The sequence below is a fragment of the Miscanthus floridulus genome, chromosome 6 (genome assembly GCF_019320115.1).
Source record: "Miscanthus floridulus cultivar M001 chromosome 6, ASM1932011v1, whole genome shotgun sequence".
Taxonomy (NCBI): domain Eukaryota; kingdom Viridiplantae; phylum Streptophyta; class Magnoliopsida; order Poales; family Poaceae; genus Miscanthus; species Miscanthus floridulus.
This window is the reverse complement of record NC_089585.1, coordinates 100,469,207-100,613,385: the sequence shown is the minus strand read 5'-3', so window position 1 is coordinate 100,613,385 and position 144,179 is coordinate 100,469,207. Positions and strand designations below refer to the sequence as shown.

The following is a 144,179-nucleotide window of genomic DNA, read 5'->3' as shown; positions in this document are numbered from 1 at the left end:
TGAGTTTAATCGGACAGCTTTAGCCCCGTACACAAGGAAAAATGGTGTCTCACTCGTGGCCCGATTAGCGGTAGTGCGCACCGACCATAAAACTGTAGGTTCCTCTTCAACCCACTTTTTATCATAGGCACTAAGCCTATTGAAAATGCGGGTTTTGATTCCTTGCAGGATTATACCATTAGCACGCTCTACCTGACCATTGGTCATCAAGTGATAAATTGAGGACCAATAATGTTTGATGGCCTATCTTTCATAAAAATTCTCAAACTTTTTTTCTCATAAATTGGGTACCATTATCCGAGATTATTCGGTGCGGTATGCCAAAATGCATTACAATGCTCCACAAAAAATTGACTGTATTTTCCTTGGTTATCCGACCTACTGGCTCGACTTCAATCCACTTTGTGAAAGTATTGATAGCTACAATCAGAAATTTGTAACCACCCCAGGCTCTTGGAAAAGGACCCAGGATGTCGATACCCCATGTGGCAAATGGCCAGGACAAAGGGATCGTGTTTAACACTTAAGCAGGCTGGTGAATCTGACGTTTAAAAAACTGACAAGACTCACATGTTCTAACCAACTCAGAGGCATCTTCGAGCGTTGTTGGCCAATAGAAACCTTGTCAAGAGGCTTTCCCGACCAGCATTCTGTGAGAGGCATGGGACCCACAGATTCCTCCATGGATGTCGTGGAGCAAACTAATGCCCTTGGCCTAAGTGATACACTTGAGAAGAACCCCATTTCCCCCTCGTTTGTAGAAGATACCGTCTACCATTTGATAGCTCATGGCTTTACGACTAGTTCGTTCTATATTCATATCATCGACCAGGGTAGCCTGGTTTGTGAGGTACGCCTAGATTGGATCCATCTAGTTCTCCCCATTTCCAACTAGAGCGACAGCACAAGCCATATCGCCCAGCATAGACTTTCCAAGGAATTCGCTGAGTATTGTCTTGTCACTTGATGGATCAAGCGTGGGGCTTGGACCTGACTTTGATAGTGGGATAAGGGTTTTGTTAGCACTTCTATCAGGATGTCTCCCGGTAGGTGCTGTCATTTGGCTACCCAACTAGTGAGCGTATCAGTATCCGAGTTAAGCTTTCTCAGGATGTATTGGACCTCAAGTCTATCGAATTTAGTTTCCCATCGTCGGTATGCCTGTAAATATGCGGCCATGTTCTCGTTTATTGCTCAATAACCTTTACTGGTTTGTTTGGTGACTACCTCTAAATCCCCTTTCACAAGTAGTCACCGAACACCCAAGTATATGGCAATTTGTAAACTAGTTAATAGGTCCTCATATTCGGCAATATTGTTAGTTCGAGTTGCATCAGTGAAATCAATTTAAATTGCGTACCTCATGGCATCCCCTTCTGGAGAGATTAAGACAACTATAGCCCCTAGGTCATTCTTGCATTTTGCTCCATCGTAGAACATCAGCCAGTGCTCAAGGTTTTGGGATGCCTCCTCGGGTTTGGGATTTGTCCATTCTACAACAAAATCAGCTAGGGCTTGTGACTTGATCGTAGTTCTAGGCACAAATTCTATGTCATATTGGCCTAACTCGACTGACCATTAAGCGATTCTACCAATAGCATCTTGATTATGAATAATGGTACAAAGTGGATATGAAGAAACCACCTTGATCTTGTGACTTAAGAAATAATGCTTAAGCTTGAGAGAAGACATTAATACGTCATAGATTAATTTTTGGATGTTTGGGTACCTGGATCAGGCATCATGTAGCACTTCACTTACAAAATACACTAGGTGTTGTTTGGTTGATTTCTCAACTTGACACTCGACCACCAGGACCGCACTGCCAACTATAGGAGTTGCCGCTACATAAAGGAGCATGATTTCGCCATCTTTGGGAGGAACAAGTATTGTTTGAAACGCTTCTTCGACATGCTCGCTCCAAAGAAAACTATCATGTTTCTTTAATAATTTATAAAATGGTTGTCGACACAGAATTTTGTCCCGTGCCGAGGACACATGTAGCAAGCCAGAAGGGTTCGCTCGATGGAGCTAGAGATCTGCCTAGCTTCAGCGTAAGGGTGGTCGATCCTGCACACTCCCCCCAAGACGTGCCAGTCAATTTAACCCTACAATTGACAAGGAGAGAAAGCTTATCAGTAATTAAGGGCGAAACATTCCGATGTTGCCAGATAGTCCCGAATGTGCGGCTCTGAGAGCCGATATGAAAGGAGATCGACTAAATAGCTGATTCCAGCATATTCATAAGAATAAATCGATTAAAGCTCATGGGGTTGTGTAAGAAGAATCGGTTATCATAATGAATGTCGTTGTTTAAACAAATACTGGTCACTGGCAAAAAGATATCAACAGTAATTAGTTCATGCTAAGCCAGTGACTACAAGTAATCGAACTACTTTATAAAAGAAACAGTTCATCATCATTCAACCATTTAATAGAAATAAATCTAATGAACATATTAAATCTCATCTATCGCTATGATCAGTGGGGCATGAGGCAGAATCATGCAGGTCATAGAAACAATAATAGACTCGACAACCCTAACTTATTACTAATATCAGTGGGGCATGAGGCAGAATCATGCAGGCCATAATACAATAATAAAATTATGGGGCTAACACATCTTTTAACCTATCGCTACTTCAATGATCTCGTGATGCGAACTGTTCATGAAAACGCTCAATATCGGCTAAAATAGCCTTTTCAGGCATAGCGCACAGTTAAGGTCATGCCCTCTCAAGAACAGATCTACCAAATAACAATCCCTACTCCACGGTGCTAACAGTGGGGTGTGAGGCAGAATCACACAGGCCGTGATAACGAGCCATGGAACAGTTTTCGCTAACCAGTAGATCTACATAAGATCAGACACGCCTTAACCGCACGCTATGCACGTTCAAGATTGATGTAAAACAGCCGATAAAACATAACTCATCGTTTAAAGTACATATTAGATCAGTTTTAGATTAACAAACGATGGGTTAAAAAGGATATAAGGCCGATCTAGATCAATCCCAATCGGGCGAAGTGATATTGCTGTAATTAAATAAATAATGGAAGCAATAAGCAATATCGGTAACTTAATGAATCTATCCAAAGGAATGCCACCCTTAGATAGAGTCGATAACTTGACCTTGATCTAGTTCATGCAGTGGGGGTCGACTAGATCGATGTAGCCATACTTGAACTAGGCAAGAATCAATAACTAACTTATACCAGAGTCGCAGTGGAGGTCGACCGGATCGATGCAGCCGTACGAACAGAGGTATAAGCCATGATGGTACTTACAACAAGCAGTAGAGGTCGACCGGATTGATGCAGCCGTACTTGCTGAAGAACTCATCGAGATCTACTCTACTCCTACTCCTAAGGGGTGGCCGGAGCCAAAAAAGTAAATGACTTGTATATTGGATTGATTGTGTCTGATACAATAGCCAGGGGTTTATATTTATACCCTAGGTTGATAAGAGTCCAAAACAAACATGACTAGATAACAAAAAGAAATATCAAGATACATGGACTCTAATTTCCCTTATGCAGAATCCTTGATGATGAAGCTTCCTTGTTTGATACGTGTCCTTGTTTCTTTCATCTTGATATGCACCTAGATGTCATGTCCCTCTCAAATTTATTAAATAATATTTCTTGGTTGGCTCATAAATATCCCTTAATTAGGAAACTTTCTTACTTTTGACATCATCGGCCAATCTCTTCCTTTCTAGGATAAGCTTACTAAATTTTGGTGTAAACACAGGCTCCCCTAGTTCGAAGTATGAATTTTCATGCTTTGAACTATTTTGATCCGATGGTCTTCTTTTCCCCCAGCCGATGACATTTGATCGCAATCACTGAAAGCTGCATCGGCTCCATCTTTTTTTTATCTGGATAACTTCAAAATTGATCTTTCTCTGCATCACCATTCATCTGCTTTAGCCGATTAGGAGCTGGCCATCCGAGTTCAATCATAGCAATACAAGTTAACCGGTAGTACAGAAATATGCTGCATAAAAGTTTAGGTATTCTAGCCGATAGTCTTCTTCCAAGGAGCTGAGGAATTTACTGGCAGCGATATTACCTTATTCCAAGCCTCACCTACACATGTGAACTTTGAATTGTCTACCATACCATCTTGGGTTGTTGAGGAATGGAACATATTAGAATCCAGTCATCCTCGCTTCCCCTGCTCAAAAAACTTGGGTTTTTGAAGGATTTTCAAATTAAAACATAGCTTTGCTCCTCAAATGATTCTCTCAGATCGCTCAATGTGTATAGTTCCTCGTCAAAGCATTGTTTTATCTCTTCTTATCCTACTTCTAAAAAGCTTATGTGGAGTTTTAGGTAGGGATAAAATATGTAGCGTACTTACCTTGCATATATTGTAAGTTCAAATCTAAGATCCAAGGAGAGAAATGTCATACTCTTAGATGAAGGTGTGCATGTGCTTGGAATATTTGGTGGCTAACCTAATTCTACTATGCTCTTTGAAATACATTTCTCTCTTATGGAATATTTTTGTGAGAACATGGGCTATCTTTTCTCATCTTTTTCTTTTTCCTTTTTTATTTATTTATTTTGGACTTCTTTTGTATCCATCTTTTATATATCTTCGCATAACCCATGTCTCTCTTTATAACAAATTTTTTGAGAGAAATATTATCAGGAACTTGGAGCATTTATTCTAATAAAACCTAACATATTTTTTGTATTCTCCCAGTGTAGGAGCAGAACATTTTGAGGTGAATGAAGAACATGTTTTTGCGTACTTCCAGTATAGAAGCAGCACATATATGTGGCGTGTACATGATCTTGATCTTGGGAACATGATAAATCTCTCAACAAGGGTCAATATGACTTGACAAAACTCAACACAGAGCAAGCAGCTTATGTGGAAGGTTTTTAATGAGACTAATATATGGCTCTGGTAGAAAATTCAACATCATTGAGGAGACAAGCTATTGATTTTGAATTTTTGTAAGAAAATTTCCCAAGTACTTAGCAAAAAGAAGCAATGTTTCTTTCATCATACCATATCTCATTCATCAACTACTTAGATAGCATGTTTTCCCTATGATAGATTGTTCACAAGTGACAGGAAAAGCATGAAATAAAGAATATGCGTACCTCCGCTTCGAACTGATTAATGCCTTTGTTTGGACTTTCTTCTAGTATGTACATATCAGCTAGACTTCATCAGCCTTATGATCTCTGTGTTCTCAATCAAACATATGATATGGCATGACCGCACGTACTTCCAAGATCTAACTCATCCTTTTTGTGCCCATGTACATCGTGTATATATATATGCATGGAAATCTGACTTGCATGCACTACATAAAGGGCTTTATCGGCTTGATGTCTTGATCTTCCAATCCTAAGCTGATTGCGAGCAATCTTTCATTTACTGCTTCTAACTTTTAATAAGGCGATTGTCAGTTTTAGAAGTCCCGCAATCAGATCAAGTTGAGAACACAGAAAGAGCACTGCGAAAAATGCACTTACCGAAGCCACAAACTGCAACAAAGGTCAGGGCTGGCCAAGAGGCTTCCTACATTGGCCACTGAGCGCGTTGTAGGTACATCATGGTAGTGCAGATGCCTTTGTTGTTGTCGGACATGTCCTCACCAAGCACGAGCTTAGAGACCCTATCTTCCGCCAGCTCCTATCTTATTGCCCATGGAGCGACAGTCGGTCATGTTGGCACGGGCCTTCATGCTGAGCCGTCTGAAGGGTGCGGCGGTAAATGCCGAGGATCGACCAAGTAGCTTGGACATTGTGGCAGTTAGCTTAATTAGTCTACTGATGTCAACGCTGCTGCACTGCTCTGAGAAGGACATGGATGCGTCGAACACAGCGCAGCTGAGGTCACTCACCATATCAACGAGACTCCGTGTGGACAACAATGAGCAGCATTTGTCGTGTTATGGCCCAGACTATTCAACGTCCTTTGCCCATCCATCAGTTATGCCTCCATGAGAAAATATAGTCGATGTAGAGGAGGAGGTCCATAGCCTTGTTTGTCAGCATCACTTCCTTGTCATCACCGTCAATCGTGAGTTCCTTGAACTTGTTCCATCGTAACTTGTTGCTACTGCCACTAACCTTGCGTCGCCACACGTACATAGCAGTCCCTACCCGGTCGGCCATTGCCAGCAAGTCATGCTCTGACGAGATGTTGAGCATGTTAAGCAAGAATTCCAGTGAGAACTTGTCGGTGCCTAGCATGACATGATACACCGGATCCTCATGCTTGTTTATCGACACTTGGGGAACAAATGGTTCATAGGCTTGGGGGTAGCCAATTCTACTTCATTGGAAGATGGCATCCAGGACACAGGGCATCGATAGCCATCACTAGTCCTCGCTCTGGTGATCCAACCTCCTAAATGATAATGGTGTCCTCGGCGACGACGATGAAGTAATCAAGCCAGATGACCTTATCCTGATATCCTTATCGATAGCTAATCTCCACCATCCTCTGTATGTCAATAATAATTTTCAGTCGATGGTCTCCTATCGGCTGTCAAGTTGTCAACCTTTTCCGTATCTCTGATACAACCTCCCATGATGACTTTTCCTTCTTATCGAAAAATATACTTGGTTGAACAGCCGATGATAATAACCCATGGAGGAAAACTCAATGTGACCACGACAATCGAACTAGTGACGGTCATCAGCTATTGGCTTTATGTGATTATTCTTGAAATTCCACTATTGTACCAGAAACTGATATCTCACTAGTCTTACACCCTTATCGATCGACTGTAGACTCTGTCAATTTGAAGGGTAAGGTCTTGAACCAACAACCGATTCTATCTCAAGAGAGGTGATTGGTCTTTGTCAGCTTGGAGAGTAAATGCTTCATCAACAAGACCTTCCTCGCATGGCAACTTAAAGAAACAACAATTCCTTGCTTCCTTGTCTGCTTTTCAATAAAGGCCACTAACAGTAAAACGCCTTCATGCATATGTAAAATAGCCGATCTCAATTAATCCATGTTATGTATGCATCCATGAATAGTAAGCCAATGTAAAAATAGCCGATCTCCATATATCAAAATAATCATTATTAATTTGATTTTCTCTTGCTTGCATCGGTTGGCATAACAATGATATACTCTGATTCATCAAAATCTATGTAAACTTCTTGATCTGTTGGAGCTCTAAACTCTGATGGCAATAGAAAAGCCAGTTGAATATTAGCCGATGGTTCCCTTCTATCGGCTATTTGCTTAGCACGCCATACTTGAGGTTTACCAGATGCTTGAGTCTGTTCCAACTCTCTATTCCTTAGGCGTTGCACCCTTCTCTTCTGGCTTCTTATCAAACCTCTTGGACACCATTGGCCTTCTTGCCAAACATATTCTCTTTCATTGCCTTCTTCTTCATAATCAACCCAATCTTGATCGACAACTCTTTTTCCTAGCCGATTATGAAAACTTCCATTTTTAAGCGTCGATTTATGTTATTATGGTGATATGCATCTTGAGCATGGATAGACCGGCGGTTGGCTTGAGATTGCTTAAACTCCCAATACTGATTGCTGCACTCTAGATAGTTACTCCTGGTAGGCAACTTCAAACCTTTGTTCCAGCAATGTCTGAAGAAAGGATAATTCCAATGCAATTCAGTTTGCTTTCTTTCATACCTCTCTTTTTCCTGTTGACGCTGGTATTCTTGATTTTCCAACCAACATTGATGATCCTTTTCTTTATGTCGTTGCCACTTATTCAACAGAATTCATGATGTAACTCGCGGCTTTGTCGCCCCTTCCTTTGATGTTTCTCCCTGCTCATATCGGCTCTTTTGCTTGTCGCGATGTCTTTTAATTTCCCTATATTCGTCGGCCAATATTTGTCTCTCGGGATCGACTGTTCTAGCTTCTCTTGATTTGGTTGATGTAGGACCTTAGTCTTTTCTTTGAGTAGCCTAGCATCAACTATGTTTTGACCTCCTAGGAAAGGATTATCATCAACCTTCATTTTTCGAGGCGTATTAAATTTGAGCCTTCCTTGCTGAATAGCCCTCTGTATATGCTACCGAAAGATTCCACATTCATTAGTGAAATGAGAAGTAGCATTATGGAACTTGTAGAACTTCTTATTCTCCAATTGATCAGGGGGCAACATAACATGACCAACGGGCAACTTGATCTGCCCCTTCTCAAGTAAGAAATCGAAGAGCTTGTCTGATTTTGTAACATCAAAGTCATAGCTCTCCTCGACTCCTCTTTCCCAAGGATTTGGCACCATTACTGTCTTTTTGCCCCAATTTTATTCAGTTGTGGCAACCTCTTCTTCTTCATCTTCATAGCTATCATCGACTGAGTATGGATTATAAGCTTCGGCCACTGTGGTACTCTTCTAGAATTGGGTATCTTTGTGCATACTCTAGAATTGGCTATTAAGTGCTGCCACTCATTGAGCTAATTGACCCAAGTTATCAAATTCTTGTCCCAATAGTTTCTCTTTCCACATTGGCAGCATTCCTTGAATAGCTAAAGCAGCTATGTGATCATCAGCCAAGTTTAAGGAGAAGCACAAGTTCCTAGTTTCTCAGAACCTCTGAAGAAACTCAGTGCCCAATTCATTAGTCTTCTGCCTTATAGCTGTCAAATCGGTTATCTTCTTTTCCCCAGTCCTAGTGTAAAAATATGTATGAAACTTCTTCTCTAGGTCATCCCAATTGGCAATAGAATTGACTGGCAGTGATGAAAACCAAGTGAAGGCTAGCCCTGATAGGGACAAGGAGAAGAAACGAACTCGATGGGCATCCTCAACTAATGCTTCACCGGATTGCGTAAGATACCGACTGACATGTTCTATCATGCTTGTATTGTCTTGGCCAGTGAACTTAGCGAGCTCTGGGAGCCTGTAATTTGTGGGAAGAGCGACCAAATCATACCATTCTGGATATGGGCGTTTGTACGAGAAGGTCAGCCCTTTTGGCTTCAGACTGAACTGATTCTTCATCATCTCGGTCACCTTCAGCAGCAACTCATCAGCATTTGAATTTGGATTTCTCTATACTTGCTGACCCATATGTGGATTGAAATCCTGTGTGCCTTGATACCCTAGATTCAAAATCATGTGAAGGGTGTTATAATCTGATCCATAGTGATATCCTTGTGGAATCTCTATCTGCTGGGTCCTTTGCTAGCTTGTTGTTTGAAGTCTTTGATTATAGATGTGAGGATCTATATCTCTATGGATCCTTTGAATTGATGATGCTATTTTTTGAGCCGACAACTGTATATGGCCTAATGTGCCAAAATTGATCACCTAGTTCTAACCTTGTCCCGCCGGCTATTGCACATGTTATACTGATGATCCAGGATTATATTGTATCTGATTCATAGTAGTTCCTTGAGTCTATTCAGATGAACCCTAAACTGCCTGGACATCATTATTACCAGTTGGTGCTACTTCTTGATGGTTGGTACTGACTTGATTAGTCCCTTGGGTCGACAGATCTGGAATGTTGTAATAAGCCAGCCCAACTTGACCAACTAGAAACCCATGAATCGCCTCTTTCATGGTGTTATGGAATATGTCCAAGAAAGCTTCGTTATGGCTTGATATGGCATCATGAACAGATTTGTCTACAACTTCTATAAAGAAATGCCTGTCTTTAGCTTTAGTTGTATCTATCTGCTCATGTAATAGAACTCTTAATAGTGGAAATTTCTGAACAATTGTGTTATCATGTGTTTTAGTGTAGGACAACAAACACTTGTTCTGAAACTCTTTTATAGCTTTGCTGATGACACCTTTATCTCCATCAGGTAGATCTTCATAATGTATCATAAGGATGTCGTCGTTGTTGTGAACCACCATGATGATTGTGGGGTCCCACCAGGTATGCCAAAAACATGTGTCGACATAGAATTTTGTCATGTGCTGAGGACACACGTAGCAAGCCGGAAGGGTCTGCTCGATGGAGCTAGAGATCCGCCTAGCTTTAGCACAAGGGTGGTCGATCCTGCACACTCCTCCCGAGATATGCCAGTCAATTTGACCCTACAATTGACAAGGAGAGAAAGCTTATCAGTAATTAAGGGCAGAATATGCCAGTGTTGCCAGACAGTTCTGAATGTGTGGCTTTGAGAGCCGATATGAAAGGAGATCGACTAAATAGCTGATTCCAGCATATTCATAAGAATAAATCGGTCTAAGCTCATGGGGTTGTGTAAGAAGAATTGGTTATGATTATGAATGTCGTTGTTTAAACAAATACTGGTCACTGGCAAAAAGATATCAACATTAATTAGTTCATGCTAAGCCAATGACTACAAGTAACCGAACTCCTTTATAAAAGAAACAGTTCATCATCATTCAACCATTTAATAGAAATAAATCTAATGAATATATTAGATCTCATCTATTGCTATGACCAGTGAGGCATGAGGCAGAATTATGTAGGCCGTAGAAACAACAATAGACTCGACGACCCTAACTTATTACTAATATTAGTGGGGCATGAGGCAGAATCATGCAGGTCATAATACAATAACAAGATTATGGGGCTAACACATCTTTCAACCTATCGCTACTTCAATGATCTTGTGATGTGAACTATTCGTGAAAGCGCTCAATATCGGCTAAAACAACCGATTTAGGTATAGCGCACAGTTAAGGTCATGCCCTCTCAAGAATAGATCTACCAAATAACAATCCCTACTCCATGGTGCTAATAGTGGGGTGTGAGGCAAAATCACATAGGCCATGATAACGAGCCATGGAACAGTTTTCGCTAACCAATAGATCTACTCAAGATCAGACATGCGTTAACCGTACGCTATGCACGATCAAGATTGATGTAAAACAGCCGATAAAACATAACTCATCGTTTAAAGTATAGATTAGATCAGTTTTAGATTAACAAATGATAGGTTAAAGAGGATATAAGGCCGATCTGGATCAATCCCAATCGGGCCAAGTGATATTGTTGTAATTAAATAAATAATGGAAGCAATAAGCAATATCGGTAACTTAATAAATCTATCCAAAGGAACGTCACCCTTAAATAGAGCCGATAACTTGACCTTGACTAGTTCATGCAGTGGGGGTCGACCAGATCGATGTAGCCATACTTGAATTAGGCAAGAATCAATAACTAACTTATACCAGAGTCGCAGTGGAGGTCGATCGGATCGATGCAGCCATACGAACAGAGGTATAAGCCATGATGGTACTTACAACAAGCAGTAGAGGTCGACCGGATCGATGCAGCCATACTTGCTGAAGAACTCATCGAGATCTACTCTACTCCTACTCCTAAGGGGTGGCCGGAGCCAAAAAAGTAAATGACTTGTATATTGGATTGATTGTGTCTGATACAATAGCCGCGGGTTTATATTTATACCCTGGGCTGATAAGAGTCATAAACGAACATGACTAGATAACAAAAAGAAATATCAAGATACATGAACTCTAATTTCCCTTATACAGAATCCTTAACGATGAAGCTTCCTTGTTCGATACGTGTCCTTGTTTCTTTCATCTTGATATGCACCTAGATGTCATGTCCCTCTCAAATTTATTAAATAATATTTCTTGGTCGGCTCATAAATATCCCTTAATGAGGAAACTTTCTTGCTTTTGACATCATCGGCTGATCTCTTCCTTTCTAGGATAAGCTTACCAATTTTTGGTGTAAACAACGGCATACCTCGTTCACCTGACTTGGATACGAATTGACTTAGGGCTGCCATCATGCCAGCTAGCTTCAGGACTTCTTTCTTGTTGTGTGGGGACTTCATGCCATCAATAGCCTTAGACATTCTTCGGGTTAGCTTTGATCCCCCAATGGGACACCAAATACCCAAGTAGCTTACCTGAAGAAACACCGAAACAGCATTTGTCGGGGTTTAGCATCATCTTGTTCTTATGTAAGTTATTACAAGCTTCTTCTAGATCGGTGATTAAATCACCTTTGAACTTGCTTTTAACAACAATATCATCAATATATGCTTCCACATTGCGGCCAATCTGGCCTTCAAGAACAATATGAACACATTTTTTATACCTAGAACCAACATTCTTAAGGCTGAAAGGCATCTCATTCTTAAGGCTGAAAGGCATCTTAATATAACAGTACAGGCCAAAAGGAGTTACAAATGTAGTTTTTTTCTCATCATCTATGCACATGCTAATTTGGTGATACCCCAAATAGGCATCTAGAAAACATAGCAATTCACATGTGGAGGTTGAATCTACAATTTGATCTATCCTCAGAAGAGGATATTCATCCTTAGGGCATGCTTTATTCAAGTTGGTGTAGTCCATGCACATCCACCACGTGACATTAGGCTTCTTGACCATGATCAGGTTTGCTAGCCACTCTGGGAAAGGGACCTCTCGTATGAAACCAACCTTCAGTAGTTGGTTGATTTCATCTCACTTGGTGGCTCGCTTCTCGGGTGTGTAGCATCTTTGTTTTTGTCTGATTGGTCAGACACCAGCTGGTAGACCCAATTTGTGCTCGATTACCTCCTTGGGGATCCTAGGCATGTCTGATGGTTCCCAAGCAAACACATCTTTATTTGCCAGGAGGAAAGCAATGAGCTTGAGTTCCAATTGAGGAGGAAGGTTAGTCCCGATATGGGTAACCTTATTAGGATTAGCTAGATCAACAGTGATGGGCTTGGTAGTTTGGTCCCCAGTTGTGACTTCCTTGAATTGAGGAACATCATTGGGTTTGTCCACGACCACTAATTGGTCAGGGTTGATCATGTTGACCTCTAGAGTCTGAGACTGTGGAAGTGCTAGAATCTGAGTTTAAGGGGGCATTATAGCTTGAAGCTGTGGAAGTGTCAAAGCCTGAGTCTATGGCTAGATGGGAGGCTTAAGCCTAGCTTCACCCACTTTAGAACTCTCAGGACTCGATGGCTTGGTCATGGCCTCAAGAACCGGTACTATTGTGATAGGTGCAGGTAGAGTGGATGCTGGCGTTGTCATAACAGTCAGGTTTGTTGTCTTCCATTGCTTTGATGGTGACTCGACTGAGTCTGCTAGAACTTGCTTGAACTGCTTGATTAAGTCAAGAGTTTTCATATCACAAGCGACAACGCCCTTTCGGTCACCATACATAGTGAGGGGCCATGAGGCCTAGGTACTTTAAGTATCGAATACGCAAAATGAGCGACAACAATGAATTTCTTTAGGAATGGTCATCCCAGAATGCAGTTGTATGTTGACTCAAAATCGGCCTCCTCAAAGGTGAGGATTTTGGACCTTAAGTTCTCGCCTTCTTGTAGGGTAACCTAGAGGTCTATCCTTCAGAGAGGGTAGGCTAACATGCCTAGCATTATCCCATAGAAGGGATCCTTAACTGGGATTAGGGCCTTCCTAGGCAATGCGAGGTTGTCATAGGTGCTCGCAAAGAGCAGGTTGAGTGCACTGCCATTGTCGATTAAGATTCATCCGACCTTGTAATTCCCAATGTAAGGCTTGATTATCAATGGGAGTAGTGGGCCATCATTTAGATTCAAGGGATGATCCCTAATGTCAAATAAGATAGGGACCTCTAACCACTTGAGTCTTTTGTCCGATGGTTAGGTGTTGTTTACCTACCACTGGACTTGTTTTAGCTTGGTATTTGAGGCTAGGGTGGCCGTGCCACCGTAGATAGTGAGTATCTCATTCTTAGGAAGGACGACTTCTTCTTCCTCTGCCACATGAATGTTTTGATTCTGCCTTTGCTGTCGAGTGGGTGCTTTGGCCCTACGCTGCTGCTCCTCTTCCTATTTCTGCTTCTTATACACTGAGCACTCCATGAAGGAGTGCTTGGTAGAACAATGAATGGGGCAGTAAACAGGGAGGTCATCAGGTTTACCTTGGCGTCGGGGCGGAGGTTTTCCCTTTTCAGCAGCAAGGACATCGGTGTCCCCATTCTTGCGCTTCTTGTTCTTGGTCTTCTTCTTATCATCTGCTGCTTGGGAGGAGTTGAGTTGTCCGTGCACTCATGCTCGGGCATCGGCTACCTTAGCTGTTGCCTCGATGATCTTGTAGAGTTTAGCCACTGTTTTTGGATATTTAGTGACCAACTTCTCGGTAGTCTTCTCATCCTTGCAGTCTTGTTGGAAAGCTACAATCACTAGATCTTTAATCATGTTAGGGATCATGTTATGAATGTTGCTGAACCATAGAATGAAGTCCTGAAGAGACTCATCGAGTTTCTAAACACATGCAAACAGATCATCCTCCTAACTAGGACAGGTGTATGTTGCATGGAAGTTGGCCTCAAACATCTAGCATAAATGACTCTAGGACTAGATGCTTCCTTTGGGTTGATTCATCAACCATGTTTAGGCTTAGCCTTGTAGGATAGTCGGGAGGTGATTGGCCTTTACATAGTCATCACCTATTGCTGCCTTGATAACCATGGAGAAGATCTAGATCCACTCTTTAGGGTTGGTGGTGCCATCGTACTTCTCGATCGGGCAAGGCTTGAACTTCAGGGGCTAGACGACCCTTCTTAGGTTTTGAGGGAACGTGCGATAGTCGGTTACCAAAACTTGGGGATCAGTGCCGTAATGCTGAGCTCGGTTTGTGTTGAGCATTGTTCAGACATCCCAATTTCTCTGATTCGCATCTAACTCAACCTGAGGTCTCGACCACCAGGTAGAGCATTGTACCTGTTGCCCACTGACCGATTAGATCTCTCGGGGCGAGTGTTCTAATTGCGTGATTATGACCTGGCTAACTTGGAAGGTGCGGCTGGCTTTGCATCTAGGTGTTGTTTAGCCTGATTAGCTAATTCTTGTGCCTATTTGATGATGATTGACAATGGCATACCCTCTTGAGCTAGGGCTCCCATAGTTTCTAGGAGCGTCCTGATCTAAATGTTGTCTTCCTGAGCTACGTGGAAGTCGGAATTTAGATTCCTCAGGCGTAGGGTAGATTCCATTACTATTCATGCCAGAATTGTGTTGAGTGTTAGAGTATTGCTGAGGCGAGACAACTGGTGGGTTGCTGATGACCCAGCCTTAGTTGCTGCCTGCACGTTGTTGTAACACCCTAAATTTGCATCATTTTAAAATAGGTGAATTTGATTTAATTATGCATTTTGCGAGCATGTAAACTTTGAAAAATAATAACTTTTGTTAAATTAAAATCAACTATAAGGTCTAGTTACATGCTTGTGCATACATGCTACTGCATATTTATTTTGTGATGATTGGGTTTGATCAAAACCTCAAAAGGATTTAAATTTGAATTGAATTTGGATTTAAAAATTGTGTTTAAGAAAATAAAAAGGAATTTATTTTCCTCTCCTCTCCCTTCCCTGTCACTCGGCCCACTCTTTCTTCTTCTCCCACAGTGGCCCACTTCTTCCCTTCTCCTCCGTAGCCCAGCAAGCCATAGTTTCCCTTCAGTTCTCTCACGCCTCTGCTCATGGGCCGGCCCAGCAAGCCAGCCAGAAGCAGGCCACCCTCTCCTCTCTCCCCTATTGCTAATGACCCAGGCCCACGTGTTAGCCATGCCATCGTATTCCTCCTCCCGTCACAACACCGTAATATGCTTAGGAGTCCGCCTCCGCTCTGATTTCTTGTGGATTGGCATGAGCCCCACACCGATGTCCCATAAATATCAAGCCCCTGCACCGTGCCTCCTCCCTACCAAGCCCTAGAGCAAACTGCATCGCCACCTCCCTACCAAGCCCTAGAGCAAGCCGCTGCACTTGTCTAGTTGCTCCGTTGCCACCATACGCTGCTACCGAGCTTCATGTCAAGCTTTCAAATTCACGAAGCCCCTTCTTTCTCCTTTTCTCGCTCTAGCTCACCCATGTCGCATCGCCGAACCTTCACTGGAGCTCGATGTCCGCCCCGCCACGCTGCCCGACGCCGTAGACCTATCGTCGACCGCAAGAAGGCCCTGGGTGAGTTCGTCGTCTTCTCCTCTTGCTCCCTATGCTCTCGGCTCGTCAAACTGTGGCCTATAAGGCCCTAACCGAGTGCTCCAGTGAGCTTCTCGCCGCCGATGATGGAGGATCACCATGCCGGCGTTCAAATCCGGTTGCCGGCGTCTCTCTCTTACCTTCCATGTAATCCAAGCCGACCAACTCAGATCCAACGGTCCAGATCTTACCGTACCCCTTCGCCTAGTTTATTTGCAAATGAGCCCCAACAATTTTTTATGTATAAACCCACAGTCCATAGCGTAATTCCAGAATATGTTTTCTTATTCAGAAAGCGTAGTTTCTTTCTAGTAGATTCAAAATACATTTTCTCTATTTACATATTTGCCACTAATTTTGTTTTGCTCATAAAAACTTTGTTTTAACTCCGATTTGATCCGTTCAAGTTGTGTTAGATTCATAATTGCGTAATCTATATGTTCATCCTACTGTTAAACATGTTTTCAACTTTTGAAATTTGAGGTTAGATTTAATCTATTATTTTATTAAAGGAAATCTTGTTTAATGCATAACTTCTTCGTTATAGCTCCGATTTTTGTGATATTTACGTCTATGTGTTCATAGCGAGACGTAGATTCATTTTACAAACTTTTAATCTTGATTTTATGCTATTGGTGTATTGTTCTAATCGATAGCCTTTGTTTACTATGCATGATTGCCTCTGGATGCTTGTATGTTGCTGTGTTGATTGAGTATAGACGGTGAGTGTTGATAAAAGATGCTCGGCAGTCCTCCGAGGGGTATCCCATGAAGGTAGATTGATAGGTGGTGGTGACGTGATCAGGAACCGGATGGTGACACAAGGCGCAGAGACAGCAATTTAGATAGGTTCGTGCCGTCTGATCGACGTAATACCCTATGTCTTGTGTCTTTGGTGTATTGTATTTGAATATGAGATGTATGGCGATGACCCCTGCCTCTCCTTATATACTCTAGAGGGGTAGGGTTACAAGGATAGTATCCTATTTGGTACTATACAATATCTTCTGGTGCACGTCGACCAGTGCCGTGCATGCCTTGATCTTGTGGGCTGGGCCACCTCTAAGGGCGCGGCCCATGTCTTGTCTTATGGATACCAAGGGCCATACCCCCATAGCTAGTCCTTGAGCCTGATAGTAGGTGACGTAGTCACGTGGTGCTAGGGTTAGAAAGTAGAAGAAAGGCAGAAGATCGGCCGAGCAGGCAACCAGTCCATGGGCGGAGCCCTGAATTGAAAAGCACACATTCACCATAAGGTGAAGTGTGCCCACTTAGTCCCCGAGCATGCTAGAAGATGAAGAATGAATCTTGTAGCAGGGTCAAAGAAAAAGAAGTCTAAAAGCTTTCCAACATCGTCTGACATGCGCATATCAAGACCCCACACATGCTACCCAAGATTAGCACCCTGATCCGAACTGCATGGAGTAGCTTGATAGCACACCGATGAGGCGTAGCAAGATCTGACCATCGAGGGAGTCCTCGGCATAGCTGGCGACGACCGAGAACTAAGGAGTTCCCCATGTAGCTAGTGATGTCTGAGCACCGAGGAGTTCCCGGCGTAGCTGGTGATGTCCGAGCATCGAGGAGTCCCCGATGCAGCTGGCGATGTTTGAGCACTGAGGAGTTTACAGCATAGCTAGCAATGTCTGAGCACCAAGGAGTCCCCAGTGTAGCTGGCGATGTCCGAGCACCAAGGAGTTCTCAACGTAGTTGGTGATGTCTGACCACCGAGGAGTCCTCGGCGTAGCAGGCGATGTTCGAGCACCGAGGAGTCCCTGACATAGCTAGCGATGTCTGAGCACCAAGGAGTCCCCGGTGTAGCTGGCGATGTCCAAGCACCGAAGTAATCCCCAGCGTAGCTGGTGATGTCCAAGCACCGAGGAGTCCCCAGCATAGCTAGCGACGTCCGAGCACTGAGTAGTCCCTAGCGTAGCTAGCGATGTCTGAGCACCAAGGAGTCCCTAGCGTAGCTAGCAATGTCCAAGCACCGAGGAGTCCCCGGCCTAGCTAGTGAGGTCCAAGCACCAAGGAGTCCCAAGCATAGCTGGCGAGGTCCGAGCATCGAGGAGTCCCAGCGTAGCTGGCGACGTCCGAGCACCGAGGACTCCTAGGCATAGCTAGCGATGTTCGAGCACCAAGGAGTCCTCGGCGTAGCTGGTGATGTTCGAGCATCGAGGAGTTCCCAGCATAGCTGGTGATGTCTGAGCACCGAGGAGTCCTCGACGTAGCTGGCGATGTCCGAGTGCTGAGGAGTTCCGAATGTAGCTGACAATGTCTGAGAACCAAGGAGTCCTTGACGTAGCTGGTGGTGTTTGAGCACCAAGGAGTCCCTAGCATAGCTGGTGACATTCGAGCACCGAGGAGTCCTCGGCGTAGCTGGTGATGTCCGAGCACCGAAGTAATCCCTGGTGTAGCTAGCAACATCCGAGCATTAAGGAGTCCCCGATGTAGCTGGCGATGTCCGAGCATCGAGGAGTCCCCGGTGTAGCTGGCGATGTCTGAGCACCAAGGAGTACCTAGCGTAGCTGATGATGTTCGAGCACCAAGGAGTCCCCGGCCTAGCTGGTGAGGTCCGAGCACTAAGGAGTCCCCAACGTAGCTGGCGATGTCTGAGCACCAAGGAGTCCCTAGTGTAGCAGGCGACGTCTGAGCACCAAGGAGTCCTCGGCATAGCTGGTGATGTTCGAGCATCGAGGAGTCCCCGACATAGCGAGCGATGTCCAAGAACCGAGGAGTCCCCAGTGTAGCTGGCGATGTCTGAGCACCGAGGAGTCCCTAGTGTAGCTAGTGATGTTCGAGCGCCGAGGAGTCCCCGGCGTAGCTGGCGATGTCCGCAAGGTGAAGTGGGGTGAAGTGTGCCCACTTAGTCCCCGAGCACAAAGAATCCGAGCGCCGAGGAGTAACCGATGCTGCTGGCGATGTCCGAGCACCGAGGAGTCCCCGGTGTATCTGGCGATGTCTGAGCACCAAGGAGCCCTAGGTGTAGCTGGCGATGAAGCACGAGCGATAAACAATCTGGTCAACTTGTTGGCGACAAAGTGAGCATTGAGTAGAAGCGACTAGCAAACATTCCAATCAACTGGTTTAGCAGGGATTAGCGCGCATGAGCCCTTATTTGGCACGCCAACTATCGACAAAAGATGCTCGGTAGTCCTCCAAGGGGTATCCCATGAAGGTAGATTGATAGGTGGTGGTGCGCATGATCAGGAACCGGATGGTGACACAAGGCGCAGAGACAACAATTTAGACAGGTTTGGGCCATCTGATCGACATAATACCCAATGTCCTGTGTCTCTGGTGTATTGTATTCAAATATCAGATGTATGGAGATGACCCCTGCCTCTTCTTATATACTCTAGAGGGGTAGGGTTACAAGGATAGTATCCTATTTGGTACTATACAATATCTTGCGGTGCACGTCGACCAGTGCCGTGCATGCCTTGATCTTGTGGGCTGGGCCACCTCTAAGGGTGTAGCCCATGTCTTGTCTTGTGGATACCGAGGGCCATACCCCCACAGTGAGCGATTCGTGGGTGATCAAGAATACTACTTTGATAACCAAGATCAGCAGGAACACTTTGATCAAGGCAAGTATAGCATGGGATCATCCTTGTTACCTATTCACTTTAATAATCAATCCATATTTGCATGTGTCACCTTGATAAGGATTTCCTAGAATTGTACTTATGCCTTGACTCCTATGGGATTGCATTGGGTAGCTTTGCTAGTGCTCAATTAAACCATGATCTTGTAACTTGACTAATGGTATATGCAATAAACATTAAAACATGACTTTTTAGCATCTTGGAAAAAGGGGGCTGAAGTGTTTAGCTACTTTCAAAATGCTTCAGATTCCTCTCCCGAAGGACTTATCTGTAAGTGATCATCTAAGACTTATAGTACAGCTATGAGGGCCACATGACTCTGGCTTTAGTCAAGTATGAGGACCTTTTCTAGCTTGTTAGTGGTTACGTTTATGGCGCAAGAGGGGCTTTCTGAGATGGGGATAGGATAGCCTCTACTCTTATATGTATAGCCATGATGGAATTGTGCCATTCGATAGGGGGGTTCCTATATCTGCTTGCCAATTGGAAACCTAGTGGCCCTAACTTGTTAGATGAACCTTTGAAAGGCTTCATAGTGTACCCGGTCTGCTCACCTTGGAAGTGTTTTGGGAGTTATAAACCCGGGCATATGGGTATCACAATTCACAGTGAAAGTGTACAACCTTTGTAGAGTGTAAAACTATTATAATAGCCATGCTCATGGTCACGAGCGGCCTTGGAACCCTTATGGAATAGATGATCACTATTAAGTAATTGTTTTTGCTATATATTACTCATGTTTACATTGATCATGTGTTTTACTTTAGGATTAAAACAACTTGTTGCTACTCTGCTAAAATTATGACAACTAAAAGCTAAATGCTGTTAAACCTGTGTCAAGCCTTTTGAGCCTCATGAACCCCATGTTACACTTGTTGAGTACGATATGTACTGACGCTTGTTTATTTTCATTATTTGGATAAAAATTTCGGATGGGTAACAGATTGCAATGATAATGACGACTTTCCTGAGGATTACTAGACTTGTGGTCAACCAGTTGATGTCCCTATGCTATGGAGCTTCCACGAGAGAGTTATCTTTATACTTCCACTGTATTTATGTGAAGACTATGTCTTATTATTCAAGATATAATAAACACTTGTAATGATACTATCTATAATTTGTCGGCTTATGTGTGTGACTGATCTCTGGGCGCACATAAGATTATGCATCCCATTTTATCTATAAAATCGGGTGTGACAGTGGTCCCATGCGGCCATGTAGATCTTACGGCTTTCATAAAGATCAATTTCTTCATTTGAGCCGTCATAGTCAAGATCGAGATGGGCACCAGAGTCGGCTAGATCCTCAGGAATCTGATCGAATGAGGTGAAAACTTCGCGGCCAGCATGGGTTAGATCAGGATCATTGATCCCTGTCAACTTCAGATCAAAGTCTCCCTGGTGCTTGAATACCAGACTTTCAAAGTGGATAGTCAGTGACACATCACAAGATGGAGAATAGATCTAGGAGTAAGAGTAAAAGTTAACCATAATCACAGATTTGACAGAGGATGGTGCCACAGTAGCGTCTGAATGCGCTAGGTCTGGGTACCAAACCCTATTGATGATTAGCATGATCGGTCTTCATGCAAGATCCCCCTACCTAGCGTGCCTCTATCGGTGTTTTTTACCGACAGATATTTGGTTCTTGGGGAACCCTGGTTGATGCGAAGAACAATCACAGATGGAGATGGAATTTATACTAGTTCGGGCCCCTAGGAAGCGAGTAAAAGCCATACGTCCAGTTGCTACTCTTGTATTGCTTGTATTCGGCGAGATTATGTTTATAATGTAGCAATGCCTAAGAGAGATTGGATGATTACAACAGGGAGAATTGCTAGCTATTTATATCCAGATCAACTTGCCCTACAAGCTAAGAAGTCATGCCCTAGTTGGAGTCTCCCACGATCCAGAGATATCCTTCCTTGAATAGGGTCGTCGTAATCCTTTGGGTCGTCTCTTGTTCGAAGTCGGTAGTCGGCAATATGGAAGTCACGATACCTGGGGGTATGGCATCGACACAATATCAATATAATGCCCTTGCCTACATATGTGGATATCACAAGGCCAGGGGAGATCCTATGGCCGTCGGAAGCTTCTCAAAAAATCACTTCCAGATGTCAACAAACTCTAACTGAAATAAACCATAGGCTACTAGAAAAAGGTAGCTATGGCCATCAATTGCTGAAGCTCATGCCACTTGACCATAATAATGGTATCATTTATGACCATTTTTTACCATTACCATATTCAACTTTTGATTCTATTTTTTAGTATTGTACTGACGTCAAATGACAAATGGCAAACAATAGTGTTGTGATCAAATTTGAAGATGCATGGTGGTGTAGTTTAGGCCTCATGTTGGCGATGGTGTTACGTAGCGCATTGAGGATGAAAATGGGTGGACAATGCAGATAGGGGACACAAAGCTCGATGGTGATGCAGCTTCTCAAGAGGATGGCCATGTAGGTGTGCTCGAGTTGTAGGAGAGGGAGCTAAGAGGAGAGAGAGAGGTGGAGAGGATGTAAGGAAAATGGACCCTTGGCCCATTTACTTTAGATTTTGGTGTTTCATGACCAACACAACCAAATTAGACTAATGAATTAGCAAGTGATTGTTTTGTAGTTCAATAGGATGCAAGACGTGACTTGGACAAAGGCGACGTGATGATCCGATGATCAACACCTTAAGAAAGACCTTAGGAGCACAAGAAAAGACCCAAGATATCAAGCAAAGTCTAAGCACAAAGATAGGAACCAAGCCGCATGCAAGATCATGAAGAAATGAGCTCGCAGCAGTGACTGGATGCTAGACCAGACGCTAACGGAAAGCGATTGGACGCTCTGATCAGGAGGCTCGGCAACAGCAGCAACGACCGGACGCTGGACTAGACGCTGGTGGCAAACCGACTGGATGCAGGACAGCATCATCCGATCGAGTACAGAGAGGTTCTAGAGTGACAAACTTGCAACCAGACGCTAGCAGCGTTCGATTAGTTGTTCACGGCTCCAACGGTCGGGACGACCGGACACGTCCGGTCACGACGTGATCAGCGTCCGGTCAGTAGCAGAAAAGCGAGACTTTGTCCCCAACGGCTACTTTCTCAGTGGGGCTTATAAATACAACCCCCAACTGGCCATTTGAGATGTGTGGAGCTGAGGAAACATACCAAGGGTGTTGATACACCATTTTAGTGATCTTTACTTGTATAGTGCTTAGTGTTTTATTAGGTGATTAGCGTAGGTGCTTTGCGAAGTGCTTAGGTTGATTAGACCACCGCTTATGTGCTTGCTCTAGGTTTAGGCCTAGTGTTTAGTGAGGTTTGCATACCTCTTACCACTCAGTGCTTGCACGCACCATTGTTGTACATCAGAGGGGCTTGTAGTCTTGTGAGATCACACCAACAGCATTTGTGGTGTGGCCACCACCGTGTACCAGAGGGAACAAGGCCCGCGGCATTTTGACCAAAAACTTGATAGTGAAGATGGCGGGGAGCATCCGAGAGAGGCTTGCCAGAAGGCACGTCGGAGACCCACTTGCACGTGGGGAAGGCCTAAGGCTATCCATGGAGTTACCCGACTAGGAGCTTGGCCCTTGCGAGGGGCTCCAATGAGGACTAGGGGGAAGCTTGCACGCTTCTCGATACCTTGGTAAAAATACCGGAGTCATCAATGGGAGTTTGCATATCTCTACCTTGCTCTTTAGCTTCCGCATTTACATTGATTGCTTTACTCCTTTTGCGGTAGAGATAGCAACACACTAGCAAAACCATAGTTGCACATTTAGATAGTTTATCTTTTACATAGGTTTTGCTAAGGTTAGAAAAAGAGGCCATAGTTTAGGAGTTATAATTTTAAGTTGCCTAATTCACGCCCCCCCTCTTAGGCGTCACGGTCCCCTTCAATTGGTATAAGAGCCAGTTGGCTCAATTTGGACCTTTCGCTTAATCGCCGTTGAGCCGATGCTACTTAGAGCGGTTGGGATGGATACCTCTAGGCCTCCACACTTTGATGGCACTAACTTCCCATACTATAGAGCTAGAATGGCTTGCTACCTTGAGGCGGTTGATTTGGGAGTTTGGAGAGTCACTCATGACGGGATGAAACCCATTAAGAATCCCGATAAACCCACAAAGTGTGATGAAAAGGAAATTCATTTCAATGCTAGAGCAAAAAAATATTTGTTTGAATCTTTTAGCATGGATGTGTTTAACCAAGTGTTCACTTTAAATACGGCACATGAAATTTGGTTAAAACTTCAAGAGCTCCATGACGGCACAAGTAATGTCCATGAGCAAAAACATTGTCTAGCTAAACAAAATTATGATTCCTTGAAAATGAAAGATGATGAGCTTGTTCATGATATGTATTCTCATTTGAATCTAATTATCAATGAGCTCCATTCTATAGGATTAACAAAGCTAGATGATGCGGACATCATGAGGAAGATCATCTCCATGCTACCATAAAAGAAATATGCAAGCATCATCACCATCCTCTACAATATGGAGGACTTGAGTACCATAACCTCAGCCATAGTCATTGGCAAGATAGTGGCATTTGAAATGTCATGCAAGATGGGTCAAGAAGAAGCCTCTTCATCAAGCAAAGGCAAAGCTCTTGCATGTGGCAAGAAAAAGAAGATGAAGGGCAAGCAAGTTGAGACAAGCTCAAGCTCAAGCTCCTCAAGTGAAGATGAAGAAGAAGATGAGGATGAGGATGATGATGATGATGATGAAGATTCAAGTGATGATCAATCTTCCTCCTCCACCTCCGACCTTGATGAAGAATCAATCAAACTAATCAACAAGGTAGAGAAGATGATCCAAAAGCTCAATGTCAAGGGTGTGCCCATCCAAATTCAAGATCTCATTTTCACCAATCAAAGAAATGATCAAAGAAAGAGAGGATGCTATGAATGCGATGAGATAGGGCACTTTGTGGAAGTTTATCCAAATAAACCCACACCCAAGACAAAGAAGAAGGCATGCAAGAAACAAGCCCTCACATCAATAAGGACATGGGATGATTCTTCAAGTGAAGAAAAAGACCATCACAAGAGGCGAGGGCGCAAGCACTCATCATCAAGCTCTTCTCGTGTGTGCCTTATGGCACGAGGTAACGAAAGCTCATCCTCTAGTGAGAGTGATAGTGATGATGAAATGCCTTCTTATGAAAAAATTGTGCAACAAAACCTTAATTATGCTAAAGTTTGCACTAGTCAACAAAAGAAGCTCGGGAAAATAAAAGAAAAGCTAGATAGTTCACAAGAAGCATACAAAACTTTATTTGAACAATATGAGAATTTTGCTAATCTTAATGTTCAACTATCTACTAAAATTGAGCAACTTGAGGCTAGTGCAACAACAAATGCATGCACAATCAATGATGAGCAACTTGTAAAGAAAAATGAAAAAAATAAAAGAAAAGTTAGCTAGCTCACAAGATGCTTATAAAAGTTTGCTTGCTAAAATGGAAACCATGTGCAAACATTGTGATGAGCTAACTAATAAAGTTGTTAATCTTGAAGCCGTTAGTACAACTCCCGCTAAGGCATCAAAAAGGAAAAGTTCTAACATGTCTAAAAAGGATGCCTCTACTTCTTGTAATGATTTATGTTTAGACTCACCTTTGTGCAACCAAGTTTGTGTTGAGAAAGTTGTTGTAGATACATGCACACAAGAGGTTGCAAAGGAGAATGTGCAACTCAAGCAAGAAGTAGCTCACCTCACTAAGGACTTGACTCAAGTGAAAGGCAAGGCGAAGCAAGCCCAACTTCATCAAGATAACACCGTCAAGGGGGTGAAAAAGCTTGATGAAGGACAAACCGTGGTTTGCTACGTGTGCCACAAGGAAGGTCACAAGTCCTATGAGTGCATGGTGAAGAGAATAGGGGAGGAGCAAAGAAGAAAGAGAAGAAGCAAATAAGCATGCTCTCCAACACCTACACCAACAAGGTGGACAAGAAGGCCTCCACACCATACTTACTAAAGAAGAAGAAAAATAACAAGGTGGTGGCCATCAAGGTAAACAAGCAAGCCAACAATGGGGTCAAATGCTTTTGGGTGCCTAAGGAAATCATCTCCAACATGAAGAGCACTAAAAAGGTTTGGATCCCGAAAGGGGAGTGAGAAGTCCTATGGACTTCGGGGAATTTAGAGACTTGGCAAAGTGTGGATGCATTTCATGGGGTGCATCATGATGGACAAAGACATTGCCAAGTGGGTTAGTGAATACTATGGACCCAAATTCCTCTTCCCATGTTAGGTAACTAGATTCAATTTACTTCAATTGGTATTAGATTTAAATTTTCCTATAATTGGTATCTTTTAGCATCTAGTTACTCTTCATGTCTAGGTTTGCATTTGCATTCTTATATATTTAGTCATGCATACACTAGGTATTTCATATGGTAGGCTTGTTCGGTTTCATTCTTATTCCTTAGAGCAATCCTACATGGTTTAAAATTATTTAGGAGTACGACACATAGCTTGTCCTTCAATTGTTCATCTAATATGTGCCAAAGTCCAAATTGTAGATAATTTCTCCTAAATATCACCTTTGAAAATAACCCTCACATTCATGTGATGTCATCTTTCAAGTGGTGTTTTTTATTCTAAAATCAATGTGCATGTTTCCTACAAGTATTCCATACTTGTGTGCATAAATTTAGGGGGAGGTTACTCTACAAATTAGATGCTTTGAGACTAACACCTTTTCAAGCTTATCATGTGTATAGTAGTCTCATTGCAAGGAAAATGGAGTCCCCCAGAGTTAAGCATCATACTTCAAATATCCACCACTGATTGCAAGTGGTAGAAATCAAAATTGCTTTCTACATGTGGTATTTCTAAACCAATATCATCATGTTGATTTCATTTTGATATTTATATGCTTTCTCCGTGCATTATATAGATTAAATTCCCTTGTGCAATATTTTGCCAATTATGTATATGCTTTGCCTTCTATCATATGTATGCATATATTTAGGGAGAGCTTAGTCTATATAATGTGAGAGTCAAATTTTGTGATCTATTTCACTCTACACACAAAGGATCACAAAGTTTGACCCTCCCTTGTGCTACTAATGTCTTTCTTTTTCGTGTTTGATTCCAAAGGGGGAGAATTTAGAGGACCAAAAGCAAGCATTAATTTATAGTAATGGTCCGAGAAAGGGAGGATAGTGGATTATGGATTAGCCTATGTAATGGGGAGAATTTGTAGAAAGCAAGGCTTAAATCCATAATACCACATGGGGACATTTGCAAGGGCAAGATGAGTTTTTATGTAGACTTACAAGTAGTATCTTTTAGCATCATATAATCTTGCCCCTTGCATTGCATCCTAGCAAGTAGGTAGTTTTTAAATTTCAAAATTTTATTATTTACTTGCTTTGGTCGTGTTGTCATCAATCACCAAAAATGGGAAGATTGTAAGGAAAATGGACCCTTGGCCCATTTACTTTAGATTTTGGTGTTTGATGACCAACACAACCAAATTGGAATAATGAATTTGCAAGTGATTGTTTTGTAGTTCAATAGGATGCAAGATGTGACTTCGACAAAGGCGACGTGATGATCCGATGATCAACACCTTAAGCAAGACCTTAGGAGCACAAGAAAATACCCAAGATATCAAGCCAAGTCCAAGCACGAAGATAGGAACCAAGCCGCACATAAGATCGCAAAGAAACGAGCTCGCAGCAGCGACTGGACGCTGGACCGGACGGTGACGGAAAGCGACCGGACGCTCCGATCAGGAGGCTCGGCAATAGCAGCAGTGATCGGACACTAGCGGCAAACCGATCGGACGTAGGACAGTAGTGTCTGATCGAGTATAGAGAGGTTCTAGAGCGGTGAACTTGCGACTAGACGTGTCCAGTGGCAAGTGACCAGACGCTGGCAGCGTCCAATCAGTTGTTCGTGGCTCCAACAGTCGGGACGACCGGACGCGTCCGGTCAGTAGCAGAAAAGTGGGACTTCATCCCCAACGGCTACTTTCTCAGTGGGGCTTATAAATACAATCCCCAACTGGCCATTTGAGATGTGTGGAGCTAAGGAAACATACCAAGGGTATTGATACTCCATTTTAGTGATCTCCACTTGCATAGTGCTTAGTGTTTTATTAGGTGATTAGCGTAGGTGCTTTGCGAAGTGCTTAGGTTGATTAGACCACCGCTTATGCGCTTGCTCTAGGTTTAGGCCTAGTGTTTAGTGAGGTTTGCATAGCTCTTACCACTCGGTGCTTGCGTGCACCATTGTTGTACATCAGAGGGGCTTGTAGTCTTGCGAGATCACACCAACCGCGTTTGTGGTGTGGCCGCCACCGTGTACCGGAGGGAACAAGGCCTGCATTGTTTCGGCCGAAAGCTTGATAGTGAAGACGGCAGGGAGCATCCGGGAGAGGCTTGCCGAAAGGCACGTCGGAGACCCACTTGTGCATGGGGAAGGCCCGAGGCTATCCACGGAGTTACCTGACCAGGAGCTTGGCCCTTGCGAGGGATTCCTTGCGAGGGGCTCCAACGAGGACTAAGGGGAAGCTTGCGCTCTTCTCGATACCTCGGTAAAAATACCAGAGTCGTCGACGGGAGTTTGCATATCTCTACCTTGCTCTTTAGCTTCCGCATTTGTATTAATTGCTTTACTCCTTTTGTGGTAGAGATAGCAACACACTAGCAAAACCGTAGTTGCACATTTAGATAGTTTATCTTTTACATAGGTTTTGCTCAGGTTAGAAAAAGATGCCATAGTTTAGGAGTTAGAATTTTAAGTTGCCTAATTCACCCCCCCCCTCTTAAGCGTCACGGTCCGCTTCAGAGGAGAAGAAGGACCGGTGAGTAGGTCCTACAAAAACGTGTCATTCACATAAGCAAAATCACACGTCCAAACAACTAGATTGATAAATATGAATAGTTTTAATAGTTGGATGGTCAAAAATGGACTTCTCTAAAATCTCATGATGGTCATAGTGAATGGTAAAAGCTCCTGATGGTCTAAAATAATATTAGTTAAACTGTTTGTCCCTTTTGTTATCATTGGGCTGAACTATTTACCCTCGAAGATGTTTGTGCTAGTAGATACTATTTTTGTTGTTACTCAGAGATGAATTAGAACATATCCTCTGCTATAAGCCAGAGAACAAATAGCCAACATCACATGAATTAGGATGAAAAACGATAGAACAAGTGAAATGTAGGCCTATCTTATTGTTTTGCTTTAGCATACTCAGTTATTTGGAGAATATTTGGTGCAAACACCTCTTCGGTGGGACCATGAAAACCCCCTTAAAAACATATTTAGGAATTTTCAAAAACAAATGAAATGATACACATTCAGCATCTATAGATGTACATTGCCATCAAATTTGAGATTCTACCTCCATCTAAAAAAATGCATACGAAAAGAACAAATTTTAGGTGCATATACACTATAAAGGCAATTTCTAGGAATTTGTCTTCTAGTGCATCTGCACCCAAAATCATATGGCACCATAGAAATATTGAGTTGTAGAATGATTGGCTCACATGATGCCTAAATCATTTGTATATCTACATCTATATACCTAATATGAAAAGGGAAAATATTTCTTTCATCTTGTTTGGTTTTTCTTTTATTACTTCTTGAACTGCCCTCGTGGCCTCCATATATATGTGTTCTAGATTCATGACCCGTGGTCATATGACTTAAAACAACTCGCTCCAAGCAATGATATGGAGTTCGATTCGAAGACGTATTGGGTTCTGTGCAACTGCACGTTTGCCGGTGAACCTTAAAATCAGAAGATCTGTAAACTTAACTATTAAAACCTGACAATTTCTTTTAACATTAAAACCTATCTACTCACTGGTACACAGTGTGGCTTTAATCTTGGTTGGGAAATGTTTTTAGTCCCAGTTTCCCAACCATAGGAACCCTTTAGTCCCGGTTGACTTGAACCGAGACTAAAGGTCTTCCGAGGCTAATGCCTTCCACCCCTGTGTCTCATGGGATTCGAATCCAAGACCCCATGCATTCTCACGCATACCTTTCCACCCCACCCACATAGCACATGTGACCTTGGATGGGATGTTTTCCTTTTGAACTAGCCCATCGAAGGACCTTTAGTCTGGATTCGTAACACCAACCGAAATTAAAAGGGTCCTTTAGTCTGGGTTGGTAACACCAACTAGGAATAAATGATCTATCTTTAATCCGGATTGGTGTTACCGACCGGGACTAAAGGTTAATGCGCTTTAGTCCAGATTGATAATACCAACCGGGACTAATGTAGACCCTTTAGTCCGAGTTGATCTTACCAACCGGGACTAAAGATCTTCTACAGTCTAAGAAACTTGGACTCGGGACTAATTCTTACATTAGTCCCGGGTCCAAAGCTACCGAGAGTAATGTGCTGAACCGAAAGTGTGTTCTCTGCCTAGTGACTATTTGGCATCCATGAAGTACAGCCCGCATCTTTGAACTGCCAATGTCCGCATTTCGTATAATTTATAGGGGTAGCAACTAGCTAATATCATTGGGACATGGTCGCATGAACCACAAGATACTCAGCAGGAAGCATCTTTGAACTGCCAGCTTCCGCATCTCGTCGAACTCAGGAGTCGTGCCAGAGGAACGGCTTGGAATGCTGGAGACTAGTTTAGTTTGCTCTAGATTCCAGCGGGGAAACTGCTCGGCAGCGAGCACTGCTCACTACTGCACATATCATTTATAGAGGCGGCCGATGAGGCTTTGTAGAGGCGGCTCGATCAGCCACCCCTATCATATCGTCTCTACAAAATTATGTATTTATAGAAGCGGTTCCCAGACTGCCCTTACAAATTGATTTGCAGAGGCGGCTGGTGTTATCAGTCGCCCCTACAAATAGATATGTAGGGGCGGCTGGTAACACCAGCTGCCTCTACAAAATCAATTTATAGGGGCGGTTCAGTCTAGAACCGCCCCTACAGTATATTTTTCCACAAAAAAAATTGTAAATTTACGATTCAAATTCGACCAGAACATATATATATAATTCAAATCTGACCACAAGCATAAGAGCACAAGGTGTTGGTACTGAGGATTTATACATAAGTGAACGTTACAAGTATATATACAAATATATAAGCTAATGAGGATCGATATGAAGTAACTGGGCTCATGCACACGGGACAGCTCATGCACACCTACAAAAATATAATTAACTGATTAACTTTACTGGTTAGTAAGCACACCTCCAAAGTAACTAGGCTCGTAACTTTTCTCGTTTGCGGGACAGTTATGGCATTGTCGCCAAAACCACAAAATGTCCATGAGCTGTAGAAGCAAAAGGCATCAAAACCCCTACATCATTTTAACTAATCCATCTTGGCACTTAAGTTTACACTACTCCCTAACCAATGTGTAAAACAACAGGAAGATAATAAACAAAGGATAGAATAGAACAATATGAATCCTTGACAAAACAAATATATACCAAGTAATGATTAATGACAAGGACTAAAGCTAGATTGCGGATCAAAACTGACATGGTTGAGGGAATAATACATGAACTTTATATGAATGGCTGCTGCACCAAGTTTCTAAAATAGAGACCCAATAGCGAGGAAGACAACAAATAGTAGTAATTATTGTCACAGCTCAAAATTGTAACATAGATACAGATGCATTTGCACCAGAAAGCAAGGAATTCAAATTAAATGCTTTGCCTAATCAACTTTGAGCTTGCTACATGAGACCAAATTGTAATACATGAATCCTAAGTGAAAGTGTCTGAAACTGATAAACTAATGAATTCTACATTTCCCACAACCAGAAGTGAACAATGCTAATTATTTGCAAATATGTAGATGCAAGTGTCAGACTTGACATTAAACATGAATGGCTAATTATTCTAAGAATACTTGAGAAAGCAACACCATATTAATTATTCTAAGATAGCCAACAAATGAAACTAGCCAAAGCTTAAAAACCTTGTGCATGTCTTTTGATATCTCACCTATTAATTGAAGTCAAAATGCCACAGTTGCATGTCTTCTAATATCTCAGCTTGCACTGCTCTATAGAAGCAATTGCTCTATACAACTAGAGATGTACATGTCGATGTTTCACCATCGATAGCCTACCACGGGGGTACCTGGGGCAGTTTGTTTGGGCTTCAGCGTATGCAGAACTCGACGGTAAACGTAAGAGATAGTCGATTTATCCTGGTTCAGGCCCTCGACCGTGATCGACTAATAGCCCTACGTCTAGTCGGCGTTAGCCTTTGCGTTGGATTGATTGTGAAGTGTTGTGTTGTGTTCTCTCTTTTTTGCTCCCCAGGAACTCCGCCCTCCTTTATATAGTCAAGAGGCCAGAGTCCTAGTCGGTTTATAATAAGGTTCCTAGTAGGATTACTAAATAATACTACTACTAAGATTATAGGGAAAGACGTCCTAGTTAGACTAGGTCTTCTCCCTTCCTTGTGGGGTATCCCGTGGGTCCCATATCGACAAGCCCCCGAGCACTTCATGGTTGATCTCTGGAAGCATCATCTTGTTCCTTCAGGTTTTGCCAAGCAGGAACAAGCGTCGTCCGAGTACTTTCTTGAGTGAAACCATGTAGCGCTTCTTGGGATCTTCGAGTGGTATGTGCTTTTTTGAAGAAAAAGTACATCTGTATGGGTGTAGCCCCCGAGCCTCTTGCTATTTGGAACAAGGAGCTAGAGGGTCTTACCTTGAAATTGTTCTGATTCTTCGTCGAAGGGCTCCCGAGCATATACCCGGGTTTTTATCAAAAAGAACTCAGATATAGCTTGGTCCAGGTTCTTTTTGTCATGAGTCCTTGAATTGGTTTGTCTTGAAGAAGTCATCTTGGTGACATGCACCAAAGGGCGCCTAGTCCAAGCGGTTAGGTGGCTCGGCGACACTCCTCAGGTCCTGAGTTCGACTCCCCATGGGAGCGAATTTCAGGCTGAGGTTAAAAAAATCCCCTCGCCCGCCCCCAGGTGCCAAAGCGCAGTTAGGCCCCAGCCCAATTCTCACAGGGTTATGGTACCACTACGTCAGGATGGGGGCAGGGGTTCGGGGGTTTTCTCGATCTGTGTGAGAAGATCTTCTTCTTAAGGGAAAACCCGAGGCCGTCATCCCCCCGTAGGTCGAGTTTTTTTTCTTGGTGACGTGCGCTTTCTCGAAGAAAAAAGTGCACTCACTGAGTGTAGCCCCCGAGCCTCTTGCTATTTGAAACAAAAAGTTAGAGGGTCTTGAATCTTATGTCATTTGAAAACTGCTGTCTTGAAGAAGTCTTCTGAGTGATGTGCGCTTTTTTTTGAAAAAAGTGCACTCACTGAGTGTAGCCCCCGAGCCTCTTGCTATTTGGAACAAAGAGTTGGAGGGTCATGAATCTGAGTTGTTCAAAGAACTTGAAAACCTCTCCTATTGCAGCCCCCGAGCATATATCCATGTTCTTTTATTCAGAAAGAACTCGGATGCAGGGTCTTGGCATTTCGTTACTTCTTCCATCTGAAGCCCCAACCCCGCAGCGATGACACCCATGTTCTTGGTGGCTGTGGGATTCAGTTTCATCAGGGTCGTAAGAGTAGATTCTTTGATTATGACTTGGTTGATTCTGTGAGGGATTGGCGTGCCGACTGGTTGTATGCCGCCAATATGATTCCTCCTCTTGTTGTTCATTCTGGTTCTGGTCCCATGGTTAATGACCGATGGGAAAAGAATCCCCTGATGGTGGATGAGCTCCAGGCGATCAAACCGTTTCTTGAGAGGATATGTGCTCTGAAACAGCAAGGCTTGACTGGCTTTGGTATCGTTTCTAGTTTTCTTCGCCACCGTGTTCAACCTCTGAAGGAGCGAGAGAACTACGGTTTTGAATACTCTGGAGCGGAGGACCCTTCTCGTATGGTCCCTGCCCTTGAGTTGACTGGTGAGGAGGTGCTCGAGCGCCTTCAGAAGATGTTGAAGGGAGTAAGCGTTGTCCCGCATACTGTCCCTGAGTATTGTGCTAACAACCCGCCGCCTGATGTGAGTTGTTTTTTCTTATGCTGGTACTTTTTGTATTTCCTTTGTTGTCTCCACTTTTTGCTTAATCTTTCTCGTCTGGTTGTTTTACTCTTTTATAGGAATTGGGGCATAACTTCGTTGATCCGATCCCCCTTGATGACTGCCCTGCCATTATGGAGCTTGGGGAGAATCTTGTTGGGGCATCCTTAACCAGTAAGTTTCAAACCATCACAATGTTTCCTGGTGTTTCTTCCGCAGTTCTTGACACATGTAGAGTATGTTCCTCGTCTAGTTCCACGAGCTCCTTGCAGTGTCAGAAAAAGGGGGCGAGTGGATTGTTCTTCTTCTGGTTTGTCTGCCACCAAGAAGTCTCACCAATCGAGTACTCGTCTAGGTACTCAAGTTATAGGTAGCGTGCTCCTAGGTGAGCATATTAATATGTTTTGTCTTTTTGTTGTTTGTTTTTGCCTCTAAGTACTTTTCTTCTTTTTCAGATGGCGTTGTGGTTGCCATGTTTGAGAGTGAGGAAGATGAGGATGATGATGCAGCCCTTGTTATGCGTCGATGAGTTGTTTTATTGTTTTTCTACTATTGAACACTTCTTTTTGTTCTGACTTTGACCTTGTTCTCTTGTAGTAAGCGGTCGTCGACCTCGAGTTCTTCTGGAGCTCCGGTACCGACCATGCCACTCCTGTTGCAAGGTGGTGGTGATATTTTTGCTGCTATAGTTCCCCCTCTAAGGTCTTCTATTGGTCTTGGGGGTTTTATGAAGAAGAAGATAGCTAAGTGAGTGAATCCTGGTTATGTTTCTTCGCTTCTATTTTCCTCTTCTCTGATTCATATTCTTATCTTCAATTTTCCTTATCATCTTGTAGGCCTTCGCCTTCCCTTAACCCTTAGTCGACTTCTTGTTAGTCCTCTGGTGCGCCCCTGCATTCTAAGTCTCAGGACTCAGAATGTGTGGTCGGCTAGGTGGCTATGAGGGGGATAGGGTTCTCTAGTGATCCCACAACTATTGATTTGCTGGCTCCGGAGGTGACCATGGCTGTGGTGGTGGAGAGCCATCTGAGGAGGTAGTCGGGGCTTCCCAGGGTATGGCCCTGGTCTTGTCTTCTTTGCCTCGGCCGGCTTCTCCCTCTGCTCCTCTTCCTAGTGGCGTTCAGCATTTGGATGATGATGTGGTGCAACAATTCGATGCCACTCATCGGTTGTCAGAGCTGACCGCTGCCTAGGGAACCTTCGTGACCTCTTTTGGGAAAAACTCCAGGTAAGTTTTTTCTGAAGTTCTTTCTTTGGATGTTCGTCTTTCTTCTGTTCTTATGTCTTGTTTTTCTCTCTCTCTTTTGCTCAGTCTTTTTCTCGGGATCATACCGGCTTCCTTTTCTCATCTAAAACCGAGAAAAAGTTGTCTTCTGAGGTTACTGCCCTAAAAACGGATCTTGACCTCTGTCGGGCTGAGATGGAGACCGAGCGTCAAATGCACCAAAGGGAGGAACAGGCTCTCCATGCCCGGGTGGTTGAGGCAGAAAAGCAAAAGGATGCAGCTGTCCAGGAGGCCTCAAAGAATGTGGAGGTCATGAAGAATGAGTGCAATGGTATTACGGGTTCTTTTTGTTTTCTCTTGTATTCAAATTTCCCTTTCTGCTGACTTGTTTTTGGTGCCTAGTCTAGATCTCCGAGTTGAAAAGCAGAAGCTCTCGGAGGGTATTGAGGAAATGAAGACACTTGCTCGCGATAGTCACAACAGGGTTGAAGAGGTAATTACTCATGCTGAAGAAGAACTCGTGCTTGCCAAGTTGATTAGGCATGGAGCTAACAGGGATCTTGTGTAGGTCCAAAAAATGGTTGAAGTCTTGACTGGTAAGTTGGCGACGGCTACTGAGAACTGGAATGCTTTGTGGAAATCATTTTGGTCAGTAGCCGATCTTCTCCGAACTCCATCAGATGATGGTCAATCTTGGGCTCAGTTTATTCCCTAAGTTTCGACCCATTTCCAAGAGTTTGTGAAGAGGTGCGCCCAACTATGTACCAGAAATGTTTTTGCCTAGGTCTAGGTTCTTGCTCCGGAGATGCCTTTGTCCAAGATTACAGAGGAAGCCAAGAGTCAAGAATATCTAGATGTCGTTGAAAAGGTGGAGCCTGAGGTTGAAGATTTAGCCAGGAGGATCATAGATAATCTTAATATTGATATTTCTTCTCCTGATGATGATGCTTGACCTTTGTATTCCAGCCTCTGTAATAGGATATTATACTTCTTTTGAATGAAGATCCTTTATTTTTCATTGATGTCTTCTTTGCCTGGATGTCTTTGATTTTGTCAAGTGCTTGTCATGCTTTCGTCTATGCCGTGTAAACAACTCGGTATTTGTAGGTCATTGTCTTGACAAACTTTCTTGATTTGTCGAGTGCTTGTCTGGCTTTCGTCTGTACCATGTAAACAACTTGGTATTTGTAGATTGTTGTCTTGATAAACTTTCTTGATTTGTCAAGTGCTTGTCTAACTACCGTGTAAACAACTCAGGGTAAGTAGATCTTTGTCTTTACAACCTTTTTGTTCTTGTTAGTACTGAAAAGACTTAGGACCAGTGATCTCAAGCATCTTCAGCTTCTTCTTTTTAGCTTTTTGCTTAACTCGAGATGTGGCCAGCATCTGGCTCTTTCCTTGGTTGTAAAAACATCTTAGGATCGGTTCGGGTGCTAGCTTATTAGCTACCCTCATCGGTGGGCTCAAGCATCTTTTCAGCTCTTTTGCTCTCAGCCGGTATGCTCAGGTGTAATTTTAGCCATTTTGCTTTTTGGATTGGGTGTTAGCTTATTAGCTACCCTCATCGGTGGGCTCAAGCATCTTTTCAGCTCTTTTGCTCTCAACCGGTATGCTCAGGCGTAATTTCAGCCATTTTGCTTACTTTTTTGGTTCGGGTGTTAGCTTATTAGCTACCCTCATCGGTGGGCTCAAGCATCTTTTTAGCTCTTTTGCTCTCAGCCGGTATGCTTAGGCGTAATTTTAGCCATTTTGCTTTTTGGATCGGGTGTTAGCTTATTAGCTACCCTCGTCAGCGGGCTCAAGCATCTTTTTAGCTCTTTTGCTCTCAGCCAGTATGCTCAGGCGTAATTTCAGCCATTTTGCTTTTTGGATCGGGTGTTAGCTTATTAGCTACCCTCATCGGTGGGCTCAAGCATCTTTTCAGCTCTTTTGCTCTCAGCCGGTGTGTTTAGTGAAAACAACTCAGGAAAAGTCATAATAAGACATCTGTTTGTCGAGGAACACCATCTTTATTGATCATGAATGTTTACATGCTTAGTGAAAACAACTGGGGGAAAGCCATAATAAGACATGTTGTCGAGGAACACTATCTTTATTGATCATGAACGTTGATCTGTTGTGGCTTGTATATATGTTCTTCCTTGTGTTGTTTTCATGCGTAGAATCTTCTTAGTTGGCTGATGTGCCAAGTATTGTTGACTTCTTTTATGTCTTCAGTTATCAACTTGTACGTGTCTGGTCCAGTGACTTTTGTGACAATAAAAGGACCTTCCCATGGGCTGAGTAGTTTATGGCGTCCGTCAGTTTTTTGTATTCTTCTTAGTACTAGATCTCCGATTTGGAGTGATCGAGGTTGGGTATTCTTGTTGTAGTGGCGTCTTAAACCTTGGAGGTATCCGGCTGATTGAAGGGTAGCATTTACTCTAACTTCTTCCGTACTGTCGAGTTCTAATCTCCGGATGTGTTCTGCTTCTCCTTTGTCATATTGTTCTATCCTTGGTGACGTCCAGATCAAGTCGGCAGGTAGTACTGCTTCTGATCCATAAACTCAACAGCAATAGTGACATACAAATTCAATGGACAACAAGAACAATCAAAATAAATGAATATGAGTTTCCAAAATTCATACAAGGTCCATGCTATAGTTTTTAGTTTTCTGTGATTCGCTAACAGTTGCTACATGACACATGTTCACTACATCACAATATCATACTGATGACAATAGAACACTAAACCCTGCATTCTATCTAAAATAGCTCACATGTTCAGTTTAGATTACCTATAGTTTCAAAGTTGTTCTAAGAGATGTGTGAAATAGTTACTGCATGCATGTACAATCTAATTTTTCAGAACTTTTGCTTCAAAAAATAGTAGCTTTTGTCAGTGAGGAATAACCTGAAACATGCAAATAAGCAGGAGCAATTCAGAAAATTGACTTGTTTCACTTGTCAGAAAGACTAGTATTGACTTGCTACTGATTTCTACTATCTTTTTTTGTTATAATTGTGCAGGATATGCAACTCTATGAATAGGAGAGTTCAACACCACCAGTGAACTACAACAGCTATGGACAAGAACAACAAATGCAGAAGCAAAATGTGAAATTCCTAAATTCACACCTCACATTTTTCAAAAAATATGTGGGAACTAACAAAATATTAAGATTTTATTGTAATAAAATGCCAATATTTGTAGGTTTTCACGTCATCGGGAGGAACAAGCTATGTACTATCATAGGGTGGATCAAGCTACACAAGCCTTATGAACCAAGTCATAGCTCATGCCAATTCTTCAAATCACAATTATGATGATTTTTTCTAAACACAAGTGACAGGAAGTTACATGGACTTGCTGCAAGAGCCATTTCCATTAGAGGTATTTACTTGTTCTCTATATATATACAGTTAGGTAATTTTGTTTGCTGCAAAATTATAGTAATACAAGATGAAAGATCTAATAGTACACCTTTTTCCTTACCTATGAAAACAGAGCCAGATGTTTATGACTACCAGTAGGATCTCTGAACCAGCACAACAACATGCTGATGACCTGCAAAATGAGCAATCAGAAGCAGTAACAGAGTTTGGCAATGAAGAAGATGCAGAAGGCAGTGAAGACAAAGACTCAAACTCAATTAGTGAATCAGAAGAGCTCAGGGCAATTCAGATTGAAAGTGAAAGCATTAGAGCAGCAGAGCATTTGTCTCAGGAACATGCTAGCAAACATGTCCCTCGGCTAGGCATGACATTCACAACATCAAAAGAAGCACTTGTAAATTCAGTACTATATTGTGTATGCATCTTATTTCTATAGTAGTGCAACAACACAACTTCAAAGTACCTAGAGCAAATTTTCCAAGCTGTGAGGTTTGTGTTGTGTCTGATGTCAGAGTGAGTGAGTGACTTTGCCACTTTATAGCCATAGAGCACATGTGGTGTAGATGAGTGGGGTGCTTGGGATTGAGAAGAGTGGGGAGCAAGGAGCTACTCACTGATGTTTGAAAACTTCTAGAATAGCTCTGGGCTTGCCCCTTTCAGTAGAGCACTATGGTTTTAGTCAGTCTCACTTCTGTGTCTGAAACCTTGAAATACACTGGGTAAGACACTGTCTTGTACTCTACTGTTCAGTTTAGAAAGACTGTATTAATCTATCTTGCATCCAGTCTAGAGAAACCGCGTCTTGTACTAGGTGCAATGCCATCACAAAGACTACGTCTTATGTGTAGTAGTGTGTGTTGATTGGCCTCTGCTATTAAACTTCCATGGTATCTGGAAGCACTGTCAAGTGATAGCTGTATAATGTGAAGAATAAATAACCAAAGTACCTACTGATATGGGAAATACTCAGCCATCAGATTTATAAGAACAAATGGTGACCAGCAAGACTATGTTTTAGACTTTCAGTGTTTCGGTAGAGTAGTCACAAAGCTGATCTGAAAAATGTTGGATTACCACTAGCTAGATTCTGTGATAAGCAATCCATCTGGCTTGCCATAGAAAATTATGCCCTTGTTTGGCAGTCAAATTGCCCATGGTGATTGCACATGGTCTAAGCATTAATCAATATCTAGCAATGGGATTTGGTCTCCAAACAAGAACCGGAGAAGAAAATAGAGATTCACTAATGCTAGAAGTTGATTATAGAAGTTGATTTATTTTGGGACAGAGGGAGTATTTCTAAGACCACTAAATCAATTTACTGTATATTTACTAGATAAGTTCAAATTCACAAGAGAAGGCATACACAATCACATAAGGAGTAGCAGAATAGCAGTAGAAACTACATATATGTTTTTCAGTTACACTTCATACCTGAGGGATCTTGATGATGGTTTCCCAAAGGTGGAGGTTGCATACAATTAGATTGGCAAGAGTTTCGGGATCTTTTGCATCCTACAGCAATAGAATAGAAAATTAGAGTTACACAGTTACACCATATGCATCACCAAAAAATGAAAATAAAAAACAAATTTCACAAGATTTAGAGGTCCCATTGCTGCAAAAGCTGTGTAATTAGTGCAAACCTTGTTCAGTGCTTCAAGCAATAGAGTCTCGGCCTCCTCAAAGCTTCCCAAGTGCATACAGCAGACTGCCTTTGCATTTCAAAACCATCCCTGTCATTGGGTACTTTTCGGTGAAGTCTTGGAATATGAGATAAGCTTCATGGATCTTAGAGCCACCCTACAACCATTAAAGATGATGTCAAAGGACATGTTTACAAATCAACAATGTCAGAAACTCAGAACTGAAAACCAGTAAAGCAATATCATAACTTCAAATCATAGAAAAAGTGGTTGGTTTCAGATAACTCTACGGTTCAGTGGGTAAATAAAATATTAGCATGAAACCATTCTCTGTTAAAAGTTCATTTGGGCAGCCAATCCTATGCTAGATCATAATTGGTTGCTAGCTCAAAAATTCAATCCAAATGCACAAGGCACAAGAGACATGGACGTAGCTTACTGCTCTAAATACCAGGATCCTTGCAGGGTGCCTCGGACATGGGGTAGACAAAAAAATCAGATCAATAGAGGAGGAGAATAGGATCAGTTACCGGCACATCCAGCCGCTGAGCTCGGCCGCCGCCGTCTTCGCCGGAGCACACAAACCTAGGGTTTCGTCGAGCAGAGGAGCACAAGCTCTCTGACGGGAGGAGGCCTTGAGGAGCCTGCACGGAGGATGGGGGAGAGAGAGAGGAGGCCACCGAGCCCCTCTCGTGCCGGCAAGGCGCCCGCAAGGGCGTCGTTGCTTGGTAGCCGCCACCGCCTCGCGCCCACCATCGCCTCGGGAGGGAAGGGGAGAGAGAGGGATGAAGGGGAGGGAGAAACGGAGGTGAGAGGCAGGTGAGGGAGGATGGAGGAGGAGGAGGGTGGCCACAGCCACCGCGCCGTCGTCGCCGCTCTATCCTTGTCGGGATGGAGAGGGAGAGAGAGACCGATAGAGAGAGGGGAGACGCACAGAGACAGGGCTAGGAGAGCGTCGGAGGGGAGGGGCGGTGCAGCGAGGTCACCTCAGGAGAGCGTCTGAGGGGAGGGGCAGAGCGGCGAGGTCAGGAGAGCGTCGGAGGGCACAAGACAACGGAGAAATGGGGGAAATCGGATAGGCACGACTCCCAATAATTAAACAGTGATGCCGACATCTAAACCCCACATGATAGAGACACAAAGCAACTAGCACAGATCGGGCGTTCCATTCTTTATCCTACGGCCAGAAAATTCATGTGCCAACAAACCAAGAAACACACATGTGTCCTATAGCATTTCTGTTCTCTAACCATGAATTTAGGGAGCCTGCAAGGCTGAGCTTGGCTTTGATGCAAATCAAGCCAATCTCTGCTCTGAAAATAGAGAACCAACTATTGGTGCTACAGGGATTATTATCAAAGATCAAACCATTGCTATAGGGATTAATATCATGATAGTCATTAGCTTTTAAAAGAAAATAGCACCAGCAGGTCTTTCTTTCAGTTAAGTTGCAGGAGTAGAGAGTTTTGAAGCAAAAGAAAATGTTACATCGGTATCCATAGAATGAAATTGGTCTTAAGCAAATTGGTCTCTAGATAAACAAGTTTGAGCTGGTGAACTTGTCTAACCATTTGCATGCATGCTTCATGTGCATAGGGACATGAGATGGCAATCCATGCGGAACGTCATCCTCTCCATCTACTAGCCGTCGCACATGGCAAACCTCATCCCGGCTATCCAACCATACGTTGAGCGAGCCGGGCATCTCCTCCATCCCGGCGAGATCACCTTCTTGGACCTCTCCTTAAAGCTCTTTAGTGACACCATCGGCCAGGTCGCCTTCGGTGTCGACTTCAGCCTCACCAAGGACGACACGGCCACCTCGCCGCCACAGCAACATGAGCGTTGACCCGGCCACCGACTTCATCCGAAAGCACTTCCACGCCACGACGTCCCTCAAGATGGACCTGTCGGGCTCGCTGTCCATCATGCTCGGCTAGTTCATGCCGTTCCTCTAGGAGCCTGTGCGGCAGCTCATGCTGCGCGTGCTAGGCTCGGCCACTACTACAAAAAGCATTTTTAGGGGTGGCTAGTAACCCTTTGTAGGGGTGGTTTGGCCAGCCGCCCCTATCGAACCGTCTCTACAAATCATGCATTTGTAGGGGTGGTTCCTAGGCTGCCCCTACAAATCAATTTGTAGGGGTGGCTCAATCACCAACCGCACCTACAAATCGATTTGTAGGGGCGGCTGTAGTGCCAGCCGCCTACAAATCGATTCGTTCCCATGGCATTATGTCTTTGGGGGGGTTCTTTTCCACAACACTGATCTTCTTAGGAAAGTCTATGAATAACGGCATCTCATCATAGTTATTGTAAGCTTCAACATCGTCCATGCCATCAACTCCAATAATGTGCTGTTTCCCGGAGGCAACCACGTGCTTTGTCTTCTTCTTCGGGGGGAGGTTACTTTGTGGGTCAGACATATAGAAAACTTGTGCGACACGTGAAGCGAGCACCCAAGGGTCATCTTGATAGCCTAGATTCTCGAGGTCCAGGACTCTTAATCCGATCTCATTCAGTTGGTATTGTTTGATCCAGCGGCATCGAAACAGGGCCACCGTTATATCCCTTCTATAGTCAAGTTCCCATATCTCTTCAATGATGCCAAAGTATTGGATCTTTTGCCCTAATCCATCGAGAGCCTCTATTCGAACATCGCTGTTTTGGTTCACATATTTACTATCCTTTGCGTGGGTATAATACGTATACCCATTGATGTCATAAGCATTCCAAGATGTCACTTGTCTCGATGGCCCCTTCACCAACCTACTGATGGTAATAGAGTCTATGGTTTCTCCAGGTGGTATGTTTTGGTCCTTCAACCATGTAGTTAGTCGTTGCTTGTGTTGTTTCATGACCCAATCATCCGAACGGCCATTTCTCTCCGCCATAATGATAGCCAAGTGTTCATCAATATATGGTTGCATCAGTTGTGTACTCTGCAAGACACTGTAATGCGTCCGACTCACCTCTTTGTAATCATGGTCGATGAATACTTTTCTACCACTGGTGCCCTTCCCAGCCAGCCTACCCTTGTGACGAGAATCGTTTTTACTAATTCCTTTCTATACTTTTAGGTACTCTTGATAGCACTCGATGACTTTTTCAGTACTGTAACCCTCTATCATGGAGCCCTCTGGGTATGCTCGATTATGCACGTATCGACTTAGAACCGACATGAACCGCTCATAGGACCACATTTCATGCAAGTAGCAAGGGCCAAGCGCCTGTATTTGATGAACCATGTGAATCATGAGATGTGGCATTATATCAAAAAAAGCAGGAGGTAAACACATCTCCAGTTGGTTTTGTGTCTCCACCACAAATTCATGTAGGTCACTCAGCTCTTCCTTGCCAATTGTCTTCTGTGAGATCTTCGAAAAGAAGTAGCACATGCGGGTGATGGCCATTTTAAAGAACTCTGGCTTTATAGCCCTGATTGCAATAGGTAGAAATACTGTCAGCATCACATGGCAATCGTGAGCCTTGCAGTGTGTTATTGATAAGTCCTTCATCGACACTAGCTTCTTCACATTTGCTGAAAACCCAGTTGGAACATTGATCCCTCTTAGGAAAGTGCATATAGCTCTCTTCTCGTCTGGTATTAGGTTGAAGCACGCCGTGGCCAGAGTGTATTTTCCATTAGCCTCAGGTACCAGGTGAAGCTGTGGCATCACGTTTAGCTGCACCATGTCTTTCCATGCTTTCAGACCATCCTTTGACTTGACTGTGTCCATCAAGGTAGCAATGAGACTCTCAAAGACATTCTTCTGCACGTGCATAGCATCAATGGCATGGGGGACCTCCAACTCTGGCCAATAAGGTAGATACTAAAAAAAAGATCGATTGTTTCTTGAAAGGTACGCCTTCGACAGGAGATGTGCTTCTATCTCTATTCGTCCCATCTGGATTCTTCTTTTCATAGACGACGCGTATGTTTTTCACCATTCTGTACATGTGTTCTCCATTATGACATCTCTCCGGAGAGAGTTCAATCTCTGGGGCGTTGTCAAAAAATCTAAAGAATAATTTGTTGCGGTACTTGTGACTTATCTTTAAGAAGCGTCGGTTCCTTAGGTAAACTATCTTCTTCGATGCATCCACGTACACCCATGTAGTACCATCTAAGCAAACCAAGCATCCCGTCTTCCCTTTGATCTGTCCAGACAAAGCAAACAGCGCGGGGTAATCATTGGTAGTAACAAATATTATTGCTCTACATATGAAGTCCTTTCGAAACGCATCGTGCATCTGCTCCCCATGCCTCCATAGCCTCTCCATTGCTTGCATCAAGGGCTCGAGGAACACGTATATATCAATGCCTGGTTGTTTAGGGCCAGAAATAAGAATAGTGAGGAGAAAGTACTTTCTCTTTTGACATAGCCATGTTGGGATGTTGTACATGGTCAAGATCACTGGCCATGTGCTGTGGTCGCTCATCCTCTCATTGAAGGGATTCATTCTATCGGTGCTCAAGCCAAACCATACATTCCTTAGGTCATCGCTGAATTCTTTGTGCTTCTCATCAAACCTTTGCCACTGACTACAATCAGCCGGGTGTGCAATTTTATCATCATCCACGTTGCCCTCATCATCCCACCATGTCATGAGTGCGGCTTCTTTAGGGTTTAGGAAGATATGTCTCAAGCGGTCGGTCACTGGCAGGTACCACATTACCAGGGCAGGAATTCTTCTCTGCTTTACATCGTTGCCTAATGGAGTGTCCTCTGGGGGCTGAGATTCTTGTACCACCTTATTGGTACCCTTCTTATTCCTCTTTTTCCCCGTGGAGGGTTCGTCCCCACCGTAAAGATCATTGTTCTTGTACCGGCTAGCCCCACACCGGGGACATTTATCCAGTGACTTGAACGTTTCGCCATGAAAAAGTATACCGTGGTTGGGGCATGCATGGATTTTTTCAACCTCCATTGTCAATGGACTTATGACCTTCTTCGCTTGGTATGTGTTGGTGCGAACTGAGTTTGGTTGTGACAGCACCCATGACAGGAGATGCAATAGATCATTGAAACTACAGTCTGACCAGCCGTACTTAGCCTTCAGGATGAGCAGCTCAAGCACAAAACGTAGCAATATCCAATATATCGGACAACCCTTTTCAACACCATACACAGTCTCCTTCGATGCTTTTGTCACCCTTTCCAAAAATTTTAGACTTTTCGGGCTATTTAGTAAAATCTCTGGTCCAAGGGCTCGAATCATGTCCTCTAAATCATCTTCATCCCCGACACGTGCTCCACCATTATTATTGGCACCACCATCGTCGTTACCATCTCAACCATCAGCATCACCACCTTGTTCATTGCCAAACTCAAAATCCATTCATGCATCAAGCTCTGCTGAATATTGGAACAGGGATTCTATGATTTCATCGTCGTATTCCTCCTTATCCTCGTCGTTAATAATAACCGTTTCACCATGATGAATCCACACTATGTAGTCCTCAACAAATCCTCGCATAATCAAATGTGATCTGATGATAGTCATATCTGTCCATGCCATACGGTTCTTGCAATCTTTACATGGGCAAATAATTGTATCCTTATTCTCTTTCAATATCGTTGCATGCTTCTTTGCGGCTTCAATAAATTTATCCACCTCTTCACGGAAACCTGCCTTGATCCTTAACGAACCATACATCCAAGAGTTCATGTACTCCATCTTTTACAACAACAACAAAACAAACATTAAATGAGTACTTATTCAGATATATATAAAAATAAAACAAATTAATAATTACTTGAGAATAATCGTATATACTTCAGATATATATGAATATAAATCTAATATAATTACATGAAGCATACAAACACACCATGGTAAAAGAAAATTAATTAACGGCCCATTTATTCATAAATAATTAAAATACATATTTATTGATTACAATAAATAATTTCAAAGACAACAATTAGCAACAATTATACTTTACCCAATATCTTTCATACAAACCCTAGTCCAATTTCATCAAACATAAATTTACAAAAACGAAATTAATAAAAAAACCAAACCCTAGATCTAGATCCACATGCACATGAAACATCCATAAAACTAACTAATTGTTCACTAAAATCAAGAAACATGGATCAAATAAGGGTATGATCTTGTTCCTCTCCCTAATTTATCCTAGTACATTTAAAAGTTGGGTCTAATTTGCTTCATAAATAGCTCAAGCACCATAGAAGAGAGAGAAAAACAAAACTCTAATTACTCACTAACCAACCATTAAAACTTCAAAAAAAAGTATGAAATAATATTTTTTTTTACCTTCTACAACCTCTCCACCAAAGAATTTGAAACCAAAACCTTCCCCCCTTAGTAAAACAATTTTTGGGAGGTGCCCAAGACCTCCCCACCTTTCTTTCACGGGTTGGAGTGAGTGACCCGAGGAATAAGAAAGTGTTGCATCTATTTTATATGGGGGACATTTGTAGGGGCGTTTTATACATTTTCATAAGGCTTTTAGGAAAGAGAAGCATCGAAGCAGGCTTACCTGTTCAACGTAGGGAAACTTTGTCTGAAGCTCGTCGGAGCTGGGCACCACGTCCTTGGGCCCAAAAGCGTCGATCTCCCGAAGCAGCTTCTCCTCCACCTCCGGGTGCATCGCCACGAGGTAGACCAGGCTGGACAGCGTGAACGACATGGTGACAGACCCGGCGAGCAGGTGCTCGTACGTGAGTGCGCTCACGTAGTCCGGCGTTAGTAGCTTCCTCATGGCCTCCGTGCTCTCGCTGGAGTTGAGCAACACGGACAGGAAGTTCTTCTGGCCCCTGTCCCGCCTGCGCCTGCTATAAATACGGGACCATTTGTAGGAGCGGCTCAATCACCAGCCTTTCCTACAAATAGTATTTTTAGGGGCGGCTGGTGATTGAGCCGCCCCTACAAATCAGACCCCATTTGTAGGGGCGGCTCGTAACACCAGCCGCCCCTGCTGTTTCATTTGTAGGGACGGCTGGTGTTTGGACACCCGAGCTTGTTACTGTAGGGACGGTTCCATCACCAGCCGCCCCTACGAAAAAAAAATCGAACCGTTACTTAAAAAATCGTTTTTTACGTAGTGAGCCAACCGACGGTTGGAGGAGACCAACTCGGCCATGAGCGGCCTTCTTGATGAGATCGTGGCCGAGCGGGCGGCGCAGGCGGACAGGGGCCAGAAGAACTTCCTGTCCGTGTTGCTCAACTCCAGCGAGAGCACGGAGGCCATGAGGAAGCTACTAACGCCGGACTACGTGAGCGCACTCACGTACGAGCACCTGCTCGCCGGGTCTGTCACCATGTCGTTCACGCTGTCCAGCCTGGTCTACCTCGTGGCGATGCACCCGGAGGTGGAGGAGAAGCTGCTTCGGGAGATCGACGCTTTTGGGCCCAAGGACGTGGTGCCCAGCTCCGACGAGCTTCAGACAAAGTTTCCCTACGTTGAACAGGTAAGCCTGCTTCGATGCTTCTCTTTCCTAAAAGCCTTATGAAAATGTATAAAACTCACTAATAAATTAGATAATTTATTGGGTGGAAAATCGTTACCAACTTAAGAGAATGTTATCTTATTGTTACTATGTTAATCTCACGTACACACTATAAAAATAGATAAATCCTAGAAAAGTACCATAATAATTATAAATATCTAGTTTTTTATTTGGTAGACTCTAATCATTATCGCTAAAAATAATAGTCATTGAATCTATTCTACTTTATAAAAAAGATATCCACATCTCTCGTTATGAAAATACGTAAAGTAAATCCTCTAAATTTGTATCTAAATTACACATATCTTTTATGATGAATGATAATTAAAATAACTCCTAAATTTATATCTAAATTACCCACCTTTGATATTATGAAACGTGCTCACGAATTATAACATAACACACACCTTGTTGCACGGTCAGCTAAACAACTTGTGGCATGGAGATTTATGTAACGGCCGCATCATCTATTTGTCTTCTAATATGTACTGAAATCATACTTTGTATCATCACTTGACACACAAACGCACATGGTTCTGACTCGTATAAGCACAGGCCGTGAGTCGAGTCCTAGACAAGCATAGATGCAAGGGTATTGTGGAAAGTAAAAGATACGGACTAAAGAACCACTCGCTCTTTAATATGAGGTATAGACATAGATAATTTAAATAAGACCCTAAATTTGAATATAAATTACTTACTTCTGCCATTATAAAAGATAATGTAAAATAACTCCTAAATTTGCGTCTAAATTACCCGCATATATCATTATGAAGATAATATAAAATAAAACCTTCAATTTATATTTAAACTAAAAATGAACTAAAATATTCCTTAAATCTCGTATAAATACTAATATAATCTATATTAGACAAGTAAATATTTATTTTAACAATTTATCTAGCATGGAAAATATTCCCTCAATAAACCACATATCAATGGAACTGACATTTCACTGTAGCTTATATTAGTGCTTAAAGTTTGTAAGTTATTATTTTAATAAGTTGACTCAAATATGTGTTTTTAAAATACGCATGCATATTCATGAAATGTAATTTGTATAAATTATTACTTTACATTTTATCTAAAATGTTTGAAATATCTATATTAGTAGTGTAATTGTAAAGAGTTTTTTTTATAATAAAGCAATATCTGGGTACTCATTTATTTTATCAATTTTTAGGTTGTGAAGGAAACTATGAGATTCTACACTGCATCTCCACTGGTTGCAAGGGAAGCATCCGAGGATGTTGAGGTTGGAGGGTACCTCCTGCCCAAGGTAAGAGACATCATCTGCAGTTCTGCACAGGCAGCGTGCTAGTAGCAAGCAACGTTCAGTGGTGCATATAAAAAAAACTGTCACTAGTAACAAGCATCTGTCTAACACATTTGTGACACCCTCATAGGGCACATGGGTGTGGCTGACGCCCGGCGTGCTGGCGAAAGATCCGAAGGACTTTCCAGACCCGGACGTGTTCCGGCCGGAGCGTTTCGACCCGGAGAGTGAGGAGTGCAAGCGAAGGCACCCCTACGCGTTCATCCCCTTCGGCATCGGCCCCCGGGCATGCATCGGCCAGAAGTTTGCCATGCAGCAGCTGAAGCTAGTCGTCATCCACCTCTACCGCAAATACGTCTTCAGGCACTCGCCCAGGATGGAGTTTCCCCTGCAGTTCCAGTACTCCATTTTGGTCAACTTCAAGTATGGTGTCAAGGTCCAGGTCATCGAGAGGAAGAACTGATGCACGCATTATTAGCAGAAGTTCCAAACAGAATATGCATCTCTATGACTCTATGCTATACAGAATATGCATCTATATGCTGTCCTCCACTACGTGAAGTGTTGTAAATACCAAAATCTTGAACAAATAAGCGCCACCTCTAGCAGGCGTACGTGTAATAATACTGTAATAGCATATAGTGGCCGATGACATGGTTGTATATATATACATGACATATTTCTCTGTGTGCTTACTTTAGGCCGCCCATGGCAAGATCGAGTTCGAGTCGAGGCTCCGTAGGTTGCATCATCATCCTCTAACAAAGCATACGTTACAGTTTGGAGCTACAAAATCTTCCCCAAACACTACATCACTCATGTTATGGCCGACCACCTAAGCTCTAGCCCACGACGCGAGACGCACGCGAGCATGTGTTTCATTTTCCATTTTTGTTAACTTCACAATAGTTACATACATTTACGCTTAAGTAAGCATGTGTCTCGCCTTCCACCTTTCTTAACTCACAATAGTTACATACATTTCGATCTCTTGTCATTTTTTCATACATCATTAATCATCTATTGCACCTACATTTATTATATGGTTCTTGAAATTTAGTTAATTTAGTTGAAATAAGATTGGGCAAAGTCCAATTCAATCCAACGAAGATAGCTAACTCATTATCAATGGTAGGGTTAGCCTATATGATTGCGAACATTGAAAGCAGTAAATTTATTTTCTATCTCTCACTCTATCCTCATATGTTCGTCCTTCACTCCTCTTACGTTACTTGGTCTATCGTCCCTCACTCTCACCCTTCCCGTTTTGAGTTCGGAGCTGCAAAATGATTCTCACTATTCTCTCTTTGAGTTTAAAGCTACAAAACTTTCATAGGTGTCACACCACCCATGTCATGACCAATCCACCTAATCCCATACGTGTCGCGGCGTACGTGCGGGAGTGTGGTTTGTCTTCCGCTTTTTTAAAACTCACAATAGAATAATAGATGCACACAATAGTCACTCATTTAAGTTGAGTCAATCTTCTATCAATTTTCCACACATGATTATACTTTATTGTGCTAGCATTTATTATGGACATGAGCACCCAGATTAGGCTAATTAAGCCCAATAAAATCCAATAAAAATAGGTAGCTCATTATCATCGGCACGAGTATCGTGCAAACAGATTATACATCCAATTACAATATAAGAGCATATTTACTAGTATAATATTCAAAGCCACAAATTTTCTGTTCATCCTTCGCTCTCACCCATTTTCATTAGTCTGCTACTCTCTTTCCTTCACTTTCCACACCTCTTCTTCCATCTCTTGGTTATCATCCCTCACTGCCACTCTTCTCACTCCAACACGGGTCGGTTATAGTTTGGAGTTGTAGAACCTTACTAGCACCGCTTATGTCATGGCCTCTCCGCCTAAGCCTGAGTCTATGCCACGATGTGCGCTGGTGTGGGGTTCGACTTCATCTTTTATTAACCTCACAACATGTGCATACAATAATCATCCATTTAAGATGACTCAATTTCTAGTTTATTTCTCTTATGATTAATCTTTTATTGCACCTAGAGTTCATTATGAGCCTTGAAATTTATTTGATTTAGTTAAAATAAGGTTGGGCCAAGTCCAATTAGATCCAACAAAGATAGATAGCTCATTATCATCCGTTATCACACTCTCTCCCAAGTTGTATGTCCTATTGCAATGCAAGTTATACAACGGGCATGTTTGCTAGTACAATATTAAAGGGAGAAATTTTTTTCATCCATGATCATTGTCTCTCTCCCCATACGTATGTCCCTTACTTTCAACTTTTTTTTCTTTCATTCATTTCTCATTATGATGTCCATCGCTCCATCCTATCCCCTCACTTCCACCTTTGTTCTTTCTTCCTTCGGACTACCGTTTCTCATTCTCACCCATTGCCCACCCACAACAGGAGTCCTAGGCCCAGCCTTACCAGCCTGGGAACGGGAATATGGCATACGTTCCTGTTCCCATGTTCGACGTTCCGGGAACGTCTACGTTCTCGTTCCCACGTTATAAAATGGTACCCCAAGCTTCCATTCCTGTTCCGGGAACGGGAACATGGCCCACGTTCCTATTATCATGTTTTACGTTCCAGGAACATCTACGTTTCGGGAACGCAAACGGAAATTTCCACGTTATAAAATGATACCCCAAGCTTCCATTCCTGTTCTAGGACCAGGACCGGGACCGGGACCGGGACCGGGAACATGGCTGTGCTAAGGGCCCAGCTGAGGTGGTCTATCCTCCAACAAGGTTTTACAACATGTAGCTATAAAACCTTTGTTGGTGTTGCACCATCATGTTGTGGTCTGAACATAGTTTGCCTTTCACCTTTCTTAACCTTGACTTCATGTAAATCGAAACAACTATTTGTAACAGTCGCTGTCAACTTCATTCAAAAATATTTTTTTCAGATAATTAAGGCACTTTAAATCTGATTATCTGAACCAAAGATTTCATAACATCAACAACCAGTCGGCCGTAATTAAATAGACTAATTGCCTAGAGCAAATCAAGTGAATGCTCAACATAAGTTGGCTTCGGACATGAATACCTTTGTCAGAAGGGGGTTTGAACAGGGTAAAAAGGACAAAAGAGAGCAATAGTAATCTATAATTTACAAGAAAATAACGAACAAAACAACAGTAGGTCCTGTGTTACCCTATTTCACGTGATAAAGCTCCTACATGATGCCCTCCTCCAAGCAAATCTCCTGAGCAGAGAGCAGAGTTTCCTGTCAAAAATCTATTTTGCAGTGTCTCATCATGTAACGCATCCTCGACGACCTGTGTGGACCTGATTTGGAGGTCATGAATGATGTTCTTCCTCGTGAGAAGATGTTGTGTTTCCATGTGCATGAGTTGGATGGTTGTATTTCTTGAAGACCCGCTCTTGGTTTTCCCTCCACCATTCTTCAGCCTGATTCTCTGCAAATCTCCTCTTGCTGTCCAAACAGACAAGTTTCAGTCTATAGTGAAAGTTAAGGTAAAACCATAGTAATTTCAAATTCAGAATTTTTACTCCATTGAAGGGGGAAAATGGTACCTGAATCGTACCCGCTTGAATACTTTGGTACCGTCCTTCAGCTGGATAAGTGTCACATATACGCCAGGTTCAAACTGCTCAATTAACTGCACCTCTCCATGGGTACCATGTTTCGGGGCAAAATAACCATGGGCCTTTGCACTGTTTTCCATGAAACGATGGGATGGGGATTCACTTGTGATGGAAATGGCTGAGCCACTAGCAGAACTGCCATCTTGAGACATTGTCAGGTAACCTACACCTCCTGACTTATGAGTGACCAAATCATATCTTCCACTTCCACCACTGGATAGGTGAAGATGATCACGTTCCATTGGATTCATGAGTTCTGATGGGTGACCTGATTGTTCCCTCAAGAGAGACTGTGTCTTCATTTGCAAAGCTTTCATGCTGTCGGCAGCATCAACAGGCAGTTTATCCACAATACCCTTGAGCTGCAAAAGAGTGGTAGATTAATGTGTGTACACCAGCCACATAAACCCATTGATAGATCAAATCATCAAACTGGAATGACATTTTCGATTCTATCAACTTATTAAAAAAAGAATTTCATGAATGGAAACTATCTTTAAAGTTAGACCATATCATGTAAATTCATAATATAAAGGATATGAAACACAAGCTTTCAGAAGTGCATGCAAATCTTTACAGTACCTCATGATCAACAAATTTGACAAACTCCACGGCAGCATTACGTTTTGAGGATTCTTCAGTGGCCATAGAGGCAACTGACTTAGCTTTTTTATCTGATTTCTGAAGCTGCTCATGTTGTGCTTCGCACTTTTGTTTCAAATCCTCAACCTGTTAAAAAGATAATACTTCAACAAAGCAGCTAACCATAACGAATTATATATGAAGTATAATACAGCAGCTTGCGTACTTTTTTGTCAAAATATCAACCTGTTGAAGACATAATACTTTGACAAAGCAGCTAAACGTGACAAATTAGAAAGTACAATACAGCATCGTACTTGCCTGAGACTGCAATTTCAGAAGTTCTTGATTCAGCAAGTCATTTGACTTCTGCAAGTGATCAACATCAACTTTACAGCTCTGTGGAATAGCAGATGCAGGAGGTGATTTTGCTTTCTTTGTGTATGGAGATGGAGGTGCCAAAGAAAACGCCGGTATTGCAGGCGACATAGCTAGTGCTGGTGACATTCCCATAGGTTGAAGCCCACCACCAAATTGGGCAGCAAAACCAAGATCTTTGAACTGTAGTAGAGCCGAAGCTTGAGATGCCTTCATGATCGAATCTGCAGTTTTCATATCACTTTTAGCTGCTTTTACCTCCATATACTTGACTGGCTCTGCTGACGATGTTGCCACAAGCCTAGGAGGCCTTATTTCTGGCCTCTCTGGTTTTTCTCTACTATCAGTAGAGCGACGAGTAGCAGCATTTCTTCTGTTGGCATTGCTGCTGCTGGTATCTGCATTCTTCAATTTCAGGAAACATGAATCACATACACGATGCGGTTTGCCAGGAGTTGGTGCCAGAGCAGCCTTGAGCACTTTTCTTGAACTGCAAGCATGGCAGTGTACTAGCCCACAGTTGTAGCAATTATGTCTCTTTCTCGTGAAACCAAATGCCTGCCTACAACCTGTGCAAACAGACTGATCTGCTCCTGACACCCACTTATGTATGCAAATACATGTAGTGAAGTTTGAACCGCATGATATACTTTTGACATGCCGATCTTTAAATGCTTCGACAATAGTTGGTGCCTTTTTGTCATTGAGGTCACCATGACCAAGTCTTCCATTGGCACCCATTCCCCATGTGTAGACTTCGCTTCTTGACGTTAGAACTGCAACATGAGCGGCTCCACATGAGATCTCTTCAACCAACTCGTGAGCTAGTTTATCTTTGACCAAGCAAGGTTGTTTACCATCAGATTTTGGATTTCCGAGCTGACCATTGTCAGAACTACCCATGGTATACACATGACCAGATGTAGCAAGGGCAACAGTCATGTTTTGTCCACAGGCCAGCTGATGAAAATTGTGCTCAAGAAGCGCTTGAACACAAGTAGGAATCAGCCTAGCTTCTTTGTCCCCTTGGCCTAAACGATTCTTATCTCCATCACCCCAGGTATACAGCTTCTTAGACACCACACTCATGCCTGTCTGAACAGTGGCCTCCACAATTGCTGCAGAATGCCAGACTCCGCATGCAACTTTGATAGTTCTAAATCCATTCAAGGCTTCCACTTCTTTTGGGTACGCGGAGCTTTCACGGTTTCCATGCCCAAGAGCACCAAATGTTCCATCACCAAATGTGTAGAGTCTTCCAGTTGACGTGATCAGAGCTGAATGCCATGAGCCACATGCAACAGATAGTACCTGAAGTCCCTCCAAGGGCCCTGAGACATGTTTTGGAAGCCAATGGCTAGCCCCAGTGTCGTATCCAAGCAATCCAGCATGGTAAGAACCATCCCCCCAATTGAACAGATCACCAGAAGCAGATATAGCACAGGTATGGAACTCTCCGCATGAAATAAAATCAACTATGGTCACGGATATTGACTCTACAAGCTTGGGACGACTAATATCTGTATCAGTTCCATGACCAAGGCGCCCGCCAAGTTCCTCGCCCCATGTAAACACCTCCCCTTGCCTGGTAGTAAGAGCAACATGCCTTGAACCACATACTATCTGATTAACATCTAATACAACATCTGATTCTAAAGGTTTGGGGATCAAAACGTCTACTTTTGAGCATGACGAGGTTGTGTGTCCATCTGATGGGGCCGCATCAGTCCAAACTTCACCCCATACATAAACATCACCAAGGGATTCTATGTCATCTTTTCCAGAACCCTGACTGGAAGAGCTAGGGGCGGCACTGGAAATACTAAGTCGAGTATTATCTGCACCACTAGTTCTTATCATATTTGCACGATCAGATCCAGCATCTGATCTTCGGAAACTAAAAGAACTGCCTCCGCAATAACCTGCTGTGTTAAAACTACGTGAAATACTTGAAGCAATATCTAGTGTTGAATCATATGGATGACTATCTTGATAATATGATACATCCTGGAAAGCAAAACCACAAATTAGATCACAATATACTGCATTTCGTAAATCAAATAAAGATACATACAAATCTCAAGCTACATAAGAACTAAGAACAAGTCTAGGATGGGTAGCTACAGGGTGGAAATGTCGAAGTATGGATGCTCATTCTTCACAGGAAAATTCAAGGCACAAACATATAGCTGACTATCGATCTCAAACTTTAAGCTTCCAAACATGCAAGTACCTATTTTGTTTTAGTAAAAATAATCTCCAAGTGTAACTAGGGGAAATCAAACATATAATAATATTAAGTGCATGTATAATGATGTATAAAAAGCAATCCTACCTTATTAACATACTCTCATTTGGCATCAGAACATCAAATTGACATAGAAACAATAAACCACATGCCCGGAAGAAAAGGAGAACTGTTTAGGAACACAAACTCACATCAGAGAATGATACTCTATCATTGTGCTCATCAACTGAAGAATTTCTATGGCATGAACTTATTAACCCCTCGAGTGCTGAAAACCAAACTTCAACTTCAACTTGATCTTTGCAAACCTATATAGAAAGAAAGAAATCCACGGTACAACTGTCATCATTATATTATTCTATTGTAGCTTTAATATATTTAGTATCGGTTAATGGTTAGAAGCTCACAAATTTATCTTTACCAGATCAAGGGAACGTTGACCGTTCTTGTATATGAGTGAAAATGATAGATAGTCCTTTTCAGGGCGTAAAAACCTCCTAAAAACAGCCTGATCAAGAGATAAACATGTAAGGACATGGTAGAACTTAGATTTAAATATTCATTTTCCAGAAGGAAAATGTTAGCTAAACTGCAATATAGTGTCTATTGCAATATACATACTCTTCTTTTAATATTTACTGCCGGTATGGTTATGCCAGCAAGAAAAATATTGATAATAGTAAACTTACAGTTCTCTGTCCAGGAATGACTTTAGATACAGAGGACAGTCTGAGGAACTTTTCCTTTTTGTGAGAATACCAAATTAATGCTGTTTCATCCTGTAACAAGGAGGGTGAAGCAAACAGTGTCAAACACATCATCCCCATGTCAGGCAATTGGCATATATGCATATTACTCAGCATATATATTCCCTCAAATATATTGGTAATCAGATTTTAAACATACAAATTTCATAAAGTGGACGCCAATGTTTGCATGTGAAGATTATTCCTATCCATATTGCAAGAAGCATATACATTGAAAAAAAAGGCACATATTAAGCACTTTACTCCTCCATTAACAGCCTATATAGACTTTTAGCATCTATACTAAATTACCAATATAGGCACATCTTTGCTTTTAGCAATAAGTTTCCTTCTTTTGTTATTTTCCCTTTACCATGTTTCACTTCAGAGCTTCTCACGTAATTCAGTTTAAGAATAAGCTATATTCCACAAGTTGAACAAAATCATTTCAAGATCAAAGGAACGAGTATCTATGAACTTACACTAGAAAGTCTGAAAGAACGGATCTTGGGTTTTCCTTTCCGGCTATACTTGATAAGCTTGCTACCTTTCTTTAGAGTAATAAGGGCCTTCAGAAAATGAAACACAAATGTGGTATCACAGAAGTTTTGCCACATGTGCAATTGATAAGAAAGTGAAATAAAATATCATATATTAATAGTCATGTTTATAGCCTTACATTTTCATCCGGTGTCATCTAAACAGCTACAAGTCAACATCCTACTGTCAGCTCTTTTCATCCACAACTGCAAACACAAGAAATAAAAGAAAAAAGAAAAAATGAAGCTTTTGATATGTCATTATTAATGTATCACAGGAATGTTTTTTTCATTTTGAAAAAATAGAAGTTGACAAATCATTTGGCAATAACAGAAAAGGCAAATTGTAGCAAAAGGTGGAAGAAAAAGTGCCATGATGAAACAATGTTGCAATTCCCCAAACATAGGATTAGTTCACATGATTCCCAACAAACTTTTGTCCTGACAATCTAGTGGTTTGCACATACCATGAACCCCATATGTTCTTTTACAACAATTAGCCTCTTATGGCACTACTGATGAAATAGGAGCATGTTTGCAAAGAAATATCTAGGGGGACATGGGAATCAAAACTTTGTGAAGAGAAACAACAGGAATACCGAACAGAAGCCAACACCTGTACGTACAGCACGCTAACAATAAATACTTTCTTTAGAGTTGGTTTGTCATGCTTCTAGACGATTACAATTGGTATGCCTGGGAATGTAAATTAACTGTCAGTTAAGAGAAATTTTACAGTGCTTCGAAAAAATAACAGCCATTCATCCAGAAAAATCTAATGGTAAAAAAAAGGAAAACCGACTGAAAGGAACTTAAGTATTGGACCGGAAACAAAAATTAGTGGACCAGGAACTAATTACAAATTTATTTATTTATTTTTTAAAAGAGGAGAAGCCTCAGCTTTTAAGAAAGCAGTAGTTTGATACAGAATTACAGACTGGGAACACCAGTTTCACAGAAGCATAAAATGACTGAAAAAGCCTAAAACATCCACTAAATCTCATATATGTCAGTGGACACTATCGTCATAGGCTTGAAGTTCCTCATCCAGTTCCTTCATTTGCGTGATGCGCTGAAGTTACAAATTTATTTTAAAGGGCATAAATGTACTTACATGGTTTATCTAATTCCACCGAACCCAAACAATGCAAAGCTCGACCTACGGGATTCACTGGCGATGGCTCGTTGTCTTCTCGGCTGCTGCGGCGGCTGTCAATCCCCCTCCGCAACCACACCGACCCTGGGTAGCGCATCGGCCTCTCGCGGTTGCCTCCCATGCCTGCCAGCGACCTCGGTCAGGTGGGCGCCGGCAACTCTGGGCATGTGGTGTGGGCGCAATGGACTGCGGGCAGGCAGGCGGCAGCGACGGGGGCAGCATGCGCCCACTGGCGGGCTCCGGGAAGGCAAACAATGGCGACCTTTACCAGATGTGTGACATAGCGAGCAGGGAAGCGGCGGCGGCGACCATGGGGCAAAAGCGCGAGGGGGCAGATGGCGTGTTTAGAAGAAAATAACTATTTCGTTATTAGAGGTAAATGGCCGAAGTCAAAGAACTAAAATGCCCTCAAGTATAATTATTTATTTATTTGCATCATCAACAGCGGAGAATAATTACGTAGAGAGGAATCATCTGCTTCCTCCCAAGCACGGTAACAGAGCTCGTGGCATAAAAAGAAAACACGGTAACAAAGCTCGTCAGTTATTATTAAATATATGAAAGTTTGAGTTCGATTATTTATGTTCAATGGCACTGGGAATGCAAAATGACAGTCAGTTATTATATATTAAAGTTTGAATCCAATTATATACTTATGTTGAATCGAATTCACAATGGACATCAAGGATGCTGGACTATGTAATAGCATCATTGCACGAAAAAAATCATAACATACGATATTTTCGCTAAATTGCAAGAAAAATAATTTGATTATCCGTGAAACAACACGGGTCACCCTGCTAGTTGGTGAAAGTGCCTCTAGTTGGTTAGAGCAGCTGCAACGTATAAGTTCTCTAGAAATTGCTAAGCAAGACACGTCCAATGTTTTCAGATCGTATTATCGAGGCTAGTCGTATGACCACCGATAAGTCGATAAGGGACGATTAGTCATCGATAAGGGACGATTAGTCGGTCCTAATCGGTCTAATCGGCTAGTCGGACATTTAGTCGTCCTTGTGCCTAGATGGCCTGATCGACCATGTATATACTATATATATATATATATATATGATGTAAATATATGTAAACATGGCAGAGGAGGCAGAGGGGTGGCTCATCTTGATGCTGCGGACGCCGGCGAGAGGCGCGGACGGAGCTGCAGACTAGAAGGTCGGAGGAGGAGGAGGTGGCGAGCTGGTTCAGGCCGTGGAGTGCCCTCTGCTCTACCGCCCACTGTGCCTCGCGCTCGCCCTTGCCGCAGTCCTTGTTCGTGAACGCCGTCCGCGCGAGACAGGGGAGGAGACAGGCGAGGTGGCGCTCGGGGTCGTGCTCCAGGAGCTTGCTCTCATAGATCGTCCGCACCCTGGCGCTTGACCGACGGAGCTGCGCCGGCGGACGAGCTACGCCGACGGACGGAGCTGCGCCGCTGCGGACGGAGCTGCAGGCCGCGGACGGAGCTGCGCCGCTGCGGACAGAGCTGCAGGCCGTGGACGAGTTGCGCCGGCGGACGGAGCTGCGCCGCTGCGGACGGAGCTGCAGGCCGCGGACGGAGCAGCGCCGGCGAGGGAGCTGCAGGCCGCGGACGGAGCTGCGCCGGCGAGGGAGCTGCAGGCCGCGGACGGAGCTGCGCCGCTGCGGACGGAGCTGCGAGAGAGAGCAGAGCCAGAGCGAGAGAGAAATGTGCCGTGTGCGGCGGCTGCAGCCAGCTCCTTCACTCGTCAGTCGTCACTCAGACACTCACTCTTATCTTACCCTAATGGGCCAGCTATTAGGTGGGCCGAATTCTTTAGCTGGGCCAAATTCTTTAGCTGAATATACTGGCCCAACTAGTCGTCATGTGTGTCGGATCGGACGACTAATCATGATTAGTCGCAACTTATCGGACGATAAGGTTTCTAATCGGTCCAAACTAATCGATGACCCTTATCGAGCACCTTTTTACGATAAGGACGACTAATCACGATTAATCGTGATTAGTCATCCGATCTGTAATCATTGGACACGTCAGCAGGTAGTGCTATCGATAAATTTGCTCCAACGTCTGAACTCATAGTCTAAGCAAAAAAAAAGAGAGACCCAATCTATAAAAGCTCTCCAACTTTCCCTAAAGAAATAAATAAGATGAATATAACAAATAATATTCTATTTGTAGCACCAGGTGCTCAAACAAGCACCCAAGCCAATGTGGTGCTTCCTAGCACCTACTCCCTCCGTGCTAATGTATCTGTGGACCGTCGTTTTAGCTCTATACAAAGTGCAACAAAAATTAACTGAATCTGGACATAAGTGTGTACAGATGCATTGAAGGTTGTGTGAATCTAGACAACTACTACTCCTAGAACGACAAGTATAGGGGGATAGAGGGAGTATGCTCTAGCGTAGGGAATGTTTTGCTAGCACCACGCTACAGCTGCTCTTAGGTAGCACCCCGCAGATTCTATGTTCGACTCTCCGTGTGAATAAATTTATAGGCTAGGGTTAAAAAATCACCTTGTATGTCTCACACCAAAGCATAGGTCTAGTCGTTCTAATATAGGCTACACGGCACCGCTATGTTTGATTGGGGCAGTGGTTCGAGGGGTTTCCCGACCTGTATGAGAAAGCCTTCTTCTTAATGCAATACCCGGAACTGTCATAACCCTGATCCTGAATATAAGTTTTTCAGCATGCTAACCGTACAAAAAAAAGTGGACACGCGATTTTTTTTTTTTTTGGCCATTCCGCAACTTCTTGGCTATTGATTTTATTTTTTCTATTTCACGGGTTTCAACAAAGCACGCGAGTCCATGGATGCTTAAATACACAATTAGACATCAGTAAAACAACACAACTCAACCCTACCATCACTAGCCCTTACATGCAAATGTGCATGCAGCTCACCCAAGCACAATAACGAAATTAACTAGAGGCAGATACTAATGCTAGTTTAATACTAATACAAGATTAATCCCAATATTTGATTGGGTCACATGACCCCTACATCCGAGCCAACAATGAACCCTATACATCCCCTCAAAAAATAAAAGAACCCTATACATATTCGGCATGCATTGGTGATTAATAAAACAAGCAGATTCGCATCCAATCCTATGGTCGATAAACGAACGTGTTGAAGATTCAACCAGGGCAATGCCGCATCAAATCAACCAACTGATTAGGCGATACCTCCGTTAGAAGGTTAGAAGATCTTGCGTCCGGCAGCCGTGGGAAGAGAGGCGAGTCTCTCTTTCTCTCCCCTGATGGAGGCGAGAATGGCGGCTTGTTGGGCGGACGTGGGAGCCCAAGGGAGAACGCAGAGAGAAGAAGGGCCGGCTATACAAGGCTGAGCGTTTTGTGGGGACAAATTTATTGTTGATTTTCTGTTGCGGTGTTTCTTCTTCGTCCTGTCTAAGTTCTCCACGCAAAGAGCTCTTCCTCACCTCTAACATTCACCGACGCATGATGCGCCAGCGGCTCAGGACATTTCGCTTGTCTCTCGCAATCAACAAAGTAGTATAGATAAAAATAGAAGGGCACAAGTAGTAGACATATAATGTGCTCACTCCATTCCAAATTATAATTCTTTTAACTTTTTTTATTCTAAATTTGATCGCTCGTCTTATTTAAAAAAATTTATGCAAATATAGTCAAATTTAGGTCATTCTTAAAGAACTTTTGTTAATAAAACAAGCCACAGCAAAAGAAGTGATATTTAGTGTAAATTTTTAAATAAGATGAGTGGTCAAACTTAAGGTCAAAAAGTCAAACGAACTATAATTTATAACAGAAATAGTAGAAAGAGACTCTCTTTCTCATGGAGTATTTTTTATATTACTACAAAATAGGCCCTAAGGTATTTAGTAAGGGGGAGTATTTTACCAAATTAATTTGCTACAGTAGATATTACTCCCTCGGTCCACATTCCACAATAGGATGGAGCTATAGGATCAGTGCCGGTCAAATGAGTTTAATTTTGATTAAGTTTATAGTAAATAGTATTAGAATTTATATCTTCAAATAAATTTATTATAAAATATAACTAATCTAATAATACTTATAATCTGTTCCAAAACATCCAGCTTATTCATTTGGCTATGGCTTGTCATAAACGATCGTAAATTTCCAGTCAGAACAGTATTTTTCTCTCACATAAATCAATCAGCAGTACTTCTTCACGAACCAGCCAAACGAACAGGCTGACCATCTCCAACGCCCCTCTCCCAGAACTCCAGGATCGCAGAATGCAAACCACGCCACAGACAATTGACTGATCAACTCAGTTATGATCAGGCAAGCAACGGTGCAGATGAGTCGCTGCTTTTCCATCTCTGGCTATAGTACGCGTACAGAACCAGCTGCATTGCTCCCAGGATAACTCCAAGCCCATTCGGGAACTGAAAACAATATATACATTGTTAATCCTCGGCACAATGCAGACTCTTAGTTTCTCTTATAATTCCATTCTAAATTATAAGATGTTTTGAATTTTATAGATACATTGATTTTATTATTATTTAGACATAGCTAGTGTATGTCTAAGTGTATAGTAAAAGCTATATACTAGAAAAGTCAAAATCTTATAATTTGGAATAGAAAGAGTAATCAATTACTAAAACATCAATATCATCTTAGAGGTATATTTTGAACACAAATCTATTGATGCAAGTTTTATGCTCTAAATTTGCACATAACTTGACTATTGACTATCAAAATTTGACTTTTTCTCTAATCAAATATAATTTATCATTTTTTTTTTGCACAGAGGGAGTAGCTTCTTACACCTCCACAAATCTATGGCAAGGCAGGGTAATGGCAACAACCTCCGCTCAGATCGATCCATGGTGCATTGACCAATGGCGAGGCTTTGGAAAGCGGTCGGAGCAAAATATCTGGCAACTCTTCTATCTTTTTTTTTTATCCTTTTCTATGTATATTTTACTTTGGGGCGTGGCAGGCTAAAGCGCCTTGTACAGTGCTACCGTGGCCGATTTTTTCTTTTTAATATAACAGGCAGCTCTTCTACCGATTCATTAAAAAAAATGACTAATTTCTTCTCCGTCCGTGATATTTTACTTCTTGTTATTCTCTCGCACTAGTTGCTTGTACCATCACGAGAGAGTTCTACAGTTTGGGCACAATTTCTCTACTCTGCGGGAGATACGCGCGTTGAATAGCGTTGTCATTTATGAAACAGTAAATTTGGATGGGATGGAGCGCTCACATATATGAAGAAATCACGCAGCAGAAGGCCGTACATTGCGAAGGATGCGCTCATCAGGAACGTTGAGAGGGACAGGTAGAAGGGCATGAACTCCACGCACTCGGTGCGGATCACCAAACCCTGAACAACCACGACGAAGCACTCAAAAACCAATGATCACAATTCACACACACAGCATGGGAGAAGTCGAGTCGATCAAGAAGTATAGCTTGGGAATTGGGATAGCATACCATGACAGCCAGTGGGGAAGCGAACATGGAGACCAGAGACGCCATGCTCACGCTGCCAACGAACAGCTGCCGCACCGGCTGGTCGAACAAGGCGATGCTCGCGTGCGCAATGAGCGCGAACGCGAAGACCACTAGGAACAGAAGCCCCGTGATCTTGAGCTGTGGACAGAATAATGGAGAACAGGCCCGTTTTACTGGTGTCAGTCAGTGAGTCAGACAGCTGGATAAAATCCAGGACGGCAAGAAGGCAATTGAATTACCCGAGTGGTCCTGCTGTCGGCGTAGAAGATGAAGAGCGAGATGTAGGCGAGCTGGAACAGCGCGCCGGTGCCGTTGACGGTGGCGACGAGAGCCCTGCCGCCGCCGTCGGAGACCCATGGGAGGCCGTACCAGAGGCAGATGCAGCAGTTGAGCAGGGACAGCAGGTAGGGGAGCCCATCGAACTGCTCCGTCGACTTTGCCTTGAGGACCCTCTTGAACGTCGGCCTGAGTGTCACGCAGGAAGACAAGAACAGCAACGCATTCGTGAGCAGTTCATCGACAGAAAGGCCGGAAAGACAAGAAAGAAAGAAAGAAATAATCAGTGTGCTGGCATGGCTAGCTTACACCGGCGACAGGAAGAGGGCGAGGGCGAAGACGTTGCCTGCAATGGCGAACAAATCGGAAGAAAAACATTCAGCTACCCAGTCTACAAAGCAATTCAGAGCTTTGGAATCCTGAGAGGCGTAGGAGGTGGAGATTACCAGCAAGGCCAGCGGCGAAGCAGGAGAGATCGTACAGCGAGCTCATGATTGCACCACCTCGCTTGGTCCTTTGCTTTTCGTTTAGCAGACTCCACCTAGTCCTTCACTCCTTCCTCGTGCTAAAAATCTGGGGCTCTTATAAAGTCTGAAGCCAGCACGGGTCCGTCAGTCACCGAGCTGCAACTGACACGAACTCCACAACAACCGATTGTTGTTCGGTTGGCTGGTGGATCTCGTAAACGATCGTAAATTTCCAGCCGAAAGTTCGGAACAGTATTTTTCTCTCACACCAAATCAGCCAGCAGTAATAATCCATGATCCAGCCACGAACCAGCCAGCCATCGTCGGATTTGAGCCCCTGAAAACGTGGTCCGGCTGCTGGTCCTGCGAATATCCCTCTTTCTTTCTCCTTGTGGTGAAGCTTTAGCCTTTAAGTATTTTTCTTGTCCACGAACCCACAAATATATGTTGCGAATCTCAACCCTGCATCATTAGACTACCCACAGCGTAGTCGAGGCTGAGAAAACTATCACAGCCGATGCTGAAAAAACACTCCAACATCACAGTGTTCAGCATCGACATACATGTGCTTGTAGGGACCAATGTCAGAGCATCATCTTCATTTCCTATGCATGAGCAAGCAGCAAACGCCGGCAATGAAATACTATTTTATTCCTCAGCACCGATGCATGTAGGTTCCTCGATGCCAATGTTTTTGAACTCGGCATCGCTACACACAATGGCACTACCCGATGCCAAGAGTCACTTTTCCATGTTTCGGCATCGCTTCTAACTCACATTGTGGGTAGTCTTGGGGTTGGTTCATGTTACCGCATGGCCACGTGTATTTTTCTTGTCAGTCAAACGAGTCACTGACTCGCTGAACGGACGGCTGGCAAAAGTGCAGCGTGCAAAACAGTACTTCGGCTGTGTTTCGTGAAATTTGGGAAATTGGCTACCGTAGCACTTTTGTTTTTATTTGACAATTAGTGTTCAATCATGGAATAATTAGGCTCAAAACGTTCGTCTTGCGATTTCCAACTAAACTGTGCAATTAGTTTTTTTCGTCTATATTTAATGCTCCATGTACGTATCGCAAGATTCAATATGATGGTTACTGTATCACTTTTTAGAAAAATTTTTAGGAACTAAACACAGCCTTCTCCGGCAAAGACGAAACTCACCGTGAATTAACCACTTTTATCTTGCAAAAAATGGGAAAATGTGCTGCCAGCTGTCTTTTTTATACAGTACATGTTGGATATAATATAGCTTTGGCCCATATAATATTTAATAATTAAATAAAACTCTATGGTGTGTAACATTAAGTGTTGTATGGTTTAATACCATACGGGATTTTGACTGAACGCTGACTCAGTTTATATGGTTGGAAATTATTCATCTAAATTGAGAAGCTGAGAAAAGGATAAAGGCGTGCCACACGCGCGCGCGCCGCCGCCGGCCGAGGCCAGTCTTTTGCCACTTAAATCCACATTATCACGGGAGTTTCGCTCCTTGATGGTGGAGGCGAACTGACTGCGTCAGTTACCGTCCCTTCCGCTTCCCGTCTCCTGGGATTCTCCGCTACATTCATCTTCTCTTCCCCGTCAGCAGCCATATATCCTGTCTTCCGTCAGTCCAGACCCGTCCGCCTGAGAATCCTGCACGGGGTGAGCGGCAATTAGGTTTTTGGGAAGCGATCCGTGACTGCTCGTCCATTTTCTTCCTGGAGATCGCTCTTGGATTCGTCCTCTCCCTGGAACGCCAAGGCGTCTTCTTTCTGGTGATCCGTTCGTGGGATTGTACTGCGAATATCTTTCTGCATCGACTGTGGTCCGCGACTTTGAGCAACGCACTATGTCAAGTGCGAATGGAGCCTCCGATGCCCTCGGCATGGGACCCTCCGCTGAGTACAGTCTAATCTCTGTGATTACTGTATTTTATATTCTTACTGTATCAATCAGTATGTCATCTATGCATGTTGTAGCGTTCATAAGAAATATACACATACACATATATGTTGTCACAAACCTGCTGATGTTATATTTCTGGATTAAACTGTTAATGAAAATGCCTAAATTCTTAACAATCCAAAACCCTAATAATAGGCAATTTTCTGTCAGTAGATTTGCTGTCGCTTTGAAGCCGAATAATTTTGATGGCAAGAATTTTATGATATGACGTGCAAAGATGGTATTGTGGTTGACTACGATGAACTGCTATCACGCCGCACAGAGGAAGCCTGAACAGTTTACTCCTGAGGAGGAGCGAAAGTTTTTGGCTGCCGATAACCTGTTTCGAGGCGCTGTGATTAGTGCACTTCATCACAAGTATGAGAAAAACTACATATCTTGCACATCAGGCAAAAAATTATGGGATGCTCTTGAGGCAAAGTTTGGGGTTTCTGATGCTGGTAGTGAGTTGTACCTTATGGAGCAGCTGTATGACTATAAAATGGTTGAAAACCGTTCTATGGTCGAACAGGCTCATGAGATACAGGCGCTGGCAAAGGAACTAGAACATTTCTCATGTTTGTTGCCCGATAAGTTTGTGGTCGGCGGTATAATCGCTAAGTTGCCACCTTCTTGGAGAGATTTTGCTACTTCTCTAAAACACAAGAGATAAGAGTTTAGCGTGGCTAAGCTTATTGGATCTCTTGATGTTGAGGAGAGGGCGAGAGCAAAAGACAATCGTGAAAAAGGAGTTGAGTCTTCCGCTGCCAATATGGTGCAGAAGAAAAACTCATTTGCATCTCGTAATAAAAAGAAGAACATACAAGAGAACAACAATGCAAAGCCTAAGCAGACCGCACAGTTTTAGAAGAAAAACAACAAGAAAGATAGAGGATGCTTTGTTTGCGGGAGTGATGAGCATTGGGCAAGTGCGTGCCCAAACCGCAAATACAAGCAAGAAAAGAAATCGGCAAATGTGGTTATTAGCGAGACTGGAGGAGGAACATCTAGGTATGATAATTCTTTACCCTTTGTTCTCTCAGTTTGTCTTTCACCTGAGTGGTGGATGGACAGTGGTGCTAATATTCATGTGTATGCTGATGTTTCTTTGTTTATTTCCTATCAGGCCGACAGGAGTGGAGCCTTGCTGATGGAAAACGGTTCGCATACGCGTGTTTTTGGTGCTGGTACGGTCGTTCTGAAGTTTACTTCAGGAAAGACAGTGCTATTAAAGAACGTGCAACATGTCCCCTCCATCAAGAAGAATCTTGTTAGCGCTTCTCAGATGTGTCGCGATGGCTTTAAAATTGTGCTTGAGTCCAATAAATATGTTGTGTCGAGACATGGAATATTTGTCGGAAAAGGTTATGATTGCGGAGGCTTATTCCGCTTATCTCTGCTTGATGATGTGTGTAATAAAGTAGTGAACAATGTTATTATTTTGGATGAGTCGAATATATGGTATTTACGACTTTGTCATATTAATTTTGGCTGTCTCACGCGGCTTGCAAATCTGAATTTAATCCCGAAATTTAACTTAGTCAAAGATTCTAAGTGCCAGGTGTGTGTGCAATCAAAGCAACAGCGCAAGCCTCACAAAGCTGCTGAGGCGAGGAACTTGGCACCATTAGAACTCGTTCATTCTGATTTATGCGAAATGAATGACGAATTGACTAAAGGCGGTAGACGATACTTTATGACATTTATAGATGATTGCACTAGATTTTGCTACGTGTATTTATTAAAAACTAAAGATGAAGCGTTGCATTATTTTAAAGTCTATAAAGTTGAGGTAGAAAATCAACTTGAGAAGAAAATCAAGCGTATGCGGTCCGATCGCAGGGGAGAATATTTCTCAAATGAATTTTTTGAGTTTTGCGCGGTGCATGGAATTATTCATGAAAGGATGACACTATACTTACCACAGTCCAATGGGATTGCAAAGAGAAAGAATCACACTCTAACTGATTTGGTTAATGCCATGTTGAAGACTGCAGGACTATCTAAGTAATGGTGGGGTGAGGCTATTTTGACAGCGTGTCATGTCCTGAATAGAGTGCCCACAAAGAATAAAGAAATTATACTATTCGAGAAATGGGAGAAGAAGAGATTAAATCTCTCTTACCTACGAACTTGGGGTTGTTTGGCAAAGGTGAATGTGCCAATAAACAAAAAGCGAAAGCTTAGACCAAAGACTGTTGATGGTGTTTTTCTTGGTTATGCTATTCACAGCGTGAGTTATAGATTTTTAATTATAAACTCTAGTGCTCCTGAGATGGCTGTTGATACAATCATGGAATCTAGAGACGCTACATTTTTTGAGAATGAGTTTCCCATAAAAAATGCACCTAGCACAACTAGTCATGAATTTATAATTCTCCATGAGCATGAAAATTTTACTCCAATAGAATAAATTGAGGAATCCTATGTGCAAAATCCTGATGAGGATGACACTATAGTCACCAGGAAAAGCAAGAGACAGAGGACTGCAAAGTCTTTTGGTGATGACTATATTATGTACCTTGTGGATGACACACCAACGACCATTGAAGAGGCATATTCCTCTCCTGATGCTGACTTATGGAAGGAAGCAGTACGGAGTGAGATGGATTCTGTTATGTCCAATGAAACTTAGAAAATTGTTGATCGTCCCTATGGGTGCAAGCCTATAGGGTGTAAATGGGTGTTCAAGAAAAAGCTTAGGCCTAATGGTACTCTTGAGAGGTACAAGGCAAGGCTTGTGGCCAAGGGTTATACTCAAAAGAAAGGTGATGATTTCTTTGATACTTATTCATCGGTTGCCCAATTGACCATAATTTGAGTTTTGCTTTCCCTGGCAGCCTCTTATGGTCTTATCGTTCATCAAATAGATGTTAAGACAGCTTTCCTAAACGGAGAGTTGGAGGAGGAGATCTATATGGATCACCCGGATGGGTTTGTGGCAAATGGTCAAGAAGGCAAAGTGTGTAAATTATTAAAGTCATTATACGGCCTAAAACAAGCTCCTAAGCAATAGCATGAAAAGTTCGACAGAACTTTAACATCTGCTGACTTTGTTGTGAATAAAGCTGACAAATATATGTACTATCGGTATGGTGGGGGTGAAGGAGTCATTTTGTGTTTATATGTTGATGACATACTGATCTTTGGATCCAGCCTCAAAGTGATCGAAGAGGTGAAGGGATTTTTAACTAATAATTTTTAGATGAAAGATTTGGGAGATGTTGATGTTATTCTTAATATCAAGCTTCTAAGAGAAGGTGATGGTGGGGTAACTCTGTTACAAACCCACTATGTGGAAAAGGTGCTGAGTTGCTTTGGGTTCAGTGACTGTGCACCTACTCCTACACCTTATGACTCTAGTGTGCTATTGAGGAAAAATCGAAGAATAGCAAGGGATCAGTTGAGATATTCCCAGATCATTAGTTCGCTCATGTATCTTGCTAGTGCAACAAGGCCTGACATCTCATTTGTAGTATACAAGTTGAGCCGGTTTGTGTCAAACCCAGGAGATGATCACTGGCATGCTCTTGAGAGAGTAATGCGTTACCTAAAAGAAACCATAAGCTATGGTATTTGTTATACCAGACATCCAAAAGTGCTAGAAGGCTACTGTGATGCCAACTGGATTTCTGATACTGATGAGCTTTATGCCACAAGTGGATATGTGTTTTCGCTTGAAGGTGGCTGAAAGCTCTAGTTTAGTTTTGGTTAATTGATAAAACCCTAAGTGCTAACCTAGTTTATCAAGATAATTATGAGATAGCTAGCACTACTCCAAGTGATGAAGCAATGGCGAAGATCATGACAATGGTGATGGCATGGTGATGGTCAAATGCTTAAACTTGGAAAAGAAGAAAGAGAAAAACAAAATGCTCAAGGCAAAGGTATAAAATGTAGGAGCCATTTTGTTTTAGTGATCAAGACACTTAGTGAGTATGATCATATTTAGGATAGATAGCCGTACTATTAAAAGGAGTGAAACTCGTATCGGAATGCGGTTATCAAAGTGCCACTAGATGCTCTAACTCATTGCATATGCATTTAGGATCTAGTGGAGTGCTAACACCCTTGAAAATGTTTGTGAAAATATGCTAACACTTATGCACAAGGTGATACACTTGGTTGTGTTGGCACATCTACAAAGGAGGTGGTGTTTGCAGGGTTAAGATGGGTTTGGGTCCCTCTCTCTATTACGCCGAATGGAATGCCTATTTTCTATTGCGCCGAATGCAAATTTCTTGTGGTTGACACATTGGAGCAAGGGTGAAGAAGTTAGAAGTAAAAACGAGTTGATCGCGAAGACGCTGGCGTCGGTCAACTGACCGGTCGCTGGGTCTGAAAGCACCGGACCCTGGCAGCGCGCGTCCGGTCAGGTGTGGCAGAAAGGTCGCCAGTTTCGGTGTTGCACCGGACGCTGGACCTGAGATACACCGGACGCTGGTTTCTGCGTCCAGTCAAACTGACATGGCAACACAGTGACTAGGGTTTAGCACCGGACGCTGGTCTGTGTCCGATCAAGGTGGACCGGACGCGTCCGATCGAAGAAAACCGGTTTTAGACCCTTACTGTAAACGACCGGACGTTGGTGGTTCAGCGTCCGGTCAGTTTTTTCGGAGCGTCCGGTCAGTTAATAGCCATTGTGATCTGGCGGCTCAAGTTTAACTCAGAATGACACGTGGCTTACATCTGTGGATTGGACACTGTGTCCAGCGTCTGGTCAGTATAACCGGAGCGTCCAGTCAGAGCGTGTTTTGCCCAGTAAAGGGGTATAACGGCTCTATTTGATTAGGGCTCTATTTATAGCCCCATAGCCGGCTCAAGGGAGCACTCTTGCACATTTTTCATTGACATAGCAACCTTGTGAGCTTAGTCAAAGTCCTCCCACTCATCTCCATCATTGATTCATCATCTTTGTGAGATTGGGAGAGAATCCAAGTGCATTGCTTGAGTGATTGCATCTAGAGGCACTTGGTATTCGTATTGCGCTGCGGATTTCGCTTGTTACTCTTGGTGGTTGCCACCACCTAGACGGTTGGAGCAGCGATGGAGGATCAGCATGAGTTGGTGATTGTTCGTGGCCGCCTTCGGTGATTGTAAGGGGAGTTGTACCTTCCCCGGCAGAGTGCCGAAAGGTAACTCTAGTAAATTGCTTGTGTCATTGAGTTACCTCACTTGTGGGTCGGTTCTTACGGTGTCCTATTGTGTGGACGAGGTTTGTGAAACACCTCTTAGCCGCCGAACCACCAAGTGTTAGTCGACACAACGGGGACGTAGCGTGTTGGCAAACATGTGAACCTCGGGAGAAAATCGATTGTCTCTTGTCTTTGGCATTCTTCCGGTGATTGGCTATATATTCATCTTGTGATTGGTTCATCCCCTACACGTCGGTATAATCACCTTACTCACTTATTTATATTCTTGCAAACTAGTTGACACAAGCTCTTTAGTGTAATTAGAATTGAGAGTTTGCTTTATTATTTATATTCATCTAGTTGAGCTCTTTAGAGTAGCAAGGTTGAGAGCTCTTAGTGAGTAATTACATAGCAAGTTTATGTGCCTAAGTAATTATTGCAACTAAAATTGTTGGATAGGTGGCTTGCAACCCTTGTAGAGCTAGAGCAAGTTTGCATTACGCTATTTGTCATACTAATCAAATTGCTCTAGTTGATTTGTAGATTTTTAAATAGGCTATTCACCCCCCTCTAACTATATTAGGACCTTTCAGTGGCACTATTTTCTGAAAGTCTTGCAAGCAGACTATCTTAACAAAGTCTACAATAGAAGCAGAACTCACAGCATTAGACACTACTAGATCTGAGGCTGAATAGCTTCGTGATCTCCTTATGGATTTACCGGTTGTTGAAAAACCCATACCGGCTATTTCTATGAACTGTGATAACCAGACTGTGATTACGAAGGTTAACAGTTCTAAGGATAACATAAAATCCACAAGGCATGTTAAGAGACGAATAAAATCTGTCAGAAAATTGAGAAACTCCGGAGTAATAGCGTTGGACTATGTTCACACGTCTAACAATCTGGCAGATCAGTTCACTAAGGGTCTGTCACGCAATGTGATAGAAAATGCATAGAAAGAGATGGGTTTGAGACTCACTTGAAATTTACTATAGTGGTAACCTGTTCTATGTGATCGGAGATCCCTTGAAGTAGGACGGTGAAACAAGCTAGTAGTAAATTGTGAGGAAAGATCCTTAGTAAGATTTATTTCTGATGCATATCTTTTCTTTCTGTAAGGCAGGCTGGCTTTTGCCTTAATGTGTTCCAAGTGGCTTGTCAAAGAAAAGATGTTGTCCTACAGAACATCTTTTGAGGAACACACCTATATGAGTCAGACTGTTGATCACAGTCTATGAGATTTGGATGATCTCTAAATACTCATGAAAGGCACTGAAATATGACTTATATGCTTTAAATAGATGGGATGTCTTTTGCTGCCCAGTATCAGCAAAGGACTTTAGTGACATTCACCTCACACAAAACTGTCAATTCAAGGCTTAGTCCATTATTCAGTTATGACTGAGTAAAACTATTATTCTAGATGGATGTTCAACTTAACAGTCTATATCGAAACACTGGTATATAAAAAAATGTGGTTCTTATACTACTTTGTTATAAACCCTAGAGTTTGGTGGGGATTGTTGGATATAATATGGACTTGGCCCATATAATATTTAATAATTAAATAAAACTCCATCGTGCGTAACATTAAGTGTTGTATGGTTTAATACCATACGTGATTTTGACTGAACGCTGACTCAGCTTATATGGTTGGAAATTATTCATCTAAATTGAGAAGCTGAGAAAAGGATAAATGCGTGCCACACGCACGCGCACGCGCCGCCGCCGGCCAAGGCGGTCCGAGGGCGTGGGCGTGGGCGTGGCGTGGCAGGCGGGCGGCGAGCGGGCGGGCATGGCTAGTCTTTTACCACTTAAATCCATATTATCACGGGAGTTTCACTCCTTGATGGTAAATGCGAACTGACTGCGTCAGTTACCGTCTCTTCCGCTTCCCGTCTCCTAGGATTCTCCGCTGTCTTCGTCTTCTCTTCTCCGTCAGCAGCCATATATCCTGTCTTCCGTCAATCCAGACCCAATCTTCCGTAACCACTCCCGAGAGAACCACATATCAGTAGCCTTCTGATTTCCCCGTCCCGTACCTCTGCGCGCACGGAGGAGCGGGAGAGCAGGTGCCTCCGGAACCCTTGTCCGTCTGAGAATCCTACACGGGGTGAGCGGCGATTAGGTTTTTTGGGAGCGATCCACGACTGCTCGTCTATTTTCTTCCTGGAGATCGCTCTTGGATCCGTCCTCTCCCTGAAACGTCAATGCGTCTTCTTCCTGGTGATCCGTTCGTAGGACTGTACTGCGAACATCTTCCTGCATCGACTGTGGTCCACGACTTCGAGCAACGCACTATGTCAAGTGTGAATGGAGCTTTCGATGCCCTCGGCATGGGACCCTCCGTTGGGTACAGTCTAATCTCTATGATTACTGTATTTTGTACTCTTACTGTATCAATCAGTATGTCATCTATGCATGCTGTAGTGTTCATAAGAAATATACACATATACATGTATGCTGTCACAAACCTGCTGATGGTATATTTCTGGATTAAACTGTTAATAAAAATGCCTAAATTCCTAACAGTACAGTCGATCGGTAGTACAGTAGATTCTTATTCGCGAACGTTCAAATCAGATGAACATGTGGATGTGGTGAACGGAAATCAGCCAGGTCGCTTTATAAGCTCGTGGCCATAAGCCCCGTAATGGCTGCGTAGCCACCACTTGCCCCTGCACTCCTGCAGTCAGATGCCTTGCCCGGCCACAAGCGCTTTCGCGAAAACGAAGGGCTAAGTGGGTCAGGCGCGTTATTATGGCGTTGAGCCGCGACGGCTCCTTAAAACGACACGGGTTTCGTCTTTTCCCTTTCCGCCGACTGGACAAGCATTTTCCTCGTCAGCCATTAACGATTTAATGTTTTCTCAATACAATCAGCAATCTTCCTGTTCCATTTCCTGCGTGACCGCTCAGTCCTAGAACTGTTCAGCGGTTCAATCTTCCTGTTCCATTTCCTCCGTGATCGCTCAGTCCTAGAACTGTTCCGCGGTTCAGCAGTTCAATTTAGTTCCCGAACTGATAAAAAGGTAGGACTTGGTTTATATCAACACTTTGCATCACCGTACTTAGTTAGAAAGCCAAACTTTCTTAACCCGCTACCTACACATCATGAGCTCATTTTTTTACCAACTGTAACAGGCATTCTTCTCGTCGCATTTTTTGCGACAACCGTACTCTGCCAAAAGCTAGGGTTGATAAACTATGGCTATGAACCAAACACGGAACGAATTCAGTCAAACTATGACCAACCTGGCTGACACTGAGCAATCTCGGATTGAGGCTATCCAAAGAACCATCTCAAATTGTTCCAACAAATATACTCCTTACAAGTGACAACCATGAGAGAAAGGGGCATAGCAGACGATACCCCAGAAAAATAAGTATAAAGGCAGAAACAACAAAATTTCTTTTCGGTCGACCCACTTCAACTCTTATGCTACAAAGACCAGTACCTAGACGACACTAGACAAGGGGATGATGCTAAGGAAATTAAGAATATTAACCACGACCAGGGACTAGGTGTAACTTTGCACAGATGCAGAGACACAGGGAGGAAGAAAGTAGAAACATCAGCTCGATGTTATCCCAAATCCTTCTGCTTCATCATTCATGTGACTATTCAAACAAAGTCTAGTTACAACTGCTCATCATTTTCTGTCTTCTTGACTTCATGTTCCAACCCTATAAAAAAAAGAGAATATTAGATGAGATGCTTAAATACTACTAGTAGTATCGATTAACTGCCAAACATTTGTTCATCTCATCCCCAGAAGCCAGGAAAACGATTGTCTATTTCTGAACAGTGATATCCAGCAGAGCTGCTACAAACATAGCAAGTGTAGCGAATCACTGTAATCATGTTCAGTAAGTTGTTCATATCCACATTGATATATACTCCCTCCCCAAAATAATCGCACTTCTTCGATTCAAATTTTGTCCCAAAATAAATGCATAGATGGTGCGAGTCCCAACACATGCCTATGAGCACAGAAAATCAGTAGCCAAAAGCTTTGAGGACCAGCAAGAAACCAAAGAAACAAAAAAAAAATGATTTCCAAAACAAAAAATAAAAGAAACTGACGGAGGCTTGATGCTGCAAAAATGTCCTAGTCTTTTTCTATAGGGGTAGAAGCATATAATTTTACCACCAATCTTGGTCTGCGCGCCGAATCCTAGAATCCCAACTTATTTTGGTATATAGGGAGTAGAACGCGACATAGACAAATACATATACTCATACAGGCATCAGGGGAAACGACCAAGTGTTCTTGTTATGACTGATGAGTACCGCAGTTGCAGTTCAGTCCACATGTACCAAGCAGGTGCCATCATATTAAAGAAGGCTAGTCTGGCAGGTAATTGTTCAAGATTGTTTAGTTCTGTTCTGTATGTGTGAGTGTTGGTTTGGGTATTTGTGCTTGGCCCTTTTCTTCTATTTACAAAGATACACATTATGCTGCCAAGTGGAGGAGAATCAATAGATCATCTCCAGTTATTTGGGGATTCACAAGTTTGTTTTAACTCAATTAAGAAACATACAGAACTTGGGAAGTCATTTTTCCATGTCCATAATATGACTGCCTTCTAGTAGGGTGTAAATTCTGTGCAACGTTTTCATGTGCATGACATGTATACTGAGTTTCAAATAAATGGTGCGACTTCAGCAAGTTTCAGGTATTACACCACAATGTACAACCTATCTTCCATGGGCAGTTTATCAGCATCGGGAAAACAACGTTCATAAGAAGGAAATCATGCTAAGCCAATAGAAGTAAGTCATGATATGAAGCTTTTCATATTACTCAGAGATGTTTTTTACCAAAAAGAGACACTAAAACATCCATCTCTCAAGATATGATGTGTCCATTCATCATATAGACAATCATGCTAAGCCAATAAAAATATTGTTTCTACATTTTTTTAAGAAAATGGAACCGATGGAAGGACACTCAGAATCAATAGCATACAATGTTACTCCCTTAAAATGTCAGAAAAAATCCACAAATAAATCCATAGTCTCAAAGGAATTATTAAATAGATTAAAAAAGCATGGAACTTGAGTATATAAAATGCTGATTATCTAACTGCATCCTCCTAATCTGTGCAATCAGCCTTTATTTTCACCTTGCACCCTTTAGCTACATGGAGTGGCACAATAATTGATTTGGAAATTTTGTTTGGTAAATTTTCTGGAATTCAATCACTGCTTATAACTGGGTAGAGTATATTACTATATTCTACATTCAAAACTCAGCAAGTGAAGTCAAGAAGTGAATTTCAAAGCTAAGCGAATAATTTTAGCTGCTACCATCACCAATGACATCTAACAGTAATGATAACAATATCACAAGCCATTTATTAAACCATGTGTGAGAGATACAAAAGCGCATTTCATGGCCCAAAGGTTCACCCTGAAAAAAGCATTTGCTCAGTACCCACAAAAACACCATCGCTTTGCAATTTATAGGTTCCTTAGATGTTACAAACTGCAGGTTAAATTATATTTATAACGTATACACTGACATTGAACAGCACTCGCAATGATCTCACCAAATAAGCTATGCACAATGAACTCAGATATGCACCTCATATTCCAAAGGCTTAACCAGTAAAACTCGCGACCATATTTCCGCAACACCAATTTTTTTTACGCTAATTACAGTGTGCTTAGAAATAAGAAATTATGCCACTCAAAATCAACAGAGTACTATAAAAAAAACACAATCATGAGATATCGAAGTATAGAACCATCTCACCTTCACCTATCTCCCTGAACCAGTAAAGGCATCAAAAAGGCCGCAGCAATTCCACCATGTTGCCCGCTGCCCTGAAGCTGCCACTGCAGGTCCGCGCGCCACCTGCAGCAAATAGAACCCACCCAATCAGAACTCACAGCTTTAAAACGTGGGAGATGAATAGAACTAAACCGCATACACCATTTACCTCTGTAGTATGCACATCAACAGCCTCCTGAGATCGCGACGCCTCAGCAGAGTCCTTGACCACCACATTGCCGCTATTCATCTCTGGTTCCTTCAACACAACAGTAGAACCGGCGCCCTTCACCTCTGGTTCCTGTACCTCAGGCGTTACAGGCGTTTCCTCGACCACCACCACTTCATCAACCTTCGGCTCAGATTCAAGCACCAAATGCACCTTGGACACCTCCTTCTTCACCTCTGAAGCCTCCACCGCCGGTGCATCAACCACTGGCTCCTGCACCACGGATTCCTCGGCCACCAACACATCCTTTACCTCAGGTTCCTGCGCCACCACGGCGTGCACCTCCACCTCTGCCTCATCCACCTTGCCCTCACGTTCCTGCGCAGCGGTTTCCGGCGGAAACGCGTCCACCATGACCTCCCCAGACCCGGCGACGTCCGCCTCGACGGCGCGCTCCACGGGCACCTCGGCCGCGGTGGCCTTCCTCTCCTCCTCGTCCGGCTCCGACGCAGCGGCCCGGGGGGTCACCATCTCCTCGGAGCTCTCCATGGAGTCCTCGCTCGCATCCACTGGGCCAACCCACACACAAGCACAGCATCAGAAACCACAGGCATCCATCATACATATAGCGCAAGGAAGGGAGCAAGGAAAGCGCGAACAGCCCGTAAAGCGGCGGCCGGTGGGAACATGGTGGCGGGGAAACCCGCGGCGACAGCGAATGCCACCCTCGCCGCATGCGAAAAGGTGATTCCCACCCCGCTGGTGCCGAAAGCGGCGCGCGGATCTGCTCCGGCTTAAAGAGGGTGGAGGAGGGTTAGGTGCCATTCGTACCGCGAGAAACTTTGGGTGGGATCCGCAGGTGGTGGTGGTCGCCGTCGCGGCCGCTCGAGGCGTTGTTGTTGTCATCGCTGCCGTTACCGTTGCCGTTGCTGGTGTTGGTGTTGCCGCCATCGTCGGGGTGGCCCTGCTGCTGCTGCTGCTGCTGCTTGAGCTTGGCGCGCTTCTTGGCGCCCTTCGGCATGACGGAGAGGGATTTCGATTCGAAGGGAGGCGGCGCGGAGAGGAAGAGGAGCGAGGGGCAAGCGATGGGAGGGGGAAGGGACGGCGAGGAATTGTGAATCCGATTTGTTTTTAGCCGGAGGGAGGGATTCAATTTCGGTAGGTTTACCAAGACTCCTATCTTCCCAAGGCAAGGATTAGCATTTTTACCTGGAACAAGAGTTAGTTTCGTTTTACCAATCTCGTTTATATAAATTTTTAATAAGATATTTAAGAAAACAAACTATGCCACGACAATGGCTTTTCATGTGTATTTTTGTTTTCTTTTTATTTATATTGTATTATACTAGCAAATGCGTCCGCGTGGAGAGAAAAGGTGTTATACAGCTATTTATGTTTCCCCTTTTTATAAAATTTGAGAGCTATAATTTATTTTGTGACGACGTCCAAAATATAATCAAATGTTGACAATAATATGGCAACGTATAATTAAGCTTGTAGCAAATTAAAATAAGGTACTGATAGATTTTTTCTCCCATTGCTAAGCACAAAAATATTTACTTGTAGATATAACTTAAGATCTAGTTTCACAATTTGATTTTTGGACTATCAACTAAATCCGGTTATAATAATACGAGTTTTGCTTATATTAAATAACTTGGTGTTGAGAATATTTATTTCTCGGTCAATCAAAGGTCTGGAGTTCAAAGCCTACGTATTGTCTTGTTTTTATTCTTTATTTTAATTGTTATTATTCATCTATCTATTTCTATTTTCACATTAACATTTAGTTGAATGTGAAAATTACATAATGGAACACATGTAGTTGAGCATGATGAAAAAAAGAAAACGTAATTGAACCTAACTGAGCTAGGAAAATTCAAAAAAGACATCGAAACATGAAAAGAAATCAAAAAATTATTCTTTATTTTTATTGTTATTATTCATCTACCTATTTCTATTTTCACTTCACATTTAGTTGAACGTGAAAATAACATAATGGAACACATGTAGTTGAGCGTGCTGAAAAAAAGAAAACGTAACTGAACCTGACCAAACTAGAAAAAATCGAAAAAGACATCGAAACATGAAAAGAAATAAAAAAAATCATGGCCGACAGGGACTTGGCTCTAGTTCCCGTCGTGATGAGTAAAGAAAATATAACTGAACCTAACTGAAACCGGAAAAAGAAGAAATCGAAAAAGACATCGAAATAGGAAAATAAGATGAAAAAATGCACGGCCGACAACAGCTTGTTCGGTTGGCTGGTTCGTATCGTTGCTGGTTCGTGAAGAAGTACGGCTGGCTGGTTTGTGTGAGAGAAAAATACTGTTTCGGCTGGAAATTTACGATCGTTTACGATAAGCCACAGCCAAACAAACAGGCTGAAGGACTAGCCTCTCGTTCCTGTCCTCTCGTTCGTGACGGACAGGGTCTCTACGGCAAAAAAAACTCATAAAGTTCTTGGAAAAACAGAGAAAAATAAATAAGACCAAAACAAGGAAGCTTGTCATGGTTTAATATTATTAGGACTCTTATCTTTTCTATTTGGATTAGGAATTAGGGGGGGGGGGGGGGTTATTAGGATTAGGATTTCTATATAGCTATATAAAATAGGAGGGTTATAACCTGTAGATAATCCACAGAGATAGTTCCAACATTCTATTGAGTTAGTTAGGGGAGTAACCGACCAAAAAATGGGAGGAGATTTGGTTCTTTAATATTATATATAGATAATATAAAATGGTGTTTTTCCCCCTTTAATGCATATTATGTTAGAAACTTGCATTCTGTCATGAGTAAAAAATAATTTTAGTAGCCAAAGTATGATAATTTTTTATTTCAGAAGGATGTGGAATCAATCCTTCTATTAAGGACTTCTTTCAGTAAGTTACCATATATCATGTGTTGCAGACATACGAGATGCAATATGCACCACGCCACCACAAAATACTAATATACATGTGTCACAAAGAAAAGATAATAATCATTATCTATATCTATATAGCCTATATAGACAGAACCCACTAAAGGACATTTACTCTATTTCTCTACAGCCATGTCATCATATTTGTTTCAGCCGTTCGATCTTAAGTAGCCATGCATTCCTCTCTATCCGAAAAAGACAATTTTAGGATTGAGTTTATAAAAAAATAATATCATTTTTATGATACCGAACAAGTTTTATTAGATTCATCATGGATATATATATTTTGTTGTATAGTTTTTTTCATACAATAAGTACCGTTTCTTTTCACAAACTTGCTCAAATTTTAGAAGTTTAAGATTATAATTATGGAGATAGTACATGTAGCCAAAAGGTCCTCAAAGCTTAACGGGGTTGCTCTTATTGTAGAGTTTAAATTTGACACCGGTGAGCTCTTGACCTTATTATTCATTCATGGTTGTTATTTTTTGGGTGGTGATGAGTTGTGCCGTTGTGCGAACGTTATGAGAAATGAGAAACGCATAGGTGTTGTCCAGCTTGGGATGAAACAAGAAAGTACATGCATGCGGAATTCACTCGAGGTGAACAAGCTAATATAACTGCAACGAAGTATAACCTGGATTTCACTACCGTAGCTTAGCTGGCTACTCTCAAAGCCACTTCTTGATGAGGAAAGAAAGAAGAGAACCAGCCACGTCTACGCGCCTGCACGCAAAAGACAATCTGGTAACGCACTAACGCGGGTCTCGCTAGCAATTCCGTGCATGCAGCGTTTGTGTTTGTGGGATGCGGAGCAGAAACCGGACAAAAGACCTCTGCGCGCCCCCGTCGGCCGTGTCGGACCTTGAATTTTTCCCATCTTCCACTCCGTCTCGCCCGCTGTGCTTGCGCTGCGGTTGGCCTCAACACATGTGTGAGACCCCGCTAAATAGGCTATGTTGGACCGATCCGATGGATTGGGCCGAATGGCGAGCAATGTAGCTCCGGGTCAACGGTACTGTGGTAGCGGAACACCGTAGCTACGGGACTTTAGTCCCATACCGAAACCTAAGGGAAAACTGAGCTTAAAGTCTGAGTTTAGAGGAAATTAACTCCGGTTTGAATTTTTTGCGTGAAGCGAGGACGAAAATGTAAGAGAGTTAATTAGCAGATGTGATCCGTTCAACATATAGGCTAGATCTCAGCCGTCTTTCGGTCTTTCCAGCGTTACAGCATGCGAGAGCACTGTTCTGATATGGCCTACGGGAGAAACTGATGAATTGTGACCCTGCCTCGAGACCGAAGGCGTGTGTCCCCTCTGGCCTTTGTGCAGTGCAGGTGTCTCTCTGGCATACTCCACGCGTCACACTCAGTGTGGCCCGCGCTGGGAGACTATCAGACTACGCAACGACGATGTGCCATCCACGGGCGAACTAGATCCAGAGACTGCTGCTGTCAGCGCATAGTGGCATGAGGGCGTCGTCTTGGAGTGGAGTGGAGTAAGCTGTTCCTGCTTTTTCCAAGACCCTTTTCCAGCCGTCCATTAATTAATATATAAATTGCTTGATATAACAATATTATATCAAACCATTCTTGAGACAGCTCCATAATATGCTGTTTTATTAGCTGTATAAATTTCCCACATGCCTGTATCAAGCGGTTAGATTTGCCCGTCTGAAACAAGTTGTTTATTCAAAGGAAGGTCCCAGTGTTCATGGCGGACATTATTTTACGTCATTATACGCTCATGATCTGAGTAAGTATATAAATACTCCGCTCATGATCTGAGTATAAAGATTCCTTTGGTTTCAAATTTTGGATTCAGATTTGTCGCCCTATTCGTTTGATCGTTTCTGTGGTTTATAAGCTGACTGATGTTGTTTTGTTGTGAAAAAAAAACATTATATCATAGCTAATAAACATGGCTGATATGATCAAACGAACAGGATGCGTGCCGTTTTAAGATCTAGCGATCCACAGTATATATATATATATATATAATAATACATACAGTACGCTCAGATGCCCAGTATCCAGGTGCCGACGTGCCGTTTGAATTTAATTTGCTCCGGAGTACAGAGTACTGTAACAAAATATTGCCATGCTGCATCTGGACGGACGGCACATGTGGCAGCACTCTACAAATCGCTCGCTTGTTCCCAGTAGTCAACAGGTCAATTTCAGATCAACAGTTAATATATGCTCCCATCCCATGGAATTGAACGCACTGCATGCACGCAATTAATATGTGTTGGGAAATACTTTTTTTTATAAAAAATACTTACAAATATTCGGGACGCGCCTAGAAGTGGTGGCGTGCTCAGCAGCCTACCACCGTGCCATGTTGCACTTGCGCCATCATGGAACGGATCAGACCGGACCTATAGAAATATATACGCATGAACACGACGTAAATAAAAGAATTCATTCATGAACCTAAAAGGTCTTCATTCTGTGGCGAATCATAACACTCCATTATCATATATAACATAACTATTGGATTTAATAATTGTGTTTGTGTATATGAGGTCTTTTCTGGAGACGACACACTTTGTGCCAAAGCGAGAAAGAAAGCAGCCTTGCCTAGCACAAGAATCAGGCCTATCAAGATGAGCTGATGAGGCAAGATTTTTATGTATTATATATACGAAAAGAAGAATGGCAATTTGTTCTTTTCTTTGCTGGGCAACAAGTTCACAGGCTCTTTGCTGTGTGTTCTTTGATGACGTACGTTGAAGAGGTTCCACTACGGCTTGTTGGGATGCAGTTAGGCTAACCGCTAACCCAGTGGGTTGTAAAATACTCATTAATTAAGTAAGTATTTATATGGGTATAGGCAAATCATTAATTAGATGTTCTGTAGAAATTTTCTCTGTGGTAGCATGAAATTAATAAAAGAAGAGACATAAAAATTGTATCATCGTGGAGATACGTCTTGGGCATAACATTTGAGGTTACCAAAAAACCATGTACAACTTTTAGAACCATTGTTACGGATAGAACATATACAATAATTAATTGGATAGAGGCTTGCCTAGCATAAGAATCAGCCCTATCAAGATGAGCTGATGAGGCAAGATTATGTATTCGGCCTGTTCGCTGGTTGATTTCTGAGCTGATAAGCCCGGTTGGTGATGGTTCGTTGTGAGAGGAAAATACTGTTGGCTGACTGATAAGCCCTGGCTGAAACCAATAAACGAACAGGCTGATTATATTATATACGCCAAAAGGAGAATTGCAAGATTATGTATTATCATAACATAACTATTGAATTTAATAATTCTTTTTTCGTTGCAAAAAAGTCCAATTTACCTCATTTGTGATGCCACGACACATTAACCAAAACCACTTCAAAATCTCTTATAGGAAGGTAAAAAATCGATTTTTTGACTGAGGGAGGCAATTCGGAGTCACACAATAGTCGAGGGAGATCAGATGATTTTTTCTAAGGGATTTTCCTTTTGGACAGGTCCAAGGAAAATTAATTGCACGTCAACTTTGGTTGCACTAAAGGCCGAAGAGAATCAGGGTTAGAGGGAAACACAAAAGCTATGTGTTGCCCGTGTGAAACTTTGGCTCCCGTCACACTGTTTTTTTGGTCGTTGGATCTGGCCTTTGGCCGATCTGGATCGTTCCTCTGCCCGCCGCCCGCCGATCGCGTGCGTTGTCTTGTTCATTTGGCTGACGTCTGGGCCCACATGTCAGCATTTTTTGGGAAACTCGCGCCTTTGTTTCTTTTGAGCTGTTCATTTCCTTTCCCCATTTCCTTTCGTTTCCCCCGCTCGTCTGGCGGTGGCGGCGACGGAGCCCGCGGCGGACGGAGCTCTTCCTCGGTGATTTGCCGTCGTAGGTTAGTTTTGGTCCCTTTTTGCCATCAAATTTGGTAGATCTTGTTGTTGTCGAGTTGATTTATGTTCTATTTCTTTCTGTTTCTTCTCCTATTCAATGGATTAGTTGGATGTGGAGCTTTGGTTGAGGCGGTTTCTTCTCGTTGTGTTCGAACCCTAGGTCCTCGCCGTGTTGGAGTCGTTGGTCGAGGTCGAGCCGGTTGCGGAGGTTGAAGCGATTCCGTATCTGGTGGCTGAGTTGTAGCCGGATCTTCCCCTTTCCCTTTAGTCTTCGCCGCTTGTCTGGCGGTGTCGGAGGCGGATCCCGCGGCGGACGGAGATCTTCATCGTCGATTTGTCGTCGCAGGTTAGTTTTTGGTCCCATTTTTCATCCTATGTTGTATATCTTGTTGTTCTCGTATTGATTTAGGTTCTATTTTCTCTCTGTTCTTCTCCTGTTCATTCAATTAGTCGTAGGTGGAGCTTTGGCCGAGGCGGATTTTTTCGTTGAGTCTGAACCCTAGGTATTCGCCGAGCGCAGTCGTCGGTCGAGGTTGAGGCAGTTGCGGAGTTGGACGAGGTTCTGGAGCTGGAGGCTGAGTTGTAGCGGGTGCTGGAGTTGGAGGTGGAGGTTGATTCCGTTTCTGATTTGAAGTCGTAGTCCTCCTCTATTGTGGATAAGTACCTGCTGTGAGTCTGTGTAGTTGTTATTATGTTGAAATAGGTTCTGTAGTTGTGCTTCTGTAGCTTCAGTTCCTTTGTTGTTTGAATTCACCATGTATTGATGTATTGTTTATATATCTAATTTTTGGGGTTGCTATCTATTCTTTGTCAGCCGTGAGATTGTTTGGACAAATTGCTTAGTTCATCTTGTTAGTGTTGATATCAGGCATTTTATATGGCAATTCAATAATTTAGCTTATTCAATCTTTCAATTTGTTTCATCTTATACAATTTTTGTTGTTTGCCTTCTATGCATTCAGCCTAATATATGCTGTTCATGCATTTGTCTGTTAAGTTGTTGACCGTGTACCATAAAGTTTGTCTTTCATCAAACTTTAGTGATGTTAGTTAGAATTTAGTTGGTGTTGCTGGAAAGGATGGGTCATGGTGGTTGTTGGAGGAAGCAGCTTGATCTGTTGTCATTCCTGGTTTGTGCTCCTTTTTTTATTACTTGTCTAGTTAATGCATGATCATAAAGATGTGCTATCTATTTCTTGAGTTATCAATCACTTGAGCTCCTTCTCTTTGCTTTCTGGTTGGTTAGCTAGCCAATATCTTTCTAGCTTGCCATGTTTCTTGTGAATCTGGTGCTTTTTTCGGTACATGCAATAGTTCTGTATTGGCCATATTTTGACATCGAATGCTTAATTTCTATGACCTTCAGGCTTTCAATCTTTGTCCTGTTTGATTTGAACTGTATTTGTTTGGTAGCAGGTGTGAGAAATTTTTATGATTTGGTGATAATTACCCATATTACCTTTATTTTGTTAGTTTTGGTTTTTTTCTAGTTGATAGAGTACAGGATTCCTTAAGTAATTATATTATAGGTGCCCTTGTTAACACATTAAGACAATTTTCTTTCGTCAAGAGCTTGGCTTTTTCATAGCTTGCTGATGTGTGGTTGGTAGAGATCAGGTGGACTATGTAACTAAAATCACATGATTTTTTCTTTTTTTGGTTCTTGCTTGCTATTTAGAAGTGCTGTGTTTACTTGATTTGGCTTGTGCAAAGTTAATCAGAGTGGGTAGGGAAGTGATTCAAAGCAACCGATTTATTTGGGTTTGTGTGTTATCCATCCCATGTGCACAATATCAGAAACTTTGTATGAGATAGATATCTGATGTCATTTCGGACTTAGGTGGTATCCTACATATTTTGGCACTTCTGTTGCTTGTATTCTCTAAATTTAGCATTGAGCCCATTCTACTGCCTCATAGATTTCATTAGAGGTCACATCCGGACTGCAGTTTTGAAGTTATTATATAACTGTGAAGTATATTTTTTTTGTTGTTTATTTACATGTTAGATGGCTAAGAAAAGGAAGTGTTCGTTCTTGGATGGCGCAACTAGTGATGCTTTTGATGGTCTTGATGACGATGAGTTGTTTTTGTCTGGGAACTCTTCTGCTGCTAAAGATTTTAATGGCTATAGTAATGATAGACTCTTTGATTCAGATGTAAGTACAAGTTTATTTTGTATGTAGAATTAGATGTCTTTTGTTCCTTGTAGTTCTTCTAATTCCTTTTTTTGTAGGATTCTATGTCTGATGGTCATCATTTTGTTAATGAGGACTTGTACAAGCAGTATATGACACTATGTAAAAAAAGCACATCACAGACGCTCGTTCAGGGTCATTACAGACGCGTGCCATAACACGTCTATAATAAGGTCTTATTACAGATGTGTCAAAAGCGCGTCTGTAATAAGCTTCTACTATAGACACGTGTTACCAGCACGCATCTGTGTTATACAAGCACGTGTCTGTGATTAGGTTATAGGATAGACGGGTACAGTAAAGACGCGTCTGTACTAACCGTATCACAGACGAGTATAGTCAAAACGCGTCTGTAACTTCCTCTTATCACAAATGCGCATAACCAACACGCGTCTGTGATACCGAATTAAAAAACAAAAAAAAATATAAATCCTTAATGCCAGGCTCTGGAATGGCTGTTATTACATACTAGAATACAAACATGACATCCAAATAGTAGACATTGATAAACTTAGTACCACTGTACTATCTAGTGTAGCAAACACTATCATACTTAACCTAGAACATTTTAGTACAATAGATATGCATGAAGTCTATCCATGACCACTTGAGTTAGTGTATCACTTTGTACTTGTTGATAGAAGTTATCATCCAACATAAACAGTCAACTTTACCTGTATAAATACATAAACAGGATCACCGACATAGACTTAGGGGTTTAAACTAATAATTTCCACAAGTTTTGGTGAATATGTGTTTTTAGTAGGGCTTATCCAGAAAATCGTCAAGGAGGATCAAATCGTCAAATAAAATCACGCTTATCCGTAGCGAAATCAACTCTAGAAGGTTCCAGAAGACTCGAGAGGACTCCACACCGAAGCGGGGCCTAAGCCACTGCCATGTGGGGCCGGCCGGCCCCACCTAGAGGCCGCTCGGCCCCTAGGGGACCCACCTGTCAGCCTCCTTCATATGTTAGTTTCCCACCACCTCCTAGGATGCATCTACACCGTCCTTTAAGTCAGTTTGATCCAAGGGCTCACGTTGGATGCTCCGGCCTATATAACCAGCCCCTACCCCCCTCTAGGGCATGCTACCATAAGTCAAGAGTAGATCATAAATTAGGGTTTCCAAAGAGAAGAGAATAGAGTTCCAATTCTTCAAGTTTTTAGTATAGGCTAGCTAGCAAGGTTCAAGTAGAGTTTGGGCTATTGCTCAGGATTCTAGATCTGTCGTCTGGAGACTGGTATAGCCATTGTATCTCTTTATTTATGACTTTGTGCCACTTCAATATTTATGTTGCTATTTATTATGTTCCTAGTTTGCTCTAGTAAAATGCTTGATATAGTTATGATTGATGATGAATATATGCATATGTTCGTAAAGCTCTTAGCTTAGTACTCAAGTGAGTTAAGTGGTCGACATTATGTAAGCATGGTGCTTAGATATTGTTTGCCTGCAGATGCCTTCTGCACTCTGGGTCATGTGGTAGATCGTGGATGTGACACTCTTGTTAAGTCCGTTGTAGTCCACTCCCCATTTGTAGAGTATGTAGAACGTGATTGCGAAGGAAGACAAGCTCTGTTCTTAATCTTCCTTAGTAATGTTCCTTATGCATAGATCCAAAGTTAGTTATACTATAGATGAGAGTGTATATACTTGGGTGTACAAAAGACTTAGTAGATAAGTAATGACTTAGGAATCTTTTGCTCTTAACAAGTCTCCTGCTTAGCCTTACTATATTTTATGAGTATCTATTTATATCTATAGAATATCATTATTACCTTATAGTTATCATTTATTTATCACTTGACTTACCCCTGCCATAGCATGAGAGTGGTATTATCATAAGTATACATATTTGTCAATATAATACAACCCCCTAGCTCCTCCCTGTGGATAAAATATAAATAACAATACTCGGTATACTCCCGGGTGAAATGCTACAATGGTATATTATCTGTGCGCTTGCGGATACCTTATATATAGTTTACAAGTGTTCTTATAATTACCAACAACGCATTTCTGGCATCATGCTAGGGATGACAACTTAGTTAAGAGTGATACTAAGAAATGACAACAGTACTTAACCAATAGATGCTTTAGCTTTGTAAGATCTTAACATGGTTTGTTATTTGCTGCCACTATCGTGCAATGTAGATTAATAAAATTGAGTGGACCATGTAAATGCACCATAATTAGAGTACTATTCATCTATCTATAACTATAATGCAAACACAAAGATTACTATGCATGCATTCTCAACCAGACTTAGAAATAACCATTCTACACTAATGTCCAGTACCTAGGTGCATCTAGTTACTGCTATACTTAGCATCTATAAGACACAATAAGAAGGCTCAAGCTTTCTGATTATTAGTACTGCGATGCTATGATCAAGAAGCATAGTTCATTGTAGTGGTAAACTTTAGAAGGCACAAGTATTAGCTTCCATGTTGAAAAACATGACAAGAGTAAATAATTTATCAAAAAAATATTGTGACAATTCTATCATTCTCTCAGAAATATAGAATTTTATCTCAGATTTTCTACAATCCTTTAGGAAGTTGTTGATATCAGTGCAACCACAAACTTCAATCTTAACTCATGCTAATTTAGTGCAAAACGAGAAATGACAGATGAAGCACACTGGAGCTATCACTAGACCAAGATACTCACAGGAGTGAAGAACTTAGATGCACTTAGAGGTATACAACCAGGTAGTCCTCCAATCTGAAAGAATACAGAAAAAATGAAAGAATCAGCTGATGCACTTAGATGACACTACCATAAGTTACATGTGCTATAAAATCAATTTTCTCAGGAATCAGGTGTAAAGCTTCCATGTTGCACAAACTCTAAACCCAACAAAAAACAGTACCACACCACATATATAGCAGCTAGGTCTTATCTACTTTATTCCAAAAAGCCTACTTTCAATAGGATTACTTATTTATTTATTAGTTCAGGTTATTCCAAAATGAGTGTTTAGTATGTTAGCAACAACAAATATTTTAGAAAGTCCTAAGGAGGTTGCTGCCCAAAAAAATTCAGTATTAATCTCCAAGTAACAGAAAGCTGATATTATTTGCAACTAATTATTCCTATGGCACCATCATCAACCCAAATAGCACTGTCCTAAGGCATCGCAGTTCAATTTTTGAAGATTCTGTAAGTTACTGCTGCTACAAATACTATCAAACTTTGGATGTAAGTTACTACTAAGGCATCACGGTTAAACTTTGAAGATTCTGTAGCAGCAGTAACATACTAAGGCATTGCAGTTCAATTTTTTTGTGCTCTTTCCATGTGGAAAAATTATTCTCTTAGCTACCTTAGTGTAAGAATCCACTAATGCAAGGTCTTCCTTTCTTCTAAAGCATCATCAAATCTTGATTTGGCTTCCAAGTTCTTCAGATGACACCTACATAGCATAGTAAAAGCAGGCAGCTATGTAGAGGCTACAGTCCACATAAAGGATAACTGAAAATATGAACCAGGAACAAAGATGCATAACTGAACTTGCAAGTATTTTACAGATCTTGTATGGAGAGGCCACAGTTAAGCCTTAGTTGCAGTCCACTGTTCCACCAGTTTCTTTCACAACCAGAAGACACACTAATTAGTAAGCAGCCAAGTCAGCAAGTTGGAGCAGCCCACACTATAAGCAGAGCTCCAAACTAGTCCTATTGCCCTTCCTAAAATGCTCTAGAAGAATATAGCTCCAAACTAGTAAGCAATGTAGATGATAGCAGCCAATTTATTTAACTTTCCTAGGTAGGGAAAAAAGAATCTCTATAGCCTGTACTATGTAGAGATGACATGTTATATTCGACAAACTAAGAAGAACCCAGATATACAACACGCCTAGGAGTATTATATCAGGATACACAAGTGGTTAACATGTTATATTCGACAAACTATAAGTAGAAGGCAAGGCCATCCAAGCTATGAAAAGCATACATTTTCAGTGGTTGACATGTTCAGTATGATGATCAATTTTTATGTCAAAGATATCATGCAGCAAATCATTGTCCTACATAGACAAAGAGAAACTTGAACTCTATTATTATTCTCAAGAAAAAGTGCCTTGTTAAGTGAATGTAGGTTGTGGACAATTGAAAGAAAAAGCACCAGAGAGACGAGATCACTTTTAGTATATTATAAGCAACAAATAGATATTGGTGTCATGGTCAATGGATATTGGTTCATCAATCTTAAATAAATATGGCAAGGACTCCATCAAGTTCAACATCTGTGAGCATGTATCTGACTGAGAATGTGACACAAGCAACTACAGCCTATAGGTTTACATTACACTGAACTCATGAAATCTGTAAATTCTACTTGAATTCACAAGAATACTTAAATTCATAGAATTGAACATAACTACAATACCAATATTTTTTTATAAGGTGTCAACATACCAACTAACTACTGACTAGCTTGTTTCTGAACCACAATTTTGAGTTTTCTCTAGCACATATAACTATAGATTGAATTCATGGAAAAGACCAAATCAAAAAATGGTACATATAACTATGAAGATAGGATGCAACGGCTCTGACAAAAAAGAGTAATTAATTCATGTCAAGCACTCACCAGCATAATACTCTAGTCCCTGAAGAGTCAAATGCACCAAATCCCTTACTCCAGTCCCTAGTCCCTAACCTAGTCCCACCAATCCCTTAATCCACTAAAGAGAGTAGATCTGAGTGGGTAAAAGAGAGAGCGCACCTCCCGATGGCAGCAACACGACTGCACGAGTGCTTAAGAGACCCTGCGACGGTGGCACAGGCGTCTAGAAGCCCTTGGGGGTAGGGGCAACGATGTTAGGGAGGACCATGGGGGTGGTGCCGCAGGTGCCGAGGAGGTCCATGGGGACGCCAACGCGAACGTCAGGGAGGCACCAGATCCACCGCACCTCCTCCGCTGACACCGAAGTCCTCCTCCTTGGGGTCCCTGGCGATGTAGGGTGGCAGCATCTAGATCTAAGAGAGAGGAAAGGAGAGGAGGGGTGGAGGTAGAGCAGGAGAGGATGGGGCGGTGGCTGCGCCGATGGAGGAGAGGCCGGTGGCCGCGCTGATGAGGAACCCTAATCCCACGAAAGACAGAGAGAGAGAGTAAGACAGAGACCGAGAGGAGGCTTGGAGGAGATGCGAGGAGGGGGCGGACGTGAACTGCAGACATGAGGGGGTGAACGCGAAGTGAGGAGGGTGCTGGAGTCTGTCGAATTGAATGTTTTTTCGAGTCCATGAACCATGCCCTTGTCTCACAGACACGTTTTTGAGCCCACTGACTTTACTATAGACCTATGTTCCCAACGCGCGTCTGTATACTCGTACTACAAACGCACGCTTATGCTGGCGTCTATAGGTGATGTGGTGGGTATGTGGCTTTTTTACATAGTGTGAAAGAAGTATGGCATCTTCTTTTGATTCTCCTTTTTTGTATTGTTTTTGTTTGTTCTTATTTATTTCTTTTTCTTTTTTACCATAGTTCTAGGCTTGAGATGTTGAAGAAGAAGCTCATAACTTCTTTGAGTCATAATGTAAGCATTGATTTTGAATTTTCTTTATCTCTTTTTTTCCTTTGTGCTTTTTTTGTTATAATTTTCTTTGTTCTAAATTATAGGTGAAGAAGAAGTCTGATGGTAGACCTATAGTTGGTTTTTCAAGGTTCTCTATTTCAACTTTTTCCGATGTGATAAAATCTCTTTCAACTAAACATCAAGATGTGATTCAGAAGTATGGTTTTGGATCTTTGCTTTTGTTTAATGAGTGTTCTATTCCTAGAAATTTTGTTCATTGGATTGCTCACCTTGTGAACTTCAGCTCTGGAGATATAGTAATTAATGGCAAAGTTATATCTCTTACCAAGGAGGCGGTTCATTTGGTTCTTTATCTTCCTTTTGGTGGTGAGCCTTTTCCTACTGATTACACCTCTGGCAAGGCATGTTTACTATCAAGGTTTGGGTAGGACAGTGTACCTCTTATTAGCTACTTCTCTGAGGCCCTAACTTCTAAGAATGATATGTCTGATGATGACATGTTTGTTTGTTTCATTGTTGTTGCAATGAGTACTTTTCTCTGTCCCAATTCTTCTGTTGTTCCAAGTCAGAAGTTCTTTGGCATTTTTGAAGACCTTGAAAAGATTCGATCTTATGATTGGTGTGGGTTCATTCTATCGTGGTTGCTTGAGTACATCAAGTTATTCAATCAGTTGAAGAGCTGTAAATCTACTCAGCAAGCCACTCTTGGTGGTTGTCTATATTTTCTTGCTGTAAGTATATTTCTTCTTATTCTTCTTCTTCTTCCTTTTTTTTAAATTATATGTTTATTTTAATCTTTATTATTTGTTTAGGTTCTATATCTTGATCATGTTGCTTTTTGGGTCGCATCAAGTTCCTTCTACTATTCCTCAATTTCTATTTGGAAGAAAGATATGATTACTCATTATGCAAGTCTTGATCTGAAAGAAGAAGGCTGCTATGGTTATCATCCTATTATGGATTATTCAAGGACTTGCTATGCTAAGGTTCTTTGATCTTTTAATCTTTTTTCTTCTTTTTTCTTTTTTTGGTTTTTATTTTTGTATAAGCAAGCTTTTGTATTGCATTTCTATGTTTAGGATATGCGATTGCTTTCTCAGCTTCGTGAGAAGCATATTGATCCTAAATTTGTTAGTCGACTTGATTCTTATGCTCGGTGCAAACTTCCTGTTGAATTCAAGGATGCAATTTGCAAGCTTATTGAGAAACATTGTTTGAATTGTGGTGTTTTCGTTAATTTTGATATTAATTCAAAGAATGCTTTGTCTGATGATATGAGATTGACCTTTATCAAGCTTTGGAAGCATGTGTATTCTGTTACCAAGATGTCTCAGCTTTTAGTTTTGGAAGTCATTAAACTTTTGTCTAAGACTGTTGAAAAAGATGAAAATTTTGGTTATGATGATGGAGGTCTTCAATCATTTCCTGTTATTCCTGAACCTGATCCTATGCCTTCTGTTGGTAATGGTAAAAGTATGTTATAATTCTTGTTTTCTGTCTTTTTGTATAATTTATCTTTTTTGTTCTTTTTATCTTTTCCCCCCTATGTGCTTCTTTATTTTCAGCTAAATTTGATCCTGATATTCAAGAAGTTCATGCTTCTTAGTACAAACTTCATCGATCCATAGCTGATGTATCTGTGTGTTACCTAGTATCTTCTTTTTATTTTTTATGTTGTTACATGTTCTCTTGATATATTGTATTATCTTTTTTTCTTATTTTTTGATTTTTTTCATTTTTTAGGCTTTTGACTATAGTCGTGCTAAAGGTATGACCTAGTGGATTAGCTGTTAGTTTAAATGTTATTTTTCTTTATAAGTTGTTTTATATATGATTTCTTTTGTTCTCTTTTACTTTTAGGCATTGATGATGTTGGTGGTAGTAATTTTAAAGTTATGTCCAGATCTAGGAATCCTCTTGCTGATATATCTAATTCAAATTCTGTGAAGAAAAGTTGTCTGAAGAAATCAGTGTTTATTGGACTTGATAGTTCTCTAGTTACATAAGTTGTTAATCTTGAGAGGAAATATGTTCCTGATTCTATATCTCCATCTTCTGTTCCTGGGTTTACAAGATATTTTTCGCAAAAGGTTAGCTTTTTCATCTTTATTATGTATGTTCTTTTTTTGGTATATTTTTACTTATATGCCTTTTAGATGCTTTAATTTTGTATTTATATTTTTTAGCAGAGTGGTGGTGGGTTGAAGAAACCTAGCTTGCCATCTTCCAGTGTTAGTGTTTTTACCTTTTTCTATTATTGTACCTTTTTTCATTTTATGTTTGATTCCCAAGCTCCTTTGGTAATGCAAACTTTAGACTTTACTCAGTACTCTCCTTCCCCTCATGAGGTAGTCCCCAGTTTGAATGTTCGTACTTCTGGTGGTAAAGTGTGTTCTTCATCAAGATCTAGGGAGCAGGTACTCTCCTTTGGTAATACAACTCCTACTAGTCTCCAATTTTATTTTGTATCATTAATGATCTATATTTATTTTTCATATTATATTTCTCCTGTGTGTTTTTTTGTGGGTGCCTGTGAAATTTCTATGTGTAAATGAGACTATCTTTACCTTAGAATGAAATAGGCAATTCTTCTTTGTGCATAAGTTCTTGTCGTGTGTTCTACGGTCTTTAGTGTTTGTTTGTTCACTTGATTCAGGCAATTAGCTATATCATTATGTAGAATGGATGAGTACACTTCTGCTTTAGAGTTTTTAGCATTATAAGCTTTGGATAATATCAGTGGTCTATGCTTGAGAAGGTAAATGGTCTAACGCTGATCATGACTAATTAGTATTTTATTTATGTTTTTGTGTTTCTAGGTGTCTCCAGATGTTAAGGTTGTTGGTTCCAAAAGTTTTGTTCAAAGTGTAGGTGAAATGACCAAGAAGACCAATGCTCTATACAATTCTAAATTGGATTTGATTGGGTCTAGTAGGAGTTCTCCTATTGTTCAGCCTTCTTGTAACACCCTAAAACTTGCATTATTTTAAAAATAGTAAATTTGATTTATTTATGCAATTATGTGTGCATTCAAATATAGGAAAATAATAATTTTTGTGAAAATAAAATCAATCATAAGGATTTATACATGTTGATGCACTCATGCTGGAGCATTGTATTTAATATGTTGAGTGGTTTTGATTTAAATTCAAAAAGATCCAAAAATCATTTGGAAATAGAATTGGAAAATTTATTTGGAAAAAAGGAAATGTTTTTCCTCCCCTCCCCTTCTCCAATTTTCGGCCGCCGGCCCTTTCTCCCGTCGGCCCACGCGCCCCCTCCTTTCCCCTTCCCCGCTTCCTTCCTGGGCCGGCCCAGTTTGGGTGGAACCGCTACCGCTGCGCCAGCCCAGCACCGAGCCACAACTGCCGCCCACGCCTCTGCTGCTGACAGCCCGGGCCCGCCTGTCGGCGCCGTCCCCCACCTCCGCGCGCCCCGCGTCCACGCCCGGTCAAGGCAAAACCGCCGCCGCGTCCACGTCGTGCGCCGTGGGAGCGTCCCCTCGCACCTGGCCTCTACAAAAGGGAGCAGTGACCCTCCGCTGCCCTCCCTGCTGCCTTCCCCACTCCCTCTCGCACTCGCTTGAGCCCAAGGAAGCCACAACCGTCGCACGAAGAAGCGCCGAGGTCCGCCGGCCGCCCCTCCGCATGGTCCACCGTCTCTGAGCCGCCGTCGACTCCGTTTTTCCCCACTGTGAGAACCCTCTTGCCCCCCTCTTTCTCCCTATGCCTTCAATTTAGTGTTTCATGGCCTTTAGGGCTCGTTTTGCGTGCGCTCGTGAGCTCCACGCCGTCGACCATGGCGACCACCGCCTCAGCCATGTCCTGTGGCCGCTCTCTCGGCCTTGGCGAGCTCGCCCGCACCTTCTCTCTCCTCCGGTGCCCTCGGTTCTTCGAACCGTGGCCCATAGTCACTGAACCGCACATGCCGGCATGCCCCTAGTCACCGGCCATGGTGCTCCGCCGCCGGAAACACGGTTCCCGGCCGTTGCCTCCTCTCTCTCCCTCCCAGATCTAATCCGAGCCGTTCATTTCAAATCCAACGGCTCACATAAGCCGATACCCCTTCGTGGGTGTTTTTGTTAAAGAGACCCCCCCCCCCGAGTTTGGTGAATTAGAACCCGCAGTCCTCGGCTATTTAATTATTCTGAAATTTATTTATTTAAATCAAAAAATAGTTCATCCTATTTACAGAAATGCCACTGGACTTGTTTTGCTCATAAAAACTTCGTTTTAGCTCCGAATCGACCCGTTCAAATTGCGTTAGTTTTGTAATTGCATAATCTAAGTGTTAGTACCACTGTTAATCATGTTTGCAACTTTTAATTTTCATGGTTAGGTTTACTTAATTAATTTGCTATAGGAAATCGTGTTTAAATCATAACTTTCGTGTTTTAGCTCTGATTTTCGTGAACTTCGTGTTGACGTGATCGTAGCGAGACATAGATTCTTTTCATAAACATTTTATCTTGTTTTCTATACTACTAGTGTACTATTCTAATTGTAGGATTGTTTGCTTTGCATGAATGCCTTTGGAATGTTGTATGTTGCCATGTTGGTCACGTTCAGACGGTGAGGAGAACGTTGGAGACCAAGAGTTCTTCGATGACCAGCAGGACCAGCAGGAGTTTGCTAACCAAGGCAAGTATAGCATGGGATCTACCTTGATGCCTATTCACATTTATTAATTACTCATTTGCATGTGTCTAATTTCGATACCCGTAAGGACATCCTAGTGATTGATTATCCTGTTTCCTTGTTCTCCTATGGGTTATATGCATATGGGTAGTTTGCTAGTGCTCAATATAACTATACATGAGCTACATAATGAACAATGATTCTATGGAAAGAAAAGGTATAAGTTGCTTTTAAACAACTGAATTATAGGGCAAAGGAGCAAATGACTTTTGATCATGATGCTCTCGGCCCTCCATAAGGACTTATCTGTCGGCAAAAGCTAGGACTGACAGTGCAACTATGAGAGTCACATAACTCCGACTTTAGCTCAGTAATGAGACCTTTTCTAGCTTGTTAGAGGTTACCTTTATGGCACAAAAGGGGCTTGCCATGTTGGGTATAGGGCTGCCTCTGTTCCTATGTGTATAGCCGTGATGGATATATGCCATAGGAAGGGGGGTTCCTACATCTGCCTGCCAAGGAAACCTAGTGGCCCTAACTTGTTAGAGAAACCTATGAAATGGCTTCATAGTGTACCCTGCCCGCTCACCTTAGCAGTGATATGAGAGTAATTAACCCGGGCATATGGGAATCATAACTCGTGGTGAATGTGCACCACCTCTGCAGAGGGTTACAAATTGTTATAACAGCCGTGCTCACGGTCACGAGCGGCCTAGAAAACTCACAGAATAACTAGTTACTTATTGTTGTTCATTTATGATGTTATACGATGATAATATGATCTAAATAATTTAGATATCTGATTATGTGGGTTTAAATGGGAGCTTAAGCATGACTTGATAATAGTTGATGATAAAATCTTGACCTACTAAAAGTGCTAACTGCAGTAAACCAGTGTCATCCTTTTTGAGCTTTCATAACCCCATGTTAACTTGTTAAGTACGGGAAGTACTTATGCTTGTTTACTATCTATATTTGGATAAAAATCCTAGATGGGTAACAGATGACAACATGTATGAGGAGTTTTTTGAGGACTATTAGGCTTGTGGTCAACTAGTTGACCATCTCTGTGTTGGAGCTACCACGAGAGAGCTATCTTTTTACTTTTCGCTGTGTTGTGTAAGACTATGTGATGTTATTAATCGTGATGTAAGATACACCGTAATGATACTTCTTATAATTTATCAACTTGTGTGTGTGACTAATCCCTAGGCACACATGAGTTTAGTGCATTCAATTTTATCCTTAAAATTGGATGTGACAAATTGGTATCAAAGTCATGTTGACTGTAGGATGCAAGCCTAGTTAGAAATGGTCATTTTAGCATCTTTGATCCACTGGTTTCCTGCTTACTGTCTTATTCTTGTTATTTTACTAAAATATTTATGCTTTTCATACCTTACTCTATTATATAAAATTGTTGATTCTAATTTTATCTTACTCTAAATCTATAGATGTCTCATAACCCGAAGACCGCCTGCCTCAGCACTGCAGGCTACCATGCCATGTTCACCCCCCATGCCCCACAGGTGGAGAAGGAGATTGTGATCATCTCCGATGATGAGGTGGAACCCTTGATCGAGGATGATGAGGAGTGGATGGCTGCCTCGACACCTGCACCTGCTCCTACTCCAGTTGTTGCACCTGTCTATGCTACTATAGCTACCCCAGCGGAGTCATCAGCTACTTCACCTATGCCTGTGCCATCCCCAGCTGTCCCTATGGTGGATGAGGAGATAGGCTGGAAGTGCAAATACTACTTCAAGCCAGCCCCGGAGATGGCCTACTACCACACCCTCCTTACTCATGTGCTGGATGACTACTACCCTGATCTGCACGCCTCCATCAGCTATCACTGTGCAGAGTACCCGCATCCTTTGGAGGCAACCTTTTAGAAGGTGGAACTAGTGGTCACCGCCTGGAATGACATAAAGAATGGACATGAGGTGGAGACTGTCCATCGTGCCACTGCTAGATGGGCCCATGCATTGGATGGCATGGAAGATGCAGCGCAGAACGCCTACATCTACTACCATAGTTGTCGTTTTGAGGCCATGAAGGAGGATCATTTTAGATTCCTTCCTCACAATAATCATGAGGGTAATTGGCATGTCCTGGCACCACTAGAAAGTGATCCAACTCTGGAAGCAACTGTGCAACATGTCCATGCCATGCAGGGGGTAGATGAAGAGGTCAAGGGAGAGCTACGAGCATCGCAGAGGGCCAAGAGATGTCTCCAGAAGCAAGTTGATGAACTGCGTGCTCAACTTGGGCTGCTACCGATCTACAAGAAGAAGCGTCGGTCGTTCACCATGATTGACACCGCCCCATAGGTGTTAGGTGCCATGTTTAAAGTTGCGACGTTGTTAGTTTGTATGTCATGTCTAGTCTTGTTCTGTCTTATGAACTTGAGTGATTAGATGTTTTTAAACTGTGAACTTGGATGATTTGGAGTTTGTTTGATTGCTAGAGATTTGTGGGCATGTCTACAAATTCCATAGAATTGAACCTTAAGTTTAGATGATGTCTTAATGCAAATGGGTCATTTTATCTTATCTCTGCTGTGCTGATTTCTGGAGCAGCCTGTGTTCTTTATATTGTATCTCGAAATCTGGGCTGCCAAAAATTCTGAAATTTTTGTAGAGATATCTAGACTTCTGTATCTTTCAAATGTCTCTAGAATCACGTCAATAGCTGTTCAGGTTTGTGAGATCTAGTTGTCATAAGTTGATGTTTCTACGCAGACTAGAACCCAGAACAGATTCGGTTTAGCTCTGTTTTTGACCATGTATATACCAGATTCTGTAAAAGTGTTCTAAATAAAAGTTGTAGCTGATCTCCTAAGCTTTCCAACCGTTCTTGGTAAACCTCTGTGGGATCTCTAAAACTCAAGTTATGATAGATTTATCGAACTGCTATAATTAAAATCTTGTCCAGAAAGTTTTTAGCATTGTTCATTATCTTTCATAAGCTTTCTATAAATTGGAAATCTCTAAAATTTTGCGCATTTGTTGGAAAACAGATGGCCGTAAGAGGAGGAAGAGGCAGAGGCCGTGGTCGTGGACGTGATGCTCTCATAAATCCACCACCACCGCCACTAGTGACTATGGAATAATTGATGGGAATGCAAGCGCAGTTGTTGCAAGCCATGATGCAACGTTTGGATAATGAACCTGCAAGAGGACCACCGCCTGTTAGGTCAGAGACAAGCGTGGAGAATTCATGAAGGGTCACCCTCCGGTGTTCACTCATGCTTTAGACCCCTTGGAGGCAAACGATTGGTTGCACGCTGTGGAAAAGCAACTTAACATAGCACAATGCAATGATCTTGAGAAGGTGTTGTATGCTTCTAGTCAACTCCAGGGAGCAGCTGAGGATTGGTGGGATTCTTTCCAGTATGGATGCCCCAACGATGCTCCTGCTATCACCTAGCAGGAATTCAAGGACAATTTCTGGTCTTATCATATCCCTGATGGACTTGTGGAATTGAAGCAGGAGGAATTCAGGTCCCTCAAGCAAGGATCCATGACTATGGCGGAGTATCATGACAAGTTTGCTCAATTATCATGCTATGCTCCAAATGATGTAGCTGAGGACAAGGAGAAGCAACACCGCTTCCTCAAGGGACTTTATGATGGACTGCAGCTCCAGCTGATGTCCAACACATACCCTAACTTTCAGTCCTTAGTGAACCGCGCTATTGTGATCGACGATAAGCGCAAAGAGATGGAAGCCAAGAAGCGGAGACTTCAAGGGCAAGCTTCTAGAAGCAACACCCGCCCATGTGCCTATCCCCAGTAGGGTTTTCAGCAGAGGAATCAAGGACCATCTAACTAGGGAAACCATGGTTAGTACCCTCAGCGTAATCAGTTCCAGCAACGCCCTCAGTACCAGCAACAGTTTGGTAATCAGCGTCCCCTACAACAGACCGGCAATTCGGCAACACACCAGGGAATGCCCAACAATGCTCCTATGAAGAGTGGTGCACCCAATAACCCCAACACATGCTATCACTATGGAGAAGTAGGTCATTATGCTCATTAGTGTCCAAAGAAGCAGAACTAGCAAGCTCCTCAGAACCAGAATGGTAATCCAAAGTTCAACACCCAACCACCTCACACTACTAAGGTGAACTATGTGTCATCTGATGCAGTTCAGGAGACGCCCGAGGTCATGTTGGGTACGTTCAGTGTCAACTCTATCTTTGCTATAGTACTTTTTTATTCCGATGCTTCGCATTCTTTTACTTCCCAAGCTTTTGTTAGAATGCATAGCATACATTTATATGCCATAAAAAACCCTATACTTGTAAATTCACCAGGAAGTAGCATGCCAGCTTCTTATTGGAGTCCCTCAACTAGCATTTCCTTAAGGGGGGTAGACTTCAAAGTGAAACCTATTGTGTTGAGAACAGCGAGAATTGATCTTATTCTAGGAATGGATTGGATGAAACAACACCAAGCAGTGATTCAGTATCAGGAGAAATCTGTTGTTGTGACATCACCCAATGGAGATAGAATCTGTGTAGAAGTGGTAGTGCAAGCTCAGCCAACAGCCACTATGAACTAGTTGGATGGTGATGCCAATAAACTAGATCGTGTTGTGGAGGAGTTCCCGGATGTCTTCCCTGATGATTTGCCAAGTATGCCACCTGACCGAGACATTGAATTCATTATTGAATTATTATCTAGAACTGCATCAATAGCTAAACATCCATATAGAATGGGGGTTAATGAATTAGAAGAGCTTAAGAAACAACTAAAAGAGTTGCAAGAAAAAGGTTTCATACGCCCCAGTTCTTCCCCATGGGGGGCACCTGTGATCTTTGTGGATAAGAAGGATGGTAGCCAACGGATGTGTGTGGATTACTGTTCACTTAATGAGGTTACTATCAAGAATAAATACCCTTTGCCTAGGATTGATGATTTGTTTGATCAGTTGAGAGGAGCCTATGTGTTCTCCAAGATTGATCTCCGCTCAGGTTACCATCAGCTAAAGATTCAAAACTCAGACATACCCAAGACAACATTCACTACACGATATGGCTTGTATGAGTATACCGTTATGTCTTTTGGATTGACCAATGCACCTGCATACTTTATGTATCTGATGAATAAGGTGTTCATGGAGTTTCTTGATAAATTTGTGATGGAATTCATTAACGACATACTGGTATTCTCCAAGACTGAAGAAGAACATGCTGAACATATAAGGTTGGTCTTGCAAAAGCTTAGAGAACATAAGTTGTACGCTAAGCAGAGCAAGTGTGAGTTTTGGTTGAAGGAGGTCTCTAATCTGGTTCATGTTGTCTCCAATGGTGGAATAGTAGTGGATCCAGGCAAAGTACAAGATATGTTGAATTGGAAACCACCAACCAATGTAAGTGAGATTCGTAGCTTTTTAGGATTGGCTGGATACTACAGGAGGTTCATTGAAGGTTTTTCCAAGCTTGCTAAGCCTATGATAGCTCTATTGGAAAAGAATGCTAAATTTGTATGGTCTGATAAATGCCAGGCAAACTTTGATGAGCTAAAGAAGAGATTGACTATAGCTCCAATGTTGATTTTGCCCGATTTAAGCAAGAACTTCTCTATATATTGTGATGCATCTCGTTTGGGCCTTGGATATGTGCTTATGCAAGAAGGAAGAGTTGTGGCATATGCATCGAGACAATTGAGGAAGCATGAGTTGAATTACCCTACTCATGACTTGGAATTGGCAGCTGTGGTTCATGCTTTGCAAATTTGGAGACATTATTTAATTGGGCATAAGCGTGATATCTATATAGACCACAAGAGTTTGAAGTATATCTTTACCCAGTCAGATCTGAATCTGAGACAACGTCGTTGGTTAAAATTGATCAAAGACTATGATTTGGAAGTGCATTATCATTCAGGAAAAGCAAATGTCATAGCTGATGCACTTAGCAGAAAGAGCTATGCCAATGGGCTTCGGATGACATTTATGTCAGCAGAGTTGTGTGCTGAAATGGAGTATCTCAACTTGAGTTTCATCACTAATGCAATGGAATTAGTGATAGAGCCTACATTGGAGCAAGAGATACGCAAAGGTTAATTGGAGGATGAAAAACTTAAGGAGATAGCGAAGAATGTAGTGCTTGGAAGGGCACAAGGATTCAGGATGGATGAGAATGGTACTCTTTGGTTCAGGAAAAGGATATGTGTACCTAAAGTGAAGGCTATATGTGATGCAATTCTACAAGAGGCACATGAGTCTGCTTATTCTATACATCTCAGAAGTACCAAGATGTATTTGGATCTTAAAGAGAAGTATTGGTGGTATGGTTTGAAGAGAGATGTGGCTTTGTGTGACACTTGTCAAAGAGTGAAAGCTGAGCATCAAAGACCTATAGGGTTGCTACAACCAATGAAGATTCCTGAGTGGAAATGGGAAGAAGTTTGTATGGATTTTATCGTAGGTTTGCCCCACACTCAAAGAGGTTATGATTCAATATGGGTAATAGTGGATCGACTCACCAAGGTTGCTCACTTTTTACCAGTCAAGACTACCTATATAGGTGCAAGGCTAGCAGAGTTGTACATGGAATGGATAGTGTGCTTACATGGTGTTCCCAAGAAAATTGTGTCTGATAGAGGCACTCGGTTTACGTCGCAATTCTGATAGAAAGTACATAGATCTTTGGGGACAAAGTTGAATTTTAGTTCTGCTTACCACCCACAAACTGATGGACAGACTGAAAGGATCAACCAAATTTTGGAAGATATGTTGAGAGCTTGTGCACCGCAGTATGGTACTAGTTGGGACAAGAATTTACCATATGCTGAGTTCTCGTACAACAACAGTTACCAGAAGAGTCTCAAGATGGCACCTTTTGAGGCGTTGTATGGACGTAAATGTAGAACGCCTTTGTTCTAGAATCAGACTAGTGAAACTCAAGTGTTTGGACCCGATGTCCTTATAGACGCAGAAGAACAAGTGAGAATAATTAGAGACAACTTGAGAGTGGCTCAGTCCCGACAGAAGAGTTACGCTGATACTCACAGAAGAGAGCTGACTTTTGAAGTTGGAGATTATATGTACTTGAAGGTGTCACCATTGAGAAGTGTGAAAAGATTCAATATGAAGGGAAAGTTGGCACCGAGGTATATTGGACCTTTCAAGATCCTAGAGACGTGGAGAAGTAGCCTATTAGTTGGAACTGCCTGAGAGTTTGTCAGGTGTGCACGATGTGTTTCATGTTTCTCAATTAAAGAAGTGTTTGCGAGTACCAGAAGAGCAAATTCCTTTAGAAGAACTTGCTGTTAAGGAAGATCTCACATATGAAGAGTATCCGATAAAGATCTTACAGACGGCAGAAAGAGTTACAAGGAGCCGAGTTATAAAAATGTGCAAGGTACAGTTGAATCGGTATACAGAGGATGAGGCTACTTGGAAAAGAGAAGAGGATCTACGAAAGTCTTATCCGTAGCTGTTTGAGTAAGCAATCACCCGAATCTCAGGGACAAGATTCATCTTAAGGGGGGGTAGAATTGTAACACCCTAAAACTTGCATTCTTTTAAAAATAGTAAATTTGATTTATTTATGCAATTATGTGTGCATTAAAATATAGGAAAATAATATTTTTTGTTAAAATAAAATCAATCATAAGGATTTATACATGTTGATGCACTCATACTGGAGCATTGTATTTAATATGTTGAGTGGTTTTGATTTAAATTCAAAAAGATCCCGAAATCATTTGGAAATAGAATTGGAAAATTTATTTGGAAAAAAGGAAATATTTTTCCTCCCCTTCCCTTCTGCAATTTTTGGCCGCAGGCCCTTTCTCCTACCGGCCTGCGCGCCCCCCTCCTTTCCCCTTCCTCGCTTCCATCCTGGGCTGGCCCAGTTCGGGCGGAACCGCTGCCGCCGCGCCAGCCCAGCACCGAGCCGCAACTACCGCCCACGCCTCTACCGCTGACAGCCCGGGCCCACCTATCGGCGTCATCCCCCACCTCCGCGCGCCCCGTGTCCGTGCCCGGTCAAGGCGAAACCGCCTCCGCGCCCACGTTGCGTGTCGTGGGAGCCTCCCCCCACGCCTGGCCTCTACAAAAGGGAGCCGTGACCCTCCACTGCCCTCCCTACTGCCTTCCCCGCTCCCTCTCGCACTCGCTCGAGCCTGCGGAAGCCAGAACCGTCGCATGAAGAAGCGCCGAGGTCTGCCGTCCGCCCCTCCGCACGGTCCGCCGTCTCCGAGCCACCGTCGACTCTGTTTTCCCTGCTGTGAGAACCCTCTTGCTCCCCTCTTTCTCCCCATGCCTTCAATTTAGTGTTTCATGGCCTTTAGGGCTCGTTTCGCGTGCGCCCGTGAGCTCCATGCCACCGGCCATGGCTACCACCGCCTCGCCCATGTCCTGTGGCCACTCTCTCGGCCTTAGCGAGCTCACCCGCACCTCCTCTCTCCCCGGTGCCCTTGGTTCTTTGAACCATGGCCCGTAGTCACTGAACCACGCACGCCAGCATGCTCCTCGTCGCCAGCCATGGTGCTCCACCGTCGGAAACAGTGTTCCCGGTCGTTGCCTCCTCTCTCTCCCTCCCAGATCTAATCCGAGCCGTTCATTTCAAATCCAACGGCTCACATAAGCCGATACCCCTTCACAGGTGTTTTTGTTAAAGAGACCCCTCGAGTTTGGCGAATTAGAACCTGCAATCCTCGGCTGTTTAATTATTCCGAAATTGATTTATTTAAATCTGAAAATAGTTCATCCTATTTACAGAAATGCCACTAGACTTGTTTTGCTCATAAAAACTTTGTTTTAGCTCCGAATCGACCCGTTCAAATCGCGTTAGTTTCGTAATTGCATAATCTACGTGTTAGTACCACTGTTAATCATGTTTGCAACTTTTAAATTTCATGGTTTGGTTTACTTACTTAATTTGCTATAGGAAATCATGTTTAAATCATAACTTTCGCGTTTAGCTCTAATTTTCGTGAACTTCGCGTTGACGTGATCGTAGCGAGACATAGATTCTTTTCATAAACATTTTATTTTGTTTTCTATATTGCTGGTGTACTGTTCTAATTGTAGGATTGTTTGCTTCGCATGAATGACTTTGGATTGTTGTATGTTGCCGTGTTGGTCGCATTCAGACGGTGAGGAGTACATTGGAGACCAAGAGTTCTTTGATGACTAGTAGGACTAGCAGGAGTTTGCTAACTAAGGCAGGTATAGCATGGGATCTACCTTGATGCCTATTCACATTTATTAATTACTCATTTGCATGTGTCTAATTTTGATACGCGTAAGGACATCCTAGTGATTGATTATCTTGTTTCCTTGTTCTCCTACGGGTTATATGCATATGGGTAGTTTGCTAGCGCTCAATATAACTATACATGAGCTACATAATGAACAATGATTCTATGGAAAGAAAAGGTAAAAGTTGCTTTTAAACAACTGAATTATAGGGCAAAGGAGCAAATGACTTTTGATCATGATGCTCTCGGCCCTCCATAAGGACTTATCTGTCGGCAAAAGCTGGGACTGACAGTGCAACCGTGAGAGTCACATGGCTCGGACTTTAGCTCAGTAATGGGTCCTTTTCTAGCTTGTTAGAGGTTACCTTTATGGCGCAAAAGGGGCTTGCCACGTTGGGTATAGGGCTGCCTCTGTTCCTATGTGTATAGCCGCGATGGATATGTGCCATAGGAAGGGGGGGTTCCTACATCTACCTGCCGAGGAAACCTAGCGGTCCTAACTTGTTAGAGAAACCTATGAAATGGCTTCATAGTGTACCCTACCCGCTCACCTTGGCTGTGATATGGGAGTAATTAACCCAGACATATGGGAATCGTAACTCGCGGTGAATGTGCACCACCTCTGCAGAGGGTTACAAACTATTATAACAGCCATGCTCATAGTCACGAGCGGCCCGGAAAACTCACAGAATAACTGGTTATTTATTGTTGTTCATTTATGATGTTATACGATGATAATATGATCTAAATGATTCAGATATCTGATTATGTGGGTTTAAATGGGAGCTTAAGCATGACTTGATAATAGTTGATGATAAAATCTTGACCTACTAAAAGTGCTAACTGTAGTAAACCAGTGTCATCCTTTTTGAGCTTTCATAACCCCATGTTAACTTGTTAAGTACGGGAAGTACTTACACTTGTTTACTTTCTATATTTGGATAAAAATTCCGGATGGGTAACAGATGACAACGTGTATGAGGAGTTTCCTGAGGGCTATTAGGCTTGTGGTCAGCTAGTTGACCGTCCCTGTGTTGGAGCTACCACGAGAGAGCTATCTTTTTACTTTCTGCTGTGTTATGTGAGACTATGTGATGTTATTAATCGTGATGTAAGATACACCGTGATGATACTTCTTATAATTTATCAACTTGTGTGTGTGACTGATCCCTAGGCACACATAAGTTTAGTGCATTCAATTTTATCCTTAAAATTGGGTGTGACACTTCTGTTTCGACTGATGGTATTTTGCCTAGTTATGCTCGCTTGAGTCATTCTTATGTCCCGAAGTCTCAAGGTTTATCTTCAGGTGGGAAGGCTCCTTTGCATGGTCCTAGGCATTTTGTTAACCCTGGTCCATTGTTCTGTGGTGATTATGAAATAGAGAAGTGCAAGTTCTATAAAGTTAGTAAATCTGAAGTTGATAACTATAAGATTCTGTGTCAGTTGGCTTCTTCAGAGTTTCAGAAGTAAGTTTTTCCCCCTATTTATTCTTCTTTTTTTATATTTTTGTTCTGACTTTATTTTGCATGTTTCAGTGAAGATGCAGTGTCTTTGTCTGGTGTTTGTTGCACCTTTTGGTCCCGTGGAGAATCATTAAAGCCTGGTGGGTTTGTTAATACATTTGTGGTTTCGTGCTTCTATTACAGCTTGTTTTCAAATCTTAATGGTCATCCAGATTTCTCAAAAAGGCACTACTTTTTCCCCAATATGGGTGTAAGTTTTTGTTGGTTATTGTTCTCTATCTTTTGATAGTTATATTGTTATTATTGTATTTTTTTGTTCTGATTATGGTTTTATTTAGGATAATCCGTTACTTGATTTTGATCAAGCTGACCAGGTTCTGTTGATGCGAACTTTTCAAAGGTCTGCTAAGGCTAGACCTTTGCATCAATCCAATATGGTACAATCTTTTTCTTTTTACTATCTCTTGTTCTATTTTCATGTGTTTCTTCCTATTGCTTATTTTTTTCCAGTTGTTCTTCCCTATTTTGCACTAGAAGCATTGGTTTGTGTTTGTAGTTGATATCAAGGACCATCATTTTGTTTTCCTTGATTCAACAATCAGAATTCCATGTATCATGAAGATATTAAGCACAGGCTTATATGTATCTTTCCTTTGTTTTTGTATTGAGCTGATTCTTTGTGTTTTTAAAATTTTTTGTTCTAATTTCTTTTGATGTTATTACAAATAAACTCATTTCAGTATGATTGGGACTAATTTGTCCAAGTTGACATGGATTTCAGCTTTTATGGTGTTGTGTATCCTAAAGTTCCTGAGCAGCCTCTAGAAAATTCGTGAGTATATGATATGTTTCTATTATTTTCCATGGTTCTCATGTTATTGTTGTTATTATTCTTTGTTTTTTCTTGTATATGCTTCATGGTTTTTTTTCTTTTCTAGGTTATTTTATTAGTATTGATTTAGTTATATTTCTAGTTTCTTGCATTTACATTCAAGTTGTATAGTATTTATGTGTCTCTATTTGGTGTAACTCTTATGCAATATTACAATAAGTGAAGTCAATATAGTATTTTTTATGAAGTTGAGTTTTTTTTAATTTTTTTTGTCGTTCTGATTCTAACATCTATGCTATGATGTTCCTTGAGTATTGGACTTCTCCTTAGGTTCTTTTAGGCAACATGTTCAGTCATGAAGATATTCCATCAATCAGAGTTAAGATTGCTAATGAGCTTTTTTCATCACAAAAACACTAGTATGAAGCATCGTGTCTATGACTACAAACTTCAGGTTTGTTTCGAAATTTAATTTTCTTTTTTTTATGTTTATATCATGACCTTTGTTTTTTCTTGTAATAGGACTAGATCCTGCTAGAGCTCTGTGCCTCATGATTCAAACTATTTGCAATCTATGTAGTTCTTTTTTTACATTTCTCTATCATTTAGGCAGTTGCATCTGCCTTAGGAAATTTAATTGAAACTCAGCATCACATATTGTTTTGTCCTTCACTGAAGTTTTTTATCTAGATACATGATAATAGCTCTTACATCATAGTAGTATATTTCAAATATAAATATATGTTATTTCTATGTCCTCATTTGTGGTGCTAATGCTTTTTTTGCTGATGGTCTTCTCTCTTCTTGTGCATTGCCTTCAGTTGCCTTCTTCTACTTCTTTTTGCTTTTTCCACTTGGGCCTGCATTTCAAATTTTGTTAGTAATTATTTATGCATAGTATCATGTGTTGCTTGTCCGTTGTAAATTATATATAAATAATGCTTAGTTCTGATCCCTTACTTCTGTTTGCTGGTTTCTTGTTCTTTTTGGCTTGTTTTGCTGCCATCTTCTCTGATTTCTTCTACTATTGTCTTCAGCCTTACTAGTTTCTTTGGTCATCCTTTGTTCTTTATCCTTTTTGGATCCTCTAGATGTAGACTCTCTTCATTATGTTCTTGATCGTGTGTGGAATCATCTTGCTCTTCTTCAATAGCCTGTTTGATTAGGTCTATTTCTTGATCAATCCAGTCGAATTCTTCATCAAGGTAATTCATCAGTTCTTCGCTCTTTGATCCTTTAGATGTTAGCAGTGCTGCTTTCCTAGATAACACATTGAATCTAAGCAGCTCATTGGTTGTAGGTGTTTCTTCTAGCTATTTACTTATCAATTTTGATTCCTTCTTCCTTCATCTGTCAATGAAGTACTTATCAGGTATCTCATATATTTCTTCTTCTACTGTCACTTTTAGTATGTGACAGCATAGTATTCCATCCTTGCTGAATTTTGCACAGATGCAACTAAATTCTTCTTTGCCTTTGGTAAGATCAGTTATGACTACATACTTTCTATTTGTTTGTAGCTGATGAACTCTGTTTGACTTGTGCCATACCTCAAAGCATTTTCCATCTTCTATCTCTTTGTATTTTAGCCTTTCTGTCATCTTGAGCAGGAACTAAAACTTTAGGAATATATTCATGTTATATAGTTCAGCTGCTTGTAGCTCTATCTTGTATCCAGTCTGTAGTTCTTTAGGTCTCTTTTGTTTTCTCACATTTTCTTCAGTATTTTTCATTATGCTAATTATGTCTACTATTCTTTGGTATTCTTTCATGAAACTGAGTATGTTTATGTAGGTCCAACATTGTCCTTCAACCGAGCATTCGTCTGCTCACTTCTTTCGGTGCTTTGAAGAAATGGATAGAAGCACTCTTTGAAATACACTGGTATGAATCTGTTCTTGTGTTCTCACATCTTGTTGAAGTATTTATTCTGTTCTAGCTTGTAATCTACAATCATTTTCTGCCATAGGTGTTCGAATTCTTCTTCTGTTACTGAGTTGTTGACTATGTCTTCAAATCTCTCTGGTAAGCCTTCATTTACTGCAAAGCACCTTCCATTCTTGTTGTAACATTTTGACTTTATATGAAAGAAGAAATTCCTATGAATTGTTTGCGGCATTATTGTTTCTATGGCTGCTCTCATAGCTTGGTCTTGGTCTATAATTATTGTCTTTGGATGTTTTCCTCCCATAGATTCTAGGAATGCCTCAAACAACCATTTGAATGTTTTTGTAGTTTCATCAGAGATGAATGCACATCCAAAGATAATTGTATGTGCATGTCTTGATATCCCAACTATTGGCGCAAATGGAAGGATGTATCTATTTATCATGTAGGTCATATCAAAACTTAGGCAATCTCCATACTCTGCATACCATTTTAGTTATATGCCTTCTCTCTAGTATATGTTCTTCACTTTGTTCTCTTCATCTACATAAAATTTGTAGAAGAATGTTGGATCTTCTGTTGCCCTCTTCATAAAGTAGTGCATCACCTTGTTCATGTCATTTCCTTTTAGCTCCCTATTTATCTTTGTTCTCTCATTCTGGACGTGCGTTGTTTTATATGGTAGGGCTATCACACTGCCTCTTAGATATGACAGTATTGCAATCATCTTTCTTGTTGGTATGTTATTGTTGTTTAGTGTCCTTATCATTGCTTTCTCGATGTCAGTCATATATTTCCTACTGTTGAATAGTTGATTCCTGTCCTATGGACTCAACTCATGATTGTAGTCTAGGTCTAGCCTTGCCACCTTCCATTTTCCATTTTCTAGTTTAACTTCCATCAACACAGGGCAGTTTGATTTGATTTGTATGCTTGTTTTCCTCTTCGTTCCTTTCCTCTTTGCTTCATCATTCATCAATTCTTCTTCTTCTTGTTCGTCTATCTTCTTCTTTGATGCTTTTCCATATCGGTGACATCTCATCTCCTGTTTGTATACTTCATTGTTCCTTTTCTTACTTGTTGTTCTTGTTGTATGTGTAACAACCACTTCGAATCCTACTATGAAGCCATAGAAGCTGAAGAAATGGTGTGCATCATCTCTGGTTTTGAATTCCATGCCAATTTGGGGTGTATACTTGCTGTCAGTATCTACATTGTTCCCATCTGTAGCTGCTTCCTGTTCTCTCATGATGAACTCTTCAACTTCTTCTTCTGTAAGTTCCTGACTTCCATTTCTTTCATCATACTCTATTGCCTATTGAAGTGATTGTTCAGCAACTGAATAATCTGATGGATTCCATGCATCTGTGCTCTCATTTCGATAGGTAGATGTTCTAGATATTGCAGATGTGTTCTTCTCTGTACTCATAGAGCTGGAATCAACCTGCAGCAATAAGTTTTTGTATGGTTAATCTTCTTGACTTTTACTGTTTTTGTTCTCTAGTTTTTTTTATTTCTTTTTGTTTTTCTGCATACCTCCTGTACTTGCATTGAGTCGAATATGTTTGTGTTGTTTAATTCCTGGTTGTCGAATACTTCCATTGCAAAGTAGTCTTCTTGGTTATCCTGTTATGAATCAAGGCAGTTATTCTTTGATTATTTAATACAACACTGCTACTTTTGGACAAATCATGTCTTATTGTGGACTTACATCATATTGTGTTGTGAAACTAAAATTTTAGTTGTAGTTCTCATTTCCTTCTTGCAGTGATGTGCAGTTTGCCTACATGTTAAGAAATTTGTGACTTTTTTCAATTATGTTTGCATTCATTTTTTATTGATATTGAATTTTTAGTTTGACTTACCTCATACTCTGATGTTGTGTTGACTATTTGATTAATTGATGTCATGTTGTATATTTAAAGCCACTGCTGGTCCTAGTTTCCTACACAGCAATTGAAGACGTATTATTGTACTATAATAAGTGAAATGTCTTTTTTGTCTATGGTACATTTGAATTTGCATTTACCTGTCTTGTGTGTCTAATTATATCTTCTTCTTGAGAACTAGACCATGTTTGATGCATAAGTAGTGCTGTCAATGGTCCCTGCAATAGTAAACTTATCATTTTTTGACAATTTTTTCATATTGTCTTATTTTCTTATGTTCTGTAATTTCATTATGTTTACCTAGTATGCCATTAATTATGCTTAGTCTAAATCAAAGTCTTCATTGTTCTCCATTCTCTGGTTTTGCCATTCAGTGTGTTGAGTTCTTGGTATTATCCTTGATCCTAGTACCTATTTGTGCCATTGTAAAGATTTGATCAATAAGACAACATTGTTAATCAAATTTTGATAAGTTGAAGTGTGTTGGTAAAGTTGATTCTAATGCTTAGTTTTACCTTGTTTGTTGCAAACATGCCCTCTCCATCTATATGTCCCTACATCATAATCATCTTGAATCAGTTGATTTCATTTATGATTCCTCCAAATCAATACATCGATTTTTCTTTTTATGATCCTAGTGGATCTACTTAGGTAATTGATTCTTTCCCCTTGTGTTCTTTCTATTTCTCGTTTGAATGAGATTTTTGTTTTTACTAACTTGTAGTGGTTCTACACTCTGTTCTGGTTCTTCTGTTTCTTCTCCTGACATCTTTTGTTGGCTTCAATTCAGCTTCTTGTCTTCGTAGGTTTGAGTTTTCCACTCTGGTGGATGTTTATTATCGTGGTGTTCATGTAGGATTAGATCTCATTCAATGTAGATCTTTTCTTTTTTGCAGATACCACCTTCTATATTCCCTTTTCGTGTGCTTCAAGTTGATCCTTTTTTTATTTGGGTTTTTTCTTTTTTGTTTGTCTTATCTTTTTTGTTTTCTTGTGGCCCAAATTTTTTGGTTGATGCCTGCTATCATTTACTTTGCTGTTGGATCTTTTAATTTTTGGCCTTTTTACCTTTGGTTGGGCTTTTGGTCCTGTTATCTGGACTTTTTGTTGTAGGCCTTTTTTATGGGCCTTTTTAATCTTGTGGCCCATCTTAGATAGGTGGTTACTGCTTTTTCTTTGTGGTTTTCGTCTTCTTTCCATCGTGTGCATTTAGATATTTCTCCTGTTACAGCTATAATTATTTCTCCTGTCGGTTACAGCTGCAATTATTTCTCGACCCTGTTCTACCTTTCCTTCTTTACTCCATTTCTCCTGTATTCCTTCCATTTCTCATTTCTTCCTTCCTTCTATTTATTCTCTTTCTCCCTCCTATCTTGTGTGTCTTGTGTACTTCTTCTCCCTGTCTTTTTTCTCTCATCTGTTTGTGTTTCAAGAAGGTTAGTTCTTTGTTTTGTTTAAGTTTTTGTATTCTGTTTCATTCGATTCTTTTCTTTTTGTTGTTTCTTTTTTATTTATTTATTTTCTTTTCTTCTTTTTTTTAAATCAGATTGCTTTTTGACTATGAACATGTATATAGTTTTATTGTCTTTATATATATATATTACATGTTCTAATTGATCTAAAATAGAATACAAGAACATCAAGGGTGCTCTATCAAGGGTGCTTTTGAGAAGTCCATCAAGGGTGCTCTTTTCTTAGTTTTGGAAGGTAGGTTTTTTTATCTTTATTTTCTTTTTACCTATTTTTTTATTCTTTTTGTTTTTAATCTTGTTATTTATTTGTGCTAGTTCTTTAATAGTCATCTTTTTCCCTCTAGTTTTTATTAATTTATCTATATACAATTTTCTATTCTTAGCTTCTAGCCTGAAGTATATTATGCCCATTATGCATTGTATTTTTCCAAAGTACCTCTTTTGTGCATTTAGTCATTATTTTAGTTTCTTATCTTAATGGGTTAGTAGTTACTGGATACTTGCTTCTTAATTTCTAATGTGTTTATTTAATATGATTTAATATTTATATACTAGCTAATTTTACATGTAGTGGTATGTATTAGGTTAGTATTTGCTTTGATTGTTTAATTGCAATTGGTAATTGCTTCTATCATCTAGTTTTTTATTTTAAATGTGTCATTGGTTCTTTTTTTTATAGTTTAGTTGTGTATAATTTATTGTTATTTATTCACTATAACTATGATGTATGTTTACTATAAGTACAGTTATAGTGGTCTTCTCTTTTTTTTAATTGTTGTAGATGGATGTTGCTCTTAGCTCTGGATCATTTTCCATTTCTAAGATTAAGCTTTCTCATCATGCGATGGAGGTCCTTGATCTAGAACCTGGTCAGTAGGATCATCTGATGGCAGTTAGGAGTTCTATTATAGATATGGGTGTTTATGATGATGTTATGCTTGTTGCTCGAGCTTGGAAGGAGATTCGCGGACTGTTTATTGTGAAGAATCTGAAGTTCTGCAATGATGAGTATGATGACAATGTCTATGCCCTTGCTTTTGAGGCATTGCAACCTAGTTTCTTTTGTGGTTATCAAGTTTTAGTTGGCACTGGAGTTCTTCATATCTGTCAAGTCATGAGGATTGAGGAAAGGAACAATTCATTCAGCGAGTTCATTGAGATTCTAGTTCCTAAAAAGGTTTGTATTGTGTCTTTTGATATTTTCTTTAGTTTGTTAATGTGTATCATTTGTTTAAGTTGTTTTGGAATCATTATTTTTTTTATTTTTATATGTTTTCTTTATATGGTAGGTTGTTGATGATGTTCCCTCTATTCTACACAGTGAACTTATTTCATTGTTTGTTGCTGATCATTTGGGCTTACAAGCTGGAGAGCAATCCAAGCTTATCGCTGCTAAGGGTGCTCATTCTTAGGACAATGTTAGACTAGTTGCTTGTGTTATTAGGCACTTTCTTGGGGAATCTTTTGTGTCGAAGATGAAGCATGCTTTAGATTCTATGAATTCTTGTGTTTATGTCCTTGTGCCTGATGATGAAGTTGCTGCTCTAATGGCTAGTTGATCATTTGAAGTTGAATTTGGTCAAACTATGTCTTTCCATCGTGTTCTGAGCTTTGAAGTTCAATCTAAAGATGATGACTGTTACCAGTCTGTCCAAGTTCGTATGCTTTGGTTGTATCATCCTTTTGCCTAATCATTGAGGAGCTTCAAGGTCTATTTTGGTGATGATGATGTGCAGTGTTTTGTGCCTGTGCCTAGTGTCAGGTCCATTTGACTTTCATCCTGTCTGTTTGGAATATCTTTTGTTTTGTTGGCTGTATGGATAGTGTTTGTTTGAGCCTCTACTTTTATATTTTTATAATATGTTAATTGTTACTGTTTTATTTTGTCAATGTGTGTAATAAATATTTTCTGCTTTTTCTTCTTCTTTTCTTTATATATGTTTGTCCTTGTTGTTAATGATTTGGAGGCAGTGAAATATTTTTTGTATATTTGGTGGCTGTGAGGTTCAAGTTTGCTGACCTAGTGTCTTCTATCGAGTGGCTAATTAATAGGTAAATTTTTTTCATATAATTTTTTGGTTCTATGTAGTCTAAGTTATGTCACTCTTATTTTTAATTAAAATTCTTTTTGCAGATGTTGATGATGGAAGGCCTTGGTCATACTGATGATGAAATAGTAAGTTGCTTGGTTTCTGATTTTTATTTAGATGTTGTACTTATTGATATTGACCTGATTCTTTTCATTTTTTGTTGATATATAAGTTGTTCAAATTTGAGATCTGAGATATTTGAGTGTTGTTCAAATTTGGTGGGCATTTGTTTCCTTTCATTTGGCGTGCTAATAGGTAATTTTCTTTGTACATATTTTTTTGTTTCTAAGTTCTAAAGCTTATGGTACTCTGGTTTTTATTTGGCATTGCACTCAGATAATGATGTTTGAAGCCCTTAGTCATTCTAACGATGAAAAAGTAAGATGCTTGGTCTTAGATTTTTATTTAGTTGTTTTACTTGATCTGATTGTTTATTGTTTCGTCATGTTTTTGTTCTTCCTGTGTTGATTAATGAGGTTTTATAGATGTTCTGTTTGATGATGTGGTGGGGTGACGGTTACTAATGGGATTTTTTGTCCCTAATGAATTTTCAATATGTCATGTTCTTTACTCTTACTGGTATCAAAGTTATAGTGTAGTTCTTCGTCACTTACAGTTCTTCATCAGGTGTAACTTTTAGTTATTATTTATGTAAGTAGTACTAAGTGCTTAATGTTTATTACTTGTTTGTTTGATATGGTCTCTGTATTTTTAATTCCTATATTTTTTAGATATTCGTTAACAGAATCTCTATTGCACTTTATATGTTCCTCTTTGTTTGTGATATATTGTGCTTTCCACTTGTATATTGATTCATGTGTTCTATTTGCCTTCAATATCATTATGAGGTATTTCCTAAGTATATCTAATTTTGATTTTTTTCCTTCTTCTTATATAGTGTATCTCTTTGTGTTACTAGTTACAGTTGATTTGTATTGGATTTATACTTGTATATGTTCTGTAATCCTTAGGATATATTTATGTAACTATTAGGAAATCTTTTGTTATTCGGAGTTTTGTTTTATCTGATTATCTGATTATGTGTTCTATTTTTTGTTATTCTTCTTATTTGTGATCCTATCATTCTTTTTCTTTTGGTTATGTATTTTCAAACTATGATAATTTATATTTTTCACTGTAATTTATTCCAAATCAATGTATAATTTTAGTAATTTTTATGTTCTAAGTAATTATTTTCATCTATTTTTGTAGTATGATAATATATTAGGTTCATGAGATGTGGTGTCAGATAACTGCTTAAAAGAAGAAGAAATGAGATGCTAAGATAAGTATTTCAGCATTCTTTGTTTTCTTCTTTATATTTTTGTCTTTTTTTCTTTTATTTTCCTTTTTTCTTCTAGTTGGGCTTTTATTTGGTGTTGTATTATGGTCTTCGGCTTAGATTTAGTATTGGGCTTGGGCCTTTTTTGGGCTTTTCTTTGTATGGTTTATTTTTCTTTTTCTTTTTTTTTTGTTTTGGGCCTTCAATATTTATAGGGCCTTGGCCTGTTAGTGTTGTGCGGTTGGTGTATCTAGAGTCTTCCATCTTTGTTTCTCATTCCCATGAGCATTTATTGCAACCGTCCTTGTAGTTACAACCATCTCTTCTAGTGTTTGACGACCCCCTAGCTTTTGAACTTCTCCTTCTCTTTATATCCCTTTTCCTTGCGTAGTTCTATTCTACATTTCATTTTCTTCTTTTGCCTCCTTGGCTTCTTCCTCTCTTTTCCTTCGTCAAGGTGAGTCCCTTATCTTCTTTTTTGTATGGTGTTCTCTTTTCCATGTTCTCTTTCCCTTGTTTTCTTTCTTGTTCTTTCTCTTTTGTTCTTTGAATCTGATGTTACAATATGCTAGAGTGATCTTATTTCACATTCTCATCTTTTGCTTCTTAGGTTGATTTGTCTTAGTATTCTATTAGATTATTGGTTCATGTAGTTTTCTATTACATTTTCTGGTGGTTTTGTTTCTCTTTGTGATCTATTTGTGTTTTCATTCATTTTCATATACCTTTCTATTGATTTAGGGTTTGCTTTTAAGTTTTTACTGTATGTCTTTTGTTTTCTGTGACATATATCTTTCTTTATCTCTTCATCTTTTCTATTTTTTCTTTTCATTTTCTTTTTATATTTGAAAGTTGGTCGTGTTCATATTATTTGTAGTCTTATCTTTTATTTTCTTTTTCCCATAGTTCATATGGTTAATTTGTAATTATTCTTTTTTCTAGGATTAAATATTCATTGTCCAGAGGCTGCTCAAGGTATGTGTTCTATATTATTAATTTATTATTTTGTTAATCTTACATTTCGTTCCAATAATATTTGTTGTACTTTTGTTGTTTTATTCTCAGTTAAATTTAATTTTTTAGTTTCATTTCCTGTAGCTTAAGTTCTAGGGTGATCCCTGTCCACAGTGAGGACTATGACTAGACAACTAGGAGGGGTGGTTTTTGTTGTTTTGTATTGCTTTCTTTAGCCAACTAGGCACTCAGCTTTGATTAGGCTATTTTTAGTGGCTGTGTTCGTGTTCCGCTTAGGCTTGGTCGTTTTCTGGTCCTTACAATGTCTTTGTCTTGCAAGTTTCAATTGTGTATGGCCATCTGCCTCAAGTACTAGCTGGTTGTGTATGCCCTCCTGTTGCATTGCTGAGTGCCTGCTTCCTTGATGGTGCATAGTAGCTTTTGAACAACAAGGTGTTGTTTTTTTTACTACTTGGCCCTGTAGAAAGGTATATGTGTCAGGTCCATAAACCCGGGGTCCCTCATGGACCGGCTTCCCAATAAAGGCTTGTCCCAGCAGACAACGTTGTGAACGACGTGCAACTCCTGGGCTGACCCAAATACCTAAACAAAAGGCCAAAAGGGCGATCCAATCTCCGACTAGAAGACCTGGCCGAGGAGGAACGACGCCCGCTTCCGACTACAGTCCGCCTCTCTGACCAAAAGGCCTCGCTAAAAAGGAACAACGCTCGCTTCCAACTCCGGCCCGCCTCCGGACGGCCTCTCCGACCAAAAGGCCTGGCTAAACACCACTTTCGACTCTGACCTAGGTCTCCGACCGGGGATGCGCCAAACCCCTGCTTACAGCTCTTCTTCGACTAGCGCGGTCAGAGCCGACTAGGACCAACTGACCAGGGACGCCTACTCGGTGAGGACCAGGAAACGGACAGAGCAAGTATGGCAGGGCACTCAAGTCAACCACAATATCGAGGTTCATACCCTATACACCTGCAGAACAGTATCCTACAACCTTCCTAGCATGTTAGAACCCAAGCAGTGTTGTGGGCGTTGATATTTTCCTACAGTGTTGTGGGCGCCATCAACTTCCATACCAGACAAACATGGTAAGGCTCCCCCACATGCCTCTGGGCATCAATAGTGTTATGGGCGCCGATATTTACCATACCAGGCGAACATGGTAAAACCCCTTACATGCCTCTAGGCATCAACAGTATGGCAGACACCGACGTCTGCCATACCAGGAGAAGACGACACAACCTCCCATATGCATCTGACATTAATAGTGTTATGGGCACCTACAATCATCTTGTACCCAATGGCGTGAGCAACAAGACTTAGCATACGTACACTCTTACTTGTAAGGCCATCCCCTTCATCTATAAAAGGGGATGCGCTCTCTCCCAAAAGGGGAGATCCATCAGTTCACTTACATCAATTCAACACACAACAACAGAACCACCAGGTTCAAACCTCGAGCACACGCTCGAACACTTAGCATATAGCGGAGCTCCCATCACTCTCGGCCCTTCAGACCAGATTCCGACCGGACTCCTTACACCCCCATCTTTCTCCCTTCCGTTTGTAACCCCATAACAAACTTCGAGCACCTGGGCTCAGGAATAAAGTCATTGACCGACTCAAACTGGACGTAGGGCACGTTGCCTGAACCAGTATAAACCCTGTGTCATTGAGTGCTAGGCCATATCCGATCACAACGTACGACAAAACTATAAATATTTATGTGTTGGTCACTTTCTGCACCGACAATATGAGTATGGTTCAATTTGTATAGGTATCCTACTTCTAGTGTAGTTCAACTTCACTGTTGTTCATCATGTGTAATTTGAAGATAAAGTCATGTGTACTGCCCATGCTTGGAAGCAGCGCCATGCTTTTGGTTTTGTCAAAAATTTCAGATTCTGCTATGATTCAGCGGTAGTTTTAAATAGCGGGCTAAGGTGTTTAGCAGTATACCTCTAGATCAGCTAATAGCGGAGCTAAATCGGGCTATAGGGGGATATAGCGGCTAAATTGTACATGAACACAAATAGCGGCACCTTGCCTTAAAAGGTTATACCAGGCAATAGTGGTAGCTATAGCGGGAGATTTAAAATAACTGATAAGACTGTCTATTGCCTTGCTCATCAGGATGGCATTTCTGACTGTTATTGTGCTTATATTACTCGAGTTGGTGAAGATAATGTTACCTTTTTAAAGTCAATAGTATTGTGGTGAGGAAGAATTCTATTAGAGAATATCTTGATATGGACATTCACATTAGGGTATGTATCTTATTCTTTTGATTCTAATAGTTTTCTATTTTTCCCTTTTTGTCTCTGTTTTTGCTTAATAGTCTTTGATGATTCCAATAGTTTTTTTAGATGTGCAAGTAGGTTTATTATAGATTTTTTTATTTGTATCTATAATAGTTTGCAGAAATGGTTGTTGGTGTTGTAGTTCTTAGGTAAATTTCTTTAGATCGTAATTTCCTTAATTTACTTGTACAGGTTAATCGTTCTGCTACTACTCTCGACAATGAAGTTGTCTCATTGTTTTTGTTTGAGCATTTCAATTTAGAGCTTGGTGTCTAATCAAGGGTTCTTGCTGTGAAGGATTTGAAGATTGAAGACAAGGTGAAGCTTGTTGCTAGGGTTGTTCATCATAACCGTGGTCCTTCAATTTGTGCCGAAGTGCAAGTTTGCCTTGGATGTAGTCAATGGTACTGTTTATGTGCTGGTGGAAAATGCTGAAGCTGCAGAACTGATGATTGGCCGTTGCTTCCGTGTGGATGAAGAGCATATTACTTTCTTTCGTGTGCTTAAGATGGAAGAGAGGTCTGAATCAGATGATTTCTATCAGTCTGCTAGTTGCAGCAAGATTTGGCCTTTTTCTTCTGTGCATGGTCAGTAATATTTTGAGCTCTCTGTGGCGTGCACTTATGGCTATCGAAGGTTGTAGAAGGATTTGGTTCTACCTAGTTGTTGAAACTGTTATTTAGTTGTTTTAATTAAGACTTGTTATAATCTGTTTAACCTTATTATCTTGTAGTTTATTATGCTACTTATGGATGCTGGTTATTTTTAATTAAGTCTTGTGTAAACTCGTTATATTCCTGGTCAGTTTATCGTCCACTGTATTTGCATATTACTGTACACTTTGAGTCTTCACTTTTGCAAGTCTGCAGATTATATATTTGCCTGCTTAATGTGTTTTTGTAGTGATTCAATCCATTTACAGTTTATTTGTCTTTGCAATTATTGTCTCCTTTTATAATTATTACATTGATTTGTTCACTATAAATTTATTTTTAGTGTGGTGTAAACTTATTTGGTAGATTTTTCTGTTGTTTGTACTAGTTCATCTGGATATTTGTTATAGTTGTTTTAGTTAGCTTAGTCAGATGTCATAGTTGATTTTAATAGTTGGTGTCTGTAATAAATCGAGGTCTCTAATAAATTATGACCTAGATTTGTGGATACAATGTCTTTGTCGCCTGCAAGTATTAGTTGTTCAAGTACCAGCTAGTTGTGTATGCCCTCATGTTGCATTGCTGAGTGCCTACTTCCTTGTTGGGGCATAGTAGCTTTTGAACAACAAGGTGTTGTTTATATGTGTGTGACTGCTTGGCCCCGTAGTTTCTTCTTTGAGTAACAGAAACTTATCAGCCTGTTCGGCTGGGGTGAAACGATCGTAAATTTCCAGCCGGAACAGTATTTTTCTCTCACAAACTAGCCAGCAGTACTTTTCACGAACTAGCCTAGCCAAACGAACAGGCTGTATATAGGTATTCTAGTTATAGTATAGTTCAACTTCACTTACAGTTGTTCGTAATGTGTAATTTATAGGTTTCATTTATGTAAGTAGTACTCAGTGCTAGAATTTCATTGTTATGTTTGTTTCAGGCAGCTCCCATAGTTTTTTTGAGATTCTGTTATGTCGCAGAACCGACCAATTTATAAGAGTACAAGTACAATGGCAGCCCGCAAGTGGTCGCACTGTCATACTTGAACCCATATAAACCCGGTAGTCCGTCGAGTACCACGACGGGTCTCGATAAACGATTTACAACAACCAAGATCGTACATGATTCAACATACATGTTACATATTACATAAAGTTCACAGATATATTTTCATCATCAGAGTATAAAACCAAGTTATTACAAACCGAGTTTGATAGATAAAAGCGGAAGCAAATTAAGTTTGAAAGTAAACTTTCCAACATAGTTTAATACAGTGCCGAAATAGGATCACGGTCCATAAAAACAAATAGAGGGATTAATAAAGAAGTCTACCCAAGGCTTACTCCTCATCCACGGCAGGATAGAAGCAACTCTTGCAATAACCATGATACACAGTGCCATCTGCAACAATGGGAAAATAAAACCCTGAGTACGAGAAGGTACTCAGCTAGACTTACCCGTCATAACCAGAAATAAAATGACTCCAAGGATCATGCAAGGCTGTATAAGTGGAGATAGCTTGATAACTTTTTGCATAAAAGCGATTAACTCAGTTATACAATTATAGTTTTGTTATTAAGTTAATTATAACTATCCATATCTAAATTAGCAACTATCCTCTGCCAGACATGTAGTATATCATTTTAAAAGCATACAATGTAACCATAGCAGGTATTGTAATTCCATATTCATTCGAACCATTATGTTCCATAACACAGTTACTACGATGCTGGAGCTAGCCAAGTTTCTTACTATCCGGGAGAGACGGCGATTCGAATCGATTTCAACCAGCTAAGAATTTATTCATAACACAAACCTAGGTAGACAAGATCATTAGACGCCTTAGGTCACCTTTGGTACAACTCAGGTACATATTTTGCGGCTTCGTACCGCGCCGCACAGTTGGGAACACCAAATGCTAGGACATTCAGGACTACCCTGCCCTTGGGCTCAGTTTGGTTCTCTACAAGGAGCGCACAACAGAACGGGACCCGGCCTGAGTTGAGCTACTCAGCTTCTCGGTCAGAACGAGTTATCCGGCCAGCTAAGTGATAGGCATGCGTTTAATCTTGTCAGAAGTTCCAACAACGGTACAGTCCTTAACCGGCACAAACAGAATCACATGAGTCAGCCTACGCATAGACTTCGCCTGGCCTCGATTTCCATCACCCCATGGTTCTGTTCCACGATAGCAAATATAGTCAACCGTGCTCCGGTATCCACCTATATCTCGTAGGTGACAGGAAATCACCCGACTTCTACCGGTCTAAGCATGGCTAAGCATATGTTCGATCCTAGACCTACACAAGGTTAATGGTGTATATATCTGGACAAGGAATTTATATGCATCAAGTGGTTCCATTCAACTCTTATAAGCTAATGCATCAATCATAAGTACTTAAGTAATCATTTGTAAAATACTGGGAGACTTAAAATGCTCCGGGGCTTGCCTTTTAGAAAGGACGTGGGGCGGTGATCAGGGCACTCTGGAAGCTCTTTAGGGTTCTGCTCCTCGCCTTCGAGAGTTGTGGCTTGAGGATTCTCCTGCTGGTTCCCTTCCTCTACTTCGTCGAATTCTAGCAACGTTATTTCTTCCTCCGATCCGAGATGCATGAATATGGCATAAGGTATTGCGACTGTATGCATGACAAGTATAATATGATGATATGTGACGAATGCATTCTTGTACATATTCTTAACATCATGGTGCTGAAGTAATAACAAGTGCATCGTGTTTTTACTGAGTAGGTGCATATCTCTTCTTAATGATTCAATCGAACACTTCAGTAGTTCATGTACCACACTACAAAACAGCAGCTACTTATTTTACTCATAACTGCAGTTCTACTTAACTAAAAGTGGTGATCTTGGACTTTCTGGAAAGCTTATAAAATTGCCTACAACTCTTATTGAATCACCAAAAGCTAATTCACAATTTATCTTTACCAAAATAGACAAGCAACTCAGTGCTGTCCAGAAATTCCAGAGAGCAAGCAATTCGGAAACACTAATTTGAACAGCCATAACTCTCAAACTCTTTGGCCTATTGCTCTAACATTTTAACACAAGATACATGAAGAAGTTTTCTATAACTTTGTTATTAACCATTTTTACAGCAAACACCATTTTTACCATGCAACACATCAAACTATAGAATCTGTCCTAAATCCCGCTAAACTCGAATTATAAAGCAACAATACTTCTACTTCATATAAGTATTCAAATTTTTACAACACAAAGTCTACCAACAATGCAAGCATACCAAATACACTCAAGAAAACATAATGGTAAAGCCCAAAATATTTATTTAAATGCATTTATCATTTTATTTAGATACTTAGGTTAAATAATAAACATATACTAAATATGCATCATAAATTCTCAAAAATTTACAGCGCCTTTCTAATGCTACCAAAAGACTACTGTAAAAGTTTCATGCCATTTTACCAAGTAGAACATTCTATATAAAAATGACAAGACAGAAAGGCTTACAATAGCAAAAATAGAAAACCCTAGTGAAAAGTGTCAAGCAACAGATTTCCTATTTTTCTTATCATCCATATGGTACTAGGGTAACCTCCAACAAATTTCATGAATATTGGATTCATAAATAATTTATGAAAATTCATACAAGGATTACCTATTTATAAAAGAAAAATCTATAACTACAAATCTACACATGCACTGATCCTCAAATTTTTACCAGAGCTTATACATGTCAAGAATATCTTACCACAAAAATTTCATAATTTTTGGTGCACAGGAGCTCTAGATATAAAATAAACAAGTTTGCATGCATTCAAAAATATATTTCAAGTTTCAATTTAAATCCTCCAAAATTTCTACTGCAAGTGTCAAGATTATATTTTTCCTAAATACTATACTTCCTAAGGAACACTACCAAATTTATTTCACAATTTTTGAAGCTATACAACTAGAGATATAAATATTACAAAACAGCATGAAATTCTGAATCAAATGAACTATCCTACTCTCTAACTGCCGCTGACAGCTGGGTCCCGCCTGACAGAGGACCCCACTCGTCAGTGACACTGAGCAGAGCAGCAGCGCTGCGCGATGCTTGCGTGGCCAGAGCTTGTCGCCGGTGAGTTCGCCAGCGGTGACATCAACACAACATGACCCTCGTGACCTAGCGCATCGATTGGTCTACTTGATTGGGCCTCTCGTCGGCGCTAGCGACGGCGGCGGCGACCATGGCGGCTCGGAGGAGTGGGACGGTGGCGCTACGCCGGTGGAGACCACGGCGAAACAATCTCAAGCGCGGACGAGCTTCTACGGACTCTGGCAAACCTAGCGCACAAGCTATCGCGTGGAAAGGTGGACGGTGATGGCATGGCCACGACAACGGACTCGGCGACGGGACTCCGGCGAGCTCGTGCATGGTGCTGGGGCTTACTGAGCGCGGTCAGCGAGCACGGGTGGATGCGGCAAGTCACGGGGGTGCTGGTAGGGCAGCTGCGGTGGTGAAGCGGTGAGCGCGAGCTGGCGTCGGCAATGGCGACGGCGGCGCTCGGTGCGGAGGCGGCTGCTGCTGTGGGCGAGGAAATGGAATGGCGAGCGCGGGGCAGTGCGGGCGGGTGCTGGGAGTGAAGTAGTGCGCGTCGGCCCGCCTTGGCCGCGCTAGGCAGGGCGCCGGTGACGCGCGGCTGTCGCTGGCCACCACGCGGTGCGCGAAGCCTGCCGGTGTCGACCACTGAACCCGACGTCGTTCAGCTCATTCAGTCACGCGATCACAGCCTGACAGCGAGTTTTGATAGCGAATTAATTGCTAAACCGTAGCTCCGTAGTGCAAACGACCTAAACAACTTTTGTAGACCTATGTATCAGCTCCATTTGTTCTTAAGGAATCATGCTCTAATTCACAACCGAAATCGAGTTATATCACCCCCAAGGTCGGCTTGTCATGCTGTTAATCATCTAGACTTAGAAAAAATCGTTGTGTTGAAAAGGTTGTTTTGCTGATTTTTGTGAGCCAATTTCAAGCATGTTAAGAGCTAAACCAGTCAATGACCCAAAAATAAAAGTTGTTCCCCATATCAAATACTACAACTTTGATTTAGTGACCACCTCCATGCAAGGTCTCTAGCACATAGTTCAAACTTGGTCAAACATGTCACATTCAAATGATGGTCTACATTCAAACTAGGGCTTAATGACCTATTTACCCCTAACCATGAATATCAAAGTTGTTCATAATGATACTCTAAACATGTTTAAGCTAATTGCAAGGTCACACAATCATTTCATGTATTAGTCACTCATAGGGCTATCTGGGTTAACACATGAAATCTTACTTAAATGCTTGATCATGAAAGGTGACATTCATGAACCATGTTCCCTTTTGTTAGCCTAAGTGTTGTTAATATGTTTTTGTGATCCATATTAATCAATTACATGTTTACACTCATGATCATATGCATAAACACATGGAAACATGAAATAATAAGAAATGTTGCATATGTTTCAATCAAATGTTTCAAGTGTAAATGCTTATATATGAATGCTTGATGATCATGCTCATGCTATGCAAGTCAAGTTATGCAAGGCTAACACCTAGGGTGTTACATGTGCTTTGGTCTGTTTGGTCACTGTTGTATTCCCAGAATTTTTGTGATTTTGCCTTTCATAGAAAATTTCTGGCTTTTGTTTTATGAATTTCTGTTGTTTGGTATGTTTGCTTAAGGGCAGTTTCCAGAATTTTTGTGATTTTGCCTTTCATAGAAAATTTTTTGTTTTTGTTTTTTGAATTTATGTTGTTTGGTATGTTTGTTCAAGGGCAGTTTTCTCAGATTTTTTGTGATTTTGCCTTTCATAGAAAATTTCTGGTTTTTTCTTTTGGAAATTTGAAATTTTGTTTTTTGGTTTTTATGGTCAAGGCCCTTTTCCCAGTTTTTTTGTGATTTTTGCAATTCATATAAAATTTCTATTTTTTCTTTTTTGTTCATTCGCTATGTAGTGTTCATTTGCGTGAAGGTGGATGATGTGTGTTTGGGTAATCCGTGTGAAATAAAGGTATGTTTCACTCGAATTTTTGTTATTTGTGTGATTTATCCTATTAGAATTACTCGTGTGAGCAAAGGGCCCCAATCACACAAATTTTGCTTTTGGTTTCTTTTGTGTGATTTGTCCGGTCAAATTGCTTGAGTGATGGAATGGGTCAAATCGCCCAAGTTCCAAATAGACAGAGGGAAAAGTGATGCTCACGTTGATACTCGCCCTGTTCGTTTGGGCTTGTTTGGCTTATAAGGCGTACTTTTTCATCCAACGAACAGTGCTTTTCTCTCGCACCAAATCAGCCAACAGTACTTTCAGTCATGCCTTATCAGCCAAATAAGCTCAAACGAACAGGGCGACTATCTGCACACCGGAAGCAAGTAATCACCACATCATCATGATATTAACAGTACTCATAAGTCATACCTCGCTCACGTATTGCCTCTCCATCTCCGAAACAATCAATGAATCACACGGAATGACATAACCAATGCAATCTGACGCATGTACAATCAACGAGATACAACTAAAATCAACCAGCAGCCCCCAACACAATGGCGTACGTAATTAACACACACATACACGAACAGATACACATACGTACGTACTGCCTCCCCATCATCTTGGAATAAACCCACAACGACAAAGCGATCGACGAAGCCACACGCTGTCCCGTGAAACCGATGCACGCCAACTCAATTCGATCGACACAGAACCGATAAATCTTCAGTCTTCAGTCTCTGCCTCCGGCCATAATATATGATGATTTTATCTCAAGCCTCCGTGTATGGCGAGCAGGTAGAAGAGCTGCGTCGCTGACAGGATGATGGTGAAGGACTCCATGCATATCTGCACAAGAGATCACCAATTCAAGGCCATAGTTAACTCATCACAGTTAATTAATTAAGCCGGTCTACATGTCAATCTCTTGCAGATTTATCTCAGTACAGATATGCTAGTAATCAATCAAATAGTGTAATTGGCTACTGATCTTACCAGTCTGGCATTCCTTCCGTGCAGTTCAATCTCCTTCACCGCCAATCTGAAACCAGCAACCAAATTGCCCAGACAGGGGAAACGGGTCAGGAAATCGATCACCAACACAGCAGCATACACAGAACTCGATTGGATAGTGCTGCTAGGTAGCGCGTCTGTCGCGACCGATTCGCGTGCAGTATAAGTAAATACGTACCCCATGGCGAGCAGGGTGAGCGTCCAGGCAACGAAGCCGGCGGAGGCCGCCGCGGGCAGGCTCTCGGCGCTCCAGGCGCGGACGTGGTGGAACCCCGCGAGCGCCGAGGCCACGCCGACGACCCCGGCGATCACGGCGAAGATGACGAAGAACCCGGTCGCCGCGTTCCCGATGGGGAAGTAGATCGGGGAGAAGTGAGCCGGGAGCTCCAGGCCGGCGCCTGCATGCATCAGTCAAAGAATTACCAGTCAGCTGATGAACGAGGCATTTCAACGTCATCGACATGAACAGCCATACAGAGCAAGATTGCAAGAATACAGTGTTATTATTACCGATGAAGAAGCCGTAGTTGATGGCGTGGTTGATGGCCCAGCCGCCCACCGCCGCCACGATGACGTACATGCAGAAGTTGAGCACCAGGAGGAGCCCGGCCACCGGCTTCATGCCCGCGTTCGCCATGGATGATCCTGCTGATCGTCGATGGCCAAAACGAGCTCGACTGAAAACGGATTGAGCTCGATCGCACTCCTAGCTAGCTAGCTCACTCTACGCCTCTACGTACTGTTTCTGCTGGCTTTAGGTATCATTTGCCGGGTGCACCCCGTATATATACACGCACGAGCTAGCAGAGCACCGCCGGTGGAGAACGATGCAAATGCACATATATACTAATTCTTTGGAATAGGGTAGCTACCTGGCCTAGCTTTGTTCTTTGCTTCCGTTGGCCGCATGAACAGCCGGCCGGCCGCCGCGCTTGGATTGTGCGAGGCTTAGCTTATTACGTGAGATCTATGGCAAACGTGATGCTCAAGGCAGGAAGCTAGCGCTAACCCCGCGGTCGGGGCTTTCAGTTTCAGCTTATCTATCGGTCGTCAGCGATCCTCTTCCTCTGTTGGTCCGGAAGCTTGGAACTCCGGATGGCTCCGATGTGCTGGACAGGTACAGCCTTTTCCTGCGAGTCCGAGACATGCATCGATCCTTTGATCAGTTCGATGCAGGGCATCAGGGGCTTTATTTATTCCTTTATCTCCTACAACTAAAAAGAACGGACATTTTTTATGCGACATTTCAACGTAGACCCATAGTCCTGCCAGCTGCGTTCCCGTAGCCCAAGCTCCTACACTCATCTCTTGCAACAAAATTCTTCCTTCGAAATTAGTCATGCACAATTATAGCAATACAATTTGCTAAATGAGAACTATATATACGAATGATTGATTATAGACCAATCTCCATTCTTTTCTTTTCTTTTTGGAAGGAAGAAAGAATATCAAGGATTACGTGAAACCGAGCAACCAGACCATCTTCCATACACGGCGCCACAATGGTGCATGCAAACAGGAATCGTGCATGTGCAATCAAGAAGGAAGCCATGCAACCAATCAAGAAGGAAACTGTCATCATCAAAAACCACACCAACCACAAGCGGCACGTTAGCATGACTCATCAATCTCTTCTCTCATCACGTCTAAAAAGACTAAAAAATGGACACCGTTTTAGTGCAACAATCCAACGTCGGGTCGTCGGTATGCCTGTGTGCGATCACATGCTCGTTATCCCACCCAGTGTCGTCGGCCCCCACAATGGCCCACACGGCGCTTCTTCCCTAAAAATGTCACTCCACGCGAGAATCACGTGATCATGTTTCATCATATGCCACTAATCGACAGAAACCTACGACCAAATGACGTCCACCAGTCGTAAGCGCTTGTGAAAAAAAATCTCAAATTGCCTGGCCGAATAGGAAGGAGGGGAAACGGACGTCTATCTGGGCGTAATTAACGCTCGTGAAAAAAAATCTCACATCTCCGGCCGACCAAATAGGAAGGGAAGAAACGGATGTCCATCCGGCGTAATTAAGACTTGCGAAAACATACGTCACTTCTCTTTCCTAAAATCACATTATATGCAAGCCCATATTTTCATATTCTCTCCTCCTTCTCTCTTTCCTTGTAGCGACAACCGCACAAAAAAGAGGCAGACGAGATCGGACGCCATATCCTGCTTCCCCACCCCACCACGAACCATTATCGCTCTGGCCGTCATCAATCATCGTAGTGGATCGATCATCGCACAAGCTGCCGTTCAGCTCGTCCTGCTCGTGGAAGAAAGGAAAGGAACAGCGTCCAGCGGCCAACCGGACAGCTAGCGTGCGTCTCCGCCAGGCCCTCCCCACCGGCTCGCCGTCGTCAAAGGATCAATACGTCTCCACCATCATCTTCCACGGCTGTTGCCCTCTTGGTAGGGCAAAGTCCACTGTCCTCGTCAGTTTGATAGTTTGGTTGCCGCACCCATCGATCTCGGCAGTACTAGGCGTAACCGCGCATAACCCCGCCTACCACATCATCACCCAGGTATATATGTCTCCAAAACTTTCATGGTCAATCGTCGCTTAGTTAGTATTCAGGTTGCTTCTCCAGCTTTTAAATGCAATTCTTGTTTGGACGTTTCCTATAATATTTAGGTTGCTTCTCCCGCTTTTATTTGTTTGAGGCCACCATTTAGGTTCTATGTCATCCAACTAAACAAGCCAGTCAGGAGCAAGTACCGCAATACAAATTTATATTTTTGTTTATGATAATTAATGTTACTTTAGCTTTAAACAATAATTGTTTACATGTAGGGCCATACTTTCATAAACAGGACAGTTGCAGGTGACATATTAAGATCGATTTTGTCCTGGCAGTTTGCAATAAGATTGTTTTGATTTCTTAAAAAAAATAAGATTGTTTCAATTTTATGCTAAAATTTAAATTATATTTAATTGTTCACGCATCATGAAGACGGATTTACAAAAAACAAACGTTTTGAACATCTCTTAAATTACATTTTAATTGTTCATGCATCATGCTTATGTCGACCTGTGCATGCTGGAGCTTTGGCCAGCAGATGGCAGGGCAGTAGCTATAGGAATTAATATGCTCTATTTAATTATTCTTTGCAATATTATTTGCTTGATCATAAGGCATAAGAGCAGGAGAGCATAGCAGTTCTGTTTTAGTTCAGTAGTTGAGTCATCTTGCGAATAGAAGCACAGTGCAATTTATTCATGATTCAAATTCTGTGTTTTTGGAGCTTCCTAGAATTTTCGTTCTGATCCACATATAGTTTTCGTGTTGTAGAGGCTGTACTACTGGAAGCAAGAATGCCGCAATAGCTGGTATTGTTGTGGCGGTTCCCACGGTGTGTAACTGTTTTAGTGTTATTAGTAGTATATATTTAGCTTATGTGGACTTCCTACCAATAAATTAATGAACATGCTTAAGAGAGGGTATATCATCATTTCGTTTTCTTTTGGGGAAATATATGCATCATTTTGGTATTCAGATCAAGCAGTGGCGATCCAGCCCCGAATGACCGCGCTAGGCCGGCGGGCGCAAACTTCGTGGCACTCGTGTCCGCCCATTAACGCAGCACTTGCACATCCTCCTCTCTGGCATCGTCTCCCTCCCTCCACCGCCGCAACCGCTAGGACACGCAAAGGTGCAATCTTAACACCGGATTCGGCTCCCCTCGTGCCATTGGTCCCCAAAGGCATCGGCAAGGCATCGGCTTTTGCTCTGATCTGTGGTTTTGTGTGGTCATGGGTTGCTTGTGATCTTTCTCTGGGGGCGGTTTTCCGGCCGGTTACTGACTTAATGTTGCGGGGCCAGAAGTGGGTCGCTAGGTTGTAGTTCTTGCCGCCGTGGAATGCCAAATCTAGAGCCTAGAGGAGAGTGGAGGCCTTCCGCGCCTCGTCGATGTCCGGTCAAGGCTATCCTTGCAGAATGAGTTGTACTTTGATCAGCTTCATAGCAAGTGGTGATTTTGAGTAGTTAATACCTCCTTGCCAGATATATTTTAGTCTACCTAGGTAGTGGGGAAATAACAAAGGACACAGGAATACCTCCATATTTTAAGTTTTCCTTTTGCATAATACTATATAAAACTTGACTGTGAACAGGGGGCCATGGCATCTTAGTAAGTCATCTATAGGGATCATCTCATATTTCAGAGTCACTGGAAAATGTTCAAGTTACAAAAAATTAGAAAGAGATGCTTCTTGTTTGACTACACTGTCTATCCCTTCTTCTATATACAACACCGAGTTTTGAAATTTGAATTGAATTGAAATTTTGCTTGTCTCCTGTAACTACTTGTGTTCTAGAAAGGGTGAGTAGCTTTGTTGCAATTTCATGATCTATGACTTCTTAAGTATGATAATCCTATTATAGTATGCTAGAATTATAGTCTGTTCGTTACAAGTCTTTTATATTGAATTAAATAATTGCCTACATCACATTGAGTTACTAATGGAACAATGTTTCAAAGCGGCAAAGGTATACTACACTGGATCACAATTCAATACTAGGGGCATATGGTTGAAGGCATGTTATGTTATTATCTAAAATATGAAGAAAGGTGACCTTGGTATATCAGTCTTGTATGAAGCAAACTGATAATTCATGGAGATGGTTAGTTTTAAAAGGTTGAGGAATTAATTAATCTTGTTATAGTGATATGAATTTTTATGTGCGTATGCACAAATGTACAATACTATAAATGCATAGCTTGATGATTGCAAACCATCGATGAGAGTTTTAGCCATGCACAAGATTCAATTTGTAATATTGAACATTGTACTCGCATTATCGTTTTTTTAACAATACAACATGTTCATGCTTAAATTATTAGGACAATATTTATCCTGTTGCAACGCATGGAATGGTCTATACAGTAGAGTTGGTGAGCCTACGACGCCGCACTCTCCGTGAGAGTGTTAATTTCACGAACTTTGCTTTTTGGATTAAATATTACTTTAACGTTGGTATTTAATTTCACAGTGTTGTTATCTTATCGTGCGATCCGTGTGTTTTTAGTACAAAAGTTATTTAACGAAATTTGCTTTTTGGATTAAATATCATTTTAACGTTGGTATTTAATTTCACAGTATTGTTATCTTATCATGCGATCTATGTGTTTTTAATACAAAAGTTTAGTTGTTCCGTAGTAACTTACGGACACGCTACCTAGTTTACAACAAGAAGAAGAACTCACTAGCTTTGGCCATGGAATCCGTGAATGTTTGGGAGACGTTGGGACGCACGTCTAGGAGATGCCAAGCGCCATTAGCGGAACGATGAAGATGCTGTGGTCTCTGTCGTCGTCACTCGTCAGAGATCACAAAATCGACGGTCAGATTGGATGACAGATATACAGGGCCTCTTATTATGAACAAGAACGGCAGCAAATCCTGGCGGTGAAGATAGGAATGCCTAGCTGGCGGCGTGAAAACTGAAAAAGCATTGTTCGAATCTCTTCTGCTTCTGCCAACTGCCACTTATTAATAAACGCTAATATATCTCCTGTATGTACAACTAAAAACAACCGAATGATGCCACGATTCTTCGGCCCCGTTCGCTTGTCTTAAAATCTGGCTTGTTCGTCTTCTTTTTTCAACCGAAACAGTATTTTTCTCTCACAACAATTCAGCTGGAATAGTATTTTTGCTTATTTTTTCAGCCAAATTCAGCCCAGCGAACGGGGCCGGGTCGTCACTCTGCCTTCACCGTGCGATACCGCGAGTCCCCACGCTGACATGTGGACCCTGCGTACGATGTGAGCGCAGCTCCCCGGAACCGCCCCATCCCACATCCTCTCTCTTCTTCCAGGGTTTGGCCGCCGCCATGGCGAGCCGCCCGCCCTACCCCACAGCCGCAGCCCATGACCGTCGCCGCCACCGGACCACCACGCCTCCTCCTTGCCCTTCCCGGCTGCCTCCCCATTCTCCCTGTTGACGCCGGCGGCCTGCCCCTACCACATCATGCTCACGCCGCCGCCCTCCGCCATCCCGCATCCAGCTGCCTCACGCCGCCGCCGCCGCACGCCAGGGCTCAGGTCTTCGTCGGTCCCTTCGTCGGAGACGAGCACCCAACAGGTATGCCCACCCTTCTCTTCCCTTCGTGCTATGCGAAACCGAGCACCCGAACCCTGGCTATATTTGTATTCAGATCTGATCTAATTACAAGTGTATACATGTATCCCATTCAAATACATCAGAGGTACATGTGCACGCCCAATGTCCTTTACTGGATTCACACCTGCGATTCTGTGTGCTTTGATCTGCTTTCCTCTTAATGTTCTAGCCCTTGTGCTCCTCATCCTCCCTACATTGGTGTGCTTTGCAGAGCAGTTATTTGTATCTATCTAAACGTAAATATGTGTACCCATATAAATATATGTACTCTTAGTAGGCCATGTGCCCTTCTGATTTCAAACGCCTTAACAGAATAGCAAGTTCCTGCAACTTCCCACAATCAAACTGGACCAAGCAGCAGGAATTGAGAATATAAATTATTCCTTCAGTCCATGGGATGGACACCTCTGATCGAGCTCAAGCGAATCACCGGCTAGGAACGGGTACAAGGCATACATGTTAGTATCGATGATTACCTCTCTGTGTGTAACCGTAGATCCGGTAAGCCTCTCCTTGTCTTCTCGGTAGATGCACCGTGGCGGGTAGACGCCGGTGCCGTAGTGTAGAAGACGTCCAGTGTGGTGGCGGTGAAGTCCAGTGGCGCTGGTGGAGAGACGGCGGTCCGGTGGTGACCCTGCAGTGGGACGACGGCGGTGGTGGGGCATCCCGTCGCTGGCAGCACCTCTTTAGGATCGGACTAGGATTTTCTGTATGTGGGATGGCAGCTCCGTTCAACCTCGTGACCCGAGCCCAGTTCCCCACTCCTCTATATATATGTGTTGTGCGACAGGGGCCCACCAACCAGTTAGGGTTAGGCTCCCCCGATCAGGGAGCAGAGGCAAGGGCTCAATAGGCCGTTGGGCCTATTGGTGGAGATCAACTAACATTCTCCCCCTTGATCTCATTCCATCTTTCACTTTCATATCATTTACTTTTGTTCATTCCATTACATATTAACGCATAGAGCATGTCTCATCGTCATGGTCCATTGCCGATAGACTTAACAGCTACAATACACTACTCTGTTCTGAAATAGATACTTATCTTTGGGCCTTCTTTTGTCTAAGAATTTTAGGCTTTTCCTTAAACCCATGCTAGCTACATGTTCTCTGAACACCATGTTCTCTGAACATGTTGGGTGGTAAGCCTTTTGTAAGCGGATCCACGAGCATCTTTTTTGTACTTATATGCTCAAGACTTATGACTTGATCCCGGACTTTATCTTTCACAACATAATACTCTATGTCAATGTGTTTGGCAGCACCACCTGACTTATGTTGTAAGCATACTATACTGTCAGATTATAATCTCAGTATAACTTAAGTGGTCTATAGATGTCGTCAACCACCTTCAAACCGGGTATGAACTTCTTTAGTCAGTTCACCTACCCGTTGCCTCATAACACGCTACAAACTGTCATACATTGTGGACGATGTAGTGACAGTTTGCTTTGAGCTTTTCCATGAAATAGCTCCCATTTGCGAGATGATAGAAAATCCACGTCTGGATATGTATTCACTCTCGCATAATCAGAATCTGAATATCCCACTATGTAGAATAAATCAGATCTTCTATATGTCATCATGAGGCCTTTCGTTCCTTGCAAATAATGCAAGACTTTCTTTACTAATTGCAGTGTTCTATTCCAGAATTGCTCTGGAATCTGCCAAGTAAAACCCGGTAACAAATGCCAAGTCAGGGCGCGTACATACTTGAGCATGTTGCAAGCTTCCGACAGCTGAAGCATATGGAACCACTTTCACTTTATCAATTGAGCTCATATTGGTTCCTGGGGCATTGAAAATCCCCATATCTGTCGCCCTTGATTATAGGAGCAGGTGAGGGACTATATTTGTGCATACTGAATTTCTTTAAGATTCTTTCTATGTATGCCTTTTGTGACAGTCCTAATATCCCTTTTCTTCTATCTCGGTGAATCTTGATCCCTAGAACGAACGAGACTTCACCAAGATCTTTCATATCAAGTTTTGAGGACAAAACCTCTTTGTCACCAGTTGTAGACTGACATCACTACTAGCAAGTAAGATAACATCCACATACAGGACCAGGAAGATAAACTTTCCATTCTTAAATTTTGTATTGACACAATTGTCCTCTACATTCTCTTTAAAACCCAAAATTTTTTATTGTCTGATCAAACTTCAAGTACCACTGTCTTGAAGCTTGTTTTAATCCATAAATGGATTTCTTTAGGCGGCATCCCATTCGTTCTTTTCCTTCCATGACAAAATCTTTCGGTTGTGCCATATAAACATTTTCCTCCAAGTCTCTGTTGAGAAATGCCGTCTTTACATCCATATGATGTAATTCTTAATCGTAATGTGCCACTAATGCCATTATGATTCTGAAGAAAACTTTACATGAGACTGGAGAAAGGGTCTCATTGTAATTAATTCCTTCTCTTTGCATAAAGCCTTTTGCCACAAGTCACGTTTTATATCTCTCTATATTCCCTTGAGAGTCAAGCTTTGTTTTGTAGACCCATTTATAGCCTACTGTTTTGGCTCCTTTAGGAATTATTTTCAAGTCCCAAACTCTATTGGCATTCATTGATTTCATTTCATCTTCCATAGCCTCAAGCCAATTTGATGAATGATCACTTCTCATGGTTTCTTCAAATGAGGTGGGATCATCCTCTATTTGAAATTCTTAGTGTTATACACTTCATAATCAGCAGAAATAGCTGATTTTCTAACTCTTTGAGACTTTCTAGGGGCCTCCACTTTTGGCACATCTTCTGTTTGAGGCTATTGTTGCTCCCCCTCATGTGTGGCAATAGGTTCTATAGAATCCTGAAGAATAGGTTCCTCAATGTCATTCATTGTTGCCACAGGTGGGATAACAACAGGTTCTGGCACCACAGTATCTAGCACTGTCGGTGCAGCTATAGCAGGTAGTGAGAAAAATGGCTCATGAATCATTAGAGTGGGCGCATACACCCGCTTCACTTCAAGGACAATTTCTCGAGCTACCATGCTCCCCTCATCTTTTCATCCTCTAAGAAGACAACGTGTCTCGTTTCCACAAACTTTGTATGTCTCTCTGAATAGTAGAAAATGAAAACCTTTTGACTTTTCTGGGTAGCCAAAGAAATGGCACCTTACTGTTTTGGGATCTAACTTCCCAATGTTTGGGTTAAATACTTTAGCCTCAGCAGGGCTCCCCCACACACACGCAAGTGGTTTAGTGAGGGTACTCTTTTTGTCCACAACTCATACGGTGTTTTGGGCACCGACTTTCTTGATACTCTATTGAGAATATGAATGGCGGTTTTAACGCCTCCATCCACAGGCTCAACTGTAAAGTGGAGTAACTTATCATACTACCCACCATATCCATCAGGGTGCGATTGATTCTTTTAGCTACTCTATTCTGCTGAGATTCGCCCGGTGTAGAATACTGGGCTACTATGCCATTCTTTTAGGGTATGCCGACTATAGTACTCCCCCACGGTCAGACCTGACTATCTTAATCTTTAATATCTTAAATTTATCCATTACATCTTTTTTTTCTTTGATTGGATAAATATAGCCATAATGGGAGTAATCATCTGTGAATGTTATGAACGGATCATAACCATCCACACTCTTTACAGGAAAGTTGACCACAGATATCTGTGTGAATAATCTGTAAAATTCCTGCGCTTCGTTTGTCATCTTTCTTAATCTTATTTACATACTTTTCTTTTATGTATTCCCTGCATTGAACTTAATCTGAGAGCTCTAACGGAGGAAGAATATCATTCTTAACTTGTCTTTCTATTCTCCCCCTAGAAATATGGTCTAAACGACAGTGCCATAATTTTGACAACGCATCATGAGCTCTCTTATGCCACCATTTCCAGAGTAACACTCTGTCACCAGCTGCTTTATTAGCTGGGTAGCATATGTCTTTGAAGAGCCAATGAACTGACTCTTTATTCTATCGAGGTACTCGGTGACTGTGTCACACTCTGGGATTGAGCCCATAATTGCAGGTTCAATCATGTTCTTTATCATAGCCAAAACATTTCTTGTTGACAGTGACCCACTTCCTATACACAAAAGTCATAGGACTATCTTTTGGGATTCAAAATCCCTCTCTTTAGTTGCCCAAGTGGCATCATTCTCTTTTGTCTCCCTCATTGGTGCCACAAACTCAGTGGAACACGGTGAGGTGACTACCCAGTCCACCTTAGACAAGATGAAAACTAGGTCAAAACTTTTCTTATCATAAAATTAACACCATTTGTATGTCTTGATTCCAACATTGGTCAAAATCAAAACATACAACTGTTCGTATACACTAATTCTACATCACCATTGGGCAGAAATAAAATTAATGCATAAATCATTAACTTTCACAACTGTTCTTACACACTAATTCTACATCACCATTGAGCAGAAATAGAATTAATGCATAAATCATTAACTTTTACAACTGTTCTCATACACTAATTATACATCACCGTTGGGTAGAAATAGAATTAATGTATAAATCATTAAAATTAACATCTGTTCTTATACACTAATTCTACATCACCGTTGGGCAGAAGTAGAATTAATGCATAAATCATTAAAATTATGATATTGTTATTAACAACGTTGGTCAGAAAATAACAACATCATAATCCATGACAAATCTCTTTTTCTCCAATTAAATACCACTTTGGTTCAAAATAACTGGAGAATCAATAATTTCTTTAGTAGCAGAAAACTCACTTTTTCTCCAATTAAATACCACGTTGGTTCAAAATAACTGGAGAATAAACAACTTCTTTAGCTATGGAAAAACTCTCTTTTTCTTGAATTTTACCCACAGGGAAAATTGATTTTCCTATTTTCTTTAATCCATTAATCATTTTCCAGGAAATAAACATTTACTAGAAAAACTTTCTTTTTCTCCAGTTAAATATCATGTCGGTTCAAAAACACTGAAGAATATACTTTTTCTTTAGCAGCGGAAAAAACTTTCAATCAATTTCTTGAATTTTACCCACAGGGAAAAGTACTTGTTCTATATTTTCTTTTGAGCCAATTTCCATTTTTCAATTTTCTAGAAAAAGAAAAATTCGAAAACGGGCTCCTTCTTCACTATTTCGGCCCAAGACTGGCAAAAGCCGGCTCGGCCCACACAGCTGCGCGGCGCCCGACCGCACCCAGGCCGCAACCTGGGCCTGGGCAGGCAAAGTGATTCGGCCACGCGCGCCCGTCTGGGCCGCGAGTTGGCCCATTTAATCTTGGTCGTTCGTCTGCATCCGACGGCTGCGCGTTCGTTTCGGGCGGTATAAAAACCGACGCCGCGCCGGTGCCCGAAACCCTAGCTCATTTCCTTCCTTTGCTCTCTCTCTCTCTCTCTTCTTCGCCGCTCTCTTCTCTCTCTACCTCACCTATTCTCAGCGCAGCGCAACAGCGACCGAGAGCGAGCGAAGCGAGAGCGACGACGGTGGAGCGACCATGGCGTCGTCGCCGGCCCCCTCTCCGGCGCGCGTGCTCCCCAACGGGTGAGCACGCCGCCATCGAGCGGCCTGGCCGCGGCGCTTTCTTGGCCGAGCCCGGCAAGCCAGCTCCCCTGGCTCGGCTCTTTCTTTTCCCCGCGCGCCGGTGTGACAGCAACGCTGCACGGCAGCAAGGTAAGCCACCCCCTTCCCCCTCTTCCCCTTTCAGTTTGGATCTGTTTTCCTCTTATCCGAACCATTGAGTGTTGGGGATTAGGGTTTAGATCTAGGGTTAGGGTTCGGTATCCGACCTTCCCCTTTCCCTTTCTCTGATTTGCTTTTGTGATCTTTCTTTTCTTTTCGAAGTTCATCCGAATGGGATCTAGGGTTAGGGTTCGAGTGCCGACCCCTGTTCTTTTTCCCTTCTTTGGATTTCCTTTCTTTTCTTTGATTTGTACCGAATCCCTCTTTTCCCCTTCCTAGTCGCGAGTTAGGGTTAGAGTTCTTTTGAACCGATTCGGGATGGGGTTAAAATTAGGGTTAGGTCTTAGAGTTCGGCCAAATCCGAACCCAATCTTCTTCTTCTTCTTTCTACCGTTTCTCTTCCCGTTGAAAGCTTTTACTGGTTTAGGGTTCGGCTTGAAGTGCCGAGAGCCCTTTCTTCTTTTCCTAGTTAGGGAACCTCTTCTCTGTTCAGATCCGAGAAGAAGTGTTCGATTCTTTTCTCTTGCCGTGCGCCGATGAACGGTGCGGCATCTTTCCCCCCGCGCGGTGGCGGTGGTGACCGGTAGACAGTGACGTCCGCCACCCCGGTCTCTCTTTCTTTCTTCTTTTACCCGATTAGGGTTAGGGTTACACACTAGTAACCTGGCTTTGATACCAATTTTAGTATCGTTGATTACCTCTCTGTGTGTAACCATAGATCCGGTAAGCCTCTCCTTGTCTTCTCGGTAGATGCACCGTAGCGGGTAGACGCCGGTGCCACAGTGTAGAAGACGTCTAGCGCGGTGGCGGTGAAGTCCAGTGGCGCTGGTGGAGAGACGGCGGTCCGGTGGTGACCCTGCAGTGGGCCGACAGCGGTGGTGGGGCGTCCCGTCGCTGGCAGCACCTCTTTAAGATCGGATTAGGGTTTTCTGTAGGTGGGATGGCGGCTCCGTTCAACCTCGTGACCCGAGCCTAGTTCCCCACTCCTCTATATATATGTGCTGTGCCACAGGGGCACACCAACCAGTTAGGGTTGGGCTCCCCCGATCAGGGAGCAGAGGCAAGGGCCCAATAGGTCGTTGGGCCTATTGGTGGAGATCAACTAACAATACCGTCTCTCTGCTTTGTCAAGGATTGCAGCACTTTGAGGCCTGACATTTTTTTCTCTTCTTTTTTTCCCAGCTGGATAGATATTGGTTTTGTTAGCCTCTCAAGATAACCTCTAAAAATCGAGTTGATGCATCCATTGGCAAAGGTAGACTTTCTAATGCTTATTTATCTTTTTTACACAGAGATCATTGAAAAGGTGGTACTAACACTGGTTAGTAAAAATGTTGTTAACAATTTTCAATAAAAAACAGGAGAAAAAGTTATGGCGGGCCGAAAGCGCAATGGTGCAATATCAATCAACCAAGGTGCAAGGTGCAGACTAAGATACTGCTATGCAGTGTTGCTCCTCTGTGAGGCTCAAGGATTTTATGTGCTTGCAGCCATGATTTGTTAAAATAGAAGGTCTTCAAAGCCCAGAGACTTAATCTCTTGCTTTGTTCTAATTGTTGACATTTTATAATTCAGAAAAATGGAACCCACCAGATAGGGACATGCGTAAACCAAAGTGCCCAGTCTAATTCAGGCGATCAAGGCTACAAATGAAGACTACAGGCGATGAACCCATCTTCAAATCAAGGCTTACATTATCAATCAACCAACTTCCAATGAAGACTACAGGCGATGAACCCATGGGTATTTTTCTCAACGAATATCTGAATTTCACAATTGCTATTTAAATTGATTTGCAAACTTCCAGGTGGCTTTTATTTCCCCGTGTCATTGTGATCATGCATTTGTCATTTGCACATCATATTTTTGCCCAATGCTATAGGACACTGCGTGCCATGCCCGTTTGAGGCTTACAGTGTGCCAAATGAACTGAAAATTATGGCAGTTTTGATATGATTGATCTTGCCACACATTTAAGATGCAAATGGTTGCCACTCTACAGTTAGTTTACTCTGGAGCCTATTTGTAATCACAGTTAACTTTTTGTTGCCAAACCAAAGAAAGAAAAACATATTGGCTCAGAAAAGGATACATATTTTTTTGTTTGCCAAATTGAGTGATGTCGTTCATAAAGAAAAGAGCTTAGATAATTGCTGCATCAAACACATGGTTGGTGCTAAGAGAGTGGAAGGTATAAGAAAATTACATTAGGCTGATAAGAGGATCTTGATTAAACACCACGGTAAACAAAAAACACATTAGAGTTTATAATTAAGAATCTCAGTCAAAGCTAAAAAGAACTTGAGGCATTGGATATATTTTGGTAAGAAATGAGGCACTGACAGATTTACAATATTCAGTGTTTCATGATGACCGTATTTGCTAAATTAATGGCTTTTAATGGCTTGTTGCTCCCGGTAGATGGGTCGGTAGTTTCAGTCCCCTGCTAAGAAATTAGATGCGTTGGCAGTTAAACAACAAGATGCTGGATGGTCCATTCCTGTGGGCCTTGAAGCAAACAATTCGAAATCAACAATTCATTGCAAGTAAGCTGTAAGTGAAAGGTTTTGTATTGTCTGCTGAAACTTGGTTCATCAGTTAATTTCCAAGGTGGTTCTCTGTGTACACAGTATCTTTTGGAGAATTCAGACAAGTACTACCACTTTGTTTCAAGGAATGGTATTTCACCATGTTGTATGCTTCAGCTTTAGATGAACTGGTGTGGCTATAGTTTTTTCCATGTCGCGTATTGTTTGCCTATAGACAGACACTTTAAATTTAAACTTATATAAAATTTCCACTTGCCCGCCCTCTCCCCCGGCCAGCTTGGCTGCCCTCATCTGACAAGTCGCTTGGTTGCCGTGGCGTGCAGCCTGTCTGCTATAAGAAAGTGCAGCTGAATTTTTCCCATCACTATTTTTTCTATGGCCTCTGTGTGCAGGCAACACACTTGTCAAATACAGTATATGCTTTTATCAATTGGATTTTATGATTTTCACACAACAAACTAATTAATTGTCTCTCAAGGCAGAGGAAGAAGAAGAAGCCAGGAAGGAGGTTGCAAGACTTGCTTTTGATCCTGAGACACGGTATAGCAAGTTAGATGAGCTGATTAGGAAGACGACTCCTTTTGGAGTTTCTAATTGAGAAGATGGATCGTATTGCTCGAGTATAAAATTTCCACTGTGTGTTGAACCCATTTTATTGCTTCTTTTAATTTGCTGACGATGGTGGTGTTGTCTGGTTGTTCCAGGAAAGTATCGAAACTCAAGTTGAATAACCACACAGGTAGAAGAGAAGAAAGGTCGTGGCCGGAAGAGGAAAGCAAAGCTACAGTACAATAACGTGAGTGTGCTTCATACATTGTTCTTCGTCTTTTGTATGTAGTTTGTCGTTTGTGTTGCTGCAGTTTTGGATCATCAGGTTTTACCATATCTGCCCTACTAGCCTTATGTAGGTGAGAAATTTTACAGTGCCTGGAAAAAATAACAACCATTCATTCGGCGAGATCTAATGGTTACAAAATAAGGAAAACCTATTAGGAGGAATTTAAGCTGTGGGCCGGAACAAAAAAAAAAAATAGTGGACCCGAAATTAATTAACAAATTATTTTAAAGGTTATAATTGTACTTTCATGGCTCACGGATTATTAGATTTGGCCCGACCCCAATGTAAATGCAGAGCTGCCTGTGAATTTGCTCCCGATGGAATCGATGTATTCTCGGTGGCGACGGCGGCCGGCCGTCTCTCTCCCTGGCTCCCTGGCTCCCTGCCGGTGCTCTCCTTGTTTCCACAATCACGAACGCCCCACTGTCTCCTCCAATCCCAAGTTCCCAACCAGATTTCCCTTCCGTCCTCCGGTCCTGCTAGCTGGCAGCAGCAGGATTGCATCACCCCAGATGACAAGTTTTGTTAGTCTTCCTACCATATGCTTTCACCTTTTCTTTGCTGCCTGTGCTGGTGTTGGGCACAAGAGCACCTGGGCGATCATGGAGGTGCTGCTCTTGTAGCAGACAGCAGTTTGGTGTTATCGTGCAGGAGCAGAGGCCATGGCTACTCTCCGGAATGGGAACAATGGAATTGGAAATAGGAAATCGCTGCTGCTCCTCCCGTTAGCGGCGAGACCCTGCAGCAGGGCGTGCGAAATCACCTGCAAGGCTGCAAGCGGGCGGCGGCAGACCCTCACAGGCAGGCGACGGCGAGTCCTGGGCGCCCAGCCAGTAGCGACTACCTGCGACAAAATACATGTTCCTGGTTTCAACCAGCCCAAACCAGCTAATCAACAGTATTTTTCTCTCATATAAAACCAGCACCAGCCAGCCTAAACCAGCCCAGAAACCAACCAGCGAACAGGCCGAAAGGAAGAAGAGGTCAATCAAGTTAATAACCTGAGTGTACAATTACTATAGTATCCTTTATTATAAATAGTTAATTTTTTAATGATCGACGGCTGCAAATAATTTCATACGGAGGAACCAGTGGTTCCTTCCAAGCATAGTAACAAATCTCTATGTAGGTAACCCAAGTAAATTAGCAGCTGAGAGGATTCTAGGATATTGATGTGTGTGTTATTAGTCTTACCTTTAGGTTTGTGAACCTTTTGATATATTAATATACGCTAATGAGAGGATTGCAGGATATGGATGTGTGTATTATTGGTCTTACTTTTGCATGGCAACGTGTGCCCAATCAGTCTCAACTCGGAGGGAACCTGATCAGGCTGTAACGACCCAATCAGCCCTTATAAAATAATGATTGGCAACCAATAGAAATATAGAATGATGTGAAGATCACACTCAAAACACATCAATTATGGTTATTACATACATGTAAACTTAAATTATTATGGTCTCTTTTTTTTTGTTGCAACGCATGGGCCTTGAGCTCTGTTAGTTCTAAAAGGATGAGAAATCAATTAATCTTGTTACGGTAATATGAACTTTTATGTGTGTATGCATAAATGTATAATACTATAAATGCATACCCTCGTTATTGCAAACCATCAATGAGAATTTTAGCCATGCACAAAATTTAATTTGTAATTTTGACATTCCAAACATCACGCTCGCATTATCGTTTTTTTGTAACAATATAATATGTTCATGCTCAAATTATGAGTGCATTATTTGTTCCTATTGCAACATACGGAAAGATTTATACAGTAGAGTTGGTGAGCCTACGACG

General features: G+C 41.7%; 5 protein-coding genes, 1 long non-coding RNA gene and 3 pseudogenes across 10 annotated transcripts; 5 read left to right on the top strand and 4 right to left on the bottom strand.

Annotated features, from left to right (window-relative positions):
- The first annotated feature begins 34,930 nt into the window (after positions 1 to 34,930).
- On the top strand, positions 34,931 to 38,633 carry LOC136460909 (uncharacterized). Its single transcript, XM_066460435.1, has 4 exons — positions 34,931 to 35,066; positions 35,143 to 35,228; positions 38,225 to 38,506; positions 38,625 to 38,633. The coding sequence occupies exons 1-4, from the start codon at positions 34,931 to 34,933 to the stop codon at positions 38,631 to 38,633; spliced, it is 513 nt and encodes a 170-aa protein (XP_066316532.1).
- A 2,728-nt stretch (positions 38,634 to 41,361) lies between these two features.
- LOC136458787 (cytochrome P450 711A1-like) lies at positions 41,362 to 48,975 on the top strand (annotated as a pseudogene).
- Positions 48,976 to 51,430: 2,455 nt separating this feature from the next.
- On the bottom strand, positions 51,431 to 61,298 carry LOC136456432 (PH, RCC1 and FYVE domains-containing protein 1-like). Of its 3 annotated transcripts, XM_066456298.1 has the most exons (11): positions 60,934 to 61,298; positions 57,229 to 57,308; positions 56,753 to 56,819; positions 56,556 to 56,642; positions 56,017 to 56,106; positions 55,749 to 55,835; positions 55,519 to 55,635; positions 53,023 to 55,086; positions 52,702 to 52,848; positions 52,048 to 52,481; positions 51,431 to 51,946 (listed from the first exon to the last, which is right to left on the bottom strand). In XM_066456298.1, the coding sequence occupies exons 3-11, from the start codon at positions 56,768 to 56,770 to the stop codon at positions 51,811 to 51,813; spliced, it is 3,180 nt and encodes a 1,059-aa protein (XP_066312395.1). In that variant the 5' UTR covers positions 56,771 to 56,819; positions 57,229 to 57,308; positions 60,934 to 61,298; the 3' UTR covers positions 51,431 to 51,810. The 3 variants fall into 3 exon arrangements, with proteins under 3 accessions (XP_066312395.1, XP_066312396.1, XP_066312394.1); XM_066456299.1 differs by lacking the exon at positions 57,229 to 57,308; XM_066456297.1 differs by lacking the exons at positions 57,229 to 57,308; positions 60,934 to 61,298 and adding an exon at positions 57,727 to 58,440.
- Positions 61,299 to 61,804: 506 nt separating this feature from the next.
- On the bottom strand, positions 61,805 to 64,356 carry LOC136456433 (bidirectional sugar transporter SWEET2b-like). Its single transcript, XM_066456300.1, has 6 exons — positions 63,942 to 64,356; positions 63,805 to 63,841; positions 63,459 to 63,684; positions 63,199 to 63,357; positions 62,969 to 63,088; positions 61,805 to 62,141 (listed from the first exon to the last, which is right to left on the bottom strand). The coding sequence occupies exons 1-6, from the start codon at positions 63,985 to 63,987 to the stop codon at positions 62,034 to 62,036; spliced, it is 696 nt and encodes a 231-aa protein (XP_066312397.1). The 5' UTR covers positions 63,988 to 64,356; the 3' UTR covers positions 61,805 to 62,033.
- Positions 64,357 to 74,278: 9,922 nt separating this feature from the next.
- Positions 74,279 to 78,121, bottom strand: LOC136458786 (uncharacterized). The gene is made up of 4 exons (XM_066458716.1): positions 77,812 to 78,121; positions 76,981 to 77,549; positions 76,794 to 76,895; positions 74,279 to 74,718 (listed from the first exon to the last, which is right to left on the bottom strand). Exons 1-3 carry the CDS (start codon positions 77,999 to 78,001, stop codon positions 76,800 to 76,802), a joined length of 855 nt encoding a protein of 284 aa, XP_066314813.1. The 5' UTR covers positions 78,002 to 78,121; the 3' UTR covers positions 74,279 to 74,718; positions 76,794 to 76,799.
- Positions 78,122 to 85,762: 7,641 nt separating this feature from the next.
- On the top strand, positions 85,763 to 92,494 carry LOC136460907 (uncharacterized; annotated as a pseudogene).
- A 453-nt stretch (positions 92,495 to 92,947) lies between these two features.
- LOC136460906 (uncharacterized) lies at positions 92,948 to 107,568 on the top strand (annotated as a pseudogene).
- A 19,089-nt stretch (positions 107,569 to 126,657) lies between these two features.
- Positions 126,658 to 127,959, bottom strand: LOC136458785 (membrane protein PM19L-like). The gene is made up of 4 exons (XM_066458715.1): positions 127,731 to 127,959; positions 127,399 to 127,618; positions 127,203 to 127,248; positions 126,658 to 127,055 (listed from the first exon to the last, which is right to left on the bottom strand). Exons 1-4 carry the CDS (start codon positions 127,855 to 127,857, stop codon positions 126,975 to 126,977), a joined length of 474 nt encoding a protein of 157 aa, XP_066314812.1. The 5' UTR covers positions 127,858 to 127,959; the 3' UTR covers positions 126,658 to 126,974.
- A 12,192-nt stretch (positions 127,960 to 140,151) lies between these two features.
- LOC136458784 (uncharacterized) lies at positions 140,152 to 142,348 on the top strand. 3 transcript variants are annotated; one of them, XR_010760053.1, is made up of 5 exons: positions 140,152 to 140,250; positions 140,357 to 140,417; positions 140,571 to 140,738; positions 142,027 to 142,164; positions 142,249 to 142,348. It is a non-coding gene; the product is annotated as an uncharacterized lncRNA (long non-coding RNA). The 3 variants fall into 3 exon arrangements; XR_010760054.1 differs by having other exon boundaries at positions 140,357 to 140,455; XR_010760052.1 differs by having other exon boundaries at positions 140,357 to 140,738.
- Positions 142,349 to 144,179: the final 1,831 nt, after the last annotated feature.

Coding starts and splice junctions, on each gene's coding strand:
- LOC136458785 (XM_066458715.1), bottom strand. CDS start 127,857: ATGGCGAACGCGGGCATGAAGCCGGTGGCCGGGCTCCTCCTGGTGCTC. Junction 127,619..127,730: donor CAACTACGGCTTCTTCATCG/GTAATAATAACA, acceptor TGATGCATGCAG/GCGCCGGCCTGGAGCTCCCG. Junction 127,249..127,398: donor CTCACCCTGCTCGCCATGGG/GTACGTATTTAC, acceptor TGCTGGTTTCAG/ATTGGCGGTGAAGGAGATTG.
- LOC136460909 (XM_066460435.1), top strand. CDS start 34,931: ATGGAGACCGAGCGTCAAATGCACCAAAGGGAGGAACAGGCTCTCCAT. Junction 35,067..35,142: donor CATGAAGAATGAGTGCAATG/GTATTACGGGTT, acceptor TGCCTAGTCTAG/ATCTCCGAGTTGAAAAGCAG. Junction 35,229..38,224: donor GTCACAACAGGGTTGAAGAG/GTAATTACTCAT, acceptor CTATGAAAACAG/AGCCAGATGTTTATGACTAC.
- LOC136456432 (XM_066456298.1), bottom strand. Junction 55,636..55,748: donor GTCAACGTTCCCTTGATCTG/GTAAAGATAAAT, acceptor CTTTCTATATAG/GTTTGCAAAGATCAAGTTGA. Junction 52,849..53,022: donor TTCTGAAATTGCAGTCTCAG/GCAAGTACGATG, acceptor TCTTTTTAACAG/GTTGAGGATTTGAAACAAAA.
- LOC136456433 (XM_066456300.1), bottom strand. CDS start 63,987: ATGAGCTCGCTGTACGATCTCTCCTGCTTCGCCGCTGGCCTTGCTG. Junction 63,842..63,941: donor CTTCGCCGCTGGCCTTGCTG/GTAATCTCCACC, acceptor TCGCCATTGCAG/GCAACGTCTTCGCCCTCGCC. Junction 63,358..63,458: donor CCGACAGCAGGACCACTCGG/GTAATTCAATTG, acceptor TTCTGTCCACAG/CTCAAGATCACGGGGCTTCT.
- LOC136458786 (XM_066458716.1), bottom strand. CDS start 78,001: ATGCCGAAGGGCGCCAAGAAGCGCGCCAAGCTCAAGCAGCAGCAGCAG. Junction 77,550..77,811: donor CCCACCCAAAGTTTCTCGCG/GTACGAATGGCA, acceptor GGGTTGGCCCAG/TGGATGCGAGCGAGGACTCC. Junction 76,896..76,980: donor TTGATGTGCATACTACAGAG/GTAAATGGTGTA, acceptor TATTTGCTGCAG/GTGGCGCGCGGACCTGCAGT.